The sequence below is a fragment of the Phasianus colchicus genome, chromosome 17 (genome assembly GCF_987193195.1).
Source record: "Phasianus colchicus chromosome 17, bPhaCol1.hap1.1, whole genome shotgun sequence".
In the NCBI taxonomy this organism is placed as follows: domain Eukaryota; kingdom Metazoa; phylum Chordata; class Aves; order Galliformes; family Phasianidae; genus Phasianus; species Phasianus colchicus.
Genome location: NC_143452.1, coordinates 11426897 through 11548792, shown reverse-complemented (window position 1 = coordinate 11548792; position 121896 = coordinate 11426897). Strand labels below are relative to the sequence as shown.

Genomic DNA, 121896 nt, shown 5'->3' with positions numbered 1-121896 from the left:
ATGCAGAGGAACGGGGGGTTGTATGAAGAGTGTTCTGAAGCACGTGTCTTTTCCCCTCTACTGCTCATGGGCTGCCTTCAGCTGGCCGCCACGTAACAGCGGCTTGCAGGCAGTGCTTGGGGAGGCAGCAGATGCTCAGAGAAGGATCAGATGGGATCAGACATAAAAGTAAACACAACAGGTTCATTTTAATTCCTATTTGCTTAAGGATACGCAGCTACAACACACAAAACTCTTGCTGGACACGAGGCAATCTATTCTTTAGAACGCTGCCACTTCCAAAGGTTGTAAAGCAGGTTAGCAAGAAGCATCATCGCTTCTGATCCCCAGTGTCAGATTTTTCCAGCCTTTGATTCTTTTTTTTTTATTCCTAAGTCAGTACACTGATCTCAAAAGTAACATAACACAGCCTTAGTAAACTTTCTACAAGTACAAAAAATTCACTGTGTTTAGCAACAGCACAGGAAATTGTAGATCAAAGCCTGGTTGTTACCTCTTGGCACATTATTTCTTTTGTAAGAAGTGAGAGCATCTGAAAAAACTGAGCTTGAAGTAAGCGTGCTTCCTCCTCTTCAGAAATACCTAAGAGAGGTTACACGTTATGTTATGCTAGGTGCACTATAGCACTATGCATTAAAATTTCTTTTTTAGAGAGTAACTATGAGGATAATTACCTGTCCTGCCTTTTATATCTTTTAAGTTTATTGTTCCTGATTTGCAATGATAACAAAAAGCTAAGGATTTTGAGGACAACTGAGAAAAAATTAATCATTTTTCACCCAGGAGTGAAAAATTCCTTCTTTTCAGTAGGAATTATCTAAAAGTTCTGCAGTTCCTGTTAACAAACTGAGAAAACTCTCCAAGTTTTTCATACATTTCTCCCATTGCCCTGGGCAAGCTGGTCTAGTATTAAATAGGGAGGTTGGTGGCCCTGCCTGCAGCAGGGGGTTGGAGATTCGTGATCCTTGAGGTCCCTTCCAACTGGGGCCATTCTGTGTTCCTGTGTTTAAGTTTACCCAGCTGAAGTTGCGAGGGTTTGGTATGAATTCATTCTGTGTTACAGCATCTTTAAATCCACAGCCATTGCATGCTTATTACAATAATGAATCAACCTACAACTTTAAGGATTCTCCAGTTTCACTTAACTGTTTCGGAATGGAGTGAAAGGATTGCATCACTAAGCTAGAAAGTTATAATAACAGATACACATTTTTATAGATTTCATTGTGAGCCAGCTGACCAGGTCTCTCTTCCAAGCTCTACTGTTTCTTTATCACGTAATAAGGTTCTACACCTGTTTTGGTGACATGTACTCCACAGATACACAGCTATATTGAAATATGGCTGAAATTTTGAAGTGATGAGTCAGTACAACACATTTTTATTAATATACACTACATCTTCTGGTCTCAGGTGTGTATGTTGCCAAAGCTTGACCCAACTTTAAACTTGGCAATTCCCTTCATATTTTCCTCCTCCATGCTTCGTGTGATTCACTAAAGCAGCCGTGATTGAAATAAACCTGAGAATTGCAAAGCATCAAAATAGATGTAACCGCGTTGCAGAAGAAACAGAAATAAACAGAACAAAGAGGATCCTTTCTTCTCCCCCCCGTCCTTTTCAGCTATGTAGTTACACGGCTCCGCCGACACCAGCTCCACTGGATACATTTGACCACAGGATCAGGCCTCATACGTACCAGCCTGGGATCACAACCGGGCAGGCATCTTGTTAAGCAATGCTTGTAACAGTTCAGACAACTGCACAGGGAGTGTGGAAACGGCCATTTCTCTCTCTGCTCTTTATTCAATCCGTCTTTCTGAGACTGCTTTCCAGAGGGATCGTTGTTGTAGCAAACAGCCTTGCAGCAAAACAAGACACGGCAGCCTTGCCCCCACACCCTGCACGCACAAACACACACTGCTGCCTCCTGCCTTTCCGAGGTGCCTGCAGGCTGCCGTGTGACACCCGGCTGTCCGCCCTGTGAGCAGCACGCAGCCCTGTGCTCTGCCTGACCCAAACCTGACAAAGCCTTCTCACTTCTCGCAGGCTGAAAACAGCCCCCCTTCTCCTCCTGAAGTGAGAGACGGTTAATGCTTTTATTCATCACAGGGGAGCAAGACAAACCCAGCCGTGCTAGTAAATCTCCTCTGCTTGCTGACATGCGTCAGACACAACATTCTCATCCTTAAAAGCTGGAGCAAAAACACAAACAAGAGCTTCCCCCTCCCCCCCCCCCCAAAAAAAAAAACAAACAAAAAACAAAAACCAACCAGCAAGGCACTGTCCTTGTCTGGAAAAACCAAGCAGCCATTATGCTCTTATTGCCGGAGCACAGTCATATCCTTTGTTTAAATAAAATCCACAGCCATTTCTTGTGCTCCCCATTACGTGCAGCGCAGCTTCCATCTCAGCATAATGCTTGCTAAAGGAACAAACCCCGTATGTTCACAGTCCCTTAGCAGAAGCCAAGGTACAGTTATCACATAATGCCAGTGCCTCATGGCTCATGGGCTGGAGAAAAAGCAGAAAGGGCCACTGCTTATCCATTCACCACAGCAGAGGGGCATTGTCTGCACATTACTTCTTCCGTGGCTGCAGTCAGTTCTCTGGTGACACAAACTCAGGGGTAACAAAATGGCCCTTCTTGCTTAAGCCCAAGTCCCGAGAAGTCAGGCTGCTGTGTGCCTCTGTCACAGGGCACAGCGGGTCTGTGCAGCAGCGGTGCTGCTGGGTCAGGGACTGGGAGGAAGAAGAGAGCTCCAACACCTCCTGCTCTTTCTCTGCAGCACAGAACACCAGGAGATGGCCACTGAATCTTCAAGATTGAAAATTTTCTTCAGCCTGCACTTCTGGATGCTCTGACCAGGGCACGATGTCAGGTCACTGCAATGCCAACCAGACAACTGCTTGCAGGGAGCACTGCTGATGTGTGTTCTCCTGGAAGCAATGCCACTAATCATTTGAGTTACTTGTATGTAAATGGGAAAAGACCAATTTCAGCAGCTCTTGCCATGGTTCAGAGCAAAATATTTCACCATGTTTGTTTGTGCTCCTATTTGTTTGAGGTACAGCACTGAAAAAATATGTGTTTTTATGGGCTAGCTATAAGCAACAGAGAGCTTAGGACTAACTCCTTCACCTTGGATCAGTGCTATTTAACGTTAGAAGAAACAATCTTCTTCATACTCATCAAATTACAGTTAAGATTTCCGTGATGTATTTATGCAGCATTATACACTTAAGAAGCAAGAAGGAAAGAAGATTCCCTAAATCTGCTTTTAATTCTCCTTTCATTCATACCCTTGGAGCCGTTGCTAATCAGTCCCTGTCAGTAGGGACAGGCATTGCTCTGCACTGCACCTATCAGCCTTCTGGTTCTGCTGCAGCAAACAATCTGTTGAGATTTCATGAAACACAGAAGACCCAAAACCACATAAATACTGAAATTATTTAGAATGCGTTTTGTATTCTTCTCATTGTGCATTTGGCAGTATTGCTATAGTTGTTTTGGAGCTGAATAATGCACATGTGGACAGTACTCACGGTATAACAAAAGCATCCAAACATGAGAAAGGATCATCATATCCAGTGAGCCAAAATCCCATGCTGTTTTGAGGAAGGGCTCTGTGCTGGCCATTTTCCCTTTTTTTTTTTTTAAATATGATGAACTAGATAAATACACACTATTTCCTCAAAAACCTACAGCATCCATTAATTAATTTCTTACATGCAAATCGTTAATCAATATCTGGTGTGCAGGCAATATAGGAGTCAGACAATCAGCCTCACAGTTCTGTTACCCACTGGCTTCGCATGTCTTCTCCAGACCTCACAGAGAGGCTCAAGTTGGTTAAAACACCAGTTCCACCTCAAGCCTACAAGAGGATGTTTCATCAACTAAATGCCAACGCTGTTTTGTATTCCTTGGGTTGAGTCCACTCATGAAAGCACTCCTATCTATATCAGTGAGAGCTTGTTCAATGTCCCTAAGGTCAGAATTTGGCTAAACATATGTAGAACATGTTTATCTCACTACACATGTGCATATTTAATCTAGATTCAGCAGCAAGGGAACAGAAAGGCAATACATGATAAAGATACTGCAATTGGACTTCAAAGATCAGGATGCAGTTCTGTGGACTCCCAGGGTGACTTTGGCCACAACAGTCACGCTCTCCTGCTTCAGTTCCCATCTGTAAGAAGCAAAATAACCATCCCTCATTTTCACTTCATCCATCTTTTCAATTTAGACTCCGAGTTCTTTGTAGTGGTGTCTCTTTCTCAAAATACATCCAGCTCCCAGCACACAATGTTCTCCTCAGAACAGCTTTATGGAAATGTATCAAAAAAAAAACAAAACTAGAAAAACAAAACAGCAACCAAAAAACAACACAGAAAATATCCACTGATGAGATAAGACCACCAACACAACAATGCAAAGAACAGCTGTAATCTGTGGGAGGATTATTTCTCTTTGCCATAAATGCCATCTATTTTTCAAGACACAAGTTATTCCCTTTCACAGAACACTGAACTCCATAACCACAAGCTGCCTTCAAACCAGCACACTTCTCAAAGGGTTGCAGCAGTCTGTGACATTATATAGAAGGTGTCACATCTTAATGACTAACATTAGTACGAGCCTGCTTGATTAACATAATTTGTTTCTTCACTGGATATTTTGTTCCAGATGAGCTGCTTTTCATCCATATTTTCCAGGGTAAAAAATATGCATTCTGACATGCAACGTTAATGTGCCCTCTGCAATAACCCCTTACTTCTAACTTTCCACTCTCACCTCCCATTCTCCTCAGCCACGAGACAAGCTCGAGCAGTGGCTACTGGTCAAGAGGCTCACGCATTGGATACCTGCCAAGCCTTTTGGGGTGTTTAGCAGAGACAAAAAGTCTATTCCTGTGACACACACATTTAAACTTAGCACTAAAATGGTGGGGAGAAAAAAAAAAAAGAGAGAAAAATATGTAAAATGTCACTTTCTGACAAGCAGAAAATTAGAATTCATTCCCCTGAGAACTAAATGGACTTTTCTGCTTCCAGTCACTAACTATGACAAGGTTAACATTTTTCAGTCTAATGACTAAGGACATTAAGTGTGCATGTGAATAAGAAAATTACTAGAGGGTATTAGCTAAGCGTGTGACAACAGCTCGAACCGACAAAGAAACTCCAAGGATGCAGACTCTAACGCTGCCCATGTGCTATGGAGAACCAATGGATAACAGAAGCATGGGGCACAAGTACATAGAAGTCACCTTTCTTTCATCACTGTTATTACAATAGTATAAATAATCACAGGAGGAGGTACTTTGCTGGATGGGGGTTGAATTCACATCAAAGCACGTCGTGCCTGCTTCCAGCATCCCCAACATGGACACAGAACTGGACAACATGTCAAACAGAAGCCTCAAACCAGTCAAAAAGACTGAAGAAAAGTAAAGGTTCTGAGTGCTTATCTTATTTTCCCAAGTATTCTTTTCCCATTCTACATTCACAGCACAGGTCTGACATAAGCATTAGGATTATTCATGACTTGCCTTGGCTTCTGCCAAGATACTAGAAAAATTATCAACCATTGGGAATCTTTCTGGATATAAATAAAATTGGGTCAGTAAAAGATAACACAAAGACTGCATTTTTAAAAATCTAGTCTTTCAAAATGATGCTTAGAGATATGGGCCAACTTTGAGAAAGCACTTTTGAACAGGAGGGGTTAATATGTTATCTAACAAAGAAACTTGGGAGGGCACCAATAGACTTCAATGCAGAGAGCCCTCCTCCTTTTATTGTTTCTGCCTTAAAGTGAGTTTCAAAAACTACTCAGTCATAAGTGAGAAAAAGTAGGCAGCTCAGCTGCAGTTCACTCTTCCATCAAAAGCTGGATCTTCTCCCTTAAGTGCAATTAGCAGGCTCCCATCTCATAGCTCTTGTAGGACTTTTTCATAGAAAAAAGAAGCCAGCATGAAAGGGCTCCTGGCCATTTTTACACTGGCAGACAAGACCTGACTGTCACCCTACTTTGTGCTGACAGCCACATTTCCTCCATCTTCCCCCTCGCTTTAGTAACCCAGAACAACTGTATTTGGAAATCCTCAAGGAGAAAGATCATTTCAAACCCATCTCTCATTTACAAGGGAACTTATACACTGCCAATGCTGAACAGAAGCCTCTTCAACAGGGCCAGCAGTTCCTCAGCTGTGTAGCAAGCACAGCTGTATAGCAGATCTTCATCAGAAAAGAAGCATCAAGACAGCAATTCACCCTAGAAAGGATTTCCCCCAATGCAGCATGTGCCCTTTTTGCCACGCTCTGATCTGTACTGCACACTACTCTCACTCCAATTGGATTCTGACTACCTATGGTCCCTGGCCCTACACTTCCTTACCATAAACCACATAAGCCACTTATCAGCCTGTAATCCTGGTAAAACCAAGTCATTCCAAATGAGTTTGTTTTGTCCCTCTGCCTCCTATCTTTCTGCCCTTCCAGCTTCCTCAGCCTTATTTTATGTCATCATTATAATTAAGGCACTTTTGAAATTACATCCTGCTCGAGGTCATAGTACTGAACTCAATCCCACACAATTCTACAAGCATATCAATGCTTTTACTTTCATCTGATTTATTTATCCTGTTTATTATCATAGACCAATTCAATCAGTACAGGCTGGAATTCAAACACATGTACATCTGAATGATGCATACAAACACTCATCAAGAGATATAAGAACTGCTCATTCCTTTAACATATGGTCCAGCTTACAAGTAAGGAAGCTCACAGTGATTAATTTTTATACCTTGACTTCTGCTTGACCCCAATTGTTTTTTTTGGTTACTGGAAACCAAAGGAATTGAAATAGCATCACGAATTCCACAGAAGAGGCTTGGACGAGGAATCTCTGCATTTCTTATCCCAAGCCAGTACGGCCACATTTTAAGACAGGCCTTTGAGTTGACAGTTCCTTTATTAGCTTCTGAACACACAGGAATCTTAGCAAAACACCAACAAACCATACCAGACAGTTATGTCAAGCAAATCTTGCAAACAGAATACCATATGGAGGACTGCAAGGAAAAGCAAAGCACTAACCTCAATTGCAGTGTAGGTCAGGCATTAAACCAACCTAAACGGGATGCTGGAAGCATAATAGATGTTGGAAGCATGCTAGAAAGTGTATAGGTTTTGGCTTCCTTTTGTGAACCGCTATCCTTTCTAAACATTAATGGTCAACACGATCCTCACTAAGTTCACAACCAAATTCTGGTTGTCTTTGAACACAGTTGGTGGTTACAATGCAAGGAACGTTGCAAATTTGAAAACTGATGGCAGAGAAAGCATTCATATATAGGTCCTGATTTGGATAGATCTTAGCAACCTTTTTTTTTTTTTTAAAGCAATCACTCTTCTAATGACTCTTCCAAATCTTTTTTTTTTTTTTTTTATTTTTTTTTAATTTATTTTTTTATTTGTTTTTATCTTTGTCTTTGTTGTTACAAGATCTTATGTTATACCAGTGCTGCACTGGTTCCTACCGCACAGATTCATGACCTTCCATATTGAGGATTAATTCATGACCTCCTGTTGACTTCAGCAGTGCCAAACTTCACCTTTGCATCTTCTCTGCCCTACAGTTATAGGCTTTTCAGGAGTCTATTTGAGATTTTGTTTTAATACTTCACCATTTACTCAGAGAGAATATTTTGGCTTCTCTATCAATACATTTTCACTTGGTAACTCCCAGTTTGAATGCTGATTGTGTTTAGCATAAAATTAACTAAATTGCAGCCATTGGTATTTTTTGTCTGCTTCCTCCATGAACAATGTCGAGGAGATTGCAAGCTGACTACAATTCTGTTTCCCAAGCAAAAGGAAAACAGCATCTAAGAGTCCAATCAGTGCAACTTCCCTGATGTCTGTTGGGTTTTATAAGCTATATTGTACTCTAGCATTTAACAATTTCTATTCATTTGATTCACTTTGAAAAATGAATGTCATGATTGCCACGACATTCTGCACTACAGATAAATATGGAACAGGTATAACAACAAGATGGCTTTGTTTAAAAAAAAACCACTGAGCTAACAAGTTATTTGCACAGTGCCAAAGTAGTTGTGGTTCTTTGCTCTCAAGTCTAAGTCTCCAGGTTTCATAGGGAGGCCTGCTATAGGCTGCATTTCAAAAGATCAGAGCAGCTGTGGCATTCAGCTTCCAGGAGTGTCAATATTACACACCAGCATGCAAACTCTACTTAGGTGTTACCTGATCCTGATGGGACCCATATCCACACAAGCATGGAAGTTCCAGTACTGAGAAACACATTTTGAAAGAAATGGCCCCTCTGTCTTCACTGAAAGGAACTTTTAATACCAGAGAGGTATCAGGGTTATGAATTGGGAGCAGCAGGAGATGCTTGTCTGCTCCCTAAAGCAAAAGCAAAGGCGCAGCTCCTGGCCAAGTACGTGGGATCCACCCACTGCAAAGGGAGAGCTGTCGTCCACACAGAGCCTTGCAACAAAATGCCTGAAAATCACTGCTGCAACAGACCCTGCAGCACTACTCCTTTATTGATGCATTCACTCACCAGTGGGTCCTGAGAGCACACTGCTTTTGGCACAACACAACACCTTCCCTTCTGCAACAGCTATCTCAGAGGAGCCCACGGGAACAAAGCAAAAATTTGAGATGCAACTCAAAGTTAGAAATGTTTCTAGAGAAAGGGGAAATGTTTGGGGAACATATTCTTCAGAATTCTCAAAGGTGACAGTCTATAGATATCCAAGGAGACAGTCTACAGACATTCAAGGCTGTCACTGGCTACAGCAACTACCTCTAAGTAGCAGCAGCCAGTGTGTCAGGCTTGCTGAGCTTTGGCTTTCTCAAGGCTCTGAGGGAGCAGCAGACGTTGTGATGGCTCTGAGCAACACTGCTGGTCTCTGCCCAAGCAAGGAAAGGGGTGAGCTGTAATGGTAAGAAAGTGTGATGAAGTATTGCTGTGCTTGTCATCTTCATTTAACTTTGATTTTTACATCCGGGGAGTCACAGTCCTTCCAAAAGAGTTGCTTTGGACTTCCTAATATTAGGAGACAGTTGTGACATTTGTCCTGCCCTGGCCAAATTAAACCCAAAGCATTTTAATACCTTTTCTTCTTCATAATGATCAGCCCCTTCCTTTATCTGTGAATCCCAAAGCTCATCAATAAGTCCTCACTAAAGTCTTATGAAGACTGATCTTCTTTCTGTACTGTAGCACAGAGAAAGGGAAGTACCAACCACAACACAAAATGCCTCATATTCCTGGTCCTCTCCTGAGGACAAACTCCCTCCTTTCCTCTAGTTAACTTGGGGGTTTCTCTTTAGCTTGGGTTCTTCTTTCTCGACTAAGAAAAACAGCACACACTGTTCCAGTGCTGGCCTTGTCCAGACGTTAATTCCCTTCTAATTTGCCCAATTTTGGATCACTGTACACTCATTTCCCAGCCACAATGCATTTAGGATTTCTTTTTTTTTTTTTTTTCCTTTCCTGAGGGTGAGTTTCCAGCTACCAGCAAGCAATACTTGCTATCTCCCTACACAACTGTATACTAAGTAATTTTCTACCATTTCTGGGGTCCTCATCCTGAGGACACTCAGTTCTCTGTGTATGACATTCTTATGTTCTCCTGAGTTATGCTGCATAATGCCTACAAGCAACTACAAATCCTCTCCTCCTTTCTAGAAGCCTAAGCACAGATCAGACAGTCTAGACAGACAATTCAAAGAAAGAATAACGGATTTCTAAAGATTTCTCTGTATAATCCTGCTTACAATACCCAACTGCTCAGCAAGACGCCAAACACCGTTTTATATTTTGTCTATTGATCACTTTGATAGAACGTGATCTTGTCATTGCATTTACCCAACAACTGTATGTTTGAATCACATAGAAGTAATAACCAACAGGAAAACAGAGAGTGAGCTTTCTTTAAGCAGTACTATAAAGGCATGATTACAGTGGGAATTCTGTTTGTTCAGATCGATGCCAGCACATAAGGTTTGCTATATGCTCTCCCACACTAACTGGCTTCCATAGGCTAAGGTTTTGAACTTTGCTTTAGTACTCGATTCACATGAAGAAGTCAGGGATGTTTATCACCTTATGCTGGAGACAGACGGAGCACCACAGCCAGGGGAGGATGCAGCACTGCTGCCTGCAGCTGAGTGCAGTGCTGGGACACCCCCTGCCGGCCCCACTGCCACCTCCCGATCTCAACATCCACAGGTTAAAAAAAAAAAAAAAAAAGGCAACTTTAAACTCTCAGAAATTAAAGCAGCACTACCAAAAAGCTTAAATTACAAATAAAGCACGTGCTCAAGGGTTATGTGCTTGAACTAGCTGTCACCTTAGCTGCAGCATCATTGGAATGTGACATTATTTCATAACAAAACCCTACAAAGGGTACTCAGTGACCTCTATTTAAAGCGCGTCATTGGGAAAGTTACTGACTGTCCTCAGAGATCTGCCAGAACCAGGTCAGCCTGTGTATATCAGGCCGGCTGTCCATGAGCCTGCGGCACAGCCCCATCCCCGCACCAAGGCCTGGCTCCAGCCGGCTGCCGTGGGACGCGCATCAGGGCACGCTCGCTCTGCTTCTGGCCCCAGCGCCGGGCCAACCTCACTGCGCTTTGCCCCTCACAGTCTGGGTCGAGGGCTCGCGCCCCACAGCTCACCAGCAGCTCAATGCACTCACAGCGGCCCATGACAGCAGCTACGTGCAGCGCAGTCCTTCCCAATGGAGTTTTAGAGTGCACATCTGCACCTGCGAAGAAACACACAGAGCGCGAGTGTGACAGGACTCACAGAAAGGGGCAGTGGCACCCGTGGGCCAGAGCTCACAGAAAGTCACATTGCAATTGAGCACTGCCATTACTCCTGCACTGGGAGTTCTCACTGGAAGAAACCAGCATCATCTTTCAACAAGATTTAAGAGGGCCAGGCTGAACCTGGGCTGGAAGGACCACTGCTGGACAAGGTGGGATTTCTTCCTCTGTGCTCCATTTCAATTATAGAAAGCAGTTAACAGCTACATGTTCCTTTCTTCAAGATAAGTGATCTGAGTGAACCCAAAAGGCTGTCCCTTGTTCAAACGTGTATTTTTCAGGAAAGACAAAGAGCCCAAATGTCAGAGCCATGGAAGCAGAACTTGCAACTCTGCTTGTACTGCTTGACTGTAAAGCACTGCACAAGACCAATAAAAACCAAACATCTTTAGATAACAAGAAAATAGCAAGAAATAACTGAGGCTCAAAAGCAAGGAAGTAAAAAATTCTCATTCCTGTTTTCCATTCTGAGTTTACCCACTTTAATATCAAACTTGTTACAATTAGCAAGAGCAGTTTTGATTGTTTTCAAGTCTACATCAGAACTGATGGGCCAAATGCATTCTCCACCTCAAATACAAAAGTTGAGAGAGAGTTCAGGTAAAATTCTGTAACTTGGTAAGCAGGAAGATGGTATGCTATGCAGAAACAGCCAGAAAATAATTCTATCTAATAACATTACCATGACTCAGGAGAAACTTCACAGTATTAACGTGACCTCTGTGGCTGGCAACAAACAGAGCCACAAAAGCACGGTGCGCTACCCACTCCTTTTTCTGCTCTGGTCCCAGAATCTTTGCATATGGAGAAGTGCCAGCATACTCTTCTGTAACTCCCAGCTGGGCCAGCTGCAGAATAAACAGAAACCTTTTAGTCTCTTTCATAAAGATGGCTTTATTCTTTAAAAATATCAACAGTCTCCTATCTGCATGTAGAATGATTTATGCAGTATGCTCTAAGTTAAGCTAAACAGCACACGCTTGTTTTATGTTGCGCTGCCCTATCTTGATTTGCCAGTACTTAATGACATTTTTTCATAGCCATCCCTTAAAGGGAACATTAAGTTAGATTTTCTTTTTGCATGTAGTTACCAAGCTTCACAAAATCTTTAAGAAGCTCACTGCAGACTGAGCAGGCTCTAAGTTTTTGGGGGAAGACAACAAAGACAGGAGACACTCGCCATGTAAGCACAACTTCCTTAGGATCTAATTAAGACTTTAGGCCTTAATTGTTATAGACAACTCATAAACGTTAGCTGCTTCAGGATACAGTTTTGTATCATTTCCTTTCCATAAGGTGGTCTGCGGGATTTTTTGACAATAAGCCAAACATAGCCAAAAGGCCTTTTAAGAACAATTTTCAGGTGCCTCATACTGCTGTTATTCTCGAACTCCACTTCCAAGCTGGACTAAATCTTTAACACTGCATCATTTGGCCTTCTTACCCAGTAAGAGGAAGCACATTAATAGAGCAGCTGCGCAGTTATTTCTTTGAGGATTTTTTTTGCTAAATATATTTGAGAGTCAAGAGTCTCAACAATTTTCTTGTGGGGCTCTTAATACATCTTTCATTTCAAAGGAGACCACTGCCTTTGGCACATCACACGGAGAGGGAAGATTCTAATACACAAGGAACTTAAAACATGGAGAAAAAAACACTTTGCCCAATGGCAAAATGGAAACAGTTTGTGGCATGAAGTAGAACAGCTGCTTACCAATGAAGTGCAACACTACACAACAATTAATGACAGCAAGTGAAGAATCCTGCAGTATCAATTGGCAATGGTTGGGGAAATACAGAGGAACAGAATATAATTAGCCAAGTTGGAATTTGGCCAGGACAACAGTGATAATGGTTCTTTATGAAAGGCACCAAAGGATATTTCATGATCACATCTGTTTGGGCCTAAAGGTTTACAGTACATACCAGAGTACCTCGCATTTCTGCTGAGACAACACTTCAGTTCTAAATCAAGAAAGCAGCATGTCTTCTATCAGAGAGCCACGAAACTATTTGTTCCACAAAAAAAATTAAAGCTATCTTACTAATCGGGCTTGACAGCATTGCAAACTGAAGACAATCTGTAAGCTTTCAGAAGGTAAAGTGAAAGGGATGCAAAATGTTTTTTGATCCTTGATTTTGAATCTGTTATACGCTTTGAAAGAGCATCAGTTCCCATTCTTCCTCTGTGGTCAGTATTGCCAGAGAAGGATGGATTAAGAAAGAGTTTCTGCCTCAATTTTGTAATACAAAGAAAGTCACTCAGACCCTGACTTTGAATGCCTAAAAAGAAATAATCCAAAGCTAATGATTGTTTAAGGTATCTAAGGAAAGGGCTTTACTGCATACTACGCATCATCTCTCTTACCTGTGTGAAAAGTACTGGAATTAAGTATCTTTTGTATAGAACACATCAAAAGAATAAAAGAACAGGCACCTCAACAAGAAATCCCAACATTTTTCAGGTAGCAGGAACAAGAAAAGCAAACCATGAATATACTCACATCAGTCCTACAAAAAGTCCCAAGACAGAAAAAACTGGGCTTCAACTGTAGATGCTGTCCACTAATAACAGCAAAAAGACATTTCTGAACGGAACAGCCTGCATTAAGAATTGACTTCTCCTCTTGTTTTTGGATTGCCAGCCCCATCCAAATTACAGTTTTCACCATTAACTGTTGCAGGGAATACAATTAACCTACTTTACAATTGTCTCTTCCGTTAAGGACTTCCCCACTCTTTTCTCTATAAACTCTTGCTTGATAAAAGCATTTATGATCTTCAGCAACACACTTCCAACATTTCTACAGACAGCACCCCACCCATTCATAGAAGCAATGGAATCAACCTTCATTGTGTGTCCTTTCGCAGCAGCTGCCACGAGATGCCCCCAGCCATCTTGTCTCCAGATGCGCATTGTAATCGTTCCACCAGGGACAACATCATTGTCCATAAGCGTAGAATCGTCTGGCAGATCCACTGAAGGGAGTTATAAAATAATAGCAAGTCACCGTACCCTCAGAGATTATAAACAAATGTAAACTATAATAAATAGATGGTGAGTGAACAATAACCTATCAATAACCTTCAAGAACAACAAAGGTTACAGGTTCTTACTTTCATCCAGGTAGTGAAGCCGCTGGAAATGAAAGGGGATCCCAGTCAATAATTCTAAATCAGACTTAAGCTGCTTCAGAGTGAAGTCATTCTGGCATTGAGGTAGTGAAAATATCTCATTAGTTTCAGCTAGCCTGAGCTGCAAGCTAAAGGTCTGCAGAGGCGAGGAAGACCCAGGCATGCAGTTGTTACTGACTGGGAAAGCCTGAGGCTTTCCTCTTAACAAAGGTTGGTACCATTATAAGGACAGGGGCCTAATACCAGCCCTAATTCCTCCCTTCCCTTGACACTCCCCCTGTCATCAGGATAGATGTCACTAAGGATAGACAGCCCTATATATCACTAGCATGTTACAGTATCCATGCAGCATAAACTGACATCACAAAAGTACAACCTGCTTGTGTGATGTAACAGCCTGTATGAACAAAGCAAGAGAACTTTACAGAAAGCAACGCACCAAGATGGTAACAGAAAGATTCCTTCCTCTTGATTTTCACTAGGATGACAAACTTACTTGGAAGACGAGCAGTAAAGAAACAAAGTAATTACTAAAGTACACACGTAAGCCACCCATATTTCACATTCCTGTTTTCTTTGTTTGAGTTCGGGTCACAATACACACATTGACTTGACGTGTCCTAAAAAGAGCACACGGCTGTTCCATTTGTGTTTCCACTTTTACTACACAGGCTGCTCCTGTCTTTACACAAAGTGAGGAAATGCTTTACCAGGAGGTGCAAGGGGCTGCTTATTCTCTTCATTTTTACACCAAATTAAATCTTGCAGAGAAAAAAAAAACGGGAGAGATCATATATTCTTTTGCAAGAGTTGGCAAAAGCTCTAGAGCAAGAGATGGAACAGCCAATGTCTGAAGCAAACAAAAGGATGGCTGCAGCAGCAGAACATACAGAAGACTCCTGATATGAGAAGCAAATCCAACCAGCCAGGTGTTGATTACTCATTCCCTCCTCAAAGTCTAAAAGCTTCATAATCATTCATTTATGCAGGATGTCTGAGAGCAACATCACTCTGAAAAGAAGTCCAGAATGTTGCTCCTAACTAAAGTTTGGAAGGATTTAATATAAAGATCTGAATGCCACCCTCACCCAACACATCCACAAGCCTTTTCCACTTAAAATGTATCTTGTAGAGCTTCAGTTCTGACAGAATCTAAGTTTCAAAGTACTGCTGGCATGCTTGCTTTGAGGAATAAGTGCTGAAAGCTACTTCAAATCCAAAAATGGATTTTTTATTACACATCATGATGAATTCCAAAAGACACTGGTTTAAAGAGATGACTGTACTTATGATAGGGAGATGTTTCAGTAACCAAAAGAATACATTCTTATCCCACTAATGACAAAAGTCAGTCACAAGTTGATTTATAAAACAGTCACAGATTTTATTGAGATAAATACAAATAGAAAGTTACATAGATTCTCTATTCTGACAAATGAATGACACTGCCAGAGTGTCTCCATTTAACTGGGTTCTAAACAACACTGTGTACAGTCACAACTGCCACTAGGGCAGCATCCCCACAGATGCCAAGTGTACATCATACATAAGATACCAGTGAGTTTGAATTCCAAGCAACATGACTAACATGCTCTGGATTACAAGTGCTTGATAATTTCCTGTAACAGTCAAGCAATATTGCACCCACTAACATTATTTTCATGTTCCTTAGCTAGAAATGCTTTAAAGTGATATTCTTACTGTTTTTGTGGAAGTGGATCAACTAACTCTGTTTCATCTGGCTTTTAAAATACATACTTTTTTTTGCATAATTTAAACCCAGAGAATTGTATGTTAACACACAGCTTTACTCATCACTGTATACATTTGTCTAGAACAAGATGTAAAGTGCGGTCTTTAGTCATGCTGAAATCATCGCTAGTAGAAAATTACAACAAAAAGGCAAACCTTGTAAAGGGTAAACCTGCATTAACAGACCTGCACATTGTTTTGTCATACAAAAAGAAAAAAAAGACATACCCAAAAGCTGTGGTGTCCTCCATTAGTGCATGCAACTGTAGAGTTTAAACAAATTTTTAAATGTTCCAAATGAAATCTTATCATTTGTAACAGATGCGATTTCCAGAGCTAGAGAGGTATTAAATACTGTCAAAAACAAAGATCTGTATTTAGTTTTTAGTGAACTTCTACAGATGGTGGCTTATTGTTTATATATATTCTAACTAAAAATTCTTAATGAACACTAACCAAACATGCCAAAACACGAAAGCTTGTGTGTTTTTCAGTGGATTATTGCAAGGTGACAAAACATTATCTAACAAACAGAAACCTGGGCTGTGTCAATGCTCAACTTCATGTACATTACAAACATACTTACATATACACACAAAAATTTTGATCAGTGCTGAGAAATTTAGTGAGCTGATAATAGAAAAACAGAAGTAAAACCTTACCAGAAAGGCCTTAGAAAATTTGAACTGTTATAAAACATCAATATAATGCCAGCATTAGAAAAAGATATTAGAACTAGAAAAAATTAACTTGAATAATCTTTGTTAAGAAATTGCAATCATAAAAAGTCCGTAGAACCAGTTAAAATTATTTTAAAAAATTGTAAAAAATTAAATGTAGAATGTTGCAGAATTTACAGTTTATGCTGTTTCTGTAAGAGCAGTGATGGCAATGGTGCATTTCTGCCTTAATTTTCCAAAAGTATTGTGAACTCACAAGAAAACAACTTATTACAAATACTGTACATTATAATACAAGACTAGTTAGACAAACTTATACAAAACTGTACCCTTAAAAAATACAGCAAGTAGGTTCCTCAGCTGGACTCTGTATCTCAAACATGCCACATCTTAAAAAATAATTTAAAGAAGTGAAACAAGAGGACAGAAATATCTCCACAGGTCTACTGACAACAAATTAATGGATACACAAAATAACTTATTACATGAAACCATTTTTCTAGTATTGAGAACTACTTCTTCTTGAATAGGACAAACTACCAAACCAAAAAAAAAGAGCCCCTTTTTGCTTCAGGCCTTACGGGGGTAATGTCGGTTTGGAGCATAACAGAAGACAGCATCCACCAAGAATTACTAGCTTTATAATTCTGCAAACTAATCAGAAGCTATCAGATTGATGGAATTTTGTTCCATCTGTATACTGTCTTCTGAAGCACCTGTCTAAATCAACAAAAGGCACATCCTGCTCAAACTTAAGGATCTCAGTAGCCTATACCTGCTGTCTGCCTCTACACTTACCATATAATAAACAAAAGTTTTAGAGCAGACTGAATTAGCACCTTTACCCTGAACACTTACTATTTGGAGTTTCTCTAGAACTTAGATGTCCCTTACATCTTATGAAAAAAGTAACAGGCTGATGGGGATCTGAATGTTGGCCCACAGTGCTTTTCAAATGAAGTGGGCATGAAATAGACCTGTAAAAGAGCTTCTTAAGTCTATAAAGTTCTGTAATATCCTTCTAAAGATACTACACATGTAGTAAGAACTGAATCCTTTAGTTGAAGGAAACTTCACTAGGATAGAATAAGTAATTTTCAGTTTGAGAAATTAACAGTCTCTCTACAGCTACAAGCACCAGCAGTAACAGAAGCAGTGTTAACACCTGTAAGAGTATAGTTTAGTAATAAAGTAACAGAAAAGTCACAAAAAAAAAGTCAGAGCTCTGTGCTTTGAAAAATATTACATTATATTAAGTAAAAATGAACCGTGCTTTACCTCCAGCAGAATAACTACTTTATAAAATGAAATGATTGAGCTTTTTTCCACTGATACAGAATTAAATTCTTCATCCTTTTTTGTTAAAATTTAACAGCTATTCACATATATACAATTCCTCCAGTCAAAATAAAATGCAATACTTGAAACAATACAAAAGCTACAATAAAACTGAGAAAATAATATCTTCAGGTCAATTTGCTATAATGAAGTTGCAAGATTTAGAAAATATTCCAAGCTTATGGCAAGCAAACTACTACTGGAACTGTTTTGTTAAAAAAAGAAATGGGATTTCCAATTATTGAAAACATAAACTACATGTAAGAACTTACGACACCAAAATGTGATCTAGCCTGCAGTTACCAGCCACATTTATGAAGAAAAAAATCCAAAAATCAATTGCTCAAAAACAAAAGTAGAAAAACAGTTGTAGATGGAAAGGAATGAAGATGACGGCAATTCTAAATAGGCCCTTTTTAACTCAGGAAGGCAAGGAGTAGTTTTTGTTTGTCCACCTTATTCATACTACCCATGAATGCTGTGCAAATAATAATTTTGATGTTCAGAGCTTACTGGAGAAGAACATACTAGTTTTGTTTTTCAGTAGAACTGTCCATGTTGTTTTGCCTTAGTTTTATGGTAGCGAAGAAGGACACATCTTGATCTCTGTCAGACTGCAAAGCTAGAATTGTCTCCTCCGCAGCTTCCAGATGAGGATTGCCAACACTCTTAAAATAAGCTACAATAAGGAAGAAAATGAGAATTTTAATCAAAGCCAAAAAAAACCTTTTAAACCACAGGGCATACACAGCACAGAAATACAGAGGAAGTGGAAAATATATGGGGTATATCATGTCATTTATAGACTCTGTGGAAACATTACAGCAAGCTAAGGAAACTGATAAAAATATGCAGCTTCTTATTTATCTTACTAGGTACAGGAAGTATTTCTAGTTCCTAAATGGCAGCATATCAGCAAATAGAAAGAGGATCAGGAAGCTGCAGCGATACAGTGTTTCAGAAAACACTCTCCATAACTTTAACTGACAAAAAACAGAGTAAATCTCTGTGCCTTCCTTTGATTAACCAGAGATCAGTCTTTTCTTGTTTTCTAAGGAATGATAATAGAGGAAATCAAAATGACAGCAAATGACATTTGTTAACTACAATTGTAACTACAATTGTTACCTTGAGGCAAAAACAAAAAAAAAAAAACAACAAAAAACAACAAGGCAAAAAGTTTCAGGAAGAGGTACAAAGCTTCATTTGAAGTATCAAATGAAAATATACTTAATTCAAAATATATGTATGAAATAAAGCAAGAGTACCTATGATGATGTTTTAAATTTTGAAATAAAAAATGTATTTGCCATAAGTATTATAGATACCAAAAATCAATACATGCAGTAACAGGGAATAATAGCATTACTTCCTGCTATAAGCAAGTACGTAACTGCCCCCTAGTGGATGAAGTACTGCATTTGATATATTATCCATGCCAATTTACAGCCCTTTATGGATGATGATGATGATGATGAACAATCACTCCAAGTCAAAGAAGTCACTGTGTTATACATGTGTAAATTCAGATTTAGGAATATAGATTTAAATGGAATATCCCAGATTACAATGTATAACTGTGCTTTCAGTATAAACAGAACTAAACAAGTTTTTACCAGTCAAGCTAACCAACTTATGAGTAACTGCACTGGCAGATGAAGAACAACATTCATGAGACATTGGTCCTTTCAGAGGAAGTTAGTGACCCTACCTTTCTCCAATAACGTCTGCCTTAGAGCCTTGGCGAGCAGAACCCTTACATTTGGCACAGGATCTGAAGCAAGACTTAAAAGACTGGGCAGTAAGTGTTCAACAAACTGATCAACAGGCATACATTCTTCTTCTACCACAGCCTACAAGATAAAAACAAAAAACAAGAGCAAGAGCTGTGTTAAAAAGACTGTTTTTGTCATTCTTTCCTATCTTGCCCTTAATTTTGCCTGAACATTCAAAAAAGTCCACATAAGCTCTAGTCCAAGCAAAGTCAAAGTAGGTATTACAAAATATTTATCGCACTAGGATTTATTTGCCATTTTGGCTGCAAGGATGCCAGAAAAGACAAGGATCAGTTTTTCCAGCAGAAGGCATAGCACAAAAGAGGCAACAGTTTCAAAACTGGACAGCCATTCACTATTGCCAAGGCCAGACTAATTTACAGAATTTAAAAAAAATTTGGATTCCAGATTTCAGCTTTAAACTACATTATTGGAAATCCTCAAACTGGCTCCAAATTTAATTTACATATAACCACACAGAATGAAAATTCCAACCTGACAAATGAAGGCAAAAGCTTGTCTTCCAACCCACTTGGAGCAGTGGCGAAACCTCACTACGAGTTCATTAATGAAATTTAATCCCAGTGCACCTGCATTGTTTGCATAGAACTTCTGCAGTATTGCTACAACCTGTGAAGCAAAGGAAGGGGAGGAGATGGAAAAAAAGAAATGAAACATGTTGTAGCCCTCAGGAAAAGGAGATTGTTGTGTTTGAATCTTACGAAGAGAAAACAAGCATATACAGCATAATCAGCTCTGCTTACAGAATTTAATAAATTATTACATTTATTCTGGAGAAAAGACTTGTGCAGAGAAAGCATAAATTAAGATAAACAAAAACTAACCAGTTTGAAGGAGATCCACCGAACTTCTGAAACTTTATCAGAGCAGAGAGTTAGTGCAATATGTCTTAAGTAGTCATAGACATCATTGGGATTGTAGAGTTCCAGTATCAGGATTAGCTGCCTGAAACAAAGAAGCAATTGAATCACACAAGTGCACAACTAACCTGCTTCAACACCGACTGTTACAGGTAAGGAAGAATCACTTGAAGCCTTGAAATCACCATGGTTATTATGAAGCACTTGAACAGATCTTAACAAAGTAACAAAAACTACAAACGGAAGTAGAATGAGAAGTTTCTTTGCAACTTCAGACCAGTATTAACTACCTTACTGCAAAGTAAAAAAGACAGATTTCTACTGAAAATTAAGGCTATATTTCAGATAATTATTTAAATCTAGGGAACTGCACAGAGCTCACTTTAGTCACGCCAACTACATTTCTGCAGTCATCAACAAATCAACCACAAAGTAACAGCAGTCTCCACTAGGTGTCAGAGGACTGCTGTACAACAGAGCTGCATCACAGTGAGATTTAGTTTCTTAAGTTAAACTACAAAGGGAGATTACATCCTCAATATCACAAAGCAGTGAGATAAATAGAAAGACCAGTTTCCAGCTGCAAACAGTGTTTACAAACATTCTTTGGATACATCAATTATCAATAAGGTTTGCAAGAAAAAGAACCAAAGAACTGGGAGATGCCACTATCTCAACTATATCCCCAAATACCAAATGAATGTTTGTAAGAAAAAGTTATAAATCTGCAGGATAGCGAACATACAGAATCATTTTTCTAACACATTTCCTTAACTTTGCAGTCCAACCAGAACTGAGTAAAATCTGAAACCTCAATGAATAGCACCTATCAGATTGTCTTATTTCAAAAGCTACATGCAAGTCAGATCTCCACTTTGATACGTGACAGGTATTCAAGCTTCTATCATGCTTGATTACAACACAATTTGCATTTAAGAAAGTAAGAAAAAAATGCTAGTTAGGATTACTATCCACTAACTCCTTAACATAATAATCTATTTCCAAGTTAGTAATGTACATTGAAAGTTCCCATACTCTGCCAACTCGTAACGAAACCTCCAGTTCCTGCTGTTATCAGTCACCACAAATTCTTGAAGTTGGTAAAGATATTCTCGTCTTTTGTCCGCATGAAGTAACTGAAAGAAAAGCAATACTACCATGAAACTACTCAAGTTAAAAACACTGCTGAATTTCTCTATTAACATCTGTGCATCTTTTCCCACTTGAAAGCAAGGCTATCCACAAGATATTTACTGAAAATTGTGCATAACCAGCCAACTACCTGGACAGGCCAGACAATGACATCCAAAAAAAACAAACAAACAAACAAACAAAAAAACATGCAAGTCTTCCCTTCTGCAAGGATATCTGACATATCTGACAAAGCACCATTTCTACGCGTAACAATTACCAACCAAAAACTACAGATTTTTGCTTATTATGCAGCAGACCACAAGAATTTGCTCCCTTCTCTCAAAGTACTATTTCTTTCTCTGTATCAGGAGCTTTTACAACCATGTTTACAGAAGAGTTTTCAATTTTTATATTTTATTGGGTTATAAGAGAGAAATGACAGTATAGTACAAAACTTAGCTTTACAATTAGATATTGATGTCTGTATCTCTAACTAAAACACCTTTTTTTTTTTTGACTCAATTATAGTTTCTTGAGAAATTACATTAGCTTTTATGCTTTCCTACCTTTAGAAAATCATAGAGATGTTTAAGGACACCGATGCGCACTTCATCTAGATCTTTCAGGAAACCATTGAAAATTGGCACCAGATCAGCAGCTGTTAGCTGATCCCCCAGAATAACTGCCAGTTCATGTATAGAGAAAGCCAATGTTCGACGTACTTTCCACTGCAAACAGTTTAAGAATCGGTATAGATTAGGCACAATCATCAGAAAACTAAACAAAACTTTCAAATACACTTATGCGAGGGATTGAGAGAGCAGAACAACTGAAGCAAGCTACAAAGCAGTAGGAAGTGTCAATTACATTTATGGACTGATTTAAATTCTGATTTTTTTTTTTAGTCTACATTTAATCACTTACAAGAAAGTCTATTATAACTATTATAACTTCAGTGCAGTAAATGAACAAAAAAGCTACTCAAAACTCTGGTTGGAGAAGACCTTTTCATTTGTTTGGTTTTGCTTGGTTGTATTATTTGATTTGTTTTTTACCTGTACATCTGAGGCCAGTGTCTCATAGGTATCTTTCAAGCAGTGCCAGTTTTGCCTACCCAGTGTTAAGGCCACTCCAGGAAGACTGTAAGCACAGTGCTTGGCTATTTCAGTATCAACCGTCTGGGCTCGAGCAGGGTCAGTCATGGACAAGTACTGGTCAAGTAAAGGTTGAGGTATGATATCCTGTAATGCGAGAGAGCACATGAGAAACACACATTTTCCTTTAATTTAAAAATCAGTAAGAAAACATTCCTGTTGTGCTACAGTATTTTCTTAGATGCTACTAATTAGTTGGCATCTAAATTAAAACAACAGCAACTCTGTTTTGCGAGTCAGCTTTGCTGTAAATGATGAATTTGTCTTCCCATTAAGATACACCATTCAGTAATGAACAGTAAATATTACTTTATCAACCTACTACATTAAATCAAACTGAAAATGCATTCTTCACTGAAGACAAACAATAAATCCAGTGAAAAGTATAGTCAACTCCTACCTTTGTTAGGATTGCCTCTATCTAGTAGGCAGCACTTAAGCTTGTTTACGAGAAACAATTTTTCTAGTTTTCAAATTTAAAATAAACTTCTCCTTAAATGTTCGGAGCATTTCTTCACATTCTACAACTGATCAACTGCAAAAGCTAACACTGTATTAAGGATAAGATGAACTGTATTTAGTATTCAGCTAAAGCAGGTGTTATTTTAGTTACCTGTAACTTTGACTTGTCATCTTCAAATGGTGGATGATTTTCCTGTTCTTTCTTTAAGAATACACTTGTTCCTCTCTGTTGTTCTGAGTCCTGCAGAAGGACACACTAGCTAATGAAATCAGACAGACTTAGCACTATTTGCAATATTTCAAAGCATCACACTAAGAACAATGCAATTCAGATACAAAAGAGCCCTTTATAAACAAAACTTTGTACACGCAAAGCCTTGCTCAATGTTTGTACAAGTTATCTAACAGCTGAATACTAAAGACAAACACTATTAAGACTGCAATAACAAAAAGGGGAATGGTAGTTAGATTTGCTTATAAAAACAAAGGTATTTTAATGCAATAAACTAACATTCATTCAGAGTTTGAATGGCTATTTTTACTACATTTTTTATTCTTGGACTGAAATTAAACAGTTGAGCAGCTGCTTCAACTAAATCAATATGATAAATGCGTAACTTCATTTTGTGAAAAAAAAAAAAATACATAAATCACACATCTCTCTCCAAATATGAAAACTGAATTAAAAGGTTTAAAAAGCTAAAACCATACGGAGTCTAAAAGATCACACAGTTTGGGTGTTGGTCTTTTAAAGTTTTTGTTTCTACAATTTTGTTCGAACAGATTTAAGTACAGTTTTTGTTCATAAACGAAGCTAATTTTTTTTTTTCCTTTTCTTTTATTCAAAATTATTATCAGAAATATATATATATATAATATAAGAATAATATAGAATATTTGTGCCTATTAAGGCACAAATAATTCTGCAATGTGTACATTATGATCAAGAAATTGTAACCAGGAACTGTGTAGATGTCACACCTACTTCAGCCTTCTGTATGAAGATAAAAAGACTAATTTTAAATTTATTGCATGAAGAAGTGAGATTTGTGTTTGATATGTTTCATATGAAAACTCCTTCAGGGCTACCACAAAATTTTACCTCCCAGGTTCTCTGTGAGTACGCAGAAATAATAACCCTCAATAGTTTTATTTTGGTTTTAAATTAAGTAGCAATACTTGAGGGCCTATAGGCCAGAATTGGGTTGATGTCACTGTTTACATAAAAACACTACTTCAGCTGATAAGAATTCCTATCAGCCACAGAGCACAATAGATACTTACTGTGCTTTTCACTACACTGGTAGTGGGCTGCTCACTGATGCTATCTTGGGACACAGAGGATGAAAGACTGTCTTCCACCACCTGGTTACAGGTTGTATCTGAAACAACTGTTTGATCTGAAATGGTTTGGTTCTGAAGTTCACCACTGTTCTCTTCCATTTTTCTGGTCTCACAATCCCCAACAGAATCAAACTGAGCAGCTCTGAGAGCAGCAGACAACACTTGGACCTGAGCTGTATAAAGCAAGAGAGACCATTTAGTCTCTTTTCTGCACTTAAAAGAATTAAACTTGTAATTACTTAATCTAAAGGAATAAAAAGAAGTCCAAACTAAGCTTCACATAAACAATATGCAAACACTTGATATTTGAAAGGCCTATTACTCTTCCACAAAACCTTCACTTTAATACATCCAAATTGTTGCTCTTAATTTATGTTTTCAACAGAAACATCTACTAATTTCTAGTATTGAAAGATATTTCTGAAAATCTCTCATGAAGTATCACAGCATACCAGCTCACATTCCATTCCTTACCACATCAAACATATTAATACAAATTCTTTTTTAATATTCTTGAATTTTTAATGCCTTTTCCAGGCAGCCAAATACGCATTTAAAATATTATTAAAAAATTCTAGCTAGGGAAGGAAATTAGTAAACCACTTCTAAACTGGTTAGCAGAAGTAGATGGAAAATAAAAGGTCAGGTTTACCACTGACCAGTATCACCAGTTAAAGTGGACAAACTGTACTGTTACAGTGCACCGCTTCTATGAACAGGAAGTTACTAATTGTTCGTAATGCAAAAAACTGCAGTAGCTATATTTCCACATGCTTACAGCAAGCAGTCTCAAGACACAACAGAGGATAACTTAAAAGTGAAGAATACTGGAATACTTTGGAAATTAGGGAAACAGTAGAATTGATAACAGGCATATTTACGAGCTAATTCACTGCAATACTCAAGAGATTCAGTGGAATGAGAAACTTGATTGATTAAGGATAACCAACCTGTCATCACCACCAAAATTAGCCAAGGATTTTTGTAAAGGTGAGGATCTACTGGGAAAGAATGTTATTTTCTTTTTTAGTCTCACCTTGAACATCTGGATCATCTATGTGTTCCTGTAAGCTTTCCAGAACTTTTTTTATTTCACTACTAGCAACGCAGTTATTGCACGGCACTGAGCAGCTGTCTTTGTGCTTCTCAGTCTTGAACTGAAGCAACTCCAGCTCCTGACTTATATCAGGCAGTGGAGGCCGCCAGTAGAGAAAAGTATTAAATACATCCTCAGAACACTGTAGCCTTGAGGTAACTCCTGGAAAACTGATGTCCTTAGCGACTTCTACCACACCAGCAACAACTCCATCATCTTGAGACAATCTAGACAGATCTTCTCCAGAACTCATACAGCAATCTGAACTTGCTTCCCACGTGTCTCTGTTGAGGTTCTCAATGGAGAGTGGCACGTTAACTTCAGCTGAAGTCTCCTCAGTTGATGACTCTGATTTGACTTCCATTGGTTGTTCCAAACTGATAACAAACACAGTTATCCATATAAAATATCTATAACAATAATTCCTCAGTGAAATACTTTAGAAAAATAGTTTCAACTACAGAAGCTTATTTTCTCTGCAGAAAGACAGAAAGTATGTTAGTATAATGCTTTATTTCACCAGTTTTCCCTTTGTCTTCCTTTGAAGCCATAAAAATCAATTACACGTTAATAAGCATACTCAAACATACATGCACAACTTCGTATTTCATACCTTTCCTGGAACTATTTTCACGATTTTTACCCCAAGCAACAACTAAAAGAATTACCTTCTTATTTCTCCCTTCCCCTACAGGGCATATTTCCCATGATTTTACCTGCATGATGCAGCATTTGCAGTAGAAGCAATTACAGTTACATTGTTGCTTGGATGGCAGGAATTGGAATTTATATCTTGTGCTGATGGTCGGATACTCAGTGTCCCATCTTCTCGAATGTAGAGTCCAGCACTTGACGGATTTGCGAAAGTAGAAATAAAAGGGCCAAGAGACTGAAAAGCTGCCTGACGAACCTGGTGTAGGACAAAGACAACATTCAAGATTCATGCAACTCCTGTAGAGCTAATGCTTAAAATAAAATTAGGTTTCAAGTTTTTTCTTACTATAACAGCTTCATTTTATACCAAAAATAACCAATTAACAAATAAGTGGCATCTATAAAAAGAATGTTGGAATATTAAATGTGCATCTACAAACATGGTAAGGGTCTCAGTGCAGACTTCAATGAATACATTTAACAAAAGCAATTTTTATCTGAAGACTACACTTAGAATTTCTATTAATTTTCTTTCACAGTAACAAAAGAGAGGTAAAGCAAGTTAAAAATCTTTTTAGAGAAGCTTAAATTTTACTAGATTAGAGTTTAGTCCCAGCAAATTCGGTGTGAACTTACAGTGTGCCTCTGACTTGCTCATTGTTTGTGTACAATATGCCTGGGAGATGCACCAGTGACAAAGTGAGTTACTTACCCATCTACAAGTGTCACTAATAAGACTGATGAAGAGTGGGGACAGTTTGCTTCTGCGGACCTCTGGGGATGTGGTGTAAGACACTGCCATAAAGCATTCAGCACAAGCTTTTCTCATGCCCCAAACACTATCAGAACAAAGCTCAAAGAACTTGGGAATCTGCCAAAAATAAGCAAAACCAAGACAAATTAAAGACTAAGCAAAGACTGCAGCAACTTACTTTCAATATATTTCTTTGTAACTGGAGACAATGAAAACTCACAGAACAAATGAGTGAATGAGGACAGGTTAAAAGTAGTTTTTCCCTGTTCCTTCAGTTAATATATATTTCCCATTTACTTTTATTAGGGCTTTATGTATAACTACATGCACTGGAAAATATAATTTCAGGAAAAGTTAGCCATTTATAATTGTAACTTGATTGTTCATCTAGTTCAGGGAAAAGAAAAAGAGTCAGTAGTTCGAAAGTATACATACGAGCCATCAATTATATTAGAAAACATTCTGAAAAACAAAAGCTGTTTATTTCTGCTCAATTCCAGTTCTGATATACAATTGCAATCAAGCCTTATACAAAACCATTTCAAAAATGCATCAACATAGATTACAGGAAAAAACCTCATCATTAAACTTTTTGAACTGATAAATATATGTGTTGTAAATGGATTTGGACTTTTATTTTTTTATTTTTTCAAACATACCAGAAGTCTTTCTGTGGCTTCTTGCCCAACTGCATTACAAATGTCACCAAAATTAGCTGCACAAATCTGAGGAAAAAAAAAGTCAATAACAACATTCTGGACTTTTCAAGTGCTTTAGTTTCATCATGAACTTCACCACTTACACCCAGTAACAACTGCACATTTGACTATTCAAATTTCAGCCATGTAACTACATCCTGTAACATTAACTCACCCCAGATAAAGACTCAATAGAGCAGGCTTCCGTAAGCCACATGTCTTTGAAATCAATAGTGAAAAGTATTCTGCATTGTGAAGAGTTTCATCTGCTTCAGTAATAATTAAAAGGGCCCAACAAGTTTAATAACTTCGAACTTCAGCTGTCAAAAATAAAGCAGACTAAAATATGATATGAGGGTCAGGACTTAGGTGTACTGATAGAATATCTTTGCTGGCTTAAGCGCTTTGCTGAAGCAAAGTTTAATCAAGGTCTCAAGTTAGTGCCATTTACAGTGCATTAAATTACAAATTCTATAATTAAGGCAGGACAGGACATTCATTCACGATGCAAAAAGTAGCTGAAAGCTAAAATCAATTAACATGGGCCTGCATTAATGTATGACTTATTTAATGTAAGTCAGAATTATAATACTCTAACACAGGTCACATTCCAACAATCACAGCTTACATTAGGGTCCAAACTGAAGTTCTAAGTGACCCTTAAATACTGAACTATTTTAAGACTTCATTGCATGAATATCCTTTGTACTTGATCACGACATAGAATAAATCCCACTTCTGAGACTTCTCTGTTCAATATCAAGTTTTAAAGAAGGATGAATGTCTCAAATACCTACTCTTTCTGAATTTCTGGTTTTGAAAGACTGATCATGGTGGTTTAAGTACTGGTTGTGACAAAACTATTAAATGGTCCCAGACTTGCTATTCCCAAAGGACTGTTACCTATTTCTTTACTGAACTTCAGAAACTACAGCCATTCCAAAAACTGGAAAATATTCTTCTAAGTATCTTTCAAATTTCGTCAGCAAAAGTTATAATTTAATTCTTCAAGTAGGCATCTGAATAACTACATATACACAAATTCTTTCAGTTGAAAATACACCAACCTTTCGGACTTGAAACAATTTCCCATCACTACAAAGTTCACAAAAACGAGGAAGTAGCAAGTGCTCAACTGTTGTTCTGCTCAGCATAGAAGCCATTTTACAGATTATCTAAAATCAAGAAGAGAATATGAGGAAGGACAAGAAAATTAGAAAGCTTGTAAGCAAAGTCCCAAACTGCTCCTAAAAATTACTTACATTTTTTAATCTCTCAATATAAGGTATCAAGTCCTGATCTTGCCCAAATTCTTTGAGAACTTGTGTTTGCAACAGTGTTCAACATTACAAATAACTAATAAACTTACAGATTCAAGATCTAACAGCTTAACAGACAAGCTGTGGTTCCAGCTTCAACTATATCACTACAACAGTTCTGCTATTTGCAACAGAGCAAATTATCATAAACAGAGAAATATAACAAACTGAAATAATGATGGTACAGAAAGTTTAGGTTCCATGATAACTGTAGAGCTCTTAGGCTTATTAAAGTACTGCACAAAAGCTGTCACAAATACATTCCAAAAGAGCTTTATAACAACACTGATTAAAAAAAATAGAAAAAGAAAGTAATTAAAAAAACCTAACAAGGTAAATATACAAGCTTTCTTTCAAGTTCACTCACATTCACAGCTTCCACCTTATACTCATCATCACTGTCAGGAGCAGAGAGGTCCAACAGAATTGGACACACTTTGTTTTCAATGTCACTCTGAGAAACAAGATCTTGTTCCAAAAGTATGAGCAGCGCTTCTTGACCTGCCTTTCTAACCTGTTAACAAAAGCCTACAGCTGTAAAAACAACATTTACTGATGTGAGAGCTACAATAGGTATGCTTCCATTGAATACAAAGGTACAAGTTGAAGAAAGAGGGAAAAAAAAAACAACAAAAACTTAGACTTTTTTTTTTTTTAAAGTTTAGCACTATAAATAATTAGTAATAAATATTAAATGTTAATCTAATTGTTAGATGCCCTTGTATCAAAATATGAGAAAGAGCCAAAATATGAAGTGTACGTCAGGATTTGAAAGCCATGACTCCAGTAACACAACGTCAATATGCCATGAGGTAAATCCTATAGGTTCCCAATAAGGGAAGTAGGAAAAAATATGTATATTCAGACTTCCATAGTAAATTGTGCCACAATCAATAAATACAAAGTGCTACAGAAAATCTAGATATCAATTAACAGGGAATTGTCTTTTTTCTCATGCTTCAGGATTACCAAACCACAACAGAATTTCCAGATATTTAACTCATGCAGCCTGTTTTTCCTACCTGATTGTTCACATCTGTAAGATATCTCACTACTATGGGCATAAGGTATTCAAAAAATGCTGTTGGGAATTTTGGTCGACTTTCTTGCAGAAAAATGGCAATTGGAGGTATTTGTTCCATCAGCTCTGTACGTACAGTCGGCTCTACCAATTAAAAAAAAAGAAAAAACTAAATCAGTAAATTCAAAATTAAAAACCATAAGAAAAAGGTAGGATTTTATTTTGGTTTAACGTTTACAAAATGGACAAAAATAAAAAGACTCAAAACATACAAAATGTTACCACTGAGATTGCTGGTTTCTAAAGGAAATAAATAGAATAACCTCACACACATCACCATGGTCCAGAATTACAAAAATTAAAATAAATACATTCAAACCTGCATCTTCAGAGAGCCTGACCACAATTTCCATTACAGTCAGAAAATCTTCCTCATTATTGCTGAAATCTCGAAAGACATCCAAAAGACCTCTGGCAATAATCTGCCTGTGAAGAGACAACATATTAATTGCCTTAATATCTTGTCAACAACATGGGTGGAACATGGGAGGATCTTAGCAAAATCAGATGGACACCTTAAAAAACAAGACCAAGATCTACTCTGATCATTCAGACATACAAGTTACATGATTTTGCCAGGCTCCAACAAAATGGAGTCCAAAGACATTATTAAATGACCAACAAATTAAACTACTTTTTATGGAAAATATTTTATAACAACTTGTTTTTCAAACAAATGTTCAATTTAGCAAAATAATGAAAGAAGTAGTGATCCCCTGACATCCACAACACTAGCAGACTCATACTGTCATCCAGCAGAACTGTTGAACCCTTACCTGTTAAATACATTTTCACTGAAGGCATATTTTTCTAGACGAGCCAGTGGGGTCAAATTATCCTGTCCTGGAATGTCTAAGAATGCTGTTATCCTCATGCTATCACAGTCTGGTCCATAATCTTCAAATCCAACTTGAAAGACAAGTATAACAGAACAACAAAACAAAACAATTTTAAAAATTACACAAGTCAGCAAGCGATGCTGAAGTACAAAATATCCTACACCAATACTTTTTTCAGAACCATCCTTCAAAGCAAAACTGTGTATCTCTGAAAACTGCTTACAAAAATCTCTAAGTTGTGCTTAATTAAGTAAAGAGCAACACTTGTGTACAGAACTGTAAAGTCAAGCCTTGAAGTGCAATCTATTTCAGCTGTCATAATATCTTTTCCTTTGAACATGTTTTACATTACAACTTGAGTGAGCTAACTACATGCATGTTAAAGAGGGTTCAGGTGAAAGAATTGCATGCCACAAACTAACAGACAAATTCAGAATAAGAATCAGTCCCACTAAAAGAAATAGTAATTTTAGCAATGACAAAATCCCAAACCATATTGCTTTGAACCCACAAACTCTTGCCTGCTTCAAAGCTACCGAGGCTCATTCTTCTCACTGAAGTCATGGTTCTCACTCATCTAAATCACACTGGTAGCCTGGAAAACATCCCAACTTTACCTCATTTGTAAGGGGGCTTTTTACTGCAGACATTATTAACTACAGAGCTGCTCCCATTTCATACAGAAATACATATAGCAATCAAAGCGGCAGAAAATACTGCACTGGAGTAGCTGATATTTCTCAGTTTAAAACTTTCCCAGCAAAGCACACACAGAATTATTCGGACTTTGTTCACACAAATAACAGCAAATGTGATACTCCTTAAGCACAAATCATGCCAGTACTGCTTCTCAGATGCAAGGAATAGTCTGTCTCAGAACAGCATATGTGCTAGGAGTGACAACCACTGTAAAACAGAAGCCGGTTCCTGACTTGGCAGGACATTATATTAGGTATTTACATTGGTAAAGAAAACACAAAACCGGTAATAATTTGTAAGCACAATGACGAGCCAAATGGTCTGTGTTTGAAACTGCCTATAAAAATAAAATCCAGGCACTCCGGGCTGCCTCCATATGCAGAGACCTCCTGTCTGCAGGGAGGGGAAGTTAACAAAAAAAACAAAACAACCCCCAAAAGTACCACCAAAAAAATACAGCAAACCATTGGCTAAACAAATAAACAAACCAGATACAGTTTCATTTATAGCATCAATTTCTCCTGCTTACAAAAATAGGAAGAACAGGACATACTTAGAAGATTAATAGATATGCATGTAAAGACCTATGTAACCCCCCTCTTCAGTATTCTGGTTAAATAAAAAACTGAAGTATTTCCAAATGCATCATCCCAGACTGTAAAAAGCTTCTGCACACCCTAGAGAGAAGTTGTCATTATTTCGTAATACACTCTCAAATTGCCAGGAGGTTAAATGGTGCATGTACATAATTACAAGGTGCCCAACACAACAACTTCTTCAGCACTGAAGTGGCTGTACCTTAATCAGGATAATTAAGTTTCAACTCTATCCATCCTTTACCACCAGTTTTCTGCCATCAACACTTCTCGAAAGAAACCCTTAATCTGAGACCAGGTGTGATGAACTTTGGCTCTAAACTGCATCAATATCTACTACGAATTTGTTTGTATACAAATAATCTGTTACTTAGAGGTACTAAGCCTCAGCTTTTTTCCTACAAGGAAGAAGTCCAATTTTACACATATGATTGATTTCCCATTATTTAATACTCAGGTTTCACTTTACATGCTTAAGTGGACTGAATCTTTAGAAGACATTACTTTCAAACTCACAGAAGACATCCATTACTTTAACTAGGAAATGGTTTGCTTGTATCAGACGCAAACTGAAGCCAAAACATTCTCAAATTCTCAACAGAAATACAGGTCATTAAAAAAAAAAAAAAAGAAATTATTTGGACATACTCAGGGCAAAGCATTATGCTGCAGTCCTCTGGGGAACAAAAGAACTAAACAAACACAGACTGGATTTCTGAAAGCATCATTTCTAAAGAACCTACTTGTATTATAAGACAGAGCAACTCTACTTCTTGGAGACGAGCTCCCACCAACAGTTCAACCGAGCTCAAAATGTAGACAACTTCGGGTTTAGACCAATTGTTCCCACTTAAAATGCATACAGACAAAAGAGAACCCACAGCTACCTGACCAGAGGCACGTGCTAATCATTCTGATGCGTTCTTATGGCATCCTTAGTTTCATTCAAAGGGCCATTATTATTTCTAAGAGCACTTAAACAACCATGAAGTTGTCAGGTTCAAATCACTTATTTGCACAAGTGTAGATAGTTTACATTACACAGAGCTAAAAGGGATTGGTCTGTCCACCAGTTGGGATCCCTCCAAGCATGTCTGAAGGTACCCAGCACTTCCTGCTTCAAAGCAAACCCGCTGTATGACTGAGGGCTGGCAGGAAGCTACAGGCTGTAGGTAAGGATGCACATTTCCTTTTAGAGATTGTAACTCTTTCCCCATCTCATAAACCAATTTCTGCCCATCCCCATGCCTACACAATGGCAGCATTACACATCGGAAGCACACACAGACTGGACACTCTTGCACCAGCTGATTTTTGAGGCTAGCCACCTGCTGTGCAAGGATTCATTGAGGCCTGAAAACAACACAAACAAACAATTAAAAAAAAAAAACCAACACACTTGCCATTAACTTCATCCAGTTTCCACTTGTTACTGAACTACAAAACAACTCAAAAAAATGAATGCACTCAGCAGCCCATCTTATTATTGGCCCCTTCGTATATTTTGAGTAGAATTCCCACCAAGTCAAGTGAATCAAATCTCAATTAATAGCCTGACCATAACACTACACCTAGGATTAGTTTTACTAGTTAAACAGTTTTATTATTCATTTAAATTGGCTAAGTACACATTAGTGCTTCTAGGACCTGAGGGAAAACAGAGTAAACCACTTTTACTAAGGATGAAGAGAGTTAAATACTTGAAATTTTTGCACACGCTCTCAATACACCGAAGTTAGGCACAGTTACAGCAGAACCCATTTCCACTTCTCTCACAATTTTTTTTCCCCATAAAGTAACCAGCTATAGATACTTCCAAGTTTTAGAGTACAGGGTACTAGTAAATAAATGAAAAAGAATAATAAGCTGGTACTTCTAATGTATATAATATTTGCTCACAGACGGATGAAATATTCGGCACTTTCTTTCCAGTGATAACAAACAAAAAAACTTGAAATCTGCTCAGCTATAAACAAGAGCTTCTGGTCAGCCCTCAGGTGGTCAGACAGATGGATCTGATGGTCTTTGCAGGTCCCTCTCAACTGAACTATCTGAGCTTATCCCACCTGTCAGAAGAACACCTATGATAGTATATATATATATATAAAGGAAACTAATGGAGAATGAATACCTAGCTGCGGGACAAGAGCCACAGAACACTATGAGAAATTTGCACTTATTTCTGCTGTTTGTGCTTTACGGTCAGCAAACAGAACTCAGATGGCACACTAGTATCTTTGTTTAATTGCAGAGGAAAAAAAAAGAGAAAGGGAACTGGGAACAATTCAGAAAGATCTAACCAATTCACATAGCTAAGCATTTGTTAGCACTATGAAAAAGATTTTTGTTTGCTTTTTTTTTTTTTTTTTTTTAAATTAGAGTAGAAAGAATACAATATTTCCAAGTCTTAAATAAGGTGCTGTTGCAGCTCTCTGGCTGCTAGAGTCACATGCTTTGTTACTTAAGGTCTTGGTGTGGCCTTCTTTCATTTACTGACTACAGTAAGCAGCAACCTTCAGTACCTACTTTTAAGCAACTCCTTATAGCGCTAACAAGGCTTCAAATCCTTACGTACTAAAAAACCCATGTACTTCAAGTATTATCCTCCAAGGTTTCTTCATTTCTAATTATGGTTTACAATTCAGTAAGACTCAACCGTTACAATTTGTCTCTGCACAAATATCAAAGACATTCTGTAATACTCAAAGACTTACAGATACAAACAAAACGAGTTATCTTGCATACAGTTAATCTCACCATTTATCCATTTATTTTCATCTCAAAGAATTCCAACATTTTCCAAATATTATCAAAATACAAATGAACACTTTTTGTCCTTCTACCAAAAGGGTGAAGCCTCAAGCACTGAAAGCAAAACCAGTTAGCAGCACCAGCTAATGACGTTCCATAGGAAGACCCCCTCCCTGCCTGCTGAGGCCACATCCCTGCACACCTTGCCAGGGGACACTTTGGCTTTTTAATACCCACAGAATGGCCAGGGTTGGAAGGGACCTCAAGGATCATGAATCTCCAACCCCCCTGCCACACGCAGGGCCACCAACCTCCTCATTTAATACCAGACCAGGCTGCCCAGGGCCCCATCCAACCTGGCCTTGAACACCTCCAGGGATGGGGCATCCACAGCCTCCCTGGGCAGCTGTTCCAGCACCTCACCACTCTCTCTGTAAAGAACTTAAATGTTCTGTACCCTAATGTTTCTCCTACTGTTCCTCAAAATCACCTTCTCCCTAGGTTTAAACAGCAATGATAAGCTTGAGGAAAAGTTATTCTGTAACTATCCTTCTGTTGTATGTTTTCAAGCACTATTACACAATAACATTCACGTGCTAAACAAGTCAGTGCACAAACAAAACAAATTCTGCATCCGTTTTCATTTTTTTAAATGGAAAACTCAACCCAGCATCCCAACCACCCTATGCACCAGTGCTTTCTAGTTCAAACCAGCAGCAGCTGAAGCCTTATCTCCTGATACACAGCCATCTCCCAGCCGCCTCACTCTCCTCCAGCTCTGACCCTACGACACAACTCCGGGTTAACCTGCCGGACGGGGGGCTGCAACCTCATCTGGCACCCAAGGAAGGGCACTTAACCTAAACACACGGGCTCGTGTCGGCCAACCGCAGCCCCAAGGCGGATTTTCTTTCACACCCCGCTGCAGCAGCGCACACCGTAACGTCTGCGCTTCGGCGATGCTCCAAAAGCAAAACGCAGCGCCTTCAGCAAAGCCCTCAGAGGCCTCACCCGTTGGAATTACAGCAGCAAAAATCCCCCCAGACGGCCCCGGCCGACTTTCAGCCACGATAACAGCACAGTCAATCCTTTAAGCCTCCCCCGGTCCCCCCCCCCCGGCCCGCAGCTCGGCGGTCCCGGCCCGCTGCCCCTCAGCGCAGCGATGCGGGCCGCCCCGCCAGCACGGCGACCCCACGGGCGGCCGGCGAGCCGACAGAGCGCCCGAACGCCGTCCGGGAGTAAAAACGGAGGGGTGAAAAGAGCGCGACAGCGGGGCCGCGGGGCGGGGGGGGGCCTGAGCAGGGAGGCAGAAAAATAAAAAACAGTTACTCACAATCATCTAAGTCATCCTGCAAATCCACAAAATACAAAGGGATCCCTACAAACAAAAACAAAAGAGACACCGGCGGGTTGGTTCGGGGGGCGGCGGCGAGGACGGTCCGTGGGGCGCTGCCCGGTGCCGCCCCCCGCCCGCGCCCACTTACCGGCCATCTTGGATCGGACATGGGCGAGGAGGAGGAGGACGGGAGCGGGAGGGCGCGGGGAGGAGCCGCCCGCACTTCCTGCCCTCGGTTCGGCCTCCAAACGCGACCGGTTTAACAGCCGGCCGCTCCCCGCGGGCGGATCGCCCCTCGACGGCCGCCGTCCCTTCCTCTGAGGGAGGAAAGCTGCGGGCGGCGGTGCCGCGCTGGGGGGTGTGGTCAGGTGACTCCGGCGGCCGCCCAAGATGGCGTCGGGTCCGCGGCGCCTGAGGAGGGAGACGCGTTGGTAGCGGGAGGCGGCGGCGGCGGAGCTCCCGGCGCTCGGCTGCCCGCGCCCCTCGGGCCTCGCGCGTGCGGCGAGGAGGGCTATGAGCGTTCTGGGCCGCGTCTCTGGCGCTCGTTGAAAGCGCAGCCCGCCCGGCCATGGCTCTGAGGGAGCTGAAAGTTTGTCTGCTGGGGGTGAGTGCTGTGCGCGGGGCACGGCGGGCGGGCGGGCGGGAGGGAGGCGGCCGTCCGCCCCGCGCCCTTCGCTGTGGAGATCGCCGGGCTCGGCCTTCGGGCGGCTCCGAGTGCCGGGCCTGCCCTGCTGAGCGCTGGGCCGCGGCCCCGCCGGGGCTGGGGTTGGTCCCGGTCCCGGCTGTCCGGCCCCGGCGGCGGAGGGCGGGGGGCCGTGCTGAGGGCCGGGGCTCCTGACGGGACGATGCCGCTGCTGCCGCTGCGTTCCAGCGTTATCGCCCGAAAAGGAGCGGACGGGAGGCCCGGGCAGCCGGTGGGCGCTTTCACGCTTCCCAAGCACGCTGCCTCGGGTGTGGAGGTCGCAAATATCTAAAATCAGACTCGAAAGAGAGGGAGGGAAGCAGAACTTTATTTGTTAGACGGTATATTTAGCTTTTGAAAGTGCTTTAAGCGTAGCGGTGGGGAAGGAGGAGACTTGGAGCAAAGTGACGTCGAAGTCTCAAATCTCTGGAAGAAGCCGAGTGCTGCCGGCCTGCGGGGCTGCGGGGGGAAGCGGGGCAGCGCCCTGAGCCTCGGTCCTGTGCTGGGGGCATCGCAGGCAGTGCTCAAAGGGCTCCCAGGTGGCCCCGCTGCCCTTTAGAGAGGAAGCTGCGTGTTTCTGTGCTCCGTGTGATGTAAAATAACCTGGGGCGATGCAGAGTTCCTGTCTGCTCCCCGTTCCCCCCTGTCCTGTGTTTCCTTATCTAAGAAGAGGAGAGGAAGCACCTAAGAAAACTGATTCCCGAACTGCAAGAGCCGGGAGCTGCGTCTGCTTTTCTCTTTAAATATTTGCATTGTTCTTGAGATTGCAAATACTATAAAGTATGAAACCAAGGTCATGCACCGTCACTGATAGGAGGGCAATTTAAAAAGATGTATGAGTAGTGTAGAACTTCATTTTCAGTGAAGTGTCTTTGTTTGTTTGTTTCCTTAATATTTTATTGATTCTGGACATGTAAAGCAAAATGCTTGTTGTTACCTGCCTGGATAAATGAGTATTTGGAATGGCTTTGTGCTGATAGTGCATCGTTTCACTCCTAGATATGCCTACTCTTACTTTTTTTTTTTACAATCAAGTTGATGGTACAAATACAAATGTTACGTGAAAATTTTATGTCATATTTTCTCTTCTTCAAATACAACTTTGCAGGATTGTAAATGGAAACATGTCTCAGGTGTGTGTCATATGAGACATCTCTGGCCTTTCATTAAGCAGGGTGGGACGGCATTAGTCAGAAGTTGAAATGTGTGTGTCACATTTGTATAATTTCACATGCTTGATTGGCTTGCAAAGGTGGAGTACCAAATTCAGTTTCTGTATATGCTGCTAAATGTGGTAGAAGGTCTTTCTCTGCTCTAGTTCATAAGTGGTTTGTGTCCACCCTTGGGGGGCTGAGGGAAGGCTGAATGACTGATAATAAGGAATACAGGTTTTTATATTCCTTGATAACAGTTTTATTTAGGAAGTTATAACTCATGAGAGACTTTTCATTTTTGTAGTTAACAAAGAAAATAATACCTGAAATATTTCTGAACCTCTAACTTCACTGAGATTCTCTGCAGGAATGTGTTATTCCTACAAAATATTGCAAGATGGGAGGACAAAAAGAATTGTTTACAGCAAGTTTTATCTCTTTCATGTTTCTGTTCCTTTTTTAGGACACTGGTGTGGGCAAATCAAGTATCGTGTGGAGATTTGTGGAAGATAGCTTTGATCCCAACATCAACCCAACAATAGGGTAAGAAACTAAATGAAGTTTTCATTTGTAAGATCCAGACCCATATTGTGTTGCTAGTGTCAGCTAATAAAATTGTGTTAGGAGTATTCTACTTTAGGTGCTTCTGCTAGATGAACAACGTGTTTCTCATATGCTATTCTTAAATTTTGAAGTCTGATTATAATGCAACTGTGACCTTCTTTTTTTGAGTCAATTACAACATCAAGTCTCCAAGGCTTTTGCAGATATTAATATATTAAATCAGGTTATAGTTCTTCTCATTAATTCAGTCTAATGTTATACATTGATATGTTATACCTATTCTCTTAAGTAACTGAAGAAATTGCTAGTATAGCTGGTACCATAGCTAAGGATTTTTTACAGGTAAGCCTCAGAGGAGCAATGATATTGAGCCCAAGTCTTCAAATAGATAAGGGTGAGGGCATCAGGAATTCCTGGAGTGGTTGAAAGTTTTTCTGATGATTTCTTTTGCTGTTTTTTTAATTTTCAAAATGTCTTATGAGCTGCTTTGCTCAGAAGCAATTCTTTACTTACAGGAGGACATGACTTGATGCTGAGAAGTGTGGGGGGCAATGCATCTTCCTGTCTCAGGTGCCACACAGCCTCTACTACAACTTTGATCAAAAAGATTCTGCTGATTAAATATCAGCTACATCCCATTTCTGTCCTTCTAAAGAATGAGGTTTCCTTGATCTTTCTCTCTTTTGCTCTCTTCCCTGCTGCTCTCCTCTTCCTGTTTTTTCAGTATAAATACTGGTATCAAACTGCAAGATGTTCTATAGAAATTGTTTTTATTTCAATTTTCCTGCTAACAAAGGTAGCCCTTAAGATAGATTGCTAGATTATTTTGTTATGCTTTCAAGGATTGAACATTCTTGGCTCTCAGGCTAGCTATAAGAATGTTTTTTTTTTGGAAGACAGTGAAACTGCAGTGGGGATAGTAGCTGTAGTGCTGTTTGCTTAAGCCGAGGGCCAACCTTTTCTAAACATTTAAGTTTAGTGAGGGCAGAAAGTTAAGACCTACTGCTCACGGTGACATCAGCTGCAAGCAGAGCTCCTTGTTGAGACACTACCGAAAGATCAGTTTATTTTCTGTATTACGTGAGGTTTTCTGAGAAATTGGGCACCTGATTTCATTCCAGATACTTTAAGAAAGAAAAACATTTTGTTATAGTTTAGTCTGCTAAATAGCTGGCTAATAGGGATGGTATCTACAGAGGCTTAAAGTGGTTAGTCATGCTCATACACACAGGTCCTGTTTGGATGCTGTGTTTTTTTCATTGTTTTTGATTTTTAATTTAAATAATAAATCTACGTAACTAGTAGGTGTCCAGGTGTGGTAACAGAATCTTAGGCTTTGCAAAAGATAGGGAGTGCTTATTTATTTTTGTGGGATGCTCTGTTCTGTAGTTAGATGTGTGTGACCACACATTTAATTTGCCTGAGTTAAACCTTGGAGTAACCTGGAATTTGCATTCTCCTCCATTTATCTTTCAAATTATTAATTCTAAAAAAAACAGCTGTGATGGCTTAGCTCGCGTGCATCTGCAAGACTGTGTAAAGCTGCAAAAAAGAGCAAAGATTTGTGTGATCTGCAATGCTTTTGTTGTGACAGCAGAACTTTCTGCATTCTGGAAAACGCTCAGGAGAGTGTTTTTCATTGGATCATTAGTTTTATTTTGTTTCTTCTGAAGAGAAGGCCTGGGAATACCTTGTGGTACTTCTGGAAAGTGCTCACCATTGTGGTAATGAGGATACTTTGCAGGATTTTGTTTGCTTTCATTGATTTAGTGACAGTTACAGGATTCCTGTGGGTTTTTGAAGTGACAAAAAAATCTGCGTCTTTTGGCGATCTTGATAAATTAAATGGTCCAAGGACTTGGTATTTTAGTACTTTGCAGTAGTAATGCAATTGATCAAAACTTTCCATGTGCCAGACTGAAGTTTAAAAAAAAAAAAAAAGAAAAAAGAAAAGAATTTACTTATTGGATCTTTTGCTAGACCATACTTTTATTTCCTAATTGAGACAAGGAGGTAGAAAGAATAAAGTGAGGACTAGAGAGGAGTTTTAGAGCATCTTGCAAAGCTAAAGGTGAGAACTAAAGCAATATTTCCTCCGGGGTATTTGAGTGCATGAGATATGATCTTATATTTCCTGTCCTAGTTCTACTCTTCTAAGAATGAGCAATCATACCTCACCATGATTAATTCATGCTTCAAATTTAATGTGGGCAGCCTGTAGAAACCCTGCTAGAATGTTGGAACTTCTGTGCTGTCAATGCACTCCATACTGCTGCTGCAGAATCTTGCATTGCTCTTTGTATCCTTACATAGACACTCTGAATGAGTATAGTACAGGTGTTCGTGTAGTTCTGGTGTTTGCTGGGAGAAGCAGCCAGTAAACCTGGAGGGATACTGCTGCTTTTCTTAGAACAACTCAAGGATAACTCTAGTTTGGATGCTTCCAGAGCAGTTTGTCTTTGAGTTGCACTCTCCTGCTCATGATGTCTCACTTGCTCCTGTCATACTTCTCAGAGAATTTCAGGTGGAGCTGAGCCTCTGTAGTCAGCCACCGTTTGGGGCATGTTTAATTGTGATGTGAATTATGGCCATTCAGTTCAAACTGAATGCACTGGCATGGTTTGGTTTGTAGAACCAGGGAACTTGCCAGTGAGAGTCTAATTCAGGAAGTGATGCTTAATTTCCAGCAATCTTAAAGACACCAAAGTCTTTTGCACTTTACAGCAGATGTTCCTATCATTTTCTTTATCTTTACTCATTGCTAAAATAAATCTAGCTTATTCTATTTAAATAAATTGTAGTTAGATCCTTTCTTGGTAGGGATGCTGCAATCATATATTTAGCTTCTTAAAAGAACAGTGAACTTTGGACAATGACATGCTCTTTGGCAAACTATCTGAGCTTAAGGAAATGGGAGAAGGAGGTTACCTCTTAACGGTGGGAAGCATTGTGTAATTGCTCCCCTTTACTTTAAACATCCATAGTAATTTTGTCCTCCTGTAACAGTGAGACTTGCTGGAAGATACCAATTCTATTCGCTACAAAATTGTAATGGGTACTAAAACTTCATGCCCTGGTAAAATGTAGGGTGCAAGAGAAACTGAAATTCGGAGTCTTGGATGCTGACATTTAATGTTGTCATGCTGAATGACTCTTGCTCTCTGTTTTGAGTTTACACAGTTTAATACTTGGCTATCTGCATTCAGTTTAATACAGTTTAAGAAGCTCTCGCAAAGGATGCCTCCAGGTTATTATCTACCATCCTGTCCAAAACTGTCAGTAGCACATGTTTGGAAATCTGCAATATCTTGAGTGATGAAAATGAAGCATATAAAAGCTGTTTAAGATCGTAATGTATGGTCTCATGTGCCTAAAGTAATCATGGCATCTAGAGATCTTTGGCTATCTGCATTCAGTGCGTTGTTTTTCTAATAAAAAATGGCTACAGGTTACAGACTCAGCAAAGAACTTTCTCTTTTAAAATATTAGATTTTAGAGTTTCCTGCTCTTGAGATATATACTGATTCACATTAAACACATCAAGTAAAGCACAGAAGTTGTTCAAAATGTTACTGTAATACACTGGAAGCTGGGGGGCAGGGGCATTTGAAGAAGAGAATTTTCGTTTGTCTTCTAGATCTGCAAGAGCCTCTGCAGGCTGAAATATATAATGACAGACAGGTTATGGGAGCTGTACAGATTGGAGACAGCGAGTGAGTTACTATTGATGTCTGTCCCCTTAACACCTACAAATGGCAATAAGACTCTCCTGTGCTGTCCTCCCAAGTGTGGAGTGATGAAGAATTCATTTGAATTTTAGTACTGAGATGTTAAAGAAAAAAAAAAAAAGCTGATGCCAGGGGTGAGGCTTTGATCTCTTACCCTCCGAAAGTGTCCTTCAGATAATGTGGTAACAATTCCTCTTTTAAGAAAAGTGTTGTTGAGAAAGTTGACCTTCCTGACTTCATCATACATCCTCTATTTTTATCAAAAGGCTTACAGGTTGCATTCTTGTTTCTTCTGGTTTGTTAGTTGAACTTCATCCTTTGAATAGGGCCCTTTGCCTCAGTTTCAATATTTATATATGGAAATTTTAATCAGTTGCATTTAGGGAGGAAAAGCAATTTAATTGAAATAGAAACCTGTTTAACAGTTCATGGTGGTCGTGTTCTGAGATGGTGTTTTGGCATATTTTCCAGAGCCTCATTTATGACCAAGACTGTACAGTATCAAAATGAGCTGCATAAATTCCTAATTTGGGATACAGCTGGACAGGAGCGGGTAAGTAGCATCAATATCTTTCATCCTGTCTGCAAATACAGTTCTGGTTAGAGTTGGTGATGTTTTTCAACCCTACGCGAGTCCAAACCACAAAGCGGGGAAAGAAATAATCTTGTAAAGGCTCAGTTAGTTATTCTTGTGCAGTCATTTGACCTTCTGGAGTCTTGGTGAAACTGACTTGCTGGATTTTTAGTGTGGTGACACACTTGATATCTAGGAAGTCACTCTAGTATATTTGTATTGCTTTCAGAACTCTAGATTCCGAATGACTACTGATTTACTCCCAGCAGCATGATATAAAGCCAACTTTCATCATCAGGGATGTGTTGTGTGTGTATGCTTGTTATCAAAAATGTCCCAGTCTTTCTATTTGCAGCAGTCAGTCAGCATCTGCTGTTCATAGTATGCCTTATGTGAACACCAGAGCTCATTCTGAAATGGTAGTGTTTGAACATGAGTCTTCTAAGCAGTGAAGTAAAACCTTTGAGAGAGTGGTACTCTTAAAAAGAAAGTTTTACAAATGTCCCTGCACAACTTGGCAGGAAGCATCCATTACGTATTAGCATTTCATCCTGTTTGGATTCAGCATGCTACAATCTGAGGAAGCTCTCTGTACATGACCAGTACATTCTGTGTCTGATTTTAGACCAAGTTACATCTCTTTAATTTTCTTCTATTCACACTGTGTGATGTTATTGTTGGTTTTGTTTGTTTTTTGTTTTAATCAAAAAAGGAAGGATGACTTAACCTGGCTTCTGACCTGAGTTCTGTAGTTCTCTAAGGCCTGTTCCGCACCACAGAGAAATTTCTGTGGGGCCCACATATTTCCAAGGAAGCCAGTGCTGTCACTTCCTGCACGTCACAGCAGATCTTTATATGTGTCTTGTGCTAAAACCTGCTGCATGGTTTTCTTGCCGTGCAGCACATCTGACAGTACATCTTGGAAAGAATGCCATTTGTGGTGGGCTGGAACAGCAAGAATGTCCAAACCATTCATGGAATTGCAATCTCTGAGAAGTTATGATACTTATAAACACAATTCCTAGTCCTGGCTTTTGGAGGATGCTTGCTGTTTTCTACTTCTAAATCCCTTTAGCAGACTAGATGGGGCAGCCCCTTCTTCTCAATGGTTTCAGAGAGTGGCAAACTAGCATTGCTCTGTGCTGGAGATGTGCACTCATTCACTGGACATACAGCTGCATGTGTATGCCATATTTGTTCTCTCATTTCTTCTGCACTGAGTAAAGTTGGAAGAAGGCTATTTAAAGGAGTTAGGATTCTTATGTTCATACCTAACAACTGTAGAAATTACATCTTCATTCTGTCAAAATGCTAATCAGTCAGGATGGCAAGCTGAAGTCTTTGGAAAAAAAAAGCAAAAGGAAAATTTAGTGTTCCTGTTAACATCTGTTTTGTTAATGTATTTTATCTGCTGACTGCTCTTAAGTGGAAAAATGTATCTAAGTGTTAGCAGGCAGGAAATGAGAGTAGTACAAAATCAGTGAGTGAAAGTTGGTTTGTTCCCAAGGTAAATAGTCAAATAATCAAAAAGCCAAGTTGCAACCAGTCCAAGTGGTGGTTTACCAAATATGATTCCCTTTACACTTTAGTATTTGTGGAGGGGAGGCATTATGCCCCAATGTGAACTGAATGTCTGCCTGTGTTTCCCTTTCCCACTATTAAATATTTTTCTATTCTGAACTTTGTGTTCAAAATATGGTTTTCAGAACAGAATTTGAGAGCCAAATGTAAATGGTCTGGAATTCTCCTTTATACCAGAACTTTCATGATTTATAATATTGCTCTCAGTTGAACTGTACTAAGCAAAAGGCAATTGATGTTTTATAAGAACCAAATAGGCCTTCATGAAAGTCTATGTTCTATTCATGATTTTTTTTCCTTGCTAACAAGATGCACAGAAGAGCGAAGTTGCATATGGTTACATCAGAACTGCACATGTAGCTCATTCTGCTTCCATGAGAGTTTTCATAGAGTAGTTGTCTGGTTCATCTTTTAATGAGCAGAATATCACACTGGGTATTTAGGAAATTAAGGAAATATATTCAATCATATATCCCCCCTTTTTTGTTTTTTTCTTGCTGTGATGGATTCATAACATTCTCTCTATGTGAAGGTACAGACCTGGTTTATACCCTGCAAACTCACAACCAGCTGAATATATTTTATGTAGATTTAATCTTGAATATTGCAATAATATTATTGTAGGCTTTTATTATCCAAAATGTTCCTTAAATGTCTGTTTGCAGTGGATCGCACAGCTTTGTGTTTTTTGCCATTTTTAGTTCTAAATGTGCTTCAAGTTTCTGAGCTTTGAGGAAAAACTTAAGCAAAATCCCTAAAGCCTTAAGTTAAAAATTCTCTTTTCTTAATCTAGCATTTAATGAGTGGTATGACTTAACCACTTTTCAGCAAGGCTGGAGATTGACACGATCCTCTGAACAGTTCAGATCAGCGGATATCAGTATGCTAGCTTTCTTGAATTACTTTTTTCCAAAAGCAAGAATAAAAAAGTTCAATTTTGACTTTGTTCCATTCAAAGTTGAGTGTATATCCTGTGGGTTTGTCTGTTTATAACTGGCCTACTAAAGGAGAGATCTTAATTCAGTCAAAATCAATTTGGGCTGCTTGCTTTTTAAGGTAGGTGTGCTGCTGATCCCCAAAATGGGGATTGGTTGGCTTTCATATAATAGTACCTTTATGGAAGCTTACATATTCTGTTGTGCTGGTTCTCTGCAAATAAAAGCTTTGTGCTAGTGTTAAATTTAAAAATAATTTTCTCTCATTTTAATATTAAGAAGCAAATTCTGTAGATCAGTGAAAAATCAGATTCATAATATATTATTATTTTTCTAGTTTCGTGCTTTAGCCCCAATGTACTACAGAGGGTCAGCAGCTGCCATTATAGTTTATGACATCACAAAAGAGGTAAGAAATTCAATAAATTCAATTGTTTTTTTACTCAGCATTACTAATTCTTCTTTTCGTGTTATGAAGCAGTTCTGGCTCCTAACTAATTCTGTTTTTTTTCCTGCCACATCAGGAAACTTTCTCAACATTAAAGAATTGGGTTAAAGAGCTTCGACAGCACGGACCTCCAAACATTGTTGTAGCTATTGCAGGAAATAAATGTGATCTTAACGACGTAAGGTAAATAATTGTTGACAGTTTGGAGCCTTCATTTCAGAGACAAGTTAATAGTGCTAAAGATGCTATTTAAGATTTCAAAGCTGGTAAAAGATTTAAAGCAATTTAAGCTTTTTTTTTTTTTTTTGCACTGCCATTATAGTTTCACAAGGAGACTGAGCTATTTCTACAGCCAGAAAATTTGGTTAGTTTGCCTTTGTTTTTCTTGCCCACATCCTCCTCTTTGTTGGTGTGAGTACATGTGTGATTTAGCAGTAAATCAGGCTGTAAAATTGATCTAGATTAAAACTAACCAATTTTAAAAAGGAAAATTTATCCACGTGTATTTACCTTGCTCACAACATGGTAACTTGCTAGCATGGCAGAGGAATAGCAGGGTTACAAATGAGAAGTTTTCAGGATTACCTTTCTGGTGGCAGTGCCAAGTTACACAAGCTTAAAACTGCCTATGAAACTACAGTGTAATGCAAGCTGTTTACTTCCTTTTATAAGAAGTACTCCTGTCAATCTGTAACACCTCATTTTGTTATGAAAAACATCAAGCCTGTTGGAAAGCATTGTGTAGGTTTTTCTGACTTGCTTGTTCAGGTGCCTTCCCTCACTGCTTAAGCATTAGAGTGGAATTGGCTGTGGTTGAATGGTTGCAAGGAGTGGGAGAAGTTTTTGAGAAACTTTATGAACAGCCAAACTTTCAAGCAGGCAAGTATTAAAAACAAAAGAAGCCCTTTATTATTCATATCCTGGTTAAATAACCAGGAATGAAGGTGTGTGCAAACTCCTTGTTTTTAGCTTTCATTGGAAAAGGTACTGCAGCTGCTGTCTCATGAGACAGATGGTTATGTGTTTAAAGAACCACTGCAAAGTTGGTATAGTTTTACAAATTGTTCCTATATTTTAGTTACCTCGTGTGCTGTAATAACCTGATAGAAATAGCATGTCCCTTGGAGTCAGCATGGAATAAAATTATTTATGTGCCAATTGTAAGGCATACAGTATTAAGTCTTACACTTAGTACTTAGGTGGAATTGTAAATCATACAAACAATGCAATTGAAGCTAATGAGTAAGATTGCTGTCCTTATGAGAGGCAGTATTTGAGACACTGTCCTGAAGACAGTGTTTTAGTATCCTGAGTCCTAAGTCTCTTGTTACTGAAAATAGTTGTGTTTTAAAAATGTTATGTAAAGACACATAGAGCATGGTCTTCTCTTTATTTGCTGGGGTTTGGTTTGGGTTTTTTTCTGCTGCTTAAGGAAATACTGCATTAGCAACTTGCCTGCTTAAGGGTGTAAAATACTTATTCTCACTTCTTGGCTCTGTAGTTGTGTGCACAGTCTGTGCAAGTTCCTGCTCTCAGCTATGTCTTCACTGCTTCATGTAAACTAAATGCTCTGCTAATGATCTGTGCAGCACTGAGAGATGCTTGTTTTTCTAAGCAGCTGTAGGAAATCACTGGATTAGGGGAATGAACATGAGGGTCTTTTCAATGCATCTAAAATTTGTACATGTGGGGAAAAAATAAACTACTCCCAGTGATTGATTGCAGACCTACACTTAGAGTAGTCAAGAATGAAACTCCATTGTCGTGTCAGATGGCCTTGTTAGTTTGATTATGCTTTAGGGATGCTCTGCCCCTAAGCAAGGAGACAGCACAGAGTGAAAAATGGGTATCAATTTCAGGATGAGGGAGCAGGGTGATGCAAAACAGGTAATACAAAATACTCATTAAACATGACACTTAAAAGCTTAATCTCTTGAAGTTCTGAATTAAGTATTTTTCTACATGCAGTTCTTTCTTTGCTTCTTTTCAGGGAAGTCATGGAAAAAGATGCTAAAGACTATGCAGATTCCATTCATGCAATATTTGTAGAGACAAGTGCGAAAAATGCAATAAACATTAATGAACTCTTTATAGAAATTAGTAAGTATTTAAACAGGTAATGTGTTTTTCTTTTGAAAGTAGCTAAGTGGAAATTTGATACTGTTTGTTTTTTGTACTATTTAGGCAAGAGTATGCTGATTTAAATGTTACATCCAAATTTGAATATTAACTGCAAAATGAGCTGCATGCATTTTTCATTGTCTAATGACTTCTGAAGGTTCCATCTAGGGACTTTACATGTACTCTCGTGCTGCTGGATAAATAGCAGTCAGTGTCATTTTACTATGTCTGTAATTGAATGATTCAGTTAATACTTCCAAGGTTATGGAAGGGACAGAAAATGGTGTGGCAAATATCCAGACTTCATACATCTGATAAAAATGAATTGGATTCTCACTGTTAGTGCTTGTACTTAGTCCCAAGTAATGCATTTTCAAAAACATAAGAATTGAAAATAAAAGAATTGAAAATAATAGATTACTGCCTAAGAAAGAGCACCTAGCATGTGTGGTTTCCACCAGTATTTTTGTGATACCTCACTTTTCAGTTAAATGGCAAATCTTTTCTGTCTTATTCATGGTAGAGGATGATGGCAAATACTTTTCCGTGTGTGAATGAAAAACAGTACTCCTAAATGAATACAATAGTATTTGTAGGATATATTTCAGGCAGCAGCACCAGTGTACAGATATCCTGTTTCTCAAATAAAAACAGACTTTTCTTGTTCTTTTAAGTAGTTCAGTATATTGAAGCTGATGTCAAAAGTATGTGCTGTATATAAGCTTCATGGTTTACTGACTTTAATAGTTGTTCTCTAAACTGAAAATTTCTGTTGAGTAAGCTATGGAATAATTTCTTAAATCCCTCTCAAGAAGAATGCTCAACCAGGAATGGTCAGCTTCAGATGCTTACTGGGTGACTAAAGCAGCTATTCTTAGAAGCATTTTGGTGTTAAGCCTGATGCAGGTGGTCTGCTGGGGAAAGGCAGATCAAGAGCAGAGAGTTTCCAGAAGGTATTGCATCCTGCAGAGCATATTCTCTGGATGCTTCTGTGTTTTAGATCTCTAAGACAAGGTTAGCCTGAAGTGTAAAGTTAGCTTAACGCTGCTTCACTTTTATTTGTGGATCCATACTTCTAACAGACGCAGTATAGACTGTTAACTGCCATTCTTCTGTTATGCATTAATGACTTATGGCCTGACATACACTGAATGAATAGAAAGAGTTTCAAATATGTTTGCCATAAATGTCTTTTTCTGCCTCCTTGTAGGTCGTAGAATTCCATCAACTGACACCAACCCCCCTTCTAGTGGTAAGGGCTTCAAACTTAGAAGACAGCCGTCGGTGACAAAGCGCAGCTGCTGTTGACTGATCCATTTGAAAATCAGACTTGTTTATACAGTAGGTGGTCTTGGAAGTTAATAGTTCACGTTGGATTTATATTATCAGTCTTAGATCTCTATCTGCTGGTGTTCATACGCCCATGGTCCAGTAAAAATGGACCAGTTCATCTGACATCTGTATGCTCGCAGAAAAGACTGCCATCGTATGTCAGCCTTTTTACTTACAAAAAGTTGTAGTATCTCTTGCATTCAAAGGGAATCCATCATCACTTCTTTGGCCTTGCTTAAAAGGAAGCTGACTATGAACGGTTGAACTGAAATGTTTAGTAGTTTTGTAATCGAGATTGTGTTTTTGTAAAAAGGAAAATGAGCACTTTTGTGGGACTTGGGGGTGGGTGGAAGGAGTCTGGATTTTGAAGGTTAGTGAGATGTCGTTCTTTCCTTTTCTTCAGTGAGCCTTATTTGATATGTAAGTGTAGCTAATCCAAAGTACAATGGGACAGTTGGTTTTGAGGTGGCTACAGAATAAGTAAATGAAGGCAGATAACAGTCAAATCAGTCCGTCCACTCCCCAGAACCCATTTGCACTTTTTATTTAAAAATAAGCAGCGGGGGTGGGGACACATGCAACAGACCTTAAACCACAGACAATCTTTTTTTCTGTGCTGACTTAATCATTCTGAGGCAAACTGATATGCTCATAGGCATCTTCTTGTAACAAGTTTTTGACAGTAAGTTGTTGGTCAAAGAAAGCTTAGGTGTAGTTCTGACTAAATGAAGTGATTACTGACTAAAAGCAGATGCTGTAAACAGATGCTTCCAATAGTTCTGATAAGACTTAAAAGATTTGGGGGAAAGCCTTTAACTGCTTAGCATGTGTAAAGTGTTCATATTATATTTATGAGACCAGTGTTTAAAATATTATAAATTATGTAAAAACAGTCTTTAAAAAATTGCAGTCTTATTTGCTCCTTCCATTCCACACCTACAGATGCACTCCTGGGGTTCTCCATCAGGTTTTTTTCTCCAGCATCTTTTAGATATCGTTGCTGTAATTTCATCCAGAGATAGGCTGAAATTAGTTCTCTTTAAATCACGTTTGAAAGGTCCAATAGAGGCTGCTGTTGGTACAGTGTGAGGTCTGTCTGTTGAACAGCTTTTCATCTGTGGTGGTGCACCCAATCATTCTTGCTTTGGGCACAAAAGTACAAATAAAAAGTAACCTTAAGACACGTGGTGATGTAGATCATTACCTCTAAGTTTCTGGGCTTTTTTTACCTGCTAGGGTTGGGTTTTTGTTACTTTTAATGTTTTGGTGGTGGCTCTTATTTCTTTCTTTCTTTTTCTCTCTCTCTTTTTTTTTTTTTTTTTTTGCAAATTCAGTGTTTAGCTTATATTGTGTTGGTTTTAGTATGCTTGCAATTAAACCATAGATTGACAATACTTTTTTTTGTGCTTTTTTTTTATATTATTTTCACTTTTTTGTTTCCTACTGGCGCTATTGAGGTTCTTTAAAAGTCTCAAGTAGTCAAGTACATGCTAATATGTTGTTAAACTTTAGTGTGAAAATGAGGTTTGTTCTGTTTGCGGTCTGGCTTTCTATCATCTGAAGTATTTTCTCTGAAGGAAACACAGAAAAGCAGACTTCATACCTTTCTTACAGTTCTGATCTTGAATCAGTGAAACCACGGAAAAGGCCATTGTTTCAGATTGCCCAAATGTTGAAGTGAAACTGCTTTTAAACACTGTGCCTATGTAAAATGACAGACTGTTGATGTAAGTTGGTTTGAGCCAAGATAACTGTTTGTTGATCAGTTGGCTTTAGCTGAAAGCTGACGTGCAGTCCTCTCTAGATGAGACACACATGTTTAACGTCTCATTTTCGTTGGAGGAAAATGGTTTCTTCTGTATTAGTTTTAGGCCATCTGCTTCCATTTTGTACTAGGCTCGCTGAAATTAATTATATTTTGTCCTAACAAGACTTCTCTGTTTGGAGGCAGATTAGCCTTTGAGTGTTTGAAATACTGACGATCAACCATTTCAGCTAACTTGATTTTGTTAAGGAGTTGTTGAAATAGCGGAATAAAACTGAAGTCCTGAGGTTTGCATTTCTCTGTAATGAATGGCGCTCGTCACAGAGACTAGATTTTAAAATGCTATAAAAGGGAAGTGATTGCTGCACAAAGTTTTTTGAAGGGGCAGACATCAGATATGTAAAAAGGTAATGAGCTGTGTGTCATATCATTGATCCAGAGCATTTTTTTTAACTGACAGAACATTACCATTTCTGCTTCTAAACAATACCAACCTCTCCTAAGAAAGTACAGATCTGTACAAAAATGTCATTTGAGAAATAGTTTGTTATTTAGTTTTGGAGCTACTTCAAGTGTGCTGCCTAAGTTTTGGAGGGGGGGTCTTCATCGTTCCCTGTAAATCTCAGTCTCTTAAATGACCTGTAATGCTCTTGATCTGTGCTGAGTAGTTTTGTAGTGTATTTTATATACATGTTTAAAGCTGGCATGCTAAATGCCTAGATAGGTGAAATGTGGAAGCTTGTGCTTAACAAAACACAGAGGCATTTAGTAGCCAAACTACTGAAACTTGTAATAGGTGCTTTAAAAAGTTCTAGGAGAATTCTGACAACTTTTGCTGTTGACAGGGAGGTAAAGACTTTTTATATTGTTAGATACATGTTGACGAAAACAAATCATTGCACTTTAAATCCCTCCTGACTTCAGTGAGACCTTTTCTGTAAGTGCCACAGTATCAGGCAGTTAACAGCTTAGAGTGGTTTTCAGCTTAAACTCATGTTTAATATGTTGGTGTATGTAATGTTACCAGCCTGCTCAAGAGAAAAAAAAAACCTATGTGCTTGGGAAGAGAGTAAGTATCAGGCATAGACAACATGAGTTCACAAAGGGAAGGCCTTGCCTCGGTACTTTGATGTCCTTCAATGACAGACCACTTGTTTGGTCTGTGAGGGAAAGGCAGTAGATGTCCTTCTGGATCATAATGAGAACTTTGATACTTTCCCTCACAACATCCTTATGGACAAACAGTCCAACTGAGCTGATAAGCTGGCTGGGTGGTAGAACTCATAAGTTTGTAGATGGAGCTACATCTCTGGTCGGTGGCCAGTCTCTAGCAGTTCCCAGTGTTCACTTCTAGAGCCTGTTCTGTTCAACCATTTTATCAACAATCTGGGTGCAGGAGTGGAATGCAGTCTCAGCACATTTGCTGATGACAATAAACTGGGAGGTGCTCATGCCTGGAGGACAGGAGACCTTGCAGAGAGATTAGATAGATTGGAGCACTGGGTGATCAGCAGTGGCATGAATTTCAGCAACAGTAGAACGCTGGGTGTTGCACTTGTGACAGAGCAGTATGCAGGTACAGACTGGGAGACAAGTAGCTGAAAGAGCAGCAGAAAGGGACCTGAGAGTGCTGGTGACAGCAGGCTCACAATGAGCCAGCAGTGTGTCCTGGCAGCCCAGAGGGCAAACTGTGTTACGGAGTGCATTACACACAGCATAGCTAGCTGGTCAAGAGGTGCATCTCCTGCCATATTTAGAGTTGGTGTAGCCTCACCTTGGATATTGTGTGCAGCTCTGAGCTCTGCAAGTTCTTATCAGTACATCAAAATTGGCTCAGGAATCCTTAGTCTGGTGATTGATACCTGTTACTGGCATTGGAGAACCAAGGACAAGACTGAAAAGGGATCTTACTAACCCTTATAAATCTCTTCAGAGCAGATGACAAGTGGCTCTTTTCAGTGGTGCCCAGTGACAGGACGTGGGGCAGTGGGCAAAATGGGAACACAGGAAGTTCCATATGGAAATTGAGAAAATATTTGTTTATTTGAGGGCAAGGGAACACTGGAACAGCTGCTGAGAGAGTCTCCTCTGGAGATATTCACAGCCTGCCTGAGTGTTCTTCTATGCTTTAAATCTCGGTTAGCCCTGAAGTGGTTAGGCAGTTCAACTCAATGATTTTCATAGGTCCTTTCCAACTGAACTATTCTATGTTCACATCACATCTCTATTAATACATCACATCCCTTCTAATATTAGGCAAAATAAGATATTGTTGTCAATCACTAATCTAACATTTCTTAGCAGTATTTTAGAACAAAAGAATGTCAGATGACCTTTTCAGAGTTCTATGACTCCAGCACGTCAAAAGAAATAAGTTTGAAACTATATCTTTGTTTCTTATGCAAGTATTCAAGTGCCAAAACATATTTCTCTGTAATTGTTAGGCCTTCTGACGTCAAACTTATTTTTAAAAAATCCCTTTTGATCTTCTGGTAGTCTTGAAAATTTGCTTGCAAACTCTTTTTTTTATCAGTTAGGATCAAAAATGTTTGACCTGCAGAAATCGAATAAGCATTTCCAGATAGTCCATGAAGTGTCACTGGTCATTGGGTTGTTTGAGGGATATAAGACTATCCCGCATCCTGAGCATATTGATGGGCTTCGTCTCTGACACGTGAAAGTCATCCTTTCCTTCTTTCCTTCTCCTCACAATCTTCCCCTCAATTTTTAGGTGTATATGGTGTAAACAGCTATCTCAAAATCCTTACAGGAGTTCTAGTAGCTCAGAGTTATTTAATGCCTCCTATTTTGCATGGAAAATCAAGGCACTAAGATGAGTTTGGCCCCCTAAAGATTGGTACAGCGTTTAGTGAAACTGCCCTTATTCCAAAACAGAAAATTCCTAGAAGAAATGGTTCTGCTCTTCCCATTGCATCATCCTGCAAGTTGGGAGCTTTGCATTTTTGCTGAAACACTAACTGTTTTATTCAAGAAAATTGGGTTTTTCTTTGTTTCATTCCTGTCAGTGTTTTTAAACACAAATTACTGAACAAACCAACAGCTGTTCCTGTTCTAATGCTGAAGGATACAGACAAGCTTTTCTGCTGTTCTTTTCATTTGTATGGAGAGAAGACACCATCCAGTTGTTGCGATTAGGTTTGCTGCATCTCAAACCATTGATAAATTCACTGCTGCTTTCTTGCCTCATTTTCACTTCTGTCACAGTGTGAATTTCCTATTATTAAATCCATTATGGTTTTTTTACTATTTATTCTTTGTTTTCTTCTGGGATCTAGCCAAGAAAAGGTGACAAGTGTCTTTTTCTCCTCAAGAGTTTGAAAATATCTGTTACAGCAGCAAATATTTGTGAACAAAATGGTCATCTTTAGATAGCTTTATGAAATTGTTAAGAAATCATAGCAGCTGAGACGTAGCACTGCTTCACTATACTAGATAAGAGGGCAAAAAGCACTTTCATCTGGAGGAAGTAAATCATTGTAAAGCCCAAACAGTACCAGGTGAAGTATAGAAATGATTAACTTCTTTTGTGCTTGGTATTTCTGAATATAGTGCATCCAGCATTGAAACTGTGGCACAGTGAATTGACTTAAGTGTCAGAAATGGAGAATATTTAGGCGTAAGACACCTAAGACTTCTTGGCAATCTTCCCCCTTGCACCCTCCCATCCCCCAATATGATGAAGAAAAAAGGGAATCATTCTGGAAGTGTCTAAACAAAAACTTTACATTTGCATTTGTGTATTCGGGGCACAAGAATAACCTGATGTGCATTTAGCTCTTGCGGTGTAATAAATGCATGCCTGTAAAATTAAGCGTGGAGGTTAACTTTGGAATCAGCAGTTCTTGTCCTTCTTAAGAACGATCTGCCTTTTCCTTATGGTATTGAGTTAACCTTTAAAAAGATGGAAGGATCTGTGCCTTCTTATTGTAGTGTCTCTTACTGAAACAAACTAAAGCCGCTCAAAGTTACAGAGCATTTGCAGCACTGTAAACTGCACAAATTTACTACCATTGCTTCACTGCATGAAACGTAGTCAGATCACGAGTGATGAAATCTTACAGTGATGAGTTCCCAAGCTAATGAATGTTCTGAGACTTTTCTAGTCTTCTCTTGGGCTGGTCCCGAGGGCGTGTACAGGTTTGTCTGTATTGTTGGTTTGTAGATGCTAATGAGGAAAACCAGACTTTAGTTTTCTCCTTTTAGTTTGTATTGTTATACTCCCATGTAGTGCGTAGAATGAAAATTAAGAAATGTTGGTTTGGCATAATGTAAACGGCATTTTCAGCTTATGCATTCATAATAAACTTTTATAGTGTAATAACATGCTAAATCACTACCAGTCCGATGTATTGTGCAAAAAAGGTGTAAACATTTTATTAATAAAAAGCTTTGTTTATAAATGCCTTGTTTGAGTGGTTCTGAAATTCTCAGTGTTGTCAGAAGTAGTCTCTGTAGTGATAGAATTGTAGAAGAGGAATGTTAAGCAATACCACTGCAAAGTGAATGTAAGCAATAGTTCAAATAGCTGTTTTCCAAAAGCTATCACTAGCCATCATTCAGAAGCTGAAGCTTTTCCATGGTTTATGTATACACAGACAAAAGACAAGCTTGCACAGAAAGGGATGGAGAAAAAATGGCAGAGAGAATGCAGCTTTTGTCTCATGCTTCCTTTCTTTGCAGCGTGATGTCTGAGGAACTGCAGGCCACACACAGCCTTGTCAGCTTGTGCAAGGCCTGACAAATTCTAATGGGATCAAGTTATTTAATACATTGCCTTTAGCTTAGACTGCATCAAAAGTTGAATTCTTGACTGCTTAGGCCAGATTTCTGTCTATCAGAAATGTGAATTGCTTTTAATATTTGCACAGTGTTCAGGGGGGCTGTTATGCTGGAAAGGGTTCCGTTCTGATTTGCTGGTACAGCTAGCTGGTTGCTTGCTTCCTTTTTTCTTTGTGGTTGCTTTGAACTGCTTTGGCTATGTACAGCACAAAAATATAGACTTGGCTAAAGTTCTCTCCCTTGTCTTGGGTAATGATTAAAAGATGTAGTTTTATTGTTTCAGTGTGATGCAATTTAACATGTTAACAGCAGCCTTCAAAAGCACGAGCCCCAAAAGATCCCGTTCCTAATACTGCTCCTTCACCTGAAATTCCTGTATTCCTGGTTTTCATTTAATGTGGATAGACACTTCCATAGATTTTAAAGTAAAAGAGAAGCATTCTTTAAAACTGCTACAGTCCAAAGCTTCCTTAATGCTCTTCAGAGTTTCCCAGTGGTGTTCGTCTGGATTTGCTCCTCCTGTTAATCAGAAATGCACGTTGGCAACATGTGCATTTCAGCCTTGGAGTGGCTGAACTGTTAAGGAGACAAAGGTTGTTTTGTTAACTGAGAAGGTGGAGCATTGCAGGTGGTTTTGTGATGCATATCCATTTCAGTTACTCTGATCTGAACAATAGTGACTGCGTGCACATTTACATACAACCAAAAAACTACTTTCATTAGACTTGGTAAGTTGTTAACTTTGCATAAAATAACTTGCTGTGTTCTATATATGTTTCAGCATGAATGAAAACAGGGAATCCTCGCTATCCAAGTAGGTAAGTTCAGAGCTGCTCAGTGCAATCTGCTTTTGTAAGGTGATCCAGCCTGGCATACCCTTTATCATCCAACACTTAAGGCTGCACTTTATACTGCTAGAAAAAGCAGAACATGGAAGGGTGCAGGCAGCAATGCTGAGCTGTTGTTTACTTTGGGGAATTTTATTATGTATGACTATACGTTGTATAAGGTTTCCTCTGTCTTATTCCTCATTATGTTCCAATTAACTTGCAGATACGTATATAAAGCTTATCTCTTTCTACCAATTACTTGGAATGTTTATGGACAGCTATGTTTTATAGCTCAGTGAGGGAATCTGTTTATAAAAATAAAACAATCTAAGAGATTATATGGAAGAAGATAATGTTTCCAGAATATCGGCCAAGAAAAAGCTCTGCTCCAAAGCATGAATGAACTGAATTACTTCTTGACATCTAATAAAATGTTATGACATAATCTGTAGTTTATAGCATAAATTAGACCCCTCAAAATAGCAAAATTAATAAGGACATTCTAGGCTCCAAATCTAATTAAGTAGAATAGCACAGATGTAAAAATAAATAAATAAATAAAAACAAGAAAAAAAAATCAAGTTCCATTTATGGCATTGTGGCCACCTTTTCTCCAGCACAGAGAAGGAAGTTAAGGAAGAACAGCAGCACATGTATTTCAGTGTGTTGCTACCCATGGCTGAAACTTCTAACAACAACTCCTGACGTATTTATTGGCTAGAAAGTGATACCAAGTTTCATTTGCATAGTGTAAAATGAAGAGTGATATGAAATATATACAGGGGTTATACTGTTTTGGTGTGGAATGAAAGCAGTTGCAACAACCATGAAGGACAAAACACGTTTGTAAATCACACTAGATGAAAAATACAGGCTCTCATGGACAAGAGCAGCTGAAGTGTTGATGTGGTATAAATACTGCAGACATACTGTGCAGACTTCCTCACAGCGTTGAATGTCATCGTCCCATTTAGTGGTGTTAATTTTAACATGTCCATCAGTCATTTGTCATTGCTTCCATTGACAGCAGTGCCAACAGCCCTTTTATTCCAGATCTTTTTATCCATTTTCTGGCTTTTTTTGGTAAACCAGTTGCTGTTAGGGCTTGCTCTAACATAACTGAGTAGTGTAATACTTAGTATCCTTTGAAACATTTTCTATGCGGATAGGATTGCTTTTAGTCCCTGCAAATGTGGTATCATCCCCTCTGCAGTCCCATGGATCCCAAGTGCAACAGCCTAATAAACATTTTTTGTGTGTATATAAGCTATTTTTAACTTGTCTCTAAGCGATCAGGTTTTAGGACCTTAAAGCCTTGGTCTTCCTGAGCTCTGCTCCACCAGCACAGCCTGCCCTGACGTGTTACAGAAACAGTTCCTGGATTCTTACGAACTTTGGGAATGTTTAAGAGCAGTGGGTACGATGGATCCAAGCGTTGCTGCTGTGCTGCCCTGGCCTAAGGCCACCAGTAAAGCAGCACTTCGTCTTAAACCAACCTGTAAATTTAAGTCATCTTACAGAGAGTTTAAAAAAAAACAAAACTGGTGTTTTCTAGCATTTACTGTTGGAGAGCCTTAAAGCCACTACTGACTTTTAAGTGTGCTTTTATTCATGGCCAAGTTAGCGTTTCCCAGCGCTCGATGACAGCACCGGCTCGCAGTAGCGCTTCCCCGGTCCCGTAACGCCCCGGCCCTGCACTCGTGCCCTCGCCGCCTTCGGATCTCGCTGCGTGCAGAGCCGCTCTCTGGCGCTGCTCGCCCCGTCGTCGTTCCTCTCCCTCACCGTGCAGGAGCTCCCGGAGCAGCTGAGTCACGGGCGGCCCCGCAGCGCAGCTCCGGGCACTGCCACGCCCGGGGCTCCGAACGGCGCACACTGCGCGCACGGAACCGCGGGCTGAACCAGCCGGCCGGTCACCCGCACGCCCGGAAGCGGGCATTTTCGGTGATAACTGAACCTCGCGGGCTCTCGCTCCCCCTCCCGCCCTCGCCCCGCTCGGGCGCACCGAGCTCCCAGCCCGGCTCCCCGCGGTCCCCCCGCCCTCCGCCCGCCCCAGCGCGGCGGGATCCGCCCCCATCCCCGCGGCGGTGCACGCGCCATCCGCAGCCCCGCGCCGCTCCGCGCTGCGCCATCCCCGCCCCGCGCCGCCCTTCCGCCCGCGTCCCTCGCACAGCGCCGAGTGCCGCCCGCCGCCCTCCGCTCGGCCCCGCTCCGCTCCGCCGCTCCTTTCGCCGCTTCAGGGCCGCTCGGCGGCGGGAGAAGCGCAGCGCCCGGGCGCACCGCCCCGCCCGCCCTCCTTTCCTCCCTCCCCCCTTCCTTCCTTCCTTCCCCTCCCTCCCCGGCCCTTCCTCTCTCCGCCTGGTGCCGCCACCGCCGAGGAGGAGGAGGAACATGGCGAAAGCGGAGCAGGTCCTCAGCCTCGAACCGCAGCACGAGCTCAAATTCAAAGGTACGCAGCCGCCGCCCTCCGCCGCCGCCCCGCTCCGGCCCCGCGGATCCGCCGCTCGCAGGCCCCGCTCCGGCGGCAGCCATTTTCCGTTGGCCGGGGCCGGGCGCCGCCGCGAAAATGTCCTTCAGCGCCGCGGCCTCCCCGCATCCCCGGGCGGGGCCGGGCGGAGAGGCGGCTCCCGGCCCCGCGGGCTCCCCGCCGCCCCAGGCCTCTGCCCCCGCCGCCCGCGCCCACCCCGCGCCGCGGGCGGCGCTGCGGGGCCGAGGGCGGCCCGAGGGGAAAGTGCGCGGAGAGGAGCGGGGGGCGGCCGGCCGCGGGGCCCGGCTCCCGGCGGCTCGGCCCCGCTCTTCCCCCGGGCTGACCTTCCCCGCAGGGCGTGGGCCGCCGCGGCCGCCCGGGCGGGCCCGAAGGAGCGGGAGGGAGGGGGGAGAAGGGAAAGCGGGCGTCGGGAGGGGCCTCGGCCTCCGCGGAGGTGGGGTGGAAGGAGAAGGTTTTCCAGCTGACGTAGCGCGGGGCCGCTGCCCGGTGAGATCCGGCCCCGAGGCGCTGCGGGACGCGCGGCTGTCAGGGAGCGCGGGGCTGTGGCATCTCCGTCCGGGGAAACCGCGGGCTCGGCGGCGATCCCGGCCGCGTTCTTTGTGGTGAGCGCCGTAATAACGCCGCCAGCCTCCGAGGCGCGTTCGCTGTGCGCGGTCTGCCTGCGCAGAACTCCGTTTTTTTGTTAAATAAAGATTTCGGACGGGTTTGAGTTACTGCTGGCATTGAAATGCCAGGGTTGTAACCTGACAGATAGTGCTGCTGTAATACAACGCTCAGGGATTACCAGTAAGCATTCGGCAAGTTTATTTATGCTCCCGGAGTCAGAGGTTCTCACAGCTTCGTATGGTACCTGGCCAACAGCCTTTATTTAAAAATAGTGATTTATTTGCTGGCGCCTGGTTAAACTGCTCATTATCTAAAAGGCTTTCGTGTAATGCTTTACGCTTAGGGGACGTCTCTACCCGGTTTTAGCAATAAATACATCAGGACTAACAGTGCAGAGTGGGCTCATCAAAAAAGCCTGGTAATAAATGCTGGCTGGAATGAATTTGTCCTTGTGGTAAGCTGAAGTGTTTGCATGTTGTTATGGCAGCAGAATCAAACATGCTTAAGAAGTAAACTGTTGTTCCAATACTGTTTATGTTAAGGGCTGATTTTTGTCTTATTCTGGATACAAGTAAGGTTACTTCCAACCAGAAGACAAATCCAAACTCGGGTGGGCAAAAAGCGTGTCCTCAGTTGGTGCTGATCAGCAGTGAGATTGCGGTTGTGGTTCAGGGCTTTGCTTTCAGCACAGCAGGTACAGAACCAGGCTAGCTGCTGCTTGTTGGGGCAGTGCTGCTGGGTCAGCCTGCCTGGCCTCCGCCATCGGGAGCCACTGATGTTAATTCCACCAACCACAGAGGTTTTCCGTGCCCAACCTTCAGTCAGCAACATATATTCCTTGTAATGTAAAGCACAGCTTGACTAGCTGCAAGTAGCAAATGGCTTAGTTTTAATGTGTGCTTAAATATTAATGTTCAGACAGGCTTAATGCTGCAGATAGCCTTCATCTGCCTTGGCCATAAATTCTGCCCTACGGTCCTTCCTGACAGGAGTGCTGACCGCTGTCCTTCATTCAGGAAGGGCCCATTTGAAGCTTTCACCGAGTAACTTCTGCCCTAAGAAATCCCCGTCCTGCAGTTTGTGATGGCACATTGCCTAGCAATGTGGCAGCTGTGATTTTCTCACCTTTGCAAATAGTGACATTTATTTGCAGAGCATCGCTCTGCATGGAGCGAGTCAATGCACACTGACAGATGTCAGCTGTGTTGCTGTGCATGGAAAACTCAGGGCAGCAGTGCTGGTAAGGTGAGACCATGGGCCGGGTTCCACAGCACCAGGAGTGGGGAAAGGCCCTGGTCAGAATGCAGGGGGGTAGAAGAAGCAGACTGTTATCAGCTCTGTTGTTGTTACAGTATGATTCTTAAATATAAGATCAAGAGGAAGGTGTGACATTGACAATAGGATGCAGGAATAAGACACCAAAGTGAGGGTTTATTCTATAATGTGTCCTAATACAGGACTGCAGCAGTCTCTGTCAGTCAGCGCTTGCAATTAAAAAAGGATTTGAAGGTGTTTTTTAAGAATCTTTTGTACCCCTTCATTTGCAGCAATTCTTCTAAATGTGTTTGGAGCTCTCTTTCAAAACACTGCCTTTGTGTCTTTTTGCAGAAACACCAAAGAAGATATTTGTGCCAGAACATTTTTTTCATAGCATGCGAACATGAACAGGGGTTGTCTTTCCTCCCCACCTCCGCCTCCTACACCATAACACGTGTGCTCCAAAATAGCACGGCCGTGTGCTGAAGCACAGTGACAGGCTGCAGGATGTGCCCCTCCTGGCCGCAGGTCTGTGCTGTCGCTGTGCTCTTTGATGCTGGTAGCGCTGACTTCCTCCGGTTGGTCAGCAGTGTCCTGCAGCCTGGGTGAGAAAGCACTGAACCACAGGGCTATTGTTCAGGCTTTATTGGTAATGAGCAATGAAAAAGGCTGTATTTGTTCCGTGTTTGCATGTATGTTTCCTTTTTTGTTAATCTAGGACTAAAGAGCATCCAACAAACTGCCAAGGATTGTAAGTTAGATTGCAGGGGCCTGGCTGAAGGAGGCACTGGCTGCAAGCTCAGTTAGGGATGTGCAGCTCTGGTGCCTTCTGTGAGGCACATTTAGATAAAATCGCTCCTTCCAGTGCCGTGCTTCTGCTGTAGGATGCTGCCTTGTTCCTGGTAGAGCACATCCATCCTTCCAGTAGCATGGGCCCACCTGGAATAGATTTAATTCCAGCAGGTAGAATACTATTAGATTGTAACTCCTTATAAAACTTGCCTGGATCTTTAGCTGCTTGCAGTGCTGCATCCTTTGCAGCGCAGTGCCGTGCTGGAGGCTGGCAGAGGGCTCTCACACCTGAGGTTGCCGGCAGAGGTTGCTCCCTGCGCGCAGGGCTTTGCTCCAGGTGAGCCGGGACTAATGACTCAGCACTAGCTGTTGCAGTGCTCCCCAAGTGGCAAGTAGCAGTACTGCCCAGCGCAGGATTCATTCCTCCCTCACTAGCATAAATTGCTGCCTGTTGGAAATGCTGTTTCCTGTTTCCAGTGTGTGATTTTTCCACCTGCATGCATGCGATACGCCTCTGTGTGACTGTGCGGAAAAGGGCACAACAATAGAGCGGGAAGGCAGCGCTCCCATGCAGTGCTGGCTGCAGGCCTGGTGGTGTTGCTTCCCCAACAGGGAGGGCTGTGCTGGGCCCTGGGGCCTTCCTGGAGTGCTGGTTGCAGCCTGAAGCAGCCTGCATGGCATGGGAAGGTGGCTGCTGCGCTGCAGGAGAGTTTGAGCTCCTCCTTGTGCATCTGTATGCTGTAGCCAGGTCTGTGCATGGCAGTGCAGGCGTGCAGACCTCCTGTCAGGCAGATCATAGAATCAAACCATAGAATCACAGAATGGCCTGGATTGAAAAGGACCATGATGATCATCTAGTTTCAACCCCCCTGCTATGTGCAGGGTCACCAACCACCAGACCAGGCTGCCCAGAGCCACATCCAGCCTGGCCTTGAATGTGGGTACGGAGCTGAGGCTGCTCAGCCCAGCAGTGTGGGGTGTGGTTGGCCTGGTGTGAACATGCTATCAGCAGTCTCAGAAGAGAGGCTCAGCACTTCATAGGTGCTGCAGTCAAACTGTGCAGCTCCTCTGCCGTCCTGCTGCGGCCTGTGTGAACAGGGATCTGACTCTGTTCTCATCCTGGGTTGGATAAATAGGGATTTCTCATCGCTGCCACTGGAACAAGCTTTGTTTAAGTATGTGAAATACTGACAGTGTTGTGAGAAGTTGCCTCTTTAGTGTAATTAATATGCATCTTTTAAGCTGAGAATTTATGCGGTGTTTCCTTTTAACTGTTAGAGCCCTTCTGGTGTTTGCAGCGTAATGGCAGTTGGTGCTTGGGTTTCCTTGCTCTCCAAGGCTGTGCCGATGGCTGTCTGCTGGAAAACCTGCTGCCCTCTTCTCTGCCTGATTCCTAATAAAGTCACTGTTAGATCAAATAGGAGTAAGCCCTCACATCCTTCCACACATTTGAATTTAATTACCAAGTTTTACACTTAAAAAGAGAACATAGTATTTCAGTAACAGTCTTCATAAATCTGTGTGAATCTATATTTCATTACTCATTTTCTGGTGATGTTTAAATATTTGCAGTTCATGTTATGCTAGCTATTACTGCAACTTTGGCAAAATTAATAGCTTATTCTAACTATTAAGCATTCATTATAGTTGGACAGGCTTGCATCTCACTGTATTATTCTAATTTCACATGTATTAATTTTATAATTACTTCATCGCTTTCCAGAGACTCTTCACTGTAAAAGAGCAGTGCTTGGAGGAAAAGAACTGAGGATAAAAGCAAGAGGGGGACGTGTGGTGCCTGTGTCTCATGGTGCATCTCATTTTTGGAAAGGTGGAGTAAGTTGGAGACAGTGCTTCTTTGTGCTTCCTTAGCTGGCTGGTGCCCTGTGCATGGATGCAGGACACTGTCAGTTCCACAGGGACAGGATGAGGAGCTGCACAAGAGAGGGCTAGCAAAAATTTGAACCTTAAAATAGGATGTGCCCTTGGTTAGAGACCCAACTAGTGATTACTTGAGATGTGTGGAGCAGGTGAAGTTTAGCCACGTTTTCTATTAAATTTAATTAATGTATTTAGGTCTCCTAAGACTGCTTTCATTTCTCACAGTCAACTTGAAGGTTTCAGCTAGTGTGGTGCATGGGTTGAGGTCTTCTGAATTGTTTTGTACTGCGCTGATTCTAAGAACTGCAGGTGAAGTGATGAGCAGCACTGGGAGCAAAATATTACTGTTTCTAGGATGAGCCTTATGTGGCGACAGAGTCAGCGTGAACAATTTTTATTTGGAGTATACTTCTCCCAGGTTGGTGGAGTTTTGCATTTTTAATATGATCGGCTCTTTGCCTTTGTTGTAAGGGCAATACATTCAGAATTTCCTGTTCAGAAAATGCCTGGTAATAATATTGAATATGTATATATAAACATAAGGGAGAGAGTGATTGCCTTGAGCCCTGGGAATGTGGCAGTCATGTTGAAATAACGGCACAGGTAATGTGTCACAGCAGGTGCAAGTTGGCTGTGCGTGGCTGCACACTGTCTGCCTCCCAGCTGCTGCCCTGCCTGCGTGCAGTGCTTTGTCACCTGGGAAAGAGGAATGGGCAGTGAGAACCTGCACAGGTTTGTCTGATCATTTCTTCTCACTGGAAATGAATTATTGCATTTCCTGTCTTTTTGAGTTTTATAAATTAAAAACTTATCAGTAGTCATGCGATGGTGTGTTTATTTTTAAATGGGTTCACTACCTTTAAATGCAAAGCTGAATTTTGCTTAATTGTACTTTAATTCGGAGTTAGGATTGTAAAAATCAGAGTGTAAACCTCTAAATAGATAGTCGGATCTCTTTTGAAACTCAGTTGGAAAAAATTGCATCATCACCATAGTGAGTGATCCAACTTCTGAGCTCAGCTCAGCATGCATCTGTGAACAAATGCCTGTTGTTAAGAGAAGCAAAATTTGTCATATGCACCTGGCTCTGGAAGGTATTGTGTCCAATCAGCTTTGGACTAATTGAGCAACTGAACTTCTACATATGTTATAATGCAGTTTTTAAAGAAAACTGGGTGACCTGAGAGTTTCTCTTGTTCCTTGCTTTCCCTCTGCCTCTAAACATAGCTTTTTGCTGAGCTGGAGACAATGCAGGAATCAAATGACCCTTGCTAAGCCTGCCCATGTCTTGCTGTCACATTCATTTTCTACTATCTTGTTATTGTATTGGTCTGTGTGCTTGGAAGGACTCATAACTGCCGAGAGCAGTTTCTAGCTGGTACAGTAACGGCCTTTCTAATTTTTTTTGCCAGTGAAGTTGGTTGTCTTTGAGAGCTTTATTGATGATGTTTGCAACAGTTTTGTTTGTGGTAACAGCTGTTGCTTCAGACTTAAATTTCATCTTTGTTTTTGTTGGGGATGTGATCCTTCACATTATCATCACGCTGCTGCGAGCCCTTTTTTCTCTCCAAATAAATCCTCGCTGGGTTATGTGAGGATTTGGTTAGGCCAGGAGTCCTTCCCAGTGAGAGCACTGCTCTGCTCTGCTCTCCTCCAAGGACAGCAGGCGCTCGGGCAGCACAGCCAGGCTCAGCACCCAGTGAAGGCTGTCAGCCTCCTGCTGTGTGAGAAGTGAGGCAGAAAAGGAGCCTATCTTGCTTACGTATATCAATATTTAAGTACCAATTTATCTAAATTAACAACCACATTCATGCCAAATCTCTTCTTCTGGCTTTTGATTCAATATTTATTCAGTATATAAATCCTTTTATACCTGCTTTGTAGACTGAGATGTCTACAGAAGGCAAATAGAATATTTTTTTGGTATGTCTGGATTGTTGCTGAATTGGAAGATGTGGTCATAAAGGGGGATTTGTGCCATCAGTCTGGAGCAGCTGTCACAGTCTTGCATAGAAAATGTATGCAAAGCAAATCTCCATTTCCATGTTTAATTCAGTGCAGGATTGAAGCATGCATGGGTGGAAGTGACGGAGTGTTTACACTATGCAGGCAATCCAGACTGAGGGTTGACTGGATGTGTCCTTACCGGAATTACAGCTCTTCTGGAAATTGCTTACCTCCACTGTAATTCTTCTGGCCTCAAAGACATTCCTACAAATTGGGCACTTCTGCTGCCTGCAGGTCTTTATCCCACATTGTTAGAAATACTTTATGAAAATAATCTCTTAGCTAAACTATTTCAGTGTCTAGCTTTCTGGGCAGTAACCAAAGTCCTTCACACCACGGTGCTGTGGAGTAAAGATTTCATCGTTCTAAATTTAATCCTGTTTTCTTGGTTGGTTGCCACGAGGGGTGCAGAACAGAGGAGGGGGAGGTTTGCCTGGTGATCCATTTACTTTCAACATGGAATGTAAAATCGTGTCTGTGTGGGACTTGCTATGCAGCCAGATCTTGTGCTTTCACAAACACTTCTAGAGACTTAATTTGAGTTGGTTGTGCTTTAGAAGGCATGTAAAATGACTGTGTAATTCTTTAATTAAAAAAAAAAATAAGACAAAACAACCACAGAATTTTTTGTTTTCTCTCTGACTTCTTTTCATCTAGCCAGTTATTTCATCCTCCTGGTGCTGCTGCTGTTTCTTACACAAGAGCCCAGCCCTGCAGCTCTTAGGACTGCCCCTCACCTGCTTATATTTGCAGATTTGGAGATTTCTGACTTTCAATGCGTATTGCATCTTTTCAGAATGTTTGCTTGTATAATCTTCACTGGTTTGCAGTGGGTCCTCCTGTGGCCTTCCTACATGCTCACCAGACCAGCAACAAAGGTCTAAGGGCAGTAATTTAAATGTTTTTATAGCTGTTTTTACACTGTACGTCTTGATATCACTCATACAGTGATGCAGATAATGCTTGTGGGAGCTTACGTTTGCAGAATGCAATTTCACATACATATATTGTGCCAAACAGTATAAACCATAGGTACTTTTTTGCTTTATTAAGTTCTCCCTTCTGCGTCTATTTATTTATTTTTGCTCTGATCTTTAAAACACAGTTAATGGGCTGGTTTTCAAATGGTTCTTCAGAACAGTATCTTGCTAAATTCAGGATTCCTTCTCATTTGTAGATGTAATTAGTGTCTCACTGCCTATTTAGTTTTTGTGGGTTTGGGTTTTTTAACTTAGAAAAGCTGCTACTCATTGTGCATCCCAAAATCTCTAATTTTGCTCTTTTCTTTGGTATTTGCAATTTAGGCATAATTCTGCACTTAACATATTTGCATAGTTGCTATGTAAGTCACACATCAGATTTGTCTTTTTGAAGAGTATTTATGAGCATAAAATTAGAGTGGTTAAGTTGCTCCTTCCCTACCATTTGCGTGTGCATCTGAAATAGAGATTAGTGATTAAATTAGACTAGGCAAAATTGCTTGACAAGAAGTATAAGAAAAAGCGTGCTTTGGGGTGGGGCGTGGAGGATAAAATGGTGCTGCCTCTTGACAGCAGATGCTTCCCAGCATCTTCAATCTGCAGCCAGAGCAGCTCTGGGGCAGTTGCACAGCAAACCATCGTGCTGCACTTTGCTGCTGCATCCCTGCTGCTCCCCAGGGGGCTGTGCTTTGTTTCAGAGTCCTTTTGATACCAGCTGTGACTGTATGAATGAGGCTTCTAGCTATGCAGAATAACTAGGTATCTTGTTATACGCAGGTCTTAGTATTTCATGCTTATTGAAAGAGATGTTGCTGCTGTTCCATCAAGACGAGTGTGGCCCTGTTTTCTGAGCTGCTTTCATATCTGGAGAGAGTTGTTATGTGTGGTATTGGTGAGTGGAATGAACAAGGTAACACAATATGCTTGGCACTCAGTTCTAAAGGGATATGAAAGCACATTTGAGACAGATACACCTCTAAAAGCTAGCCAGCTGCTGTCAGTCTTTTGGTTATTTAATTGTGTGCAGAAACCTGCTTTAAGGTGAAGATACAGAGTAAATATTTCTTCTTGTATGACTTTGTTGCCAGAGATTTCTGTAAATAATGTTTGAGTCTAGTAAAAGTCTGAAGAGGTCAGCTGGGGGAAAGAAAACCGACAGCTGACACTGGTAGCAATATTATAGGAAGGGCATATTCTTCCATTTTGCTTGGAACCTTGTGTGTGGCCTGACAGTGAGAAGTCAAACTGTTAATAATCCTCTGAGGAATAGGAGGTGACAAAAAGTACACAGTAATAGATATTCTGAAAATAGTCTTCAGTCTCGTATCTGTTTTTTGACATTCTTTTCTTATTGAATGTGAAGCATGCTCTAGCAAAAGTAGGTAGTGTCAGAATAGGCCAGGGAAGGACCTTGATTAATCCATCCAAATGGAGTAATTTACTGCCAACCCTGACCTGACTTTGCCACCTTGATCATGTATTTTTGCTGGCGTTCCGTGTGCCCTTTTTTCCTCCTCTTAAAGAATTTTATTGATTACATGTTATCAAAAAGAAAATTCACAGCATAAATTATTGCACAAAGAGTGATTTGGATGGCACTTAAAATAATCTTTTCATCATGGCTTTCACAGCACAGCAAAAGTGGAAGTGGCCACTTGACTACATTTGCTTTGCTTCGAGGGCTCTTTGGTGAGGATGGTCATAGTAAGGAACAAAAGTGATCCCACAAGGGCACAGCTTTCTAGGGGCTTCTATACAAAATCCAAGTGAGGATTGAAAAGTTCGAGTAATTTACACAAGGGTGAAGAGCAGCCTGAGTTATGTCTTAAAAGTAATGACCAAATTTGGGTTAGCTCTGTCCTCCAGTGAGCGACTTGTGAAATAAAGATGTTTATGCAACACAGGCACTTCTTGTTTCTTTCTTCAACTTCTTTGATTTCAAAAGTTGCTGATGCTCACTTAATTATGAATGTCTCCAGAGCCAGATGGTGGTGGTGATTAAAACTTGGCATCCAGTGCTTTCTAAAACACTAATCTTCACAAGATTTTCTGTAATTAGGTAAGTATTCTCCTGACTTCACAGAGAGGGAAACTATAAGGGTCCAAACCTGCTTCTGTTTTGGAACTGCTGTCAACTCTTAAGGCTTTTAATAGCAAAAGATCAAGCCCTCGAGTGATTTGTCTAAAGATGAGTAAGGTGGTGTGGGACTTTGATTGGATCTTAGGTCTTCTTGATTCACAGACACCTGGCTGATAGCTCAAAACGCATTGCTTGACATTTCAACTTTTTTCATTTCAGTATTTCTCTTTTTAAAGATCATCAACTTCATGTGTAATTTTTAAAATAAATATATAGTAAGGCAATGCTACACCTGGAATTGAGTCCTCTTGCTCAATTTAGTTTTGCCACTGGTGTGTTTATTTTAACTATCTCCCTGTTGCTGATAGGCACCCCCTGAGTAAGGTGGGAAGCCCTGGGATGTGGGGCTGGTGTGTGTGTGCTTTGTGCTGTGAGTAGGTTGTGGGATGGGGCTTGAGGCACAGTGCTCTGCCCCCACCATCTGTACACGCAGAGCACGTGGCTGTGTCAGTAAATGAATTATTGCTCCATGTGGACATCGCCTAGTTGAGTCACATAGAGTAAGGCTTGGGCTCTTGAGAATAGCACGAAACAATCTCAGTTTCCTCTCTACTGCTCTTGCTCTACCATCTTGCTTCCTAAAGATTCCTTGGTTACCGTTCTGTGGTTAATTATTCTATTTGGTGATTAATGACTTTTCTCTGACATATCAATGGGATTAAACCATGGTGAAATATGTTCTTCTCTCCTGTTGTTGCATAGTTCCATGGTTCCAGTTTTGTTTCTAATTGCATCTGGGTACCATGCCTTCTAATACGTGTGTGTGGTGCTGAGCTGGAGTGGGGAAAACTTATTTAGGGCCAGGTGATGAAAGTGCATCTAAGATGTTCTGAGAATAATATGGGCAGGCTGATGGGAATTTATTTGCAGTCTTTTTAGTCAGTGATTGCCATTTCCACCTGAGGTTGTATCAAGTGATACTTCAGTGCATTTACTCTGAAAAATGGTAGTTCAGTAATGTCAGACCTTTGGGGGGATGCTCGGTGTTAAGCAGATAAGAATTTGCAGGTTGAAATACAAAAGCATGTGCCTTCATTCTTCAAGCAAACTATGTCAGCACTTCAAGAGGAAGCGTGACTGCAAAGTGTATACCTGGATGTGCTAGTTTTAACTTACTAAGTAGACTTAATTTGACATAAGTCTGCTGTGCAGGAAGCTGCAGGTCCCTGATGCCAGTGGCTGAGTACTGCTGAAAACTGAATTTCTTTTTTTCCCTTCCCCACTGCCCCTCTCTCACTCCCTGTCTTTTAAGTGGAGTAATTTTCAGCCTAAGCAGTTTCTGGCTCAGTTCGTGGTGCAGCAGATGAACGCTGTTCAAGCAGTTGGTGGAAGTGAGAGGTCAAGCCACCTTCCTTTGCAGCAATGGGACAGGCTGGTGCATGAATAAACTGACATGGGACTGTGGCCCGACCAATGCTTGCACTTAACGATAAAGAAGTATTAGTAGTAATATTTGCACATGCAGATCTGCAGACGACTATATCTGTTTAGTTTGAAATCTGCTAAGCATGCACTACCCAAACACGTGCCATCCAAGCTCTGCCTCTGATTTTTATGCTAACACACCAAGTCATGCTGCGGCGGTAGTCTTGCTGCACTGGAAATACATGTGTATGAGGATGGTTTATTTGCCAGACTAAAGTAATGAATTTTGGTTAAGGTGAGAATAGTTGTGATACGGATCTGCTCAAGGGGTGTAGCTGTGTAACATGGTTCCTGCAAGCAGAGTGGTAAGACTTAAAGCAAGCACTGTGCTGACCAAAGTGTTATCAGCTGGGGTTTGCTCTTTCAATTACATGCACTTCTATTTTATTGCAGTGAGACTTATTTAAAATTTAAATAGCGTTGACATCATGTTCTTTTGACCTAATTCTCAGGCATTTGTATTGTTACTAAAATGATCTGGGGTATTATAATGCAGTGCACTGCAGAATGACAGTTTTAGGAAAGATTGATACAGCTCTGGTGTTTGAATCTGAAATGGAGCGTGGCAAATTCTGAGATAATGCTGTGATCTTCAAATACGAAAGCTTGTATATGTAACTTCCGAGTGGAAAGCCGCAGCTTGAAACAAGCCCTGATGAAAAGTAACCCCATGGAAAACCGTTATACTAGTTTGTCATGAATGTGACATCTGTGGTGGGTTTGGGTTTGTTTTGTTTTTGGTTTTATTTTAGTGCCTGCTATTTAGTAGATGCCTGCTATTTCATTAACAGAAGTTGACTTCATTCTAATTGCAGGATGAAGTTGGGTCCTTGTGAAATATTTCAAACTTTATCAGCCAAATTCAGTTAGCTACATTCTTCCTTCTGTACTGCTCACTCCCATGGCAGCCCCGTGCCAGGTGATGCACACACAGCCCAAGTCTCCCATGACTTTGTCCTTACATTGGCACCAGTGGCATTTTTTTTTTCTCACAATCTTTATAAACAGGAGTGATTTATTGTGTTTGTTTTTTCTAAATGCAAACCGACATTTGGAAAACTCCTTACCTTTAAGCCTGTTGGGTTAGTTTTACAGAAACAGAAGTTCCACTTTTCTAGAAATAATGAAAGCAGTCACAAAAAGATTCTTTTGTTTTGAGCCGATTCCAGAAGATGCAATGCCCTGCATTGACAAGCAGAGCTGTGGGTTAGGTGTGTGGCCATACCTGAAAAAAACCTGCTCAAACCCAGACACGGTGTCATAGGGTACCCTCGGCTGGAAGGGACTCACAAGGACCGCTGAGTCCAACCTGGGCTCCACACAGCACCACCCGGAATCCAAACCCAATGCCTTAGAGCGGTGTCCTAGCTCTCCCTGAGCTCCAGCAGCCACTGACCCAGGGAGCTGCTCCATGCCCACCACCCTCTGGGGCAGGGCCTTCCTGCAGTCCCCACGTTCCTCTCTCCTGACAGCCCCATGCCATTTCCTCGGGCCCATCACTGTCACCAGAGAGCAGAGCTGCAGCTGCCTTGAAGCCTCCTCTCAGCCTCCTCTGGGCTGAGCCAGATGACCTTAGCTGCTGTTCATACATCTTGCAGGAAGCAAAGGCCAATCTCCCATTTCCCACAGCCAGCCTCCCCTGGAAGGCCGACCCAGGCCTCAGTCCCAGAGCAGCAGGTGCTCGGGGTTCACCTCAGCGTGGGCTGGCAGGCTGCAGTGCTCGCTTCTGGAAGGCAGGCCAAGCAGGCCGATTGTATTTCATTGCCGTGCCCTGATTACCCCGCTTATACTCCATAGTCTGTTTCTCCTTCTCTTACGTACCTCAAAACACCTGTAATGACGCTTTAATTCTGCACTTGTCTGTTCCTATTTGCTTCACTCTGGTATTCGAATAGCGGTGCCGTACTGAATATGGCTTTGCTGAAAGCAGATGTCAGCTCTGTGGTGCAGTTGTGCTGGCTGACCTGTAAGACCTGCAATTTGGGGGAAACGTATCTAAAAAAACATTCTGTAGCCTAGCAGAGGGAAAAGTCAAGCAGACAAGAAGAAATTATTTCAGTCTGTTGGAAGCTTTTGCTGCCAAATATTTTTGTATGGTCTGTGTTAGCAATAAGTAAATCCATTTGGAAATTATTTTACACATAGAATTATTGTCATATTACTATTAAAAACAGCAGCTCTGTGCTTGGGCACACAAATCCCGCATGCATTCATGGATCAGCCAAGTGAAAACACGGTATTTCCCACAGGAAATCTGTCCCAGCATGCAGACTAGTAAAGCTCTATTGAGGATGCAGCTGCACATGTAGGGCTGTGTGCAGACGAACCTCCCTCTTTGCTGGAATAGCTCACACTGTAATCTTTGTAAATGGACGTTCAGAATATTAAGGCATCAAGTAATTTCTTCTGAAATGTTAGACCCAATTAGGTCTACCTTAAAAATCTGCTACCGTCTTTACATACCTAAATGTTTTGCAGGATTTTTCTGATAGCTGGGCTTGTTTAACTTCTTTAACAGCTCTTGGCTTCTGCTCAGTTATTTTCCATCAGACCTGAAGAGTCTGCATGCAGAACACAGTCAGAAATTCAACAATGTATTTCATTCTTGTTTGCATCTTGGTGTTCCACCAGGCACAGGTTTGGGTCTTTGTCATTGGATCTGAGCGTTTTATTGCTTCAGCTTCTTTGCTGCCAGATTGCATTGTGAATGCTGAGTTGGCTTATTCAGAGAGCAGGCAGAATGATGCCACACTGCTGGCTGAACAATATGGTGGTATGGTGGTTTGGTTTTGTTTGCTTGATTTTGTTTTTAGGTGAAGGTTGCAGGACAGCAATGCTTTGTTGTTTGAGTTCAGTGGCATCTTAAGAGGTGAATTTATATGATAAATTTGTAGAAAAGAAAACAGTCTCAGGTGATTTTAAGCCATCCCTGCTGCAAATGAGAACCCGTTTTGTTTTATCAAGAGAGCAGGGAGATGACAATGTGTGGATTTATCATTACTATTAATTATGAAAATGATAATCATTCACAGTTTCTAAACTTTACGGCTCTCATGTCTTCAAGAAAAAGAATTGATAGGGTTTCTTTTGTTGTTTTTTTCTTTTTCAAGTTTACTTTTATTCCTGAGGATAGGTGAAGGTATTTTATTCAGTTATCAGGTAACTTTCTTTGTGCAGAAGACAGCTGATCAAAGAGTGTTTACATTTCTTTAATTTTATTTCTCTGCAATCTGAGTGCAGTCACACAACACCTGCCTAATTTATCTGTGTCTTATAGAAAATCAGTAGTGGGCCTTTCCCCTAACCCTGGGGATTTTGATGGTTTCAAGTACATAGTGAGCCTAGGAGAAGTAATCGCATGTTGTTGCAGGATTTGACAGTGGTCTGATTCTGGCTCTGCTAATGCAGAAATCACTGCCACTGCTATCGGCATCCAAGAATTCCCCTGTTTGCACATGGTTATTTCCTGTCTCGGTGAGGCTGGATTTTTTTAATGCAGCTTTCTTCTGATGTACCATTTGTTGTAGCCAGAATGATTTCTTAAAAACGAGCACACGTGATGCACAGTGGATGCTCATCTTGCTGGTTTTGGCACAACCTTTCTAAATACCAGGTGGAAGGCTTCATGGAGGTGCAGCTTACACGTGCAGTTTATGAATGTAAGGTACAGTTTATGTACTGACATTTGTAGAGTTCGGTAGTCTCCCCTGCTCACTGTCTGTACATAGGTGTGCATGGTCTGCAAGCCTGTGTGATTCAGCAGTTAGAATGGAGTAGGTGATACAGCAGAGAATTTGGCTTCATTTGAATACCATGTTGTTGTGTTGGTAGCATGTATAAATGATTCCCCCCTTTTTGTTTGCTATTAATGATGGGCTGTTGTACTGTGAGCATACAGTCATGCTCAGCAGCCTCACTACATCCTGGACTTTGCGTGTGGTTATCTGTACGTGCCATAGATGGAAGTAGAACATCTAATTACTTTATAAGATTTGTGAGCAGAGATTTGTACTCTGCTTAGCCTCTACTTGTCAAGTACTTTCTGGTGCAATCTAAAGTCTGCTTTTGCTCTTCCTCAGGTCCTTTCACAGATGTTGTCACTACGAACCTGAAACTCGGCAACCCTACAGACAAAAATGTGTGCTTCAAAGTTAAGACCACAGCACCACGTAGATACTGTGTAAGGCCTAACAGTGGAATTATTGATGCAGGAACATCAATTAATGTTTCTGGTAAGTCATACAAGCAGTTCTTTGGTAACTGAAAATGGCTTTCATCAAATGAATTATTTCTTGGAATGTTTTGCAAGACAAAATTATTGTGTGGAACGCTTGTAAAAGCAGGAGGTTACGATTTCATGGACGAGCAGCCATTTCATATATCTTTACTTCCTTTATTCCTGCTCTAGCAGTAATGGGTTTGTTTTGACGTATTGTTTCGAGGGAGGGAGGAGGAATATATCAATAATTTATATGGCTCCATAGCAGCCTTAGCCAGCCTATCCAAGGCAGTGCTGCTGCAGCCCTGCCCTCCCTGTGGGATTATTTTTGTACGGTTAGCTTTTTGCCAGCTTGACTTCCTGAACCGGCTCACTGCAGGATCAAACGAGTCCTTGGACAGGCACATCGAGGGAGGAATAAAACTGGGTGGACTGCAGCCACGCCAATTTCGGCTGATAGTTGGTTGCCAGACTACCCAATATAACCAACCAGTAAAGAAAACATTTATTTTGAAACCGTGCTTGTTTTGTGTTCCTTGGAGATATAATATGCTTTGGTGCTAGAAATGTCAAGTGACTAAAACTTTGCTATTTTGTATGAAAGGTTAATGATTTTCTCTAATGAGTCAGTAGCTCTTCACTTGCCAAACTTTGGTAATGGAAAAAACAAAGGAGTGGGTTACACTGAAAGCATGAAGCACTGAGTATTTTTATAGTGTAAAAAGCTCTTTCAAAGCATTTCATAGTGGTAGACTGCAGAAATAAGCTCTGGTTTTTGAGTTACAGGAATGACTTCTGAAGATTTTTTTTTTACTGTTTTAATTAAATTTTAATATTGCGTAATAGAAGCAGATGAGTTACTGGCCTGTGGGAAGATGATCAAAACAGAAGTTACGTATGTCAAAACATATAACCTATCGATTAGTCTCTTACCAAGCTTTTCTGACCTGGAATAAATTATTTGTGAGCTACAAGGACAAGGGGGAATAGTTTTTGGTGTACCTGCATTTGCACGCTCACTGACCTTTTCTGTTTAGGTATTCTATTGTGTCCAATTCAGTGTGATTCTGATTGCAGAGTTGTGCCTCACTTGCACTTAATTTCTGGAGCATGTCACAGGGAGGTGGTAAGCAGTGCCACATGGTACCTATAGCAAGGGGAAGGCGGAGCAGTTCTGCTTCAGGAGAAGGCTAGCACATATGCAGTAAGCTCTGAAGTGACTAATATGCAAATGAAAAAGATCTCTAGAGAGGAATTGAAGTTTTTAAAACTGGGGAAGATTCCCAAGTAAAGCTGTCTGTCATCTATGCTAGCTACAGGCAAGCATATTAAATGCATTGGAATCAATGAAGCGATAAAGAAAATGAGCATGGTTTCTAGCTACAAATTATCTTTATACTATAAAGATGGGAATTCTTTTCATCTCTCAGATGAACTTTCAAAATTAAAAGCTCTTTTCCTTTGCTAGCAAATAGCACGCTTTTTAAAATGTCTTCTTGATCTCAACATCTTTTTTCTTAAACTTCTGCTTACAGTGACCCTTTGCTCTACCTTGAGCAGATCATAAGATAGGCAAATGCTGTGTGAACCTGTATCTTATGTGCTTTTCCAGCCCCATTCTTCTCAGCAGCATGCCAAACAGAATATGGAACCAGTCCAAGATGTGACCTGAAATATCTCATTTTGAAAGATGGCTATGCTTAACCTAAGTCGTGCTTTGCTCTTGCTCACAAAGCTTTCAAACTTTCCTTTTTTTATGTATAACTTTTATTGTAGTGATTTGTGATTTATGATTCAGTTTTACAAATTACTTTGGCTTATTTAATCACAGAGCTTACATTTTCTGTCTTTCTTACTTTCATGCTCCTCTTTACTTAGTCATGGTAATAAACTGTGCTAAATTACCAGCCCTTCTATTAACGTTACATATTAAATGCAAGCAATTCACATACACTGTTCTTCATGTGGCACATTCAGGTAGATTTATAGGTAGATATATTGCAGAATTCTGGAGTAATGGATGTTAATTCTTCATTTTCTAACCCATTCTAAATAGAAGCTGCTGTCGTCTCATTTTGTGGTTGAATTTCTATTTAGTAAAGTCATATACATTGCAGTCTTGGTAGCTTCTTCAAACCATGCATGGGGCTTAATTTTGGTATCAGCATCATTGATTGTGATCAGCAGAAGGGATCTTTTGGATATTGAGAATCAAAAGGGGAGCTTTCATTAACTTACAGATCAGAGTTATTTTCATATTCTTGGAAAGGAAGGAGATGTGTTTAACCTCTCCCTTGGAGAAATACTACTTAACAGAGGTATGATTTGGGATTTAATAAACTGAAATACAATTGGAAGATTTTTCTTCAGTCACATAATTCAAGACTCAAACATGGCATTAAAACAGGGTTTGAATTATTCTAAACCTAGTAACAATACTACTCGTGATAAATGATTAGAATATGGTTCCAAACTCTTAATAGAATAACTTCCAAACTCTTAAACTAATTGGGCTGTGTTTACTCTATGTAGTCTGCTCTCTTGAGAATTGCTGACTGACTTTAACACAGCAGCACTGCATTGGCAGTGCATCTCCTGCCTGCAAAAAATAACCGGTGCCAAGGTACAACGATGTGAGGGTTTATTTGTTTCCTAGAGTATTACTGATGGTTGTGTTCGGGGCAGCCTGTGTCTTCCTTGCACCATAGCAGCTGAGTGCCTTTCTTACATTCAGTTCCACAGGAGTGTTCTATTTTGGTCGAAGTTCATGAGAAGGTATTTTGTCCTTAGAGGCTGCTATCAGAACATTATTTCATGCTAGTGTGTTGGCTCATTTCACACACACAGAACGCTAGAAAAGCAAAGCTTTCTTTATTCTACTGAAGTCTTGGATACTGGCTTCTTATGCCCTATCACAGTTGCTCCTAAATACCAGCATTTAAGTCTCTGTCAGCACGCACTGCTTGCTGCAATGTCAGGTTTGTAGCCCATGTTTTCACCTGTTATATAATGGTGTGTAATTTTAACAGCTGAGTTTATGTAACTGTCAGGAAGTGTATGTGTGCTGTCACCGTTTGATTGCGTTTGGTCGTAAGCACTTGGCAAAGAAGGCTATTTGCACCCATTCTGTTTTTGTTAAATGTGTCTTATTTGAACAAAGACAGCTGATTTTGTGACTTCCTAGAGGTTGAAATCTAAATAAAAGACATGAGTGAATTCCAGAGGAAGAGCGAGAAATGAGAAGCAGGTGCTGATATCTGCAGCTAGGTGTACAATGGGAGAGATGAAGGATGCATCGCAGAGCAGCCCAAGCACACTGCTGGACATGGGGAGAACTGAAGTTATCCTTGTGTTGCCAGTCACCCTGCAGGGGGTGAGGGTTAATCTTTTGTGCAGTTACCTGACTAGAAAGAGGTGGGTTGCGTTTCCTTCAGGACAGGGCTGCCCACAGCAGTTCTGCCCCTCCTCAGCCACCAGCCATGTGCTGCCCCTGGCTGCGTGCTGCTCCCCCAGCCTCATTGGCCAACAAAGCGAGTGCTGAGCTTGGGCTTGGTCTGACCCGCTTGCTTTGCAGGAGTCTATCTTGAAGATGCAGCAATTGTTAGCAATTGTGTTATTGAAATAGCTACAGAAAGAACAGTGTAAATGAGGAACAAGCCACGTGGTGCCATAGCTTCTGCTGATGTGGGGATCAGTTGCTCGCCTCCTGTAGCGCTGATCAGAGCGTGCCCTGATGTAGATAGTCCACACTGCTGGTGGCATTTCTGTGTAAAGGTGAGATGCGTGGAAGTTTTGATCTTGCCAGACCATAGAGAATTTCATACAACATCATATAGGAAACCTGTTAATAAAGGTAGAAAAGACAGCAAGGCACTCACAGATCAAATAGGCTGCTTAAGAGTAAACAATGCTGAGGTGGATGTATGGCTTTCAAATGATAATAGAAATTGCTAGTGATGTTTGGTGTTAATCTTGTTAAATGCTTTTGTAAGCAGTTGTGGTTCAGAAAGAGCACACTAAAAACCATTACGATGATGTAGAATTCAGAGGCTGAAGAGATGCAGCAAGAACCGAGTGTCCTTGAAGGCTTCAGTGAGAGAAACAGGATGAGTTTTGTCGTAAAAACTGCAGAGTTGTGTATTTGGATTTCTTCTATAATTGCCAGCTTTCTGAACAAAATGAGTGATGTTAGGATATTGTAACTGATCAGAGATGGCCAAGTTGCTGACATCATGTGGACTGTGAATAGGGCAAATGCAGTAAGTGAAAACAAAATAGGAAACTAGGTAGTGGAAGAGATAAGAGTGTAAATGTTGTCGCTAATAAAATTTCATGGTTGTATATACAGAGTAACTCATACAGAGGAATTCAAGCCAGAACAGGTGCGGAGAATGAATGGGGACCCTGACTCAGAGAGGATAACCCAAGTCAGGCTTGTTTAGTTTACCAAGAGGCCAAGAGTTACTGTGATTGATGTCTTGGAATGATACAAGTAAAGGACTCTTCCCCTTCTTTGATATTTAAGCGTAAGCACAGTGTTGGTCCAAGACCAAGTGAACAGGCCATTAATAAATTTAGATGGAAGCCAGAGGAAGGCTGCTGATGACCTGAGGAGAGAGGCTTTTCCTTTCCTGCTCTTGGAAGGGAAGGTTGGATCCTGACAAGCTTTTACCACAGTTTTGCTTAACATCTTCCCTGCCTCAGGTTTCCCCTGCCTTGATATTATTATTAACTTCACCATTAGCTGATCACCAACTGCTTCACTGTCTGCAGATCCTTGCATATCAAATGTGGGAGATATAATGGGAATGTGTGAGAAGACTGGTGTCCATTTGTTTGAAGCATGTCAGAACGGGATGTACGTGGGGCTGGTCCTTCACATAAATTTTGAGAGGCAGTGTGGCTTGCAGATACAACAGACATTATTCCTTATTCCATTGGTCTCTCAATGGCTTTGTGGTTTTATCTTGTGACAGAGCATCACCGTAGGGCAGTGGAGGTGAGGAGATGGGCGTTGCAGCCACTGACTGATGAATGCTGCTTCTAGTCTATTTGAAACTCCTGCTAACAAATTTCTCACACCATGTTCTGACGGCAGCTGGTCAGTAGCTTTGGACCAGCTGAGAAGATTGGAAAAGATATTTTGTAGGAACAGACCCTTTTCACGTAGTTCTCGTATAAGGTATGCAGTTTCCAGTTAAAGCAAAGGAGCTGTACTCACAGTCGTAAATTGTGTCACAACTGGGGCACTGCCATGGAACTGCTCTTTCACAGAAACTCCCAATAGTACGAGTGTGTGTTGAATGGTTTTGAATGGTTTGGTTTCCTCTTGAACAAAGGGAGTATTTTGGAGCTTCCCATCTGGCTTACAAGACGTTTGCTGAATAATTTGTGTCGATGTGGCTTTCGTGTATTGATCTAAAAATACAAGTGCTAACAACGCTGATACTGTCAAGCCCTCTCTAGCTGCTTGCTGTTATGATTCAGTGAGTGGAATTCAGAGCAGCAGTTGCTCAGTGTTCAAGAACAGCTTCAGCACTGGGGAAATAATGATTTTCAAACGAGCTTATGCTTACACTGAGCAAAGCAAGCTGATACAACTGCAGATCTGGAGAAGTTCCCTAAACAGTGGATAGCTTCAAGTACCCGTTGGCTCTTCCACATCATGCAGACTTGAAATAAACGTTAGGTGTCTGTTACTGGGGGCAAAAAGATTATTCTGCTGCTTTTCGGTGTCATGCAGTGCTGAAATACACGACACAGTTCAGTCACTTCTGTTTGGAAGAAAAGTTTTACATGGAGCCTGTTGAAATGAAAGTGTTTATTTTGGACTGGTAGTTGATTATTGTAAGGCAAGTTAAAGTGTATAATAAATTTTACTGCACATTTGAGACAATTTGCTGTCTCCTTTTTCCTGCAGCTTTAAAAGGCATGTGGTTGTTGATGGCCACAGATTGTGTGTGCAGTAAAAATGGCACAGGCAGAGAGTATTCTGCTTATTGAAGGAGACAGATTGGTTTGGCTCTTCTTCATTTGCAATAAATGGGATCTTTGGATAACACTTGTGTACTTCAGATCCCTGCAATTAGTGTGTGTGAATTTCAGTGCATGTTAATAACTCTGGTACTTGAAAGTAATCCCAAGTCTTGAACTGCTTCTATTCATAGAGATTGAATTGAGGGCCTCATGGATCATGAAATGTGAATTTTTGTTGAAGTTTGTGCCAGTTTCATTTTAAATGTTTTGAAGGGGAGGATTTTTGTAATGTCTTTGCCCCCCCAAACACAGTTATTTTCTGCATTAAAAAAAGGAAAAAAAAAAACACCAACCAGAATTCCTGTGGTTTTTGGATGGAGATAAAATTTTTATACCTTTCATAAGTGATTTTTTTATAGCATTTAAGCATAACCTTTTGGCTGCAGATTGATAACAAACTTTCAGCAACTGATTTTTGAAGGAGGAATTGCACTCAAATAAACATCATGAGATATTCAAACTTTGTAGAGGAAATTTCCATCCTGAATCTTGAGCCATACTAGAGGTTTAAAGTGTTTGGCTTTTCCTGGCCCTGTAGCCTTTCTCAGCAGCCATCAGCAATGCTGTGTACAGCTAATCACAGTGCCAGCTTGTTATTTCTATCTCAAGGATGGAGAAAAAACTTGATTCTTTCATTGAGAGGTTTTCCTGCTGCCTCAGAAGATGTGTGTGTTGTCCTGTTTTGCTATAAATTGCTGTCATATTGCCATACTTGTGTACAGAATACTGTATGTGCTCAGCAGTTCCAAATTTCTCAGGCAGAAATTAGTGCAGACTGAAAAATCCTGTTTCTTTTAACTTCTTTAATATTTTTTTAAAGTAGGGCTCAGCTGCTCCTTTGTCAGAGAGATGCACTACTTGCAATCGTGTTCATGTTTGTATTTCTCATATCTTGTGACTAATCATCTGTGCATGGCTGTGCATTAGAACAGCATTAACATAATGTTCTGGGGTTTTTCTTGCAGTGATGCTACAGCCTTTTGACTATGACCCGAATGAGAAAAGTAAACACAAGTTTATGGTTCAGTCTATGTTTGCTCCAGTTGATACTTCAGATATGGAAGCAGTAGTAAGTATTGAAAGTAAATAAAATGGATTTATTTCTGTTTCTGTAGTTTTTAAGACCTTCTATATCACTTCTTCAGGGCTCTTTTGAAACCAGACTGTAATGTTCCTTGAGAGCATTAGCAGATTGCCATTGCAACTGTGGTTACTTCTTTAGAGGACTGCCAGTGGTAATGGCATACCGAGCTATGAAACGTGTTAAGTTGTAATTTTTTTATATATATGATTTTTATTTTTTTTAAAGGCAGACTTGAACAATATGTTCTAATTATATGGTCTGTGGTATCTTTTATATTGCACACCTTTGTACTCTGTCTTGACTCTTCCCTTGAGCAGCTCCTTTGCCCAGTGGGAACCAGGAAGGTGGCTTACAAGTATTGAATTTTTCTTTATCCCTTTTGTAGTTGCTTAAATAAATAAGCTGCCTATATAGATCTTGTATGGTGGATTACAAGTGAGTAACAGAAGCGTATGGTTTTGCTACTACTATAGAAGAGAAAAAGAAGCTTACTCTGGTCCAGCTTTTGTTAGTTTGAGAGAATATTTAATAACTGTCGAGGACACAATAAATAAGAAAAAACATCCATTACTCTGTAATATCCGGGGCTGCATGTATCTTTGAATGTATGAATATTACTTTATTTAAAACAAAACAACAACTAAAACAGCCACAGAATATACAGCATGTTTTTTTGGTGTTTTTTTGTAAAACTATGGGGTTTTTTTCAGTACAGTTTTTTTTCAGTTCTGTACACGTCTGCTGAACAGCTCTTCAGAGCTGAGGCCTTTTGGTAGAGTTGAGAATTTCCCTTTTTGAAAGAGATTTGTGGAACTGTGTTTGTTTAATGGCCTTAAAATAAGATTGAGTGAGAGAAACAGCAATAGCAATGAAATGGCTGCATCATTAGGTGAATAAGCCAGTCTGCATCTCTTTCTAACTCTTTAATTTTATGAGTTACTTTATACCATATAAAATATTATTCTGCTAGCAAAGAATGTTTTTAAGGATCTAGATGTTCTTTTCAGTTTCCCGGAGCTCTCCAGCCCAATCCCATTTCTTTTCCTGTAACACTCGATCACTTCTCAGTTTTGTTACCACTCTCCAAATATCTTCCTATTCTGGATAAACAGGTGAGACAAATTACTGGGCTACTATAAAGCTTTCAACGCTTCTCGGGCGGCCAACAAGCTTAAAATAGAACTCTGACTTCAGCCACAGAGAAGAGCTGAAGTACGATTCGGCTGTTTAGGATGAGTCAAGTTCTTCTTCAGGTTGCACAGGGGTTAGCCACAATTTGACACCTACTTGAGATATGCTGAGCGATATTGTGCTACCAGAAGTGTGGTCAAAGTGAGGAAAAGCCATGTGAACTCCCTTTTCTCTCGTAACTTACCTGAGTTTCAGACTATTAAGAGTGATAGCATCTGGTCTTCTAAGCTACTACTCAGCTGTGCATTTGGTTTTCATTTTTGGTTCTGTAGATGTTTAATGGTAATGTGATAAATGCTTGTGGAGTTTTTCCTAAGATGGTATGATTTGTTTCTATAATACAGTACCTTTTCAATTTGTTTACTATTCTGTTTAATATTAAATTATTCCAGTGGAAAGAGGCAAAGCCGGAGGAACTCATGGACTCGAAACTTAGGTGTGTGTTTGAGCTACCGACGGAAAATGATAAGCCTGTGAGTATTTTTAGCTGCGTATCGAGTGACTTTAATGCCTCAGTAAATCATGTAAAATAGCACGTGTGTCCAGGCAGCCATGTGGGCAACAGGCAGAGCGCCTTGTTTTGCTGCCTACATCTCATCCTTCTTTTAAAACATAAAACCATTTTAAATCTTAGTGGTGCTTAACCTTGCTAGCAGCTAATTTGAACCGCCTGAGTGCATTGCAAGCACAAGGAAATCTTTGAGTTGACCTTTCTTCATTGAGTGAATGATCACATAGGATAAAAATGTTATTTAAAAAAAAAGAGGAAAGCACTGATTGATATTAATAAAGCTGAGAGCTTTTCTGTTGAGAGATGTGATGAGGAAAGAAATCTGAATTAAGTGGAAATTAGCAGCTGTTCTGTTTAGGGGTAACTTTTTCTATAGTCTGTAAAAAATTATCAGGAGAAAACAAAGCAGGAATAGTAACAAGTTCCTGATACGTTATAAACAGGAGCTTCATTTTAAGAGATTGGTAGAAACTGGGGATAGAGCATTTTGTTTTCGTTAGAGCCCAGGCCCTTTGCAAAACAGAGAGAGGATTTGCAAATCCAGAGAGAGGATTGGCAAAGCCAAGAGAAGGAGTGGGTTTTGGAGCTCTGCAGCTTTTGTTTCCTGACTTGGGCTGGAAGTTCCTCTGTCACCACAGAAAAACAGAAGGATGAGATGTGATAGCCAGCAGTGGGGGGAAGAGTGGGAAGAGTGAGAGAACTGCAGCAGAGCAGCTGGGTGGTTCCTGACAGCTTGCTGCTGCTTGGAGCAGCTGCTTGTGTTGTGCTTGGAGAGGAGAAGGTGCAGAGAGCACCACGACTCCAAGCAGAATGTCAGCAGATAAGTCACATTTCCATTTTTGTGGGACATGGTCTGATGGTATTTCCTTTCACATACATGCAAGGACCGAAAAACCTTGCATGTCCTTCTGTCTGCACTTTGCTGCTGATCTGGTGTTCAGGTCAGAAAGGGGAAATAAAGGTTGAAGAAGGAAAAATGTTGCTTTTTTTTTTTTTATACAGGCTCATTTTGAGTACTGATAGGAGATTTTACTTGATTCTCCTCCTCAGTATCAGATGTGGTGTTAACAACTAACCAGAATCACTCTATCTTTTCTTAACAGCATGACATAGAAATAAATAAAATTGTATCCACAACTGCAACAAAGACAGATTCCTCTGTAATGTCTAAATCAATAAGTTCTTCCTTGGATGACACTGAAGTTAAGAAAGTAATGGAAGAATATAAGAGGCTTCAAGTAGAAGTTCAGAGGTTACGGGAGGAGAATAAACAGTTTAAGGTAAAGATTCTTTCTTTTCCAGGTTAGCTTCTCTCCTGACATAAAAGATTCAGACTGAAAGTTTTGGTTGCTTATCCTTGGCACGATATTTCATTGTTGTCAATCAGCAAAAAGATGGTTTATGTTTCTCTTTATAAAGCCAGAAAAAAAGTGTGGAAATCGATGGTTCTCTGAAAGGAACACACAACTCATGCAGCTGGAGAAGCTGATGGGATAGCAACCCAAAGGAATGAATCCCACTCATTTTTATTTCTTTTTCCCCCACCTAATTTCCTGAGTTTGGATTAAGCATTCACTGTTGGATTTGGCCCTGTGCTCTCTGACTGACGGGAGTTTGAGGGCAGCATTGTGCCAATGCTACGTGTTAGTCATGACTCCTGTAGCACATAGTTGACATGACTGAAGTAACACAAGAAATACACTTCTGGTCATACCCAGCACATCACTGTGAAACCAAACAGATGAGAAACCATGATCACCAAGCTGAAGACCTGTTTTGGTTTCATTTATTATCGATATCTTGTTTCAGAGGTATCAGCACTGGTGGAAAATGTGGAATTTGTTAATGCTTGGCCCCAGTGAAAGGAACTCTGTTCTGTCAGCTCTGATGTTGTGTGGCTGGCTGATGAATGAAGAAATTTTTTAAAAATTTGTGTTTTGCTCACAGAAGTAACAGCAGAGACACAGGCTTAACTTCTTTTGTCCTGGCTCTTCTTGTGTCTCCCAGTACAATAAATGCTCTATGAGTGTGTTTTATTTAGATTTTTTTTCAAGTCGGTTGTCCTGGTTTCAGCTGGGACAGAATAAAGGTGCTGTACAGGAAACAGCTAGAATTGAGCAGACATCTTACAGTAACATCACAAAGCTGTCAGCTGCTTGTTCCCTTTTGTGAAGTGTTAGAAACATCTGTAAAATTTTGGAAAACTGTGTTAAGTTACTGCCAGCCACCAGGTTCTGTCAGTGCCAGACGAGATAAAGGAAGTGAAATATTTAAGTGAAAAGTTTGTTTTCTAGCAGTAATTATTTGCAGTAATTATTGTTTACAGAAGTCAGTTATACCCCATCCAGATTTATAGCAGCAGTGAGATATCAGGCAGTCTGTGACTTTTAATGTGTTCCTGAAGAAAATGAGTTGCCTCTTTGAATTTAGAAGTGGAAAAACACTGACTGGCTGCTTTGAGTTTCTCATCTGTCAGATTTTAAGGCTGCAGTAACTTTTATTACAGTTTCATTTTATGAGTATTTTTTAATGTATATACTGGTGGCTTTTGCTTCAACATCTTACACTTTTCAGCTCCTTTTTTTTATTCAGTAGAAGTAATGAATCTGTCTTCCTGTAGGAAGAAGATGGACTTCGGATGAGAAAGGCACCTCAGACGAACAACCCAATATCTGCTTCTGCAGCTGTTGTCAAGGATGAAGGGCACAGCTCCAGACTACTTGCTTTGGTGGTTTTGTTCTTTGTCATTGGTGTAATTATAGGAAAAATAGCCTTGTAGAGGCAGCATGCTGGAAATTGTAAATTGGTTTGATGGTTCTGCCATATCATTGGATTAAATTTATTCATAACAGTGTTTAAAAAAAAAAATTAATGTATGACATCTCACAGGTCTTGCCTTTAAATTACCCCTGCACAAATACTATGTAACATAATCTAGAAAGTTTAAAATGTACAATGAGGGAATGAATGAAAGAATATTCTTCAGTGATGAAGGGGGAAGAAAATCATGATTTAACACTACAATGGAATATTGTATATGTCATTTTAAACATTCTTAGTCCCTGGTACATGTTGCTGGATGACCTCTTTTTAAAAAAAAAAGGAAAAAAAAAAAAGGAAAAATAGAAAAAAAAAAGATTCCTCCACTGCTGGAGCTGGCCCTATTGGATGTTTGGAGCTGGGTTAGGCAGGAGGTGTTGATAACTTCTGTAAAATATGTTAATCCACCATTCTGCTCATAAATTTAACAGTTTTTCTGTCAGTGTCTTCAACTCTGTGAAGTTACCAATTTCTTGACACTTAAATGAATAGTGAGAAGCTGGAAAGAGTTGTATGTGGCAACGCTGAATGTGCTAGGCATCATTAAGAGGCGTATATTGACTGGTATGACGCTAGTTTGGAGTAAAAGTCAATGCCTTGTTCTTATGGAGGGACCAAGCTACATTGCTATTGGTTCATTTAGTTGAATTAAAATGTTATTCAGAGATGTTTAATGCATATTTAACTTATTTAATGTATTTCATCTCATGTTTCCTTCCTGTCACAAAATTGACTAATGCTTTATGGTATGAAAAGGCACCTGTTCTAAAGCCAGTGACTAGAACTAAAAATCTGCTGCTGTAGTGATGCAAGATTCTTCTGCCTCCTGTAGTTTTGGGCACTACACAATTGTTGGGAGTTTTGATCATCTGAGCATTGGGGAAACAGTGGTCAGGAAACTGTTTTTGTATGTAAATAAGTCTATCTAGGGGAAAAAATATTAGTAGTAAACTAGTCCTATGCCGTAAAAAGACCAATCCTGTTTGATGATGTAGCATCTAAAAAAAGAAAAAAAAAAAAAAAGAAGAAAAAAGAGATTAAATAAAGCCCCCAAATTAATGTTTCTTTTGTTACTGTTGTCATGCTCTGATAGTTTTGGCGGGGAGGGAACAGCATTATCTGTCAACTTAGCTTGTTTATAGCATAAGGAAACCAGTAGCCATGTTTCAGAAAGACTTTTCCCTGCCTCATTCTAAAATCCATGTGAGCAGCCCCACTCTGAGCATCCTTTACTGGTGTGCTGTGTGTGTTGTCCACAGGAACCGTGCTGACTGCTGAGGTGCTGCATAACTTCACATTTCTCAGTTTAGTTGGATTCATTGGTTAAGATGCTTACTAACATATCGAACGTGAAGCAAAGGTAATTTTGTTTCTTTTCTTATAAAACTCAAACTCTTTGTGCTTTAACGTGTTGGGCCTCAGTAGATGAACTAGCTTCTGAGCAAGTGAACCCTTGTATACTCTTAGATCCCATGCCCAGAAACCATTGCTGACAAAGTTTTTGTAACACCATTCAAGGTTAAGAAACATCTTTAAAATGTGGCTTCTTCCATTCCTTTTTTGCTCCTGGGATTCCTTGAGAAGGGTGTTTGGGCAGCCGCTGTCCGCTGTGCTCTTCTCCATCATTGCCTTTGGTATTTGTTCCATTTTTTCTCAAGTGCAAAAAAGTGAAACTTCCTGTGAGATTTAATAAGAAAATGGCTTTGGGGGGATGAAAAACTGTTTGGTGTGTGCCCCTTAGGAGCACAGCTCTGGAAGTAGCAACAGAAATGAGAGGTTTGTTACTTTAAAATGTTACTGCCTTCTTGTCTGCTTAGGATGGAAGGAAAAAGAGCTAAAGTGTGGCTGCAGCAGTGTGCCAGGAGAAGAAAGCAGTGTGACAGACTGGGCTGAGGGATGAGACAGAGGTACAGATGAGTGCAAACGTCTACAGAAGCAGTTGAGAGGGCCTTATCACAAACACGAGGTTGTAAATAATGAAAAAAAGATACTTGTTGGCTTTAAAGAATGTATTTGAGAAACTTCTTCACTGAAGGGAGGCTGAGTTACCCGGTATCTTTTAAGAGGCTGTGTATGCTGTGATTTTACTAAAAATGTTACTGGAAGAGCTGAAATCCTAATTTGCTTCACAATATATAGCATTAGCTTTGAGAGCCCTGAAAAACAGCCTCAAAAAGTATTTAAAAAAAAAAAAAAAGCAACCTTTTCAGGGCAGAGAATCAAAGCTTTACGCTGATCATCTCTTGTGAGTGTGTCTGTAAGAGCACTCCAGGCAGCTGTTCCATGCTGTTGGCAACCACTGCTGGCACAGCAGCTTCCAAATGAAGCAGAAAGTCACAGAACCACAGAACGTCCATCCTCCTTGCGGTGTTCCATACCCACGCTGATGGTTTGGAACTTCCAGTCATTGTGAGCAAGTTTGTCTTTGTGGTTTGCACTCAGGTTTATAAAGAAGTCCCACAAAGAAGAGTTCTGTATGCTGCTCGATGCCTTACAAAGGCGAGGTGAGATGTGCAGGACTGAGCAAGCTGAGGATGTACCCAGAACAACTCAGTCTGCAGGAGGGGCAGAGCCACACCTCCAGCCCTAAACAGGACTCTTAAATTAATTTTGTATCTTTGGCAGCTTTAACAAGTAATAATCGAGGTCTTTCCTAACAGTTTTTGATGATAGCCTAGACAGTAGCTTTGCTTTTGCTGGACTTAAAATGACTGCTCAGTAGAATCTTTGTTACCTGCCCTTTAGCCAGACCTTTCTTTCATATGCAACAGAAAGAACAATGAGGGTATTTTTTTCTTGCAGAGTTCCTAAAGGCCAGTCTGTGGAGATACTGCAAAAATAATCCAGCTTTTATAAACCGTCCTTTAGATGCTGCTGCTAGGAGAGCTTTTGTTTGGTATTCACAGGAGGTGGAAATTCTGGAGGGCATTGTGTATCTTAGGAAGTTAGGTATGAAGTGTAGAGCTCATGGATAACACTATCATCTGGTGTCCTTCCACAGCACCAGCTGCTAGGAAACTGTAGTTGATACACAGTAGTAGAAAACAAGTTATTCTTTACTCATTGTCCTTACTGCTCTTTTAAGATACTGTTAGTTTTTCTAAGAGCCAGCAGAGGCTGCTTTGGTAGTGCTCTCCCTGTGGAGCTCTGGCACTGCTGTCGGTGCAATTTGGGCGCCTCTGCAAACAGTTCTAAAACATCTAAGAGCTGAAGTTTGCTGAGAAGTGAATGAGAAAACGATCTCTGCTCTTTTCACGTGGCTGTTCCCATCTTACAGCACCGTTCTGTGTGTGAGTGATGGTGTCACTGTGCACTGCAGCTGTGGAGTGTGAATGCACCTGAACAGCAGTTGTGTGTGCAGGCCAGGCACCCAGTTCTGGTTCTTGTCAAGTATCTGTAGGGCCCAAAAAGTTAAGTTAATACTACGTATGTAATGCTGAGAGGGATTGATGTATCATAATGTAATTTTCTAAAAGTATAGGATTGTAAAAGCTTGGTGATGGTATTCCATGTTACTTTTTTTCTGCTGAAATGCTGTTAGTGGGATAAAGCTGGAAATTCACTTTACAAATTGCTAGACTTTCTTCTCACCAATAAACCATAAAGGGTTTCTAGTTGCTGCACTTGTGAACTTGCAATTCTTGTTATGACCTAGTCTTAGCAGTCAGTATATTTACATGGTGATGTGGTACAAAAGGGATCTTTAATGCCTTATGGTGTTTGACATTGCACTCACCAAATACAAGAAGCTCTCTCTGTGTCATCCCTCTTAAAAAAAAAAAAAAAAAAAGTGTTATTTTCATCATTTAATTGGAACACCTCCTTCATTCATGGGTGCAGTAGTGACCTGTGGAATTCTGAGGTCTTCATGCTGTCCTTACTTTGCTTTACATTATGTCCCATTGTGTCATATCTCACATTCTGTTTTCTATCTAAAGCAACTGAAGAAAATCACAACCAGACAGCCCTCTGTTTGGAATGGATGAGCACATAGGACCTCTGGACCTCGTGTGTGCTGTGCAGCAGTACCATGAGCAGCATGAAGCAGCTCAGAGTTGCTTTTCAGTTCTGTTTGCAAATGGGTCAGCACCCATTACTCAGATCCTCAAGTGAGCAGGTTGAAAAACGACAGGTGGTGAGTTGCAGTGTGCACATCTCTGTTTTTAGGGTTTTTTTGTGTGTTGTTATTATTCAGAAACAAATACGAAAAAAGAAGGTGACTGTGTAGGACTGGGATTAGTTACATGCCATACCTGGATGTTACTCTTCTTTGTAACTGGATGCATTTCTACAAGTCTGATTTACTGTTGAGGAGATACATAAATCAGTGTGTGGGCATTTCAGAAAGAAAAGCAACTACTGAGTGAGGCTGCCTGCTCCTGCAGGCTGAAATCTGGCTCTTCTGCAGGTTCACTCCATTAAGAGCTGACAATGGGCTGCAGTGCTGCTGTAAGCCATCAGAGGCAGTTAGACAAACAGAGGGGTTTGTTGTTCAAGCAGGGCAGTGCAGATCCTTTGCCCACATCCACCAGCAATTTCTATGTTACCCCAACTGCCTCATGTGCTCTGAATCACTTTGCTGAAGGGACACAGCATTGTACTGCTGCCTCTTGTTTGGATGAGCTTCCGAGGACAAAGTAGTTGTGTTTCTGCTACTCAAACCTGCTTAACTGTAAAATTTGTTTTATCAGTTGATTGATTTTTAGTTTATTTTTTTTTACTGGATAAATGTAGGCTTTTCTTTGAAACAACACAAGTGAGAGCTGTTCAGAAGTCTCTTCCATGAAACATTCTGATATGCATTTTTACTTCAATATACCTACCATTGGCTCTGCTGTTCCCATGGCTTCATTTCCTTTTACAGAACTGCTTTCACATTTTTACTTTGAAGAGTACAAGTTTGAGAAGTGTCCTAAACTCCCATGGAGATATTTTCCCCCTAAGTCCAGGCCCAGGTTTGTCCTGAAGCATCTGCATGAATCTCTCGAGTCTGTGAGTAAAGAAACAAGGCTACGTTTCCCTGAAGCAGATTTTGAACTTTGAATCTTTCTCCTATAATTTGTCGTTGGAGAAAGGCCTTTTCCAGATGGCAAAGCAAAAGAAGATAAGAAAACAAATGAATTAAGGAATTAATTGAACCTGCATATTACGAGTTGACATTATACATCTGGCTTTTCTGTTTATATTTCTCCATTGGTACGCTTCATTCTCATTTAATAAGTTCCTAATTCTGTGACTTTTTTTCAAGCTTTTGAAGTGCCTATGAAGAGCTGAGGAGCAGCCTGCAGGGAAGTGCTGTCCCCAGTTTTGCCATATTTTCTTTTTTTTAATCAATTTTTTTTCTTCGGTGGAGAAACTCGCAAGACCAGAAGAGCCTTCTGAACTCCCTCATGTTTGGGTTGGCACAACTCCCACGTGTAATTATCCATACACAGCTACTTTTAGAAGGACTTTATTAAGGCCGTACAAAGTCAGGAGCTGGGAGATGACAGAGCTGAGCTGCGGGTTTGGCTGCTTGGAGGGGGTGGGAGGTGGCTCTGATGCCCATTGCAGCACTGGGCTGCGGCTGATCAGAGGGTGTTCAGCAACAGCACTGCATCACCTTAAGTCTTCTTAAGATCTATATAATTTGGTTTTTGAAAGGTCACTGGAATCAATGTGGCACAACACGGAACCCACCTGTACATCAGGGCTGACTCTGCTGTGAGGCTGCAGGTGGAGCAGCAGCTGCTGTGTGTTTCACTGCCGTGCTGATAGTTTGCTCCTGGTGTCTGGGTGCAGTCAGCCATCTCCTTTCTGTCCTCTGCTGCCTCAGTGCAGTGTGGTCATAGTCAGTATGAAGCTTTTAGATTCAGTGTGGATCGGTTATCAGATGAAGCACTGACTCAGTGCTAATGATTTGTCCAGAAGTGTTTTAAAACTTTGTGTGTTGTTTTGGGGGGCAAATTAGAAAACATTGTGAAGCATTTTAAACACGGGATGAGGATGGATCACTGGAAAAAGTTTGTTCCTGCTAATGGAACTGTTGAACAGATCCAACCCAAGGCTGAGTTGGCAGCTGTACATCAGTGTGCTGCTCCAGGAGCAGAGCATCACAGAGGCCATGCATCTGAGTAATGGTGGGGCTGGATGTATGAGACTGATGCTCACATGCACAGCAGGAAGCTACTAAGCGTATGCAGAATGCTTGAAATGTGCTGCTTTTTTTTTTTCTTCTGTTTTTGGAGGTAGTACTTTTCATCATTTTAACTATATTAGAAGTTCAGAGGAAGGCTTTGAGACACGTGTGGCTGTATCACTGACTTCCAGCTGGTACAAACAGCCCTCAGCTTGCTTTTTCTTCACAGCTACAGCAAGAAGGCACGTGTGTACTTCAGAGTCGAACAGAGTTCAGAAGGCAGATCTGATGCTTGTTACGTCCTCGATTTTAATACAGTGTTAGGCATGAAGGTATTTGCTTTTGTCGTGGTTGTGCTGGCTGAGAAAGGAATCAGAGCACCAGGAGTTGGTGCTCCCTGGGGGATCCCCCCTGCATTCAGGTGTAGGCCTGCAAGCTGCCAGGGAACCTATGTGGTGCTTCCAAAGGGCACAGCTCAGCAAATTAGCATTAAATCTGCTGGTGAAGAAGAAATTAGATGGCAAGCAGAATTAGAACTGGCAGTTTTCTATAAGAAAGGTAGGAAATGGCCCAACCTCAACAGTTTGGCAATTAAGGAAGAGAACAACTTTGGCAAAAAGCCCATCCTATTTCAGTGATGAATGAGAGGGAAAATAGATGTAATATAAAACAAGAAAAAGGGAAACTGACAGCAGTCAACACTAAGGATAAGAGTTATGAAGTGTAGAAAATTAATAAGGAAAGCAATAGCCAAAGGAAAAGAAAAATGTATGGGCTCAAGTGCTTGGGGGGGCTGTGGGGGGTGAAGAGCTGAGGTACTGAGGAAATCTTGGCAGGAGATAAGGGTTGTTTCTGGATGCAGGTGGTGAAACTGCTAGTGACGAGCTAGGAGAACTGGAGAGCTGATGTCATTCATTAGTGGTGCTTAACATTCAAAGTTAGCATCTTTAAATTCAGTCTATAAAACTTCTGTCAGTACTTCTAAGGGAGATGTCTGAGGCCATCTCTGCTGATGAGGGTGGCATGCAATATGGGGTGAGCAGGTATGTGCTTGCTTAGCTGGTCAGCCCTGGGAAAGGGATGAAAAAGGAGATGAACACTAATGGAGGAGCATCGTGTAAGTCACTTATTTCATCCTGTCTTTATTTCTCTTTTTTCTTTGGGATTAATGTGGGTTGAGTGTAGCTGGACTCCCAGCAAAGCCTGGTGTTCTGTGAAAATTGCACGTTTCAGAAGTGATCCTTGCAAGGCAACCGCAGGGAAATGGGGATGCTCACAGAAGGCTTCTGCAGGGATCTGATACAATTCAGTGCTTCCAAATCACTGGTGAAAATATACATAAAATCACTACTGAGAAAACAGTAACGTGATGAACATCTCCATGCCCAGAGTCAGAGAATGAGAGCTCCACCTGTGCTCCCAGTGCAGTCCCAGGGTGAAAAACTGACAAAGGTTGTGTTGTTTTGAATTATCCCTGGCAGTGATTGTACTTCTGTATGTCTCAGCTATGAGATGGGAATTTTTGATGCAATTTGGATATTTGCATGTTGAGAGAGAAGCTGGATAATTGGGATAGATGCAAAAAGAGATTCAAAACTTAGCAAAATTACTAGCAGAGTGTGAAAGGCCATAGAGCGAGAGAGAAAACTGGTTGGCTGAGTTTATCTGAGAATGTCTTGATGACAGTGCACGACTACCTTCACGCACAGAAAATACCAAACGGCACTCTCTCTTTGATCTTAGCAAAATGAGCAAAACAAGACTCACTGTCAGATTGGAAAAAAAGGCACAAATTCTTGAGAGAATAACTGTATAATTTAGAAATGTTTCTCCCCAAACTGTGAAAAGAACAATAAAAGTTGCAATATTTATGCAGATAGCATTTCCATGGCTTTTTTTCCTTTCCGAAGTATGAAGCGCTGTGCAGGGCTGTGCTCACTGCTGCAGAGCTGAGCAGTGCTGAGCACCACGGCTGCTGCGGGGGAGCTGGGTTCTTTCTCCAGTTTTGAGTATCATAAACTCCTACGTTGCATTAATTGGTGATGGCAAACAGCTCTGCTATGGAAAAAATTTCATGCAGCTTCAATAAGAGGCAGTGCTGCTATGCTTCAATCATACATTGCACCTTCCCAGGGTGTCCCAAGTTGACAAAAGCCCTGTTCCTCATGGTGGGACTTCAGTTCTTCAAATGTTTGCCCACACATCTCCATGCAGCAGCAAGCAACAAAGCACAACAAGCTTTGGCAACGAATGGAGGTGTTGTGCCTGCTGAGCTAAACCCTGGAGCAGTCTCCATGGATCGCAGATGGAACTGAAGGCAGACGAGCCGAGTTTGGCCACTGTGCACATCAGAGATGTGGCTGCTTATGTGGGCCTGGAACATGTGAACATGCTGACAACATTTATGTCACAATGGTATGCATTTAATAAGCATCTCATCTGAATTATTAATGTACAGTTCCCCCCAAAAAGTACTTTGATGCTATAAAACCCATAAATTATTTAAGTAAAAGCTGCAAGTTTGTAAAAACAGCATTAAGAAAGTAGCTGTTGCATAGATGGTTTAACAAAAATATCCTTTGTAAGATATATAGGCTTATTTGGAGGGGATTTAGCTACTGGGAAGAGGTCTTCCCCAGGTGAGTTATATGCTTCTTGGCTGCAGCAAAGGAGATGTAATTTCTTACTTTTTCCTTCTTGCCAGCAGAGCTCTGGACAGTCTGACAGTGCTGCTCAGAGTCGTCTCCTCAGCGCATTGTTCACTGCAGGTAGATTTATAAACCATCTTCAAGTGAACGGGGCTGGCAGTGACAGTCCAACTGATACGACAGCTGGATTAACAGCCAGTGCACTTAGGAGACACTGAAAATATACAGCCTGAGAAGACCTGAGTGATCTTCTGCATTGCACACTGCCTGTGAGTGGGAGCTGCGATTGGCAGTGCCAAAATAGTGCAGCAAGGATGCAGTGTCTGCAGCTACAGAATGCTGGGAGTTGGCACTGCTATGCACAGGAGCCCTTTCTATTTGCTGTAGCTTTTCTTATGACCAGAGTCAGGCAGAGCAGTCTGTCAGGTGATGCTCTGGGGTTGCTGCTCTGCATCTGCACATGTATGTACATGTGAAAACTGCAGAAAACATCTATAAACTGAGAGGCATCATTAGGTGTGTCCTTAGTGAGAGCATTTGCTGACACTGTATCTGGTGCTGATGGACGCTGCAGATCAAATTTGCACAAGCAGCAATAAGGACTATGGCGGAGGGAGCTTAACCTCAAAAAAACTCAGCAGCTGACACTCTGGATGTTTGAATTACATCTGAACTAAGCCCTTGATTAAATCTCAGCAGTGCCAAAAGCTCAAAGCATCAGTTGCAATTGATGTTGCTCTTTTTCCCCTCATATTGCTGAAGTACTTACTGCAATGTGCAGTGCATCCATGTCACTACATTACATTGGTATGCAAAGACAAGGGGAGATGAGGCAACAAAGCCATCAGGCAGTACGTGATCAGGCACATCTTCTTGGCTTCATTCACTGTTCTTTGTTTTTTTGCCTTCTTTTTTTTCTTTTAAAGCGTTTCCAAGTCTAAGTAAAACTGGTTCCAGATGTGCTCAGTTGGAAGTTACAAAAATCATATTAGCACCAAGACTATATGGGTTCTGTGCTGTACCTGAATAGAGAGCTAGTCCCATCTTAACACCTGCAGCGCTATCAACAGCAAGAGAGCCACAGGCAAAGGTTTTAGTTGTTCGCTGCCATTAGCACCCTCTTTCCCCACATATTTCAGACTATAGTAGTTAGGGAACTCCTCTGATGCACCCGCACACTGAACCAGGGGTGCCTGGTAGGACGTGGGCCGTTTGTCGGGGCGGTCAGGGCTGGATCCATCCGTGGGCCTCTCACCGATGTACAGCAGGCTGCGCTCCTTGGGGTCGTGCTCTGTTCTGAAGAGCTCATACTCCATGTGGGGCAGCCTGATGCCCAAAGCCAAGCAGCCGTTGGTTGGCGTTATATCCTGCTCCACACCAGCACTCCAGGAGCTTGCCAGCCCGCAGCTCCCCGGTTCGGAGGAGTTCAGCATCATCACCGTCACCTGATCCATGGGCGTCACCCGTGCTTGTGTGACTTTGAAAGCCAGCTCCATGCCCCCTTTCACCTTGGAGGAGGGGACGCCCTGGGTGTAACGCCCAGATGCGTAAATGGTGAAAGTGGGCTGCTTGCAGAGCGGGTCGGAGTAGTGGTAGTAGTAGCCCTGCCAGGTGTGGTTGCTGCCGTGGAAGATGAAGTACCGAGTGAGGAAGAGCACGGCAGGGCGCACCTCGCAGCGGGTGCTCACCCAGCTGCCGCTCAGCTGCACCGGCAGCTCGACCTGGGCAGGCAGGATGGGCGGGTGGTGCTCGTCAGCTCTGTAGATGGCCCCACAGGCCGGGCAGGGATGCGTGTGGTGCTGCAGGAGACAGAAAATTTTCATGTCAACCAATATGACCTAAAAAACCCTTCTCACAATAGTTAAAAATCCCACACTCCCACACCAGCACGTTTGACTGCAACAAACTTAATCCCAATAGGTTAAGTGTGACGAAGAGCCCTGCGCCATTCTGAGCTGAGGCTTCACACGCAGCAGTGGAGCTGGACAAGGCCAAGAGCTGCTGCAGAGTGCAGCCCTACGCCTCTGCTGTCCTTTGTCAAATGCCAGAGGGTTTGGGGGCGGCCTGGAACACCTTCTGGCACTCTGTGCATCACAACTGCTTTACTTTTCATTAAGCAGGGTTGGAATGTTGTATCGTTTTCCAGAACACGAGCTAATCTTTGCTGAACCACGGCATGCAGCAAGGCTAAATAACTCAGTAGTTAACTGGAGAGGGGGTAATTTACATGCGAGTTGATTGGAGCCTACTGTAATTTAGTCATTTTCAGTTTGTTTTACTGCTACTGTCACATTAATGAGTGCTGACAGTACACAGTACATTATGGCTAAATAATCCCAGAAGTTGGCAAATGTATCTGCTCTCCTTAGACAGGAAATTCTTTGATAATGAAAGGTAATTTGGGGAGAATGGGTTTCTTTAAAAGCGGTATAAATTTAAGGGAAAAAAGAGTGATATTTTCATCAAGAGGGTTAAAAAATAATTCCTAGCATAGCTCTGCTGCTCTCACAGCACAGTCAAAGGAACGAGTCCAGTGACAAAAAAAAGAAAAAAGAAAAAAAAAAAGGCTATGCCCAATGAACTGATCACTATGGACACGAAAACTGTCGGACTCCCTCAGCCTTCTCACTGCCATGTGAAGAATTCTTAATGTATGGCAGCTTCAAATGACCGCCAAGTGGTGACATCATGCGCGGGTGCATTGGAGAGCTGTGAGCTGATTAATTACAGTGCTGTACTCAGAGAGTGGATTTCAGTATCTTTAAGTTTGGGTTTAAATTAACTTTTAGAAGTGTTTATATTTACCATCTGGTTTTGCTCATATATATGGGTTTGGCCCAAGATAACACAGTTTTAACCAATTTGGGAAGGTTACTTTGTAGGAGTTGGGGGTGCTGCTCTGTGGTTTTCTTTTTCCAAGCTCAGCTGCTGTCATCTGGGGCATGGGGAAATGCTGCCCCCCACAATCTGCACCCAGAAGAATTTTATTTTTTTTTTTAACTCAGTTCCATCTGGCAAAATGCAGAGAGGTTTCCCCCTCATCTCACTGCTCAGTCATTTCTGAATGGATCAGACATGGTTCAGATGAAAATGTGCTTTCCTGGAGATAAAGCAACCTGCTGCAACATATGAAACAAAACAAGAAGCAAGCAGGCTCCTGTTCAGCTCTATTTCTGTCACAGAGAACGCTTGGTTTCAGTGTAATAGCATTTCTCAGAGCAACTTCCTCCTCTAATGGCATTACACAGAGCAGTAACAGTTTAATGGTGGACGTTGGCTTCCTTGCTCCTCTGAAACTGAAGAACATAACAGAGAGGGATGAGAGGCAAACAGCAGAGTGGGCAGCAACGTGCAGCCCAAAGCCTTCACTGCTTGTGGAGCAGGAAACCAGGAAATTGCATTTCCGAGGAGAACACAGAGCCAAAGAAAAGCCATTAACTGTATCCCCATGCCAAGGCAGCCTTCTTGTGCTCGCTGAGCGCTCGCCCATCCCACTCCAGCAATCAGGAAGGGATGGGGGAACCTACATCTCTTGGGGTCTGTGGGGCTCAACGTGCAGGCAGTCGGTACTTTAACAGCACAAAACCAAGGAGTGCTTTGCAAAGCCCACAGGCCGGCCACCCGCACTTACCACGGCGCTCTGCAGCGGACGCTGGTAGCCCGTCGGGCGGTAGTGCAGCCGCTCCAGCCAGTCCGTATGGATGTCTCCCAGGTACAGCTCCTCCACCAGGCTGCTGCCGCTCTGCTGCGGCCCTGGCAGGGGCTGGTGGTGCGTCTCCACCCGCACCAGGCTCAGCTCGTGCATGGCGAAGCCCAGGGCCGCGGTGCAGTCACGCTCGGTTTTGGCGCTCAGCAGTTCGTACAGGGCTCCGGGCGCCCAGGCACGGCCCGGGGGCAGGAAACCACTGCAGCCCTCACCCGAGCTTTGGTTGATGCGGGAGGCCACCTCCCGCATGGCCTTCTGGCTGTGGAAAACGATGCCCACCTTGTGCAGGTGGTAGTCGGCCTCGGTGGCCCCGCGGGTGATCCAGGAGGCCTGGCGCAGCCGCAGCTTGCCCTTGATGACCAGCGAGTAGGAGGGCTCACGGCAGGACGGGTCCCAGTAGTAGAACTGGAAGGCCTTGAAGAGGCGGTTGGCGTAGAAAAGGTAGGAGCGGGTGAGGAACTCTGGTCCTGGCCGCACCTCACACCTGGGGACAGAGGCGGTGCTGAGCCACCGGTACGGCAATGGGTGCTTGGGGAGCGGGGCTGGGGTAATGTGGTGATGTGGGGCACGGGGGGAGAGGGGCGGGCACGGTGCCACGGGCAGATTTTGAGGTCTTCTTTAAGAGCCATTGCCAAAACGCGACGGTGCGGTGGCGGTCACTGGGTGTGACGTGATGCTTTGTGCCCACCGGGAAAATGGGATGGAGGGGCTCTGGAGCCCACTCTGCCCTGCGGCCCATGGAGGAGGGAGGCTGAGGGGTCGGGTTGGGGTGGGCTGGGGTTCCAGCTGCCCGCGGGGTCTTACCCGGTGGAGACCCAATGGCCCTCCAGGCGGGGCGGGAGCCGCGCCTCGATCCTGGCGCCGTCCTGCAGGTGGCGGAGCTGCTGCCGGCACCGCGGCTCCCAGCGCAGCGAGCGCTCCGCGACCGCGTACACTGCGGGGAGAGGGTGGGGAGATGGTCAGTACACACACACACACACACACATATACACACACGCACGCACGCACCGCGGGGCTCCACGCAGACCCCCGCAGTTGCCGACTCCCAGCTCCAGTGCCTGAAGCCATCGCTCGGTCCGTCGGCGCAGCGGCCGTCCTTTGTTCCCATTCTCTCCGAAGCCGCTGCGGCAGCACCGACCGATGCGGGAATTACGGTATGGGAACGGCGGCCCGCCTGTCGCCCGCCGTAAGGACAGCACTTCTGTCACTTACCTCATTTCCCACAACGGCGGATGTTATTGGCTATGGGAATGTGTGAGCACGCGGTTACATGTTGCAGACCTTTGCCTGCACGCACATAAATGCAAGTTCCCGTGTTATTCACTCTTAGGCAAACTCCCGCTGCCCTCCTGGTGAATTTGTCTCAGGAAGGAAGGTGGGATTTGCCTCTTTGAAACGAGGGCCCAGCGAAGCTGCCTCATCCCCACGTCCCTTCCTGCCCCATTCGTGCCCATCCTGCAGCCTGGCCGGCCGTGGAACTTCAGGCTTCTGATGCACAAATTCAGAGTCGCTTCTCTACAGAGCGAAGGTTTTACACATCGCAGGAACGGCGACTCAAAATGTGTGCAGATGTTAACACACAGACCCTGGAACGACCACAGGGAATAAGCACACGGCACACAGAGCCCCAGCTGAGCAGGGGAGCGTTAACAAGCGGCCGACCTACCCAAAGGCACTGAAAGCACTGCGGATGTTCTGTTACCTCACCGCGCGCTGCAGTGCAGGAACTGGCTGGACAGATGCTTTATTGGTGCTGAGGGGTCTTCCTGGAGCAGACTCGCAATTGTTCTGTTTTAATCATCTGTAAAGGGCCTGACAGGGCGAGCAGGGATAGCCTGCTCCTTCTCAATTGTTTGCATTGCATTGTGCTTCCTAAAAATCAGTTCCTGCGAGCCCTCGCGTGAAAAGACAAAGCTGAACAACAAAACCCTGGCTACTGGTTAAGATTGCAGCCTGGTACCACTATAGTACCAGGTGGCACTGTTTGGTTCTGCTCTCTCACCCACTGCTGCCAGAGTTCTGCTCTGAGGAGCCCCACTCCTCCTGCTTTCTCACTCAGCTGCAGAATAGCCAAGCTCCAGCTGCCCATCCCAGCACCAGGCCTAACTACTGGCAAAGCTTTTGGAGATCTTTCAGCTAAAGGACAGTCCGGACTGAATTCCACTTAAAACATATCAAATAATTATCTTAGAGAAAACTGTAAACTACACAAATAGCTGTATTTGGGTTAGAGGTAACAGATCATATGGGCCAAATTTGCTCCTGCTTACAACCACAGAAGGGCTCTGGAGGTGTTAGTGCAGTCTATAGTTATACCGAAATAACAGCAGTGAATACAGCCCTGTGCTGAACTTGCTAACTGCTGTGTGTGTGTTTATTGCGGCAGAAGCCTCAGTGTTTGACTGAACCCTTATTGCTGCTTTTGGCAGAGACACGAAAAGTCTGCATTATTTGAGAGCACAGACACTGTGGCAACATGATCACAAGATTTTGACACATTCAATAGGAAAGGGAATTTTTATAATCAGGATCAAACTCCATGGGGGGAAAAAAAAAAAGAGTGAGAGAGAAAAAGTAAAAATAAAAAACCTCCAGAATGTAAATATTTGACATGATGGGAATTCCTTGGGATTTTATCTTACTTAACTGTACACAAGACTCCAAGCTGTATGCATCCTCAAACCAAAAGCTACTGGATTGTATCCAAATTTTGTGGCTGCTTTTCTCTCTCAAGTACTCCAGCTCAGCCCCACCAGATCCAAACAGTGTTTCAACTTGGAAAAGTTCAATTCCAGACCTCAAATCTGTAGTTAGGGCACATTTTGATTCCAAGAGCAGCATAAAGTGGCTGTCACTCATGTGTCACTCCTGTCACTTATGTGTCACTCATGTGTCACTCTGTTACTCAGCCCCTGGGGACGCACATCAGAGCAGCTCCTCTCTCCATCTTGAGAGAGACACAAGCTGACTGCTTCCTAGAGTTCTTGGGCAAGGGGGGGGGGGGGAGGAATTAATGACAATTCATCTTCAAGACAAAAATACTCATTCATAGGAAAATCTAAAAAAAATCTCCAACTGTGATCTCTTCCACCCTCTCGTTATCCTGTCTGTCTGTATTGATTAACCACAAGCGTTTCCAGAGAGCTCCTCAGTGCAGCAGCTAGACAAAACAGGATCTTTTTCCAGCTTTCTGGTGCGTGCTGCATCCAAAGCACTGGCCCAAGGTCTCCAGGCAAGAGGGCTGCACAAGTACTCAGGCAATTAGGAATGCCAAGCTGATCCCTGGAACCAGCAGAAACTGGACCAAGTCTTGAGACAACTGCAGTAGCAAATACTAATCAACTATTCCATACTCTCATTTGTATAAGCAACTTAAAAAAAAAAAAAAATCAGACCCACGGCATCAAACGATAGAAAGACAGAACTGGAAATTCCTACGCAAAGTAAATTCTTGGTAAAATTAGGACGAAAGATTCCTAGGCAATGGCCAAGCCTGAAATGAGAACCTGCCACAGGAGCTGTGCTACAGAAGTACTCTTTGCTGCAGATTCAGATCCATTTCTCCATTTTGAAGGGAAAAAAATACCATCCAGGAGAGAAATACTGCAATATGCTCTGTTGGAAACAAACCTTGTTTGTGTTTCTCCATGCAGATTGACTTTGGAAAAAAGCAAAGTTGAGTCACACATCTGTTCCTTTATAAATGGAGGAGAAAATGCATACATTAGAGTTTGCACCAAATTAGTTACTGAAGATGAACTCTTCTCCAGAGCTAGATTGCTTAATCTGTGATGTTATTGCCTCCTATGGCCAGAATTTAATATGTCCAGTTATAAATCTAATGTTTCAGTTAGTCACCCATTCACAGGGATAAGATCAGTGCCTGAAGTCATGGAGAATTTCACATTTCTTCATTTAGAGATGACCTAAAACCTTTGATATTTTCTGAGGAATGTTCAGACTGGAATGAAATGAGTGATAAGAAACTTATCAATATATTCTGCTTAAGTAAATTGTACTTATCCACACAGACTTCATTAACAGAGCAAAACAGTGTTTCCTTAGCATTTTTCTCTCCTGAGAGCACGCAGAATGGATTTTGGGATAGCCACTAAAGGAATAAGCATTCTTCAAAAGCAAAGATGTCTGTATTGAGCAAATCAATTTCTTTTGCATTTGTGTGGAGATTAAGTCAGCGGTGCTTTTTATTCACTCAGAATAAGGCATTCCCAAGAGAACAACTCTGTGGGAAGAGATATATTTTATTTTATGATATTATAAAGTTATAAAACTTAAATATAACCCACTGGGGGTGGAACAGTGTATCACTGCACAACTTTGCATTTTGCTTACATTCAAACTGAACCCAGTTTTGGACAGGACTTAAGCACATGCTTAGGTCTAATTGGTTTCAGTGAAACTTAAGCATGAGCTCTAAATTAAGCCAGTTCATGAGCATTTTTCCTGATTAGTAATGCCTCCCTGAATTGAAGCCAGAATGTGGTCAAGTGGTTGAGGGACGATGCCAGTGCTTTCACTGGAGTCCTGTTTGGCTTCTGGAAAAGTATTTCTATTATTCAACCCTTATTTTTGAGTAAAATGGGCATATATAGAGCTGTTTCACTAGACTGATGCTCAGCCTGTGCTACTTGCAAAATGCTTTGAATTCACCAGATGTTTCTTTGTGTTCTTTGAAGAGTGGCACAATAAACATATTGGATATGTTAGCTATCACTGCAGAGCATCCCCTTGTGCAGTACAGAGCACAACCACATACAACATTCTGCAGATCCTAAGAGGGAACTCAACTCACTCAAAAGTCCCAAGCAACTCAGGGTTTTGGAGAAGAACTTTTTGAAACATAAATTCACCACATAACTTTAAGCACACTGGAAAACAAGTTCAGACTCTTTACCCTGTCTTCTGTGGCTGTGATCATTGTCTGATTTGTCTCACATCCACAATTAAAATAGTGGAGCACTTGTGGTGAGCTGTCTAGAGGTTTTTAAGGGACTAGAGAAGTAAATATTTTGCTCTTGGAATCATGGAACCATTTATTTCTCCTGTAAGTGTCATGTCCAGGGGTAGAGGACAAGACAAATGGAATTTGTAGGAGGGAAAGGGAGAAGGGAGAAGATATTCTCTCCTGCATGTCAAAGATCTTCTTCAGTATAAACTGTATTTAAATAAAAAGGCTCTTAAAACTGCTCTCTCTGGCTGTTTACGCTGAAGAAAACCAGACCTGACACTGTAAATAGGATTGCAGGGCTCGATCCCACTTTCATTGGAGTCATAAATAGGAAAGATCCCATGACTGTAACAACACAGCATCAGGACCTTATTCAGAAAGTGCCCTTCCCCACAAACCGGCACGAATACTCTGCTGAAAGAATACAGGAATGCAAAGGAGAAATGGGGTATGACACGTCCTCTCCCCAGATGGAGCAAACAAAGCAGGGCGCACTGCAGCTGGCATAGAGGCCTTTGGCAGCACGAGAAATAAAAGCTCTGGCGGCAGATGCGAGTGCAGATTCCCAAGAGATCTACAGCTACTGTCGATCACGATGCCACGCTTTTCAGTTCCACAGAGCCCTTCCTGCCCTGCGCTCGCTGCCATAACAGGCACAGGCCCCGCCGCCCCACGCCACTTCTCCCTCCTTCCTCCCACCGCTCAGATGGCATCAGGCAGCCTCAGGAAGAGGAGACCCATGCTCTTCCTCCCCTAGACCAGCCAGTGTCAAAAGACTTAGTCAAAAACAGCTGAGCAGCACCACATGGCCCCCACAGGCAGCAGCGGCCTGCATGCAGCCAGGAGCCTGCCTGCTGCCAGCACTGCGCCAACCTGAGCCGCAGGAACCAGAGGGTTAATGAGCAGAGGTGTGAACTAATGGGATAACTGCTACGTGCCTTCTCTTTTGGCTTTGGTAAGTCACCAAAAAAACATGTTATGTCAGACAGCATGAACACATTGTGACCTGTGTTAAACCCTGAGCAGTGCTGCCACAGGTGTCCGGTACAGAGAAATGTAGAAGGAAAAGGCAAAGAACACTGAAGGATGAAAGGAAATGCTTCGACTTTTTCTTCATTGAACACTGATGAGAACTTCAGTTTGGTTTTGGTGAGATCTCAGTGAGACACCTGGACGGTGAGAGATGGAGAATGAAAAGCCAACCAGCTCAGCCCCATGCTGAACAATACCCCAAGGGTAAAGCCATAACTCACTGAAATTCTAACCAGAATTCATGTTCTAACCAAATGGGAAATAGGACATCTATCTTCCTGAAGTTAGGCGGGATGAAAACTGAATAGAGAATACAGTGTATGGTTTTGAAAGTAATGGCATGCCATCATTTTGAATCTGTGGCACATCCATGGAGTTTTGGCAATACCCTCCAACCCCTGCACAGACACTTTACCAGTGGCTATTGTGGCTGCTTTTACTAGTGATGGCTAAGCATATTTTCTCCCAGAGTGCTCTGAAGAGTGGAACTGGCAACCAGGCAATGGCTTGGCTATAAAATGCCAACCTCATTTTAAACATCTAAATCACCCACATGGACCATAAGCACAGAGAGGACCACCCACCACATAATATTAACATAAATATAGCATTCCCCCCAAGCAAAATGAGCAACTGGAACTGGTGGGAGCTGAGAGCAGAACAACAGAAAACGATTAGGGGATGGGAGAGATTGAGTTACGAAGCAAGAATTAAAAGAGCAGAGCACATACAGCCTGGCTGAGTGACAACTGGGGAGAGAGATGGACATGATAACAGCCTATAAATATTCACAAAGCATAAACACCAAGGAAGGGAAGGAATTCCTTACAACGAATAAAGAGGTTCTGTTGGGATTGAATGAAGAGTGAAAAAAATGTGCCTTGTATACCAGTGTGAACTTCTTGAGGCACAATCTAGTAGGCAGCACAAGTCCACTTGCTTGGCAGGATTTTGAAGGACTGAACAAAGCTTTAGTACAGCAGGGAATAACCCGCTCTTGGCAGGGAGCTGGCGGGATGCTGAGAGTGGCCTTTCAGTCTCCCACTGCCATGGAGCGCTCCCAGTCCTCAGCTCCCACGGGAGACAGCTGCTCTCCTGTGTAAGCTCATTGTTCGCCCTCCTCCTCATCAAGATCGCCTCGGTGGGTTCAGAAATTCGTGCCAGAGGCACCAAGGCGTTTAGGCACATAAAGATATAAACAACTGCAATAGGTTCTAACTGCTGGACACAGCTGGGAATCCCAGTATGTCCCTGCAACTCACTGTTGGAAACCTAAGTCCAGGAAATTAGATTATAAACCCTCTAAAGCAAGAGCGATCCTTTTGTTCTCTCCTTATGTAGCACCTAACACAATAGGAGTCTTGGCACTGCAGCAAGGATACTGTTTTTAGTAATAAAAACAGGATCTAACGGGATCTAATAGTCTGGGGCTACTTGGCCCACACAAAGCAAAAAGATGAGGAAGGCATTCAAAAGCACTCATAACAGACGGTATTCTCAGAAAAAACAACGTTCTGCACAAAGGTGGTAAACTGATACAGGTTCCACACCAGAAATACGCACGCGTTTAACACAGAATCACAAGTGACCACAGAAAAAGCTTACTTGTTCAGCTGAAGCAAAGAATTATAGTTACTTCTAACATGTGTTTTGGGGTCTGGGTGTGGTTTCTAGATAGCCTGAAATTTCAGTCTACTGTTTTGCCTGTCAACATCAGCCAAGTTTTGATGTGTTCCAGCTCCCCTAAACACAGCCGACAGATGCTGAAATCAAAGTTGACATTCAACCTACACACTGTATAATCCAATAACAGGACTTGTGCTACTCACAATTAACAAAACTTAGGATTTTTTTCACAGCAAAAGAAACGGGGAAAACTGAGCTGCTCTCTGAAAAATCTCTGAAAAGCTTTATAAAGTCTAATCATGATTTTGTATTAACAGGTCAGAAGAGACACTTAAAAGTCATAACCTGCCAATGTCCAGCACCTGTGGCTTCAGTAAGAGCACGACCCAGGTAAATGCATTTCTCTCAGTGGGAAGCTGGGTGTATAAGCTGATCCCAGAGTACAGGGGCAAAAGCTCTTTGATGTGGACAAGACCAAAATGTCATGTTTGACAGTGCTTCATATCAGTGCAGAAGAAACCATGGGAAGGTTTTTCAGTGATTGATCAAATGGTTGCACTCAAGTTTAAAGCTTTAATTTATGGGCTAGATTCAAGCAAATTTCTTTGAACAGTCAGTGCTGAAGTTTCTCCTGTTGATTTATGTACCAGCACAGCAACTGTAAGACAAGAGACATTACTGAACTGATGCAACTGTCTCTAACAAGGCCATGGGAGCTGAGCTTCATTGCAGCATTCCCAGGTTCAGTTCAACTCAAATCATGATGATTTTGATGAAAATGAGAAAACATCAGCATGAAAGACCTTATTATCACACCATCACAGTGCTAAAACTAATGATGGATTTGAACCCTTTTATCACTTAACAATCTGGAGGTTTGGAATTTCAAACAGTTTTTTTTTTTTCCTAATACACAGAAATAGAACTTTCCCAATTTTGCTCTTTACAGCATGAGACTGTCGAACTCTCTAAAGGGAGAAAAAAAAAACCCAACAGATTGCAGATTACTAACCCCTCAGATGTTACACAATTTAATCAGGGTAGAGAGGGGGAGCAGTCATATGAATCATGTTTTCAGTTTCTGGCAGCAATCTTAGCCTACAGAAAAAGGGTCACACTTTAAAATTCCCACTTTCTCATCGTCAGTTTCTTGGTAATACTGTATCTGAGATGCATTGTCTTAAAATGATGAAATTGGGAATTCTCTGTTTTCATGGCTTTATCTTCCTCAACAAACAGGTAAGAAAACCAAAGGAACTGGCTGAGAGTGTTGTGTAGGTGCTTCCTAATTTTGAGGTTGATTTTAGCAGTGATTGTATCTCATCCATGAAAGCGTTGTTTTTACAGATGACATATGCTGTGTTGTGGGGAAACACAGGATCCCATTGAAAGCAGAATCTCTTTCCAAACTTTGTTCTGCCAGATGCAGCCTCCCCTAGCATTGGATTCCAGCTTTGGTTTTCTTCATAGCAATTTCTGGCTTTTGAAAATCTCCTTACTCAACAATTTGTGCTTGTGGGGAAAATATAGAAACCACACGATATTTTTTTTCACTTATGCTTTTTTCACATCTCAGCCTTGTTTTTATCTATATCCACATACTTTGAACATGGCTAAGCTATAATTATGGGGGAACAAATAGAGTCAAATCACACAACCCAGCATAATACAGTAGTTGTTGATTTTTTGGCCAACTCGAGAACTGGAGAAGAAAAAAATGCCAACTTGAAAAAATTATATTAGTAAAGTAAATACTGCCCAAATCAAACACTTGAACCAAGGACAATGATGTTCATTTAATAGTGGATATATACATGTATGCACACATCTATATTTAATCCAGTGCTACTGTTCAGAGGATTCTCTTCCTATTCTTACAACTCAATGCAACTGCTGATCTTATCTTACCCCAACTCAGTCATTTTCTAACCTAAAAATAAACTCTGAAAGTGTTAAAACCATATAGGAGAAGCTACACATGAAAAATATCGGTGTCGTGTTATTGGAATGTAAAGACTTTAATGAAAGCTTAGGTAAAAACTTAGCAAGTCTCTTGGGACATTTCTAAGAATGAGTGATTCTTTGCTGGAAGAAACTCCAAACTCAGGTCCAGTTACCTAACTAAAGTATTTTTTCAACTAATTATGCACTGGTGTCATGCTGATGTTCAGTTTCATGCAAAATTCCCAATGCCAGTCTCGCACACACTGAAATCCCTGGCAAACCTCGCTTTGGTTTTAATGAGCTCTGGATCCAACTTAGCTATTTAAACACATCTTTTAAGGTCCAACTTCTGTTCTTACTGAAATCCGTGGAAATTCTGTCACTGACATTAGATGGAAAAGCAGTGGATTTTAATTTGATTGGACCAGAATTGCAGGACGATCTAAGAAAGTGGTATTCTAATTAGAGTTACAGGAGTAACCTTACATAATGCAGTATAGCAGATCTCTGAGCAGCGCAACTGGAGCTAATGAAATCTCTAGAGGCAGAATTTGTATTTCTCAACCTGTGGAATCTTACATCTGGGGAACCATGTATGACAAAGATCCCAGATAAGGGAACAGACAAGTAACCCTATGTTACCATACAGTATCATACTCAAAACCACGCTTTGAGACTTTCTGTAGTCTGGTCCATTACTCTCAGTGCAAATAATTTCCAACAGCTGTCACTACACAATTCCTCTGCAATGGTCACTAAATGGAGCCCAGAGTTTCACAGGCAGTCAGTGTGATATTTGGCTGCCCAGAGACTCAGATGAGCAAACTAAGCGGCAGAAAAGAATGGAAAAAAAGGAAACCCAGCTTTTACACAGGGGCACGGGGGGCATGCTCCCCCCTTCCTTTCACCTGTTTGGGGACACGCAGCTCCAACCAAGGGTCTCCCAAGCATTTCCCAGGGCAACCTCAGTGTGAGGATGGGAAAGCCTTCCCCAGGTTCTGCCCTCTGTCACCATCAGAAATCATTTTGCCTTTTTCACCGCTCTGTTGTCTTTGTTCTCCCACACGGTCTCTTCAGCCAGAACCTTTACTTCTGAAACAGCTCCAAGAACTGCTGGGTTAAGCGAAGCCCTTTTGAAAGGCGGCCGCAAAGACGCAGCCTGTGCCACCCGGAGGGTCCCACAGCCGTGTGCCGGGGGGGAGACGGCTTCCGCAGCGCTCCTTTACCGGGCAGGTGCCGGAGATCTGAAAACCCACCGGCACGGAACCACCCTCGGGACGCAGCGGGGCGGGCAGCGGGGCAGCGCCGGGCTCCTTCGTGCCGTGCGGCGGGGCACCCCGTGCCGCAGCCCGTCCCGCCTCGCGGTCTCCCTGCCGCCGGTGGGGATGGAGGCGGAGGGCAGCTCCCCACCACCCTCTCCCACCCCCCGCCGCTCTGGGGGATGCCACCTACCTACGAGCAGCCCGGCGAGCCACCAGCACCGGACCATGGTGGACGATGCTCTGCTTCCTCGGCGGGAGGAGCGCGACCGCCGCCGGTGCCCGCGGAGCTCAGCGGGGCGCAGCGCACGGCGGTGCGGCCATGGGACGTTCCGGTGCCCGCGGCGCGGCTCGGGACCGCGGCTGCAGCGCGGGGCCGGCTCGGGAGCAGTCACAAGCTTTCGAAGAGGGGTAAAAAAAAAAAAAAAGATATTCAAAAAAAAAAAAAAAAAAGCAACCTATCCCGCCTACGCTGTGAAGTGCGTCCCCCCGACTGCTGATAGCTTTAATGGAGCTTGGCAGCCACAGGTTCAAGTTGCCAGAAGAGGTGGAGACTCCGCCGCCCGCGCCCCACACGCGGCCGCGCATCGCACACGCGGAGGAGCGCTGCTCCGTCGCGGCGCCTCCGGCCGGGATCCCCGAGCCGAGAGCCCCCCGGGCCGCGCCGCAGCCCCTCGGCGGGCATCGCGCCCACCTGACCGAGGGCCGCACCGGGCGCAGGAACAGCCGCTCTCCTCAGCGCGGCGCTCCGGGGCTCATCCCGCACAGCCTCGCGGCCGCCATGCGATATGGCCCCTTAGGGCCACCTGGCCTCGGTTCTCTTCACCTGAGGTCCTCAAGAGACGCCAGAGTGCTCCCTGAAGAGCTAAAACAAATTTAACGTCCTCTGAACATCCTTCGTGGCTGTGGGTGCCGCTTACAGAGCTAGGCCCCCAGGGTGGCGTGATGGATGGAAGGCTTCTAACCAGCTCAGATCTGGATTTAAATGTGTCTGGGACAAGCACGCTTTCCTTGTCTGCATTGGTGATTAGTGAACAGGAAATGAGATGCTGGCTAGAGGTGACACCAGTCATTTGCTGCCCTTCAAACAAAGCTAAGCAATGTGTGTCCCAGTAACGTATGGACTGGGATGCCTTGGGAAGCAGTGAGGGGAAGGGGCCAAGCTGTAATGACTCCGATAGTTTAATACTCATTCCAGTGCCTGCGCTAAAGGCTGAGGTTTAGCGCTTATTTCCGGACTGAAAAACTAGACTCAGTTTTTGCAAATGAGAGAGGCACAAACCAAAATGCATGCATGCCCACTGCGGAATCCCTTGACTCTGCAGACTCGCTTTCCCTAATGAAAGTGGCAGTTTCACTCCATAAACGGAAACATTAAGGAGAAAAAAGCTGGTCTCCAAGTTCACAGCAATAATGCTGCAGATGGCGACGAGAAGAAGCGGAGGCCCGGTTCCCATGTTTGCTGAGCAGAGGCGTTGGAGCCCTGGAGTGAGGTCTCAGTGAGTGCAGCAATTTTATTACTTTGTCAAAAATAACACACAACATCTTTAATGCAAAGTGGGACAGACTTATCTGTCTTGGGTGCCTAAAGAATTAGAGTTTAATGATACTTGCCAAGATAAAAATAACAAAGTCCATTTGTAATGCAGGCACTCCTTTCTCTAGCTGATGTTTTTATCTTTTTGTTTCCCAAATTCCCCAGACCAGTCATTCTCGGTAAATGTCCAAACTGCTGTGGTTTTATTATATTTACAAATACATAAATTATCACACGCGTAGGCAAAAAAAAGCTGTCCTTTATAATGATGTCAGGGAGAAGTGAATAATTTTACAATCAGTACCTTTACAAAGCAGGACCCAGCCCACTGAAGCACTGCTGGGAGATGGCACAGGTTCCACCAGAAGCAAACCAGAAGTTTCTGGCTCTGTATTTTTCCTATGATTCTTCACATCTTCTGAGTTCTAATACTAATCTGCTTCATTTCTTCTGCAATAGGTTGAGTTTGGGGCTTTTTTTTTTTTTTTTTTTTTTTTTTTGAGGGAAGGAGTAAAACCAAAGCATTTTCAAAGCATCCTTTACACAGGTGTGAACTATCACAAGTTTTATCCCATAACATACAGACTAATGAGGCACAGTGATAGATTTCATTCATATAGTTCCTTTCATCCCTGCAGCTCCCAAAGGCCTTTATCAAAGCAACCATTACAGGCAGTTTTCCTTTGGAAGGTTTCCTCCTGCCACTATGGTGCTGCAGGTCTGTCTGCACACCACAACACAGCTGCTCCACTGTGCACCAGCCCACGAGGATGAGTGCCACAGCCTGTTAGAAATGCCGGAGGACTTAGATAGGCAATCAAGTCTTGCAGCCTGGAAGCCTGCCAGTACATCAGGCTTAAATTCTCAACTGGTGTAAAAATTGCTGGGTAATCTTCAGCTCCTGCAGAGGACCAGCAATGTAAAAATGCCTGTAATTTTTATTATCAAATAATTACTGACTACCTGCTAGGCAAAGCACGTGGAGAGAAACAAATGATTGCAAATAGCCTGTAATTCCAACAGAACTATGTGGCTTGATTTAAGCATTCAAAGTGAATATAAATGGTTCCTATTCTGTTTCAGGAGCACTTTACTCACCATGCTGTAAATACTAACACAGCTGTGGGGTAACTGGGAACCAGACCAAGGTGTTTTTACATTAGCTATGCTTCACTTGCCTGGCACCTTGTGTAATATTCATTTCTGTGCAAAACAGGTACAGAATATTTGAACTCACAATCATGCACTCTTGTCAGGAACAGAGGGCAATGAGTTGCCTAGCCCCTGAAGGCCAAATATTTTCTCTTCTCCTTGCCAGACTAGCAGGGATAGGCAACCACACATTAAGGCAGAAGGCCAGGAAACCAAAGATTAATAGGCTAACAGCCATGAAAATACTGTTTGTCTGAAGAAAGAGATCCTCTCAGTAGATACTCAAGTCCCCAAAAATCCATGGCCATAAGCCATAGCAACTCCACTTCTGAAATTCTTTCTCTAAGAGGTGGTACCAGGGAATAGAGAGTTTGCAGAGCTGAAAATGCTGGGTGTCCTGAAAGTGCTGAGTATGTGCATTTACAGCTAATGTTTACCCTGTAGAACCACTTGCACTCTATTTCAGTTTCAGGGGGAGCATTTTATGGGACTATGGGAATTCATATGACCTAGCTGCTTTCTAGAATAGCCTCTATATTTAGGCACAAGACTGCTACAAAAATATGAGGGAAAATACAGTATTAAAAAGAAAGATATTTCGTAACATCCAAACTCCATTTTCAACCAGATCGTTTAATCTGCTATGGATGTTCACCTATAAAATATTATTCTGCTCCTGGATAGAGTTTAAATCACAGCCAACATCTTTCCTAGTGTTTGTGAATGACTTTCAAATTGCAGCTTCTTTTGTCAAGTCTCAGTCAGGAATAGTTGGAATTGAATAGTAAACTTGGGGCAGGGGTGGCTTGTGGGAGAAAAGCGACGCATCCCTCATGGCAAGGACTTCACCAGATCTCCCTGGGAAACTCTGGAGGGAGCTATATACATTTAGCACTCTTTGACTCACCAACAGATGCACTGTAATGCAGAGTTGGCAGATGGGTACAGAAAAAAAAAAAAAAAAAAAAAGATAGAAAAAACTTTAAAAAATAAAGAAGCCTGGAAAGGATTCTTGAATTTCTCAGAAGAAAATAAATAAATAAAAGGTGCAAGTTCTATTTCTTTCACTCTTAAACAAAAACGATTGATAACGACCAGAAGATTCTTCATCTGAAGTACAATGTACAGAGCCCTTATTTGTTAACTCTCACAACATGGCCAAATGGAACTGGTATTATCTTCCCCATGGGGACACTGCAATCCAGGGATGATATAATTTTCCAAACACATAGCTGGTGTCATCAGTGTCAGTCCCAGCACATCGCTCAGCTGCAGCATGCAGCAGAGAATAGCACTTCCCCTGCTGTGCAATGTGCTGTATTATTGCCACTCTCTTCAACATTAGTAAGGAAAACATAGCATTGCTTACCTCTGTTCCTCCTGCCAACTTGATTATCAGGCAGGTTCTTTCCTCCTGCTCTTTTTGTGACTGGCAGCAGGCTGGTTGGGCGCTGCCACTTGAGGCTGGTGGTGGATACACACTGACTGCAGCTGTTTTGGCTGCCTTTGTCAGCCACCTTCAGCTGGTGGAGCAGTGAAGGACATGTCACCGTCCTTTAGCCTTAGCTTTGATCTGTTCACTGAGAAGGAGCTTTCAAAAAAATCTTGCAGAGTCATTTAGCAAATACCCAATGCACTTTAAAGGGTAACAATAGGAAAAAATGTGTTTAAACTTTCCAGAATACCTGGCTCAGTATATGTATTTATATGCTAAAAAGCACTGAAGTATTATTTACATGCTTAGCTGGGGTTTGTCTTTTCTGGAGAAGTCTGGACTGCTACCTGTTATACTTGGCTCATGAAGATTTAAATAAGAATTTATAGACCCAAAACCATCTGCAAAATGTCCCAGTGCTTCAAGGCCAATGTAAATGCAATAGGGGGGGAAGGGGGAAACCACAGAAAGAAAAGGTTAACAAGGTTTCTCCTCGCCTCCCCCTTGGCACATTTTATAATTAACTTCATAATGTCTAAGAGCAAAGGTTTGAAGCAGATAAATCTCCCACATCCTTGGAGATAATTGTAACAGTTTGTGTAGCACATTATACCAGAAGCAACTTTGTTTGGTTTGCAAGTTATTGAGAGCACACGTACTGCAGGGCACAGTGGAGAACTGGCTTTACATCCCGACATGAAAGCAGCTTGCTGTGATTTATATAATCATGCTAATCGGGAATGCACATTAATTCAAGGTCTGTTTTGAGGCTGAGGAAAGAAGAACACATAAAAAATGAGCCAGCTTTCTGTCTTGTGCAAGGTGCCACTGTTTTCCAAAGTGTGAAGAAATTAAGTGTGTCCTTAGTTATTAAAAGGCAGCTAGAGGAGAGATCTCACTGCAAGCTGCACTGAGAGCCACAGGCAACTGAACCTTCTGCCCCCAGCCTCTATCAGCATTAGGGAAATTTAAAATTAAAATAGATCTTGAAACTCTAGCCCAGGTTTTCTTATGAATGACAGATCCTTCCTGCCCTCAGTCCACCACATTTCTCCAAGCTTGAAAACTGACGCTTCCTTCTTAAAAGCAAAAAGTGGGGAAGACGTTTGTGGTCTGGTGGTTACACCATGGGGCTGGAAAGAAGTGTTGTTTCACATCTGGGCTGAGTTTCTCATTCACCATGGATTTGATCCTGCCAGATACTGAGCACCCATTGATTTTTCAAGGCCAAGCCCCCACGTAATTCATGTGAGTCCAAGTTCTTATTCCAAAGCAAAACCTGGGCCTGTATTAAAAAAATTGGTGCTGCTTCTGTGGTTATGCTGCTTCCTTCACATTCCCAGCAGCCCAACATTAATTTATGTTCTCCCTTCTAGTGGCATGAGAGCTGGGACAGTCATGCTCTAACACTTGACACTTCCAAAGCCCCGATTCCTCATTAAAATTTCATTTAAATACTGTGAGGTTTAGCTTTTTCAGATAAGTGGGACGTCCTATTCTCTTCCATTTCTGCCCATACCCAGGAAGAGAGAAGAATAACAGTCTGGAAAGAAATTGCTTTCATTCTTATGAATTGCAAAATCACCACCAACTCTGAGCCTTGCTAGAAGAGAGGATACTGTGTACGTACAGATGTAGGCTGTAGTGTCTTTATGGCAGCGTCTGGCTTAGAAGGTGAAAGCAAGCATAATCATGTATCTAGTCTAGTTTAGTAGGCAAGTAAAAAAACATCTTCAAGGTAAATTAGTGTTCACTCATTAGAACTGTAGAAATGTAGGTGTTAGCATCTTATAATAGATGTATGATGTATGATTTAAAGTCTCCTTTCCATGGACCTTGGTGGTGACTGAACTAAATCTATGGGTTCAGCAATAAAGAAACAAGAAAGCAGGTCTATTGTCAGTGGTCTCCATGAGGGTCCGTGATCCTAAAAAGCTGGAAACGACCACTGAGCTTAGTGCATGGATTATTTAGATTGGATACAGCCCTTCTTTTCATGTTTATATGTAATCCAGTTTTCAGTCTAAGATTTCAGTGTAAGAAGTTTCAGTTGCACCACTACATGCAGAAAACTGCACAGATCTAGCTGACTGCAAAGGTCTGTGGCCTCTACCGTTCTGCAAAGACAGAGGAAGATGAAACTTGGGCCATCAGTAAAGAAAGGTAAAAAACATTTGTTTCTTCGGTGCCTATAGTAACAGTAGGCAGCTGTTAAATCAGATTGGAGTGTGTTAAAAATACAAGCCTTTCTGTGGTCCTTAGTCTAGGGCTGTTATAATAAGGCTTGTTTCTCCTCGTTAGAACAATCATTTACTCTTCACGTTCAGGAAGATAAATGTTCTCAAGGCACATAATGATATCAGCAAAGATAAATTACAAAGGCCACTAGCCAAATTCATGCTACTGTGAGGAATGCATCATAAATCGTTGCAGCAGACACGTCTCCTCTAGAAGCAATGTTAGCATACACCTGCTCCCTGAGTGAGATCCATTGCATGTTCTGCTTCTGCAAAGAATAAGAATCATCTATTCAGGAGAGCAGCAGCCGGGACTGGTGCCCCATTCGGGAAAGCACTTAATCACTTACTTAATTCTTGCTCTACCCAAGAGGTACTTAAGGACACAAACTTCAGTTCAGGCCTTATTTATTAGTATCCTTTCTGGCATATCCTTAACATTATTCCACTGTGTGCATCAAACCAATGGTGGAATAAGGGATGTCTTCTGGGTGCCTTGGATTACAGAGCACACTTCCATCTGCGAGCACCCCATGGTATCTGGCAGCTCAGCATGCTTCCCCATATGCCACACTGCAGAAACCTTCCTTGCTGCCCCATAACAACCATCAACTGTCCCAAACTGCTGACCTATTAACCAAACAAACTCTGCTAAATATTGCCATGTGTAAGTGTACTATTATTTTTCTAATTGCTAAAAACATGTCCTTCCTGTATTCAATAGCCTTTAGAAGAGATTGTTAACATCTGGGTATTTAGCACAATAGAGCCTTTAAACTTAAAGGAACATTGTCCAGGGTAGCCAGTGAATTGGGCCATATGTATTTCTTTACAGATGATTCTTTTCATGTTATCCATGTTACATTTGAAGCTGTAAGTCAATGACTCTCAGGGGGATTCAGTCTGCAGACGGCTCAGTTCATTATACAAAGAATAGACCTGAGGGAAGATGGATGTAACCTCAGACAGGTGAAGAGGGACTTGGGCTTGGACTGCCCTTTGACCAGATGCACCACCTTGTCCAGGGGGAGTGAAGTGTAGGGCAGAAGGACACAAAGCCTTGGCATTTTCTGACATAGTTTTATGGGATAGCAGAAAGCCTTATGAACAAAAATCATTGCCAATTTTGTAGGGACCGGTGTGGGAAGAGTACTGCAGACTACGTTTTGCCTGTGGCTTCAGTGGTGAGGAAGTCTATTTTATATATGGCCATAATAATTGTGTAAACTTAATTTTATTTTCCACCATTAATTACAAGAGGCTTTTTCCTCCCGCTTTTTGCTTGCCTTGGAGGACAAGCCAGTTTTATTCTTCTTTCTAACAGGCTTCAGTTCCTGCAGTTGTGAACTGGTTTGCTGTTAAGCATTTGTATTTTAAGCATGAAAAACAGATGTCTTGACCCAGATCTCTTGGAGAGAGAGATTTCTTTGGTATTTGAGCTATAAAGATGGCAAATTTCTTCTTGTGTTGTATTTTGTAAAGCTTTGTTTTTACAAAAATACCTCATCTTAAATCAGGCTGTCTGTTTAGTCGTATCAGTCCTTTTCAGCCAATACAGTCTATCACATCAGTGGCAGTTTAGGTATTCCAAAATAAAATGATTATAAAACTATACTCCATACTGGCTCACTGGAAAGCCCAGAATCTTAGGGATAAGTTACTCTCCATTTCTTTACCTTGCTATCCTACTGAGCTGAAACAGTGCTATCGTCACGCTCAGGAATCAGGCTTTCACAGAAGAAACTGAATTCTATGACTTTCAGTGCCAGCATATCACTGTATCACCACTGCAGCGTCACACTTTCCAGCTGCCTGCTTGCACAGATGCTAGGAAATCACAGATACAAGAATGCTGAATCTCCTTGTGATGCAGCTGCACGTGAATGGCAGAGATCTGCCCCAGGAGACAGCGCTGCGAGGAGCTGCTCGTCCCGACACTCAGAGCTGAGAGTGGACCTTTGATCCTCCAAAAACACAAAGTGCAATTGATTCTTTTTGGTTACGGGCATGGCTGTTACTTTTTCTGAGCAGGACAAGGGTGGTCCAGATGTCCATGACAGATTTTTGCATAAGCAATTTGCATTTTTGTTTTTCTAGCTGTTTGCTCTTCTTCACTGGCTTAAAGAAAACTATTCATACAGTCACTGTTGTTGAAATCACTGCCATAAAAAAGGAGTTGCTTCAGCTTTTAACCGCCAGTAGTGTATTGGATCTCCAGGTGCTAGTGGGGAAAATAGAAAAAAAAATGTTTCTTATTATTCATCTTTGTAAGGCTTCTAAGTGCAGGACAACAGGCTTTCATAAATCTCCCCGTTGAGCCTTTGAGAGAAAACATATGCAAAATTATTTACCCTTCAAAGCAACTCTAGTATATGAACTCACAGAGCCACAGGCAGGTTAGTGACAGATAATTGTAGTAATAAACAATACATTAATACATATCATTATAAGTATGGTTAGAATTTGAATATCTCAGGTTGTCATCTTTGAGTCCCTTCTTTCCTTTTACACAGAAGGAAACATGAAATGCTGAGTTTACAAATATTAGTCCACCTTCTGGCTCCTTGAGTTCGGTGGGAAGTGTGCTTCAGCCTTTCACTACAGACCACAGCCACAGTGGGCTCCAGCCACCCCTGTGCATATGTGAGACACTTGCTTCTCAATAACCAAAATAAGCAAAAACAGTTTTGTAAGTCACTTCTTAGTTCAGTTCTGGAATATCAAAGATAAGTTTTCATTCTCATACTTCTTGATTAATGCACTGAATATCAACTTTTTTTTGTCCATTTCAAACTTCAGTCATGGAGAAGTGACCCCTCCATTGGGCATTTTAATCATGTTTCTATGTTTTTAAAGGAAATTAAATATTAATTGCTGCTAGGTAAAATCATCTAAAACAATGATTTTCAATTCATCCCACAAACAGTAAGAAAATAAAGATAATTGTGGGGCATTTCCTGCCGAAGAAAGAGAATAAGGACTTTTTTCCCCAAATAATATATTTTTTTAAATAAAGTATTTTTAAAGATTACTGTTATTGTATATTTTTAAATGTCAGTTACTTTCAGATGGCCAGCTGAGCCGACTGCAGTAATTGTTAGCAAAATATTTCTCTCCCCGTCTCAGAGGTGACTTGTAAGAACTATGACTTTGCTTAAGGAGAGATTAAAACGTAAGAAGAAATTGCCATTGTGAATTCAATAGTCTGAAAATATAAATCCCAGCTGCACTAGTGGACCCAGTATGTGACATCTGTGCTGCTACAGTGTGTGCAGCTTGTGTCCATTGAAGAGACATAATCAAACAGTGATTATAGCATGGTCTGTTATTGACTTGCATGGCAAGACCATCAATTTGGGTATCTAACCACTTGTACTTGCCCTTTCATTATACACTGGGGCTGATCTTCGAATATTCTGCCTACACCATCCAAAGAAGCTGGGAGTTTCAAAAGATGTTGCAAGCTGGCTATCCTGAAATCAAGGCAACCCAAAACACACAAATTGGGACCCAAACATCTGCATTTCCAACAGTATTACCCACAACCATTCAAATTTTAGATTTGAGCTCTTATATTGCCAAAAATTTAAACCTTAAAAACAGCTTTAGACTTAAAATTTCGTAAGATCTACTACTCAAAACTGCTCTGTAAGCAGCAAGCAAAATGCTCATGGTTTCAAATAGAATTTTTTCTATTTTTTGATGAAAGAATTGGCATCATTCTGTGAAGCAAAAAAAAAAGATCATGATGCCTTCTACATCAGTGCAATCATAAAAAGAAAAAAAATAGTGAAAAAAATATCTCTATTATATAATCCACACATTAACAGGTGGAAAAACAGCAACATAATTTAGTTTTCGACACAGAAATGTCTTCCTTGGAGCCAAGCAAATTCACTGTGGTGTTTAATCTGAACAGCTGCCAATATTCTGTCTGTAATGGAAATCCAGTGGAAACTTTGGGGGAGAAAGAATTAAAGAAAAATGCCACTTTCAGTGCAGGAGTTTTGTCTAAATACATTCCACAAGGGCTAGCAGGGCACAGTATTAGGGACGGGTCCGTGACCAGCAGGAGCATTGCCTGGCAGAGGGCTGCATTGGTTTGCATTTGGGAAAATCTGCCAGAGTATGATGGTAGCTGACATCCTGTGTACCTCTACCAGATAGGAAAGAAATGACCATTATCAGTTCAGTCTTTAGCACAGACAAAAGTAATGTCCCAGGCCCTGAGAACTACAGGTCATCCAGACATTGGCTCCCCGAGCTCATGGGCTCTCATACACGCATACATGCACAGCTGCACACATGTGGTGCTACTGCTCTGCCAACCTTCTGGACCAAACAGTTCAGTGATGCTCTGCAGCCACGCCATCATACAGTCTTTGAAGCTGATGCTCATTTCTCTGTCTCTGGAAATGATCAGAGGATTCACCCACTGTAGTTCAGAGAGGTTCCCATTTTGAGGAGCCACTGGATTTCGATAAAAAGTTCTTAGGACTAAAGTAAAGCCCAAGATTTTCAAAGGAGGCAGGGAGCTAAGCTCCCACTGTCACTGAATTTTAGTCATATTTCTAGTCCTTAGGCTCTTTTAAAATCCCAGCTTTAATGTGGTCCTTCATGCTAGACTAGGAAGCTTGATTCCAAGTAACAATTAAAATCCCTCTAATCTCAAGAAAAAAATAAATTAAACTAGAGTTCCTTTTATAATAATTATACCTCAGCTACTAAAATTGAAGACTCCTTATAGAAATGACTGTCCATTTTTTATTGTTAAGGTTATGCACTCAACACACTGTCTCACTCTGAATTAAAGCTGCTAAGTGGGGTAAATATAATGTTAAACACATTAACAATGAAGTTTTCTGTCTAATCAAGCTGCCTGTTACTGCAGCAAATGTACTGATTTTAGTGCAGTGCCAAGATAAGTAAGAAACTGAAAGTAATCTGAACATTCCTCTAACTGCCTGTTAATGGTGGACTTTCTTTCATTTTCTCCTTTGAAAACATTCCAAGAGCGTTCAGAACGTGAGTGAAATGTCTTCTTAAATATTACCTAAGAATGAGTTTTGTGTTGACCGGTTTGAATGAAAACTATTTTTAAAAAATCCGAAAAATTTCCGCAGCCTTTCCTTTTTAAAGATCACAACAAAATTCTGGAACTCGCTTCTCCTTTGTGTTGATAGATGTGCTGTTGGGTTACTGGAGACTGAACAGACAGGCATCTTTTTCTTTTGATATAAAACAAGAAAAAAATAGGAAGATGAATGAAAATACACAAGAGGAAAACGGATGAAAGAAGTCAGTCAGGGAGTGAGATGATAATAATACAGAATGCCTCTGATAGCATACATAGCCCACTCTTTTTTTCTCTCCTCATGGCTGGCATTGCCCTCCGGTTGTGTTTTGGTGCCCATGAGCTGCAGGCTGTAAGGCCTCAAATCTCACAGCCTCTGTGGGCTCAGCCTGGCCTCTGGGATGTGCCCACCTTGAGAAGAGCAGGGCTCAGCACAAATCCCATACAGCCTGCCCACGAAACAGGAGTGAGGGTTCCTTGTGGCTGGTAGCTGAGTGCCTGCGGTCAGAGGAAATGGGCCAGGAGAGTTCTCCTGTGTCCCTTTTGCTCCTATCTGCCACATTGCCTGCAGATAATTTTAACACGCAAACCTTAGGGCAGCTGTAGCCCGCAGAGTGAATGGTTTCCAGAGCTTGGCTTCACACAGCTTCTTCCTTCGAGTTTGTTTTTATAAAAAGGAAAAATTTCCCTGTGGAGAGTAATTTCATTGCATTTCTTTGTGAAGAGCATTTCACCTATGGTTTGCAGTAAACTGAGAGGCCAGGAAAGAAATTCCGTATAGTGGTGCTGAGGATATTCTCAGCACAGTATGAGTGGGATAAGAACCAAAGCTGATAAGCCACAGCCAGGGAAGTT

The 121896-nt window shown here is 41.6% G+C and overlaps 5 protein-coding genes across 13 annotated transcripts; 2 read left to right on the top strand and 3 right to left on the bottom strand.

Moving 5' to 3' along the window:
• Positions 1-10308: 10308 nt before the first annotated feature.
• On the bottom strand, positions 10309-14378 carry ANKRD60 (ankyrin repeat domain 60). 2 transcript variants are annotated; one of them, XM_031616598.2, is made up of 4 exons: positions 13996-14225; positions 13727-13857; positions 11561-11726; positions 10309-10817 (listed from the first exon to the last, which is right to left on the bottom strand). In XM_031616598.2, exons 1-4 carry the CDS (start codon positions 14174-14176, stop codon positions 10546-10548), a joined length of 750 nt encoding a protein of 249 aa, XP_031472458.1. In that variant the 5' UTR covers positions 14177-14225; the 3' UTR covers positions 10309-10545. The 2 variants fall into 2 exon arrangements, with proteins under 2 accessions (XP_031472458.1, XP_031472468.1); XM_031616608.2 differs by lacking the exon at positions 10309-10817 and adding an exon at positions 11025-11448 and having other exon boundaries at positions 13996-14378.
• Positions 14379-15376: 998 nt separating this feature from the next.
• On the bottom strand, positions 15377-36637 carry LOC116244691 (serine/threonine-protein phosphatase 4 regulatory subunit 1-like). 3 transcript variants are annotated; one of them, XM_031616575.2, is made up of 21 exons: positions 36505-36623; positions 36354-36398; positions 30912-31044; positions 30455-30561; positions 30077-30219; positions 29422-29568; positions 28803-28910; positions 27697-27762; positions 26996-27154; positions 26346-26539; positions 25570-26006; positions 24474-24706; positions 23341-23430; positions 22629-22814; positions 22140-22301; positions 21475-21575; positions 20404-20524; positions 20054-20188; positions 19495-19636; positions 18312-18462; positions 15377-16119 (listed from the first exon to the last, which is right to left on the bottom strand). In XM_031616575.2, exons 1-21 carry the CDS (start codon positions 36509-36511, stop codon positions 16113-16115), a joined length of 2874 nt encoding a protein of 957 aa, XP_031472435.2. In that variant the 5' UTR covers positions 36512-36623; the 3' UTR covers positions 15377-16112. The 3 variants fall into 3 exon arrangements, with proteins under 3 accessions (XP_031472435.2, XP_031472445.2, XP_090008337.1); XM_031616585.2 differs by lacking the exon at positions 36354-36398 and having other exon boundaries at positions 36505-36637; XM_090152211.1 differs by having other exon boundaries at positions 15377-18462.
• Positions 36638-36823: 186 nt separating this feature from the next.
• RAB22A (RAB22A, member RAS oncogene family) lies at positions 36824-50652 on the top strand. 4 transcript variants are annotated; one of them, XM_090152213.1, is made up of 9 exons: positions 36909-36960; positions 38656-38735; positions 39272-39326; positions 42394-42469; positions 42956-43037; positions 45912-45983; positions 46099-46205; positions 48013-48122; positions 49354-50652. In XM_090152213.1, exons 3-9 carry the CDS (start codon positions 39308-39310, stop codon positions 49449-49451), a joined length of 564 nt encoding a protein of 187 aa, XP_090008339.1. In that variant the 5' UTR covers positions 36909-36960; positions 38656-38735; positions 39272-39307; the 3' UTR covers positions 49452-50652. The 4 variants fall into 4 exon arrangements, with proteins under 4 accessions (XP_031443494.1, XP_031443504.1, XP_090008339.1 ...); XM_031587634.2 differs by lacking the exons at positions 39272-39326; positions 42394-42469 and having other exon boundaries at positions 36824-36960; XM_031587644.2 differs by lacking the exons at positions 39272-39326; positions 42394-42469 and having other exon boundaries at positions 36824-36960; positions 48013-48138; positions 49354-49440.
• Positions 50653-59002: 8350 nt separating this feature from the next.
• Positions 59003-89927, top strand: VAPB (VAMP associated protein B and C). Of its 3 annotated transcripts, none has more exons than XR_016471977.1 (7): positions 59003-59316; positions 74523-74675; positions 81664-81767; positions 83366-83446; positions 84588-84764; positions 86105-87664; positions 89107-89927. XR_016471977.1 is itself a non-coding variant. In XM_031587662.2 (6 exons), the coding sequence occupies exons 1-6, from the start codon at positions 59259-59261 to the stop codon at positions 86261-86263; spliced, it is 732 nt and encodes a 243-aa protein (XP_031443522.1). In that variant the 5' UTR covers positions 59003-59258; the 3' UTR covers positions 86264-89927. The 3 variants fall into 3 exon arrangements, 1 of the variants encoding a protein (XP_031443522.1); XR_016471976.1 differs by having other exon boundaries at positions 88122-89927; XM_031587662.2 differs by having other exon boundaries at positions 86105-89927.
• A 4903-nt stretch (positions 89928-94830) lies between these two features.
• On the bottom strand, positions 94831-110002 carry APCDD1L (APC down-regulated 1 like). Its single transcript, XM_031591488.2, has 4 exons — positions 109800-110002; positions 99581-99710; positions 98702-99260; positions 94831-96869 (listed from the first exon to the last, which is right to left on the bottom strand). Exons 1-4 carry the CDS (start codon positions 109834-109836, stop codon positions 96105-96107), a joined length of 1491 nt encoding a protein of 496 aa, XP_031447348.2. The 5' UTR covers positions 109837-110002; the 3' UTR covers positions 94831-96104.
• Positions 110003-121896: the final 11894 nt, after the last annotated feature.

Coding starts and splice junctions, on each gene's coding strand:
- ANKRD60 (XM_031616598.2), bottom strand. CDS start 14,176: ATGCCTGGGTCTTCCTCGCCTCTGCAGACCTTTAGCTTGCAGCTCAGG. Junction 11,727..13,726: donor CGAAAGGACACACAATGAAG/GTTGATTCCATT, acceptor TTTATTCTGCAG/CTGGCCCAGCTGGGAGTTAC. Junction 10,818..11,560: donor GAAGTTTCTCCTGAGTCATG/GTAATGTTATTA, acceptor GTTTCTTCGCAG/GTGCAGATGTGCACTCTAAA.
- LOC116244691 (XM_031616575.2), bottom strand. Junction 24,707..25,569: donor AGATGATCCAGATGTTCAAG/GTGAGACTAAAA, acceptor TGCTTTATACAG/CTCAGGTCCAAGTGTTGTCT. Junction 18,463..19,494: donor GCAGACGTTATTGGAGAAAG/GTAGGGTCACTA, acceptor TCCTTATTGTAG/CTTATTTTAAGAGTGTTGGC.
- RAB22A (XM_031587634.2), top strand. CDS start 36,925: ATGGCTCTGAGGGAGCTGAAAGTTTGTCTGCTGGGG. Junction 36,961..38,655: donor TGAAAGTTTGTCTGCTGGGG/GTGAGTGCTGTG, acceptor TTCCTTTTTTAG/GACACTGGTGTGGGCAAATC. Junction 45,984..46,098: donor TTTATGACATCACAAAAGAG/GTAAGAAATTCA, acceptor CTGCCACATCAG/GAAACTTTCTCAACATTAAA.
- VAPB (XM_031587662.2), top strand. CDS start 59,259: ATGGCGAAAGCGGAGCAGGTCCTCAGCCTCGAACCGCAGCACGAGCTC. Junction 59,317..74,522: donor GCACGAGCTCAAATTCAAAG/GTACGCAGCCGC, acceptor GCTCTTCCTCAG/GTCCTTTCACAGATGTTGTC. Junction 83,447..84,587: donor CGACGGAAAATGATAAGCCT/GTGAGTATTTTT, acceptor TTTTCTTAACAG/CATGACATAGAAATAAATAA.
- APCDD1L (XM_031591488.2), bottom strand. CDS start 109,836: ATGGTCCGGTGCTGGTGGCTCGCCGGGCTGCTCGTAG. Junction 99,711..109,799: donor GCTCGCCGGGCTGCTCGTAG/GTAGGTGGCATC, acceptor CTCTCCCCGCAG/TGTACGCGGTCGCGGAGCGC. Junction 99,261..99,580: donor GGCCATTGGGTCTCCACCGG/GTAAGACCCCGC, acceptor CTCTGTCCCCAG/GTGTGAGGTGCGGCCAGGAC.